The sequence below is a fragment of the Tachypleus tridentatus genome, chromosome 7 (assembly GCF_004210375.1).
Source record: "Tachypleus tridentatus isolate NWPU-2018 chromosome 7, ASM421037v1, whole genome shotgun sequence".
Taxonomy (NCBI): domain Eukaryota; kingdom Metazoa; phylum Arthropoda; class Merostomata; order Xiphosura; family Limulidae; genus Tachypleus; species Tachypleus tridentatus.
The window spans coordinates 44,335,780-44,479,958 of NC_134831.1; the positions used below are offsets into that span (position 1 = coordinate 44,335,780).

The following is a 144,179-nucleotide window of genomic DNA, read 5'->3' on the forward strand; positions in this document are numbered from 1 at the left end:
GGAGAACAATTCTTTAGGAGACACAGAGAGATCTGTTTGCACTCCCATAGTAGTTGTGGAACAAAGTGCAGCAGCATACATCTGAGATGAGGTGGTGGTCAGCAATTTTCAAGCCCCAGGATAGGTGATGTTATGAATCATTTTCAAATGCTGCACCTCTTTTTCTTCCAACCATTTACAGAGATGCTAACCATTACGATTTGAGCATAATCATTATGATTTTGGTGTATACATTACGACTATATGCTCATACAGACAAATATTACGACTTGTTGCAACTTCCAAATTATTATATATTATGTAGGCCTATACAATAAAGTGATAAATTGTTCCTGCAGGGCTTGAAAGGGATGAAAAGAAAATTTCTAGTCAGATACAAATAAATTTTAATAATAAATAAAAGACACAGTCCAAATGGCTACTTGCAATAATCATGTTTCTGCTTGAAATAATAAAAAATTATTTGTATCTCCGACATCTACCAATAGTTTGAGTGTGGTGCTTCTCCATACTGGGTATGTGTGGGAATCCATAGTTATGTCAAGAGTGCTTGTCAGACAATCAGCGCTCGCGTAAAGGGTATTTCTCATTTTCTAAGCCGCATAGAAACACCAATGCAATCATTCACAAAATGGAAAAAAAGAGGCCTTGTCCACCAGATTGTCTTGTTTCTGGCAAATCTAAAAACTAAAACTCTGAATCAAAAATTTAGGAAAGAGTACAGTGCAAAATGTCCAATCATTGCATCAAAAGTCAGTGACAGTCACGCATTTTATACAGTTTGTCACATTGATTTTTCTGTGGCGCATGGCGGGATAAACATTTGTTCCAGACATACAAAATCAGCATCTTACCAACCACAGATGATCAACAGACATAGATGACTCAAAACTGTATCCAGTAGTTGTTCGATATCTGTACGGGCTCTGTCTACAATAATTATGCTCAGTCATTTGAAATAGTTGGCATCTCTGCATTTAGGGAAAGAATGAAAGTAGGATGGGCAAGTTATTGCAATTGATGCAATGAGGGTCCGTTCCATACTTGTAGACATCATGGTCCTTGCCACTGCAATAAGCACATGTCAAGGAACCACGACATGACGTCTTCGAGTGACCGAATCATTGGCACTGGAAACGTCGGAGAGGGTTTGGAATGTATGGCTGTACTCTGCAATTAAGATAACCTGCCTTGAAGGTGGCAGGTGGATGTGGTGACATAAATGTGAGAATGAGGGCATTGGTCAGCACCTAATTCCATCTTTGCAAGTGGAGATAGGCCTCACTGCAGAAACTCCATGGTTGGAGAAACCAGCAAGAATCTCAAACTCTGGGATGTTCTTCAAATCCCTCTCAACAATAACTCCTCATGATGAATTCAAAGTAGCATGAGGTGTAACCTCAATAGGTATATGCCCAATTATCTTTGAATACAAGAGGAGTTCACTATGTTGAAATGTGGATGTTTCCACCAATATGTCACCAGATTGAAGCTTCTTTAGTGACTTTGGAGAAACAGCAAGTCCCTCTAGTTCCTTCTGAATGAAAAAGGGAGACATTTGCCCTAAAGGTTTGTCTGAAAGTGTATGCAATATAAGAAAATAAAGTACAACAGGTGGTAAAGATTGTGAGAATTGCTGCTCAGAGTCTTCAAGATGTGGTTGTTTACCTATAGACTGTTTTTTCACTATTTTATTAAGATTTTTAATTGGAGTATGCATAATAAAGAGAGGAAAATTTTGGTGCCCACTGACTCAACCCACCATGGAGCCTTAAAAGGGGATGCACTGCAATGTCAAACAAGGACACTGCAGCAATGCCAGGGTTTCATGAGCACTATACCCAAACACCAGCATCAAATACAATGTCCACAACACCAGTTGAGAACATCTAACACTGGTACTTGGTTGACCCTAGCCCGAGTGGACCAGCTGACTGACCCAAGGGGGGAAACCCTAAGGCTGCCTGTCTACGGGAATTCAAGGGCAAAGTGGTGTCTTAGGGTTGGATCCCTCAACCACCAGAATCCTCTCCTCCCCTTCATGGGTTGCTATGCACAGCAAAATTGGGGGTGGATGTTTAGATCCCTGGGAGGTATCCTCACCATGTACAGGAATCTACACCGAGGGGTAGAATCAATTTACCAGCATACTCAGTTAAATTATAACATGCTGCACTCATGAAATGTGCTTATGCTGTTAAGTATTTTTAATATTTTCTCTCTAAGTTTTTTTGTTTTTTTCTTTTTAGATACTTTTATAAAAATAAATTAAAAATGTTACAAAAACAAATTTAGTACTTATACATGGCATTTGAACTTGTTTGTTCTTCATATCTTGATGAATGTTAATCCTATTTTCTTTTTAGATTTGTTAACACTTCACCCAATGTTTATTTTACTTTACACAACTTGAAATAATTTCCTTATCTGGTTTTCGTGATCTATGTTGTAAGAGGAGATGAAAGTAATACAAAATAACCGAAAATCAATTTTATGATTAAGGTAACCTCATAAAGAAACAATTAAATTAAAAACATCACTCTCTTCAATAGCAAATGTCAGATACAAGTACTGATATACTTCAAAAATGAAATACGTAGTAGGAGAGGCAGAACCCGAGTTCCGTTTATGACATATAATTCATTAAAACATTGAGATACCTAATTTATATTAAGTCCTTGGAAACTTCCAACATAGTGTACGGTGAAGGGAAATTCTAAAAAGAACAATTCAGGGAAATATATAAATATTTCCTTTTTTAATTAAGAAATTAATGACAATCTGAATTTATATCCTCCAATTTTCCCAATGTATAAACCAAAAAGTAAAACCCACATGCCAACCCCCTCCTATCACATCCTGTCTTTCAAAAAGAGTCAATAATTCTCTTTGACATTTGATATTGAATTATTCAAAGCCGACAGAAAGAGCAAATTTTAATGTAGTGAATTGATATAAAGCTAATTTATTGTGACTAAAAATTTTTCTGTGATTCTTCACTATCAGCAAGTTACAGCAAATATTTACAGGAATTATTTTATAACACTTGAAGTTACAGTACACATAAAACACTCCATTTCTTGTGTATCGTTACTTTGTGTTTTAAATTGAATACCTTGCATAAACAATTCAGTAAAGTAATAACAACAACCATAACAAAAATTCAGATAACTTATACCAAGACTTTTATTGCAAAAAAGCACAAGGTCCATATATAAGTACTAAAGTTGTTTTTTTAAGTATATATCTTTTACATAGTGTTATGAAGTCAACTATAATATAAAAATTAAAAACTCATTAGATTACATAAAAAAATTAAGTAAAATTTCTCTACAAGGAGTTGCAAGCTGTTTATACATGATGTAATTCAACAGTTTGTACAACTTGTACGAGGCTTTTGACAGATGATTTATTGCACTATTATGTCTAGTTAGGCACAGTTCAAAGATCAGTAAAACAATAAAATTAAATGAAAGCAGCTGGGAAAAAATTGAAGGACTGAAGATTTTACAGGAACTAACTCTAATTGTCTGTTACAATATCTAGTCATCCTAAAAAATAAAAAGGGTACTTTAGGCTTATTGTGTTTTTTTATCTGATGGTTACAAGGTTTATCAAATGGACCCAGACCATATACACTGTTACGATAAAGAAAACATAAAATAAAATACAACGTTTGACTAGAAAAAAATTTATTTATTTATGAGGTTGTTATGGAAATGAAGTACGAAAACTGCAAGGTGAAAAACGTATCTATTTTTTACATGAAAATTTGTGATGACAAGAAACACTTGAAGTAAACATGAAAATTATGTTGCACTTTGACTGACTTATAAAACTTGTTTTTGTGTGTTCACAAACAAAACTTTAATACGAACATGTAATTAAAAAACTTTTTGTAACATTTACAAAAAAAACATACCAAATTTCTCTGAAGGTATACACTTAGTAAATTTAGTTATTGTATGTACACTTTCACAATTACCTAATGGTTACTTGGTCAGAATGACTGAATCCATGTGCAGAGGGTTAACCTTGAAGTTCAGTTAACTGTTATTAACTACATAAACAACAAATCAGCTCACCTCATCATAAAAAATGCATGCATGTTTAGCTGATACGTAATTGCAATGTCCATAGTTGGCCAAACAGACATCCATATCAGCTCCTGAAGCATATGTTGAAAGAAAAATGGGTTTAGTTTTTGTTTCTTACTACTTTATGTTTCATGTAAAAGGTAATTTTCATAACATTTATGCAACAATTGCTCAACAAAAAACAAAGAAACAGGTATGCATTAATGTTTCTATACTGCTTTACCTTATGCAGCAAGAAATGTTACATTCTACCTGTAAACATTATCATATATCTCATAACAATGATTAATAATTTCTAATTGTTTTTAAATACAGTTAGGATACTAGAAGGGAAAAAAAACCATTTAAAATCATAAAATAACACTTAACAATTAGTAACATTCATAATATGTTACATAAACTTCTATTTTGTATGGCACTAAACACTATACTTCAAGAGTGAAATGCTTCAACTTCAAATATCAGTTGTATACAAGTCAACTGAAAGCCTCACAAAAGCTTAACATGAAGAAATCATACATTTGAGAAAATTATATAAAATTTAATACAAAAAAATAAAAAAAGTGACCACATAGCACACATTCTTGCAGTTTTTGTTTCCTAACTATTTATACCTTTTATTAGTCAGAAAACAGCTTTAAGACATAACAAATGATTCCCGAGCCTTGCCTCCCATGAATCTTCTCACTGAAGTGATATTCCTATTCATTCTGGCTAATTACTTTCTACCAGTATGTGTAAACACATTCATATGATACCTCTGCAGGTAAATGCAGTAATATTCTAACTAGGACCTCAGGAAAGCATTCATTATGACTAGTTATAACTTATCTGTGAATATGCTCACATTACATCAGCATGTAAACATGTTTACACTGCATCATAACATGGCCAAAACTGATCTGGTTATCTGTTACTTATATATTCATGTGATCACGTTCACACTATATCACTACATAGTCAAAATCAATCTTTTATTTATATCAGTGAACATACTAACTTGTAAATAACTTCTACGACAACATCATCTTGATTTGTTTAAAAACTACGGTCGCAAGTTTCCAGTATGGTCAGTTTTTATTAGACCATTTCTTTCTGATCTCTCAGTACATCATATGATTTTGAGAATAATGCATGTGGAAATTCTAACATGTGGTTATGGCTGGCCATTACCTGAGGCTGGAAGTAGTTCAAAGGACCATTACATCTTGAAAAGTTAACATTTTCCTCACATTAAAATGTATTTCTGATAAATACTCACCTCCATACACACTCAGCTATCTTCCTCCACAAATCTACAAAAGAGATTTGCATGCCACTAGCATTGAAGCAACTCTCACCTAATTTTAAGTAATCTGAAGTAAACTGAGCCATTGCATAATGACATCATCATGTGACAAAAGCCCACCCATCAACAGAAGGATGACACACCACCATGCATTTGCACTTTTGAATCTTCATTTTCTCACCAGTCATATAAGAAAATTAACACCAGAAGTGGGGAGGAAAAACAAAAATGTGTCAAGAGGTAGATATCTATCAGAAGTACATTTTTAGATAAGGTAAATGTTAAAAGTCAGAGATGATACCTCCTCACACAGATTAGCTAGCTAGAATCCCACACTGATAACATGGAGAGATAGATGTAAAAATCTACCTAGATGAACATCTTTCAGAAAGCATAGGGTGTGACATCAGATATCAGAGGCCCTCTAAAAGCACACCTACAGAAGATCACATCTTGCCTTGATCTGCCTGTACCTTTTGCTTGTACAGGAAAAGGGAAGAGACATAGAAGCCAAACTTGTGTCACATGGATAAGCAGAATTAGAACATGACTATCAGAGTACTTAAACACAAGTTGTTGAACAGCCAATGTGTCTAGTGTAGTTGGAGCATATTCAGATGGAGCCTTGTGCATTTCCTTTAATTAAACTCTATAATTAAACTCTATAATTAAACTCTATGGGAATGAATTAAGCTGTGGGAGGAGTGCACATGTAATCACTACCTGTATTCACCTCAAATCTATCATTAGACTCTAAGGGACAGACCCTGCAAAAGAGTATACTATTATGTAATAAGAAACCTTAAGTATGATTTAACTTTACCATCAGATGTTACAGGATTAACACTAGCTGTGAAAGACTGGTTGATGTTTTTTGGGGTAAAGCTATGAAACTATCTGCATCAAACAGCTGGTAAAAATCTCAAAAGTAAAATATCATAAAATGTAAATATAAAGCAAGTTAAAAACTAAAACTCATAAATCAGGCAAAAGCACTTAAACAGAATTATAAAGTCCTGACACCCACAAAAAGCTAAAAACACAATGAAGCTAGACAGAATCACCATTATCTATAACACAACCCAATGTCAAGGGTAAGTCCATAGGAAGTATATGTTGAAAATGATGCCACAGCTTATGGTCGTAACAACCACCTAACAATAATAAGTAGACTAATTGTTACTCCAGTGTCACAAAGATTACACATTGGTGGTCAGTATCAAATAAAAGAAAAATTAAAAACTGTAATTAATGCATAATCTAGCCAGACAGGATGGCCAGAGAGCAACAGTGTGTGTGTTATATGGAAAAGCACGACCCTGACACCCCAACCCAACCACAAACTGCCACGAAGCCCAGCCTTGAATAGAAGACAGGCATGGTCAAGATAGCACCAGAGAATATGGACTTATCTGCATTGTCAATGAACTCATTCCTGCAATTACTAACATGGCCATTTATTCAGAAAAACTGGATGGAAAGAGAAGATTAAGAAAAATGGGTCAGTTGTTTTTTTAATATTGATGAGAAAAAGGTGAGAACTAATGTGAAGTGATTCTAGGGTCAGTAGAAAGCTTAGTCAATCTAAGTAGTATAATCAGTGTACTGTATTAGCTTCTACATGATCCAAGACAAGATAAATGGCATGCAACTTAGCAGCAAACATAGAAACTGAAGAGGGAATCCTTTGAATAACCACAGAGCTACAACAAACCATGGCATAGCCAAAAAAATGTCACCTGGTTACGGAGCCATTCACATAAATGAGAATACATGAATGGTTCAAGAGATTTTTAGCAAAGAGAAGACAATACTTCCAATCGAAAGTATTCACCTTCCCAAGATGACTCAAAAAATGTGGCATGCAAGGATGGTAATAAGCCATGATGGGTTGAGCTATTATTGAGGACAGCTATTTCATCCAACAACAGACCCAATCTGGCCAGTTGTGCTTGGAAATGAAGGCCAAAAGAAGGAATTACAAAACATCTATTCAAAAAAGAGCACAACTCACAAGAGGAAGAAAGACTAAACTCCAGGTGGAATGCTGTGGCAAGGATCAAACTGTGTTAGTATACTGCAGAAAAAGTTACAAATAACATAGGTGAAGAGGAGATTCATGGAACTCAGTGTAAAACGTTTTGGGAAAAAAGAACAGGTAAAACCATTTCCTGAGGTCTACTTTAACAAGTGATTGAGGGCAGTTTGAAGCTGCCTCTCAATAAACCTTATATTCAATAACTACTATGAGATGTCAAAGTCATTGACATAAAGCTCATTTTTAACAGTAGAAGGAAGCTATGTAGTTATAGCATTAAAATATATTGAAAAGTGTGGAATCAAGACATAATCCTGAAGGACTCAAAGATCCTGTTGAATGAATGACATTCCTGTTGAGTATAAAGTTAAATACAAATGGGTAAATGGCTATGCAACCCAAGAAGTGAAGATCCAAAAAAATATGTACCTCCATGTGGCATAATAATTATCCTCAAAATAAAGAAAATTAACACAAGACATTCTTTATTGAAGAAGGCTTCTCCAAATGAGGTTTCAAGTTGAATTAGGTGGACTACAGTGGAGCACTGTCGACAGAACCTACACTGGGTGGGTAAGAGGAGACTGATTAATTCAAGGAAACAAACAAGACAAGCATTAAACATCCTCTCTAAGACCTTACAGAGACAGCTAGTTAAAGCAATTGGATAACAGTTATAAGAAATCTTGCAATCTTTTCCAGGCTTAGAAAAAATAGGTAAGATAAATAGCTTTGCTTTAAACATAAGGAGAATAGTTCTCCTGTCAGATGTTTAAAAACAACCAGAAAAAAAGGAAAGAGTGGTAGAAGAGAGATGGCATACCATCTCATACTGAACATCATCAGGTCCAACTAATGTACTGCCAGACTGATGAAGAAAAAACTAAAATTTCATCAGCATAGTAGTGGATTATAATCATAAAGACAATTGGCCCAAAGGAAAAGATGCAATCATTCTCCCCTGAACTTAATGGCCAAGAAGGCTGGGGAAAAAAAACAGATACGACAGAGAGATAAGAAAAACACTCTCTTAGAGTATTAGCAATGTTCTGTGTAACAGAAATTTCTTGGCCATTGGAGAGCAAGATAGAAAGGTGATGGGAATTGGTTGTAGAAGAGATGATGATGGCAAACGTAATCTAAGATTTGTTCTGCCTTTGATGTTTGACCAGCCAAGCATAGGCACAAGCCCATTGGAAATTAATGCAGTTGTTAAGAGTAGGATACCTTAGAAAGGTATCCTATGTCCATTTCTGAGCTTTCCTTGCCTACTGGCAGGTGGGAGACTAACTACCATGTATGGAGATACTGTGGGAAATGTGTCAAGATTTTGGAGATAAAACAAACATCTGCCTTAATGATGCAATCTGTTTCTGCTTCTATACAGTAATTAAAATATGAAAGACTAATGAGAGCAGGATCAAGTTCTGAAATCAAGCCAATCAGCCTCATACAACTTCCACTGTGGCACTCAGGTCAGGTGTCACTGATTATGGCCAATGTTCTTCAAAACGATGGGAATATAGTCACTGCCTTGAAGGTCACTATTAACCCCACTAAGAAAAATATTTTTTAAATGCAGAGGAACAGACAGATCAATAGCAGTTACAGACTGACTAGGTGCATGAAAACAGGTAAAGGCAACCATATTAAAGAAAGACTGGTTGTGATCCAAGAGAATACACTAAAAAAAAAAAAAATCCTCCTATCAATATCAGAACCACCTCCAAGGTGATTGTGTCCATTAAAGTCTCCTAATATCAAAAGGGGAGACAGAAATTATTCTACGAGAGGATCAAAGTTTGACTGATCATAATTGTTTCTGAGCAACAGGTCAAGAGAGCAACCAGTAATGATATGACCCAAAGAAACAAGACTGGGTGCAGTATTCAAGGGTGTAATGAGTGGCACAGACAAGATGGATACATGATTGTCAACGAGAAATGCCAACCCTCCAAAAACTCACCCATCACACAACCAGTTATTCCAGTATAAAGAAAACTGATGAAAGGTGACAATATCAGCAAGTTTCAGGAATGCTTCTTGTAAGGAGAAGCACAAGGTATGACAGGAATCATGTAAGGCTTTAATTTCATCCAAATGAGAAAGAAAACCTCAACACTTGCATTACGTGGAAATGTTCATTTTTTATTTAGGTGGAAAAGGACTGAACAAAGAACTATTCTGCTTGATACCATGTGGTTTTTCTTTAGTGGAAGTAGATCAACTGACCTCCATGAAACCTGCCCTAGGTTAATTAGGCAGATCTCCATCAGTAGCAACAGATTCCAGTGACTGAGGACATGAATTAACAATTAGGGTCAAAATGTCACTGAATTCAACAGTGGGGACATATACAGGAGTAGATGTTGACTTGCCAACTTTTTTATCCATGAAGAATAAAAACACTTCTCACATGGTGCGAGAAAAACTCTGTTGGAGGCATGGAAAGATCCATCTGCACTCCTATTGTAGTAGTGGAATATAGTGCAATATCATACGTTTCAAATGGAGTAGGGGATAACTTCCAAACCTCTAGATAAGAAATGTTGTTAATAGTTTTAAACACTTTTCCCTTCACCTACTTTTGACAAGAATGAAAATAAGAGGGATGAAAACCATCACAGTTGATGCAGTGTTGGTCCAATTGACATTCACAGCCTTTAAAACAAACACACATCCCAAAGCCGCAATAAAAAACTTTCACAGGACTAAACTGCTGACACTGGAAACATCTAAGAGGGCTAGGAATATATGACCATACCTTACAGTTGAGATAACCTGCCTTAACAGTGACAGGTGGAGATAGAAACACTGGTAAGCAGCATAATTCCCTCTTTATGAGTAAAGATAAGTCATTCTGCATAAATTCCTCAGCTGGAGAAATCAGGGAGGATCTCTGACTGTGATGTTTAGTAAATATTTCTCAACAAACACTCTTTGAAAGGAATTCAAAGTAACATGCAGAGTAACCACAATGGGTTTATCATGAATGGCCTTCAAATTCAGGAATTCAGTGTGTTTTGGTGTAGATGTTTCCATTAAGATGTCCCTAGAACATAGCTTCTTTGGTAAATTTGGAGAGCAGCAAGTCCCTCTAAACCCTTCTGAATAAAAAGGAAAAAAAAAGGAGATATTTGTCCTACTTATTTCTAAGTCAAAGAATGAATGATGAGAAAAAACAAGGTACAGAAAGAGTAGCTGAGGGTGATTGCAGAACAGTGTTCCAAATGTTGTAGCTTTCCAGTTAACTGTTGTTGTTTTTTTCAGGGATTTGAGAGTACATAATAAAATGTGAATTATTCAGTGCCCACTGGTTCCACCTAACATGGGGTCTTACAAGATAATGATCTACAATGCCAAGGCTTTCTGAGCACTATACCCAAACACCAACATCAAACACAATGTGCACAACACCTGTTGAGAATGCCCAAAACTGGTACTCAATTGACTCTAACCAAAGAGGGCTCATCAACCAACCATGGAAATGGTAAACAAACACACACACAATGATATTTTATAATGAATAGTCACAACAAGTTAACAGATACTACAGAATGGATTTTATCTGCAGTACACATACTCACCTATACTTTAGTGAAAAAACTATGGATGCAGAAGGGCTTGTGTGATATTAGTGATGTACGAGTCACACTAGACTAATGTTGTCACCATTCCACTTCTCATCATATTGTTGTTCCTTATTTTAGTTCCAGGAGTTGGAAACTAGTCAGTGGCAAGGATCTCCCATGCTTCACTCAACAGGCTGATGGGGATAATTCATGTAGAATAGACTTAAGAGAAGATATCTAGGTCCACATCAGTCCTTCAGTCTGGAAAGATATTTCACTGGAGACAGTATAGTGAGTGATTGCAAAGTCCTGACAATTTTAAAAGCCAGCAAATATAAGCCAGAAGTGAGCATACTGTCTCCCTGGTACTGGAATTTTCTATAATAGTCCATGGAACAAATATGGTTTGGATCAGACAGCAGTGACTATATATATGTGGATGGTATGAGCATTTTATGCTATCCTGTCTCAATGCAAATTTTGCATAATCAGCCACCTGGTGAGGTCCTCTCTAATGAAAGAGAAAAAGTACATATTCTTTTCAGAGACAATGAGGTGATAGAAGAATGGTGACCTGTGAAATCCAAAATCTATGAGATAAGACAGACAGGTGTACAAGAGGAAATGAATGTATGGAGAACCCCACCTAAGGTTTGTCAAAGAGGAGATGTAAGATAAAGAAAAATGAAACAAACTGAATGTGAAAAAAATGGGAAATAGTATGTATCATATGCTGAGTCAAACACATCAGTGGAGTCAACAGACCCAATATCATAAGGAAGAAAAAAAAAAAAAAAGGAAAAGAAGGGTCCCAGGACAGGGATATATGAAAGTAGGGTAAGACACAGAAGGAAGGCAGCGAGGAGAGGAATACAGTATACATCCCAAGGGGACTTAGGAGAATGAAAGAATTAAACAGAAAGAAAAGAATATGAGCCACCCAATAAGTAGGAAAAGATGCGGCTCAAAATCCATCATGAACAGCACAGTTAAAAAAAAAAAAGGAATATTGCCAGGAAAAAAAGGGTCAGTAAAAAGAATCAATGACAAATAACATGCCACAAATGGTGATAGAGAAATACAGTGAAAGAACAAGAATGTGACAAGAATAATGCCACACAAGTGGAAAGTTCAGTCCACTATGGATAAATATCATGTGTGAGGGTGGATGGAGGATCTCTCTCAATTGAGGAAGGAACAGTAAGAATCAAGAGAAAAAAAATGGGATAGCCCAAAAGGTGTCCAAATGGCAATCAGACCAAGACTAAAGTGATCAAAGAAACACCAACAATAGGGTCCAAGAGGGAGAATAGTGTTTAAATACATAGTCCAGAAGGAGGAAATAAAAAAAAGGAATAGGTATAGAAAAAGAGGTAGGACCAGACATGGCTAAAAGTTGACACACAAAGCCTATGCAGCTTTGCTAATAAAACTGAAGCTCCTGGCAAAGAATGTGAATAGGTTTCGAAGTGTATGGTTAATGCCTAAAACACAAAGGTCCTGATACAGCGACTACAAGGATGACTGGAGCATGAAAGGAATGTGGAATAAGCTGAATGTAAAATGACCAGCTGAACCATCAGTAAGAGTAACAGTGGGAACATGCCAAATGAAGAGCAAGAATATCAAGCATGTTAATGTAGAGTGAGCTCTTTTCTAGCATCAAAACATTCAATGAGAAAGAGAAGCATCAAAGAAATGAGACATGGTTTGAGAAGTGGTAACAGAATAAAGAAAATAATACAAGCAGGATCCAGTCACCACAAAAATTTCTTGAAAAAAAGTTCACAAAAAAGGAAAAAAAAGCCCCAAGAAATAAACCTTGTGTCACTGTGGGAAGATACAAAAGATATGCACCAAAGGAATGAGTTGTTCTAGGGAAGCAAAAATTTTCAGAATAAAAAGAACCTCTCATCCAGGAAAAGAACAAAGTGTGTAAAGCATGGTTATCATGTTACATGATACATTCCATACCACAAAAGTAAAGGAGATAGGCTGAAATGGGTGAGACGAGAGAGAACAAAATGCCCAACAGTAACCAACACTAAATGGGTATGAGGGAGGGTTTAAATTCCAAGATGAATTTTTCTCCAACTGAGTAGCCACCATAAATAAGGGAGGTTAAAAGAAAAGGAAACATCCAAGAATAGGCTTGAAAATCTAAATAGGTAAAGCAATGGGCAGCTAGCCTTAGATCACGATAAGCAAAAGCCCTCAAAATACCAAGAAATACAAGATGAGCCATTGCTGAGTGAAAGGGAGGAGCAAAGAACAAGAAAACAGAAAAAAAAAATTTACAGGATAAAACAAAAAGTACAGATTAGTCAAGAAAGACAAGTAAAAATGTGTCTGACACATCAACAAAGGACAACTTCTGACCATGTGTAAAAAACCATAGATGTAGACTTAGGAGGGAGGAAAGAAAATGGGAGAAAAGCTAAGGTGGAGGAATGGAAAACAAATGCTGGCAGAAATTGAAACTGACAGCAAGAGAAGAGAAAGGTATCCCCAGAAATGTACATATGTAATAACTATTAACAAAAAAAAAGTGACAACAAGGCTTTTGGTATAAAGAAGAGATGAAAAAAAAAAGAAAGAAAGAGGAATGCCTGGAATCTGGAATGTAAAAGTGAGAAAAAGGCTGATTAAGAATAGAAAGAAAAGTAAAGGGCAATATCGGAAAGAGGTAAGAACCCTGGAAGATAAAAAGGACAAAAGTCATAACATCAGACCAGGTCACCAGTGGAAAAGAAACACCACTGAAGACATTTGTATGTGTTTTTCATATAGCAAAGCCAGATTGGGCTATCTGCTGAGTCCTTTGAAAGAAGACACTTGAGTAGTAAAAAAGGTACAGGCAAAGGAGTAAGTGTACAAGAAGAAGGAAGGGGCACAGTAAAGAGGAATGTAGGGAAGCAAAGTACAGGGGTGTTATTGTTTTGTGCATATAAGTGGGTTGTGATTTTTCTACAATAGGTGTCTGTGAGTTGTTAGCAATAAATTCGAACAATAAATGGACAGTGCTCAATCCAACAGTTTTAAAATAATATACTTACAACAAATCATGTGTGTGTACAAAAATCAGTTTTATCTAAAAATCTAAATAATTCTCTTTTTTTGTTTAAAGTCGACACAAACTGATCCATTTTGTAAAAACAAAATCACAAGGTTAAAAAAAATAATTAAAAAATATTACAAAAACATCTTGACACAAGTGCTGTCAAATAGAAAGTGACAGTGCAGTATAATCCTAAAAAGAAAAATGTCAGAAGAATGAGTGATACTCTATTAGTGTAGGGTTTTTACATGATGATTTACATGCAAGACATATTTGAACCAGTTAATTGTAAGGTACACCCTTGTGCAAATTAATTGAAACAAATGGTCATTTTACAATATTTTCAGCATGGCAGCCAGTGTAGGCTCGCTGGAACTGCTGATTTCCTTTAATAGTAATTTTTTCACACAGCAAGCGTCATTAGCTGTGTTTTGCAGTATGGTCGATCTATTTTTGGGATTACATCAGGAACATTACATCATTCGAAATTGCATTGGAAGGGTAAGGAGGCCAGTCAAAAAACAACTTCTTACCAACTCAATAAAGAAAAAATGGTTTCAGTGGGGTCTGAAATACAAGAACTGGATGCAAGAACAATGGAGGAAGGTGTTATTCAGTGATGAGATTTGTTTCTTCATACAGGGTCAAAGAAGTCTGCATGTTTGTAGATCTCCAGGTGAGAAACTTCGAAAATCTCACATCAATCAGTTTGTAAAACATCCCTTGAAGATGTTTTGGGGCTATTTCAGCTATTATGGCGTCGGAGGCTTACATATCGTAGAAGGTATGATGCGTGGACAACAGTATATCGAAGTTTTGCAAAGAAGAGTCGTTCCAGAATTGAAAAGAGATTTCCAGATGGATCTGGCATTTTTCAGCAAGATCTGGCTCTGTGCCACACATCAAAACTTGTGAAGAATTTTATGATTACAATGCAAATAAAGGTGCTGGACTGGCCTGGAAACTCTCCAGACTTAAATCCTATTAAAAATCTTTGGGCAATTTGTAAAGAAAGACTTTAGCGAAAAGACTGTATTATGAAAGATAAGCTAACTGAGGCCATAATTGAGGTGTGGTACAGCAATCCAAAAATTAGTAAAGATTGCAGTCAACTCGTGGACTCGATGCCAAAGCAGATTAATGATCTTCTGAAAAATAAAGGCGGTCATATCATGTATTAATTTGTGAGTACTTTTTTGAGATTCTCAGAAATAAAACTCAAAAAAATTGAAAAAATCGTAATTTTCTGTCTTGTTTCAATTAATTTACACAAAGGTGTATGTGTGAGCTCAGGACTCCTTGGCACGCAAAACAACATTTTTTCAAATAGAAAGCAGCACTGAACAAGAATAGTTATTTATGTGAGTGGAGGTAACATACAATATCAAAACTTTTAACTTTGATTAACTGATGATGTTTGTACATATTGGCACATCATGGGTAATATATATATGATATGTGAGTGGATGTCTCTTCAAATGGCTAAAACAAAAAACATGAAGTGACAATAAAATGTCCTGTCAAGAATGTGGTATTGTCCACTTTGGAAATTGTACTTTGGTGATAAAATGAGATCCACAGTTGAGAATTCTAAAACTTAGACATCCCTTAGTATAAGTACATATTCTTCTTGTAAAATAGTTTATCACCCAAAACATTATCTGAGCTCTAACCTAATTTCTAAAATGTTATCAATATTTCAGTGAAAGCTACACTACACAAATGATTTATAAATTCTAACTTAATAACATTATTTTTTAAACAACTGTATAATGTATTTCAAGTATTTTGTTCAACATAATGTAACCCAGATCATACGTTATATATCTTTATAGGTTACATGACAGTTTTCCTTTTATAGAATTTGAATACTATTACATTTGAGCTTGCATTACTATAAACTTTCAAAAATAGTTGCAGTAAGAAGGAAAATATCTTTAAATTAATTTTAAGAATGTTCCCTTTCACAAGCAGTTAACTGTAAAATTTTAAAAGGAAATATGATTAACAACAGGTTAAAATATCTGATGTCAGAAATATTTACATTCAAAACACATAAAAATTAATTAATTTTATATACATATTTCTAAATGTCCTCAGAAAAGTCCCATTAAAGGCATTGCTTTTCATAATTTTATGGTGATATTGTGGAAATAATTAAAATAATTATTTTTAAAAGATCAATTCACTCACCTTTTCCTATTGTCAGTGTTCTATATGGCATTGGAACAGTAGGTCCCCTAAAAACTGGACATACAACAGCTCTGGCACTGATGTCCAATGACTCTGATAAACAGTTTAACAGATGCACATTAGTTAACACATTAAGATAACAAAAAGACAACATTTCTGGAAATCTGAAGATAAAGTTAATTAAAAAAGAAGGATTAGTGATATAAAAACGTGTTTTTACTAGTAAAACTTTAGAACAGTCTATAAGGACTTGCAGTAACATTTATTGTTTATAAAGGCCTAATGTTATGGGAGCTGTTACAAAGGCATTCTGCCAAGATAATTATTATTAAAGCATAATAATACACAAAAATATGTTCATCATAATGGCATTGTTAAATACTATCATATTTATCATTATCTCTCTCACAACAGGTCAAAGTGTCCATGTCATGACCTATTAAAGAATTACATTTAAGATTTAAACTGCTTCATTATCAATGTTCACAAAAAAACTTCACATCAAACATAGTTGATACAACACATTCAATATTACACAAGCTTTAGGTTTTTAATTTTACAATAGAATACTTTAAAATATCCCCAGTCTCCCCTACTTTGAGAATCATGACTTCCCTAGGTCTTCTATCCTGTTTGATTTATTTATCACCCCTCAGAAGTATGGAATTTCATACAAATTACTCATTACAATACACTTATTACTAAGGCAAAGTCTTAATTTTTACAGCCTTCAATTTTATTTGTTTATAGTCTGAAACTGGAAAATCTCACCTAGTTGCTATGCCCACCTACCCTTTTTATTTCACAAATTATACCATATCATTTATGATCAACAAAAAGGCAGTTGTAACCTATCTCATGACATATAATGCAATATTGTTTCCAGCACAGAATAATCTTTTTTTTCTTCAATTTGAAAGTTAAAGAGTAAAAGTGTTCACACTGCCTCCATACATTCAGAGACAAATCTTTAGTAAAAAATACTTAATTAGGAAAACCTGACTTTTTAGTGTACAAAACATTTTTGACATTTCTTGAAAAATCAAGTACATAACTGATTTAAAGCTGTAAACAAGCTGGTCTGAAGAAATTTGTTAAAAGCTAAGAGATAGTCATTTCAGTGATATATTATACTGTATCATTTATAATCAAAGAAAGGCAAAGTCTTAATCTATCCCATGACATATAATGCTACACTATTTCCAGTACAGAATACTGTCTCTTTTATCTTCAGTTTGCAAGTTTATCAAGTGATGTCCATCATGCAGAAAAAGAGAATTAATTGAAGACATTCCTTGTCATAGTTAATAAGTCAGTTAAATTACAGAATTTATAGGCCAATAAAGTTAGATTAGGGAAGATAATGAAAATATAAATTTTTCATGAAGTATGCTTGTGATCAGCTTGTGTGTGTTTTACATAATTCAATACAGTAAAATATGTTGTGTTAACCAAGCTATTTAAAACTTTTGTGGTGGAATTACTAACAGGACATGGTTTAAAAGGGCAATAAAACAACAGAATTAAGTACTAAAAGATCTAGACCATTCAAGCCTTAAGCTACTTAGGATAAACAAATGTACTTTCCTGTTACAACCTGCAGTCATTCTTGAAGGGAAAAAAGGGCAAGTTAGATTTATTTTGTACTTTTATAGTGGTTACAAGATCAGCCAAATTGAATGAGCACACAAAAAGTTACAGTGAAGAAAATAAAAACTAAAATATAAAGTTTAACTGACAAAAAATATTTGATATTTGCATTCACAGTAGTCAACACCACATGTAACTAAATTCACAGACAAATGTATTTGATATTTGTACATTTACAGAAAAATTCTTTGTGAATATACTTAATTAGAAAAAACTGACTTTTAATGTATAAAAAAAGCCTTTGATATTTATTGAAAGCTTGGCAAATTTCATAAAGATACAAGAGATATATTAAAAGTTACTGTATGGAAACTGAAAGTTACTTTTGGATTACAAGTTCAGTCACATAAGCCAAACCCCACAGAAAGATTTAAAGCACAGTAAAGCAGAATAATTTATTATTAAGGCCCAGTTATAAAGCATCTCTGTTACTATGGCTCGGCAATATGATAATATATACAATATTAAAGTCCAGTAATATCATGTTTATTCTACAATAAAAACTTCTCAGATCAAGTACATAACTAATTTAAAACTGTAGACAAACATCTAAAGAAACACTTGTTAAAAACTCAAAGTTTAGAAACACAGAGATACTCATTTCAATGACAATTGTTGCCTTCTTCAGAAGCCACTTATGTCAGTCATTTGACATTAACTAACCTTTTAATCTCTTACCTTCCTACATTTGCACTTTTTTCATAATTTATGCCCATCTTTCTCATACTTTCTAAAATATAATTACTATTCATCACAGAATTTCCAATATAAATATATTTTTCCCAATTATTTTAGTATAGTTTCACTGCTACTGAAATTGTTTCAAAGCATTGTTACAACAGTAACTAGTACACTTCAGAGAGATTTTGAGAATAAATACAAATCAGCACTGTCAAACTTCAACAACTAGATACACTACAGTTCACCATAAAAACACTAAAACTTTTAACAATTATATATCCTACAATTCAACACAGGCATTGCCAAGCCTCAATAACTATGTGTACTAGAGTTCAGTGAGTTTATATTTACCTATTGTTGAGTGTGTATTTCCAGATTTTTTTAATACTGAGGCCTGTGGTAGCAGCTGCTGAAGTCTCTGCCATGCTAGTATTCTGACAAGTTGTTCATCTAGCTTACTAAGATCCATGTCTGTAAAAGAGCAACAAACTTAGCACTGATAATAGTCTTTTAAATAATTACAACCTGAAGGCAGAGCAAAAATAAAATTATCATTTGAACCATACACATGATCTTATTACCATTATTATGCTTCCTCTTAATACATAGTCTTAAATATCATATAAGCAATATAACAAACACTTTTCACATTACTATATGCAAATGCGTCTTTAGATTCCCTGGAACATCGATGGTGCTTATTAACATCTACATGGAAACAGACTCACCTTGTATCATTTGACAGGTAAGAGCTACTTACACCTGACAGATGGGTACACACTGTTTTGTTATTTTTATTGATAATTTTTCCCTGTAGGGTAAGAAATACATAAACAAAAACACTACTTTCAAACTAAAATTTACAATTTCTATATATATAATAGAGAGATTGTAAAATAACATAGTATTCAGAAAACTTCTGTCATTTTAAAATTTACTTATGATACTCCACATTCTTTGCCATGAATATTTTAATTAATTTTTACTTAAGTTCATATGCAGAAGTAATTATCTCACCAGTTATATAAAACTGAATCATAAAACACTAGCATATAGCACGTCAAAAATAATGGGATAATGGTAAATAAAATAAATTTTACACAAGCAGGCTTGACGAACAAAGAGGTAGAAAAGTGTGGTTGAGAAAGTCAAATGTCTACAAGTTCGTTCATTTGTGAGCCAATCAAAATTATCATTTATGAAATGAATTTGTGGAGTATTCTTAAAATAATTATTGGTAAAAATCAGATTAACAACTTCTAACAGATAGAAAAGTCAGTGTGTCTTTGGTAACATTACTTTCCAACAATAGCTTTTATGCCACTTTGCTGAAGAATAAAAATGTAACTTAACATTGTTGTTAGTCTATGAACTGAAAGTACAAAATAAAATGAATAGACAATAAAACTGGAAGAAATAGTTGTTGATTTCTTAATTTAGTCCCTATTAATTAAAATGTTTGATTTTATTAAAAACATTGGCAATATAACAGAAAACAGATAAAGTTAGAAACAATTTAAGTTTAAAATCAAAATGATATTTTTACTTTCCTTATAAGTTTTATAATCAAGAGTGACATGACACACACTGGCTTTTATGTACGTTAGATTTTAGCATGAACATTTTTACTTTACTTTCAATTGTGCTTTACACTATATTTCAGTAGAATACAACATAAATGAACTGATATGTTGCAAAATAATTGTATCTATGAAAAGATAAGACTTTCTTCCCAAGTACTTATATATTTTGTTTAAACCACAGATTATTTCAAAAGGATGAGTCTAAAAACTAAGAGTATTTTAATCCTTACAGAACAGAAAACATAACATACTTGGGTGGTACTATACTCGTACAATTCCTTCAAGATTTCTAGATATCAACTGGGTTAAAAGGATTAACCTGTTACCACTTGCTAGTAGTTTTTTTTTTTTTTTTTTTCATAACTTCAACTGGCACAATCTTCCCATTATCATGAACAAGGTCCCACACTGAAAGACAGTTCATTATGTGGTAATTTGAAATTTATTCATTGTCTTCAAGGCTGACATTCCAACCTGATATCTTACACACAAACACACACACCATGCAAATGTTCTGCTAGGGCTTGCTGGTAAGGCCCTTTTTAAACAACTCAAAGGTACCGAGTTCTTCTCCTCTCACAAACAGTGTTCTCAGACCTTTATCAGGGTTGTGGCATAGTAATTTAAATTTATATTATTTCAATGGCTTGTACTGAAACCCAATTCCTCTTTCACAGTAAGTCAGTGCTCTTCCAACTGAGCTAAAGAATTAACTCATTTTCATTTGCTAGTTACGCATTGTTCAACAATTTAGTCTGGCACAGTCTTACTTTATTACAAACAAAGTCCCACCTTGGATAACAGTTTATTATAACTTCCTCAGCTCAAGTTCAAACACAAGACTTCTCATATATCAAGTGCTTTTTCAAATGATCTGAAAGATTAACCACTAACACTTTCCAGTACAACATTTCTTTAAAACTTAAACTACCACATACCAAACTGACTTTTACAACCCTCAAATGACTTAATATAAGATACAAAGACACTTCTTGTCACCATTACATCATTTTTACGAAATACAAAAAACGTCTCTCTAGTAAAATATGAAGTAAAGAAAATCAAAATGAAATATCAGTTGGTATAAGTTTAAAAATATATGAAACTAGTATAGTGCATCCATTTTTCTGTATTTTTCCTTTCATTTTCTTATTGTATACAACAGATTAATTTTTGTTCACTTGTCATGGGCAAATTTCCAGTTTTTCTGGTTTAATCCCCCCTTTCATCCATCAAAGCATAATTTTCTGTTTTAACTTTATTTAGATATCTACTAATTTTTGTTTTTTTCAACTGATGTAGTGAAGGTTGTTTTTTTAAATAACATTTACGTACATCTTGAGGTATGATAAACAAAGAATTTTGGGGTAAATTTGAACATACTTTTCACTGAAATGATTCTAATTATGTTTACTAAATAATGTTACTTATAACATTAAAATAATAATTATAATTATATTTCAGTAATATAAGGTATATAGTTTTGCATAAACATGTCTATAAAACTGCAATAAAAACAAGATCTTTAGCCACACTTTAGCTAGTAATGTAACCATCTATCTAAAAAGGGTCTGGATAACATTCTGCAAATCAAAATAATTTCTTAAGATAATTTTCATTACAATTGTAACTATCTCTATCTTCATCTATGTAAGCCTGTAACATACTGTATAAACTGCTGTAAGAAAGACAGGTTCCTCCCAGGAACAATAACAGCTTGCCTCAGTCACAGAAAACATACTAACTTGTACTTTTATATTAATGCAATGAAACAGAGCTTACATCTACAAAACAATTCTCAGATGACTTAGTGTGTTTTTCTACAACTATTTTATCAGTAATTTTAGTTATGATGAGTTTTCTTGAAGAAAAAGAGTAATATGTTTAAGCTTTACCTGGCATCTGGAGGGCTCCATCAATACTGTTGACAACACTAGATTGACATGAACCATTATGTTTATTTCCAACTGCAATCATTTGTTTCCAGATTGTGCCATTAGCACTTAATGAAGATTGTGTCATTCCTGCTGTAACAGGATGCTCTTGTATAATAACAGAAGGTGTGGTAACTCGACATTCTGAAGACAAAGAGGTCGTACTTCGAACAACCCTTGTAATGACAGTATTGGTTTTACCTGATGTAGAAGAGGTAGGTACAGGTGTACTCCTTCCCATTACTAAAGTCTGTTGAGAATTATCCTCTTGTGTAGTTTGATTACTGTTTGGGACAGCAATACCATTCCCATCCAGAACTTCATTCCTTATCTTACATGTATTCAAGCTGAGATTTTCATCTAACCGTACTTTAATTTTTGAATGTTCTGACTGGACATATTCACCATTTGCAATAATGCTGTTGTCCTTAAACGTCACTGGACCATTGTTTTTTTTAGCTAAAGTATGAACCACTGGATTTGTGGTAGGTGTCCCTGAAAATGTTTGATGATGTGTCAAATCTCCATTCAGGAAAGCCTTGGTTTCACTAGAGTTCTTATCTAAAAGTGTTGACGATGGACAATTTGTAACTGGATGAGATGATGAAACAGTAATTGAGGATGAGGATATGTTGCTACTTGTCACACAGGACAATGACTTTGCACTTGAAACTGGGATAGTTTCACTTGTAGATGAGGCTTGTTTTTTGATCAAATGTTTTGCAATACTAGACTGTAAGGTCACTAAGCTGGTTAGCCACTGTCAAAAAAATACCAGTTACTGTAATTAGAACAGCTAAACTTGAGACTGAATTCTAATACAACTTAAATAATCCTAAATCTACTTTGAATAAATATCTTAAAAGTACATTTACTCGTAAATGTACTCCTATTCGTAAAGGGAGCTAGTGTTCAAAATGCTTTAAACATTAACATTTATTGTGAAATGCAATGGACAATTATTTCAAAACCAAGCAAAACATAAAGGTCTGGTTTCATGCCCAGTGACATAGCTAGGTAATTAACTCAATTGCTTATAAACATCAAGTAATTGGTGAGTGTCACATGAAATTATCAGCTAAGGAGAATTAGAATTAATTCAATTAATTTAATACTTCAGAGTATTATTCTTTCACTAATTCCAACTATCTAAGTAATCTAAATATCACCATTACAAAATATAATTTTTTTATTAACTCAAGATTGATTAACTTAATCAAATGTTCTCATGGCTCATGAAAAGAATTAACTAATTAAAATTAGTGCTCTTTATTGTTCTGACCAGCCAAATCTGAAGTGAACATAAGCAATTTGTTAAATGTTAGCAATTAATGAGTCTCATAATTAACCATTAAACTTTTTCCACCTATGGTTCAGCTTACTCAAAGATAAATAAGTGTTTGTACTAAAGTTTAGAAGTCTTTATCTCAATTATTTTTACCTCATCTTGTTCATCGGCAGTAACCCCACTTTCAGCAGTAGAGGAGACTGTAACTGAATCAGTGACTAATGGCAGTGGTTCCATTATTCTTGGCAGGAGTGGAGGAGGATTTTTGTACTGCTCTTTAATTGCATCAGGAACCTAAATTTAAGATTAAATTCAAATCATTTGCCCTTTTTTTTTTTAAATTATGACTAAAATCAATTCAAATCAGAATATATAATAAAAATAATTGGTGTTAACATTTATAACTAATATCATGTTATTCATCCTTACACCAATCTGATTTTAAATTACTCATAAATTATAATTAATAATAATTATATTTCACTTACGTTAACCTTTTCCTCACCTGAAAATGTATTTCCAACAAATATGCATTTGCACTCACGAATCTTTATTTTTTTCTTGAGGTAAGTTAAGAAAATGCACACCAAAAGAAGGGAGAAATGGGTGGAAATACATAGTGGTGAACATCTATTAGATATATATTTTCAGGCAAGGGAAATGTTAACTTCCGAGATGGAAACTCACCTCTACACACAGATTATCTAGATTTTCACACTGAAGAGAAGGATGAACCAGTGCAAAATATACCTAGATGAGCACCCTTTAGAAATAATCCAAAGGATGCCTATGGGGTGTGCCACCCAATGCAATGGCTTCCACAGGGGCACACTTATGAGAGATCCTATCTTTTCCAATGTATACTCTTTGCTTGTACAGGAAAAAGCATAGAAGCTAGAATTGTGTCACAGGGACAGGAAAAATTGGTGCATGGTCATCCAAGTACTTTTACACAAGTATGTGGACAGCTAAAATGTACAGTGTGGTTGGGCTTGTTCAGACTGTACCTTGTGTACACCTCAACTTTACCATCAGACTCTACAGGTCAAAAACAAATGTGGGAAAAGAGCACTTATGAAAGGTATTCATGCTCACCTCAACTTGACCATCAGGTTTTACAGGATATATGTCACATTAACTAAGGAAGGAAGAAACATTTTCATGTAGCAAGGATCAGTATTAAGTGTGGTCAATTCAACTCCACTGAAAAGGAAGTGGCTGTAAAGGAAGATGTACAAGATAATTAATTACCAATTTTGTATAGTGATTGCTCACCTTTCTCAAGTAAACAGATGTTATGGTATAGACTATCTGCAGGAGGATGGCATTGTATTATGCAGCATCAATCTATATTTACTGTATTTACACTGCAACTCTGTTTGACTGGCTCTGGCTCAGCAAGGAGAGAACAGACATTTATTATGTGAACATCCTAACTTTGCCTACAGGAGAAGGGCCTCACCTCAACTTTGCTGGACAGAATGAGGCTGCAGGAGGGCAGCATATGTATGTGTCATAAGTGATCTGAGTAAATATGTGGGGTAGCCATTGCTCTCCTTTCCCATCATACTGGCACCCCTTGCTAAAGCCCCAACAGTTACTTCCCAATCAGTGAAGAGTCTCTCATATTCCACTCAATGAAACAGTGTTGGATAGAAGGTAATAATGCCCTATTTCAAAAAGACAGCAAGCACAAACTAGGGAAGAGAGAGAAAGCACCTTCCTGGTGTTGGATTTTTACATGTTAATAAAAAAAATAGATAGTGTTGATTGCACAACAGAGTGAATATAGATATATGAGCTACAAGGATACTTCATTTTGCAGAACAGCTTATTTCACAGTGAACACAAATAGATCCAGAGCAGATGGTACGAGTTCTTTCTGTTATTCTGGTGAGATGCAGATTTGGAGTAAGCATATTCTGAGAGGCAACACCAGTTTTTGATGAGATACTGTGTGTAATGAAAGAGGAGCCCTGAATGAAAAACAGTACATAATATTTTTAGAGATGGTAGCATGATTAAGGAATGTAAACCCATGGAAGCCATAAAACATGAGGTTAAAAAAAAGTCAGGAGGTATAGAGTAGGAGATGAATGTGTGAAGAATCTACATACCCTCCTGCAGGAAATATTCCAAGGGCAGATGAAGAAGTGTAAAACAATGAAAAAAGTACATAAAAGCAATGTGAAAAAAATGGCAAATAGTCTACAAGCAACTATATCCAAAGATAAACATGTCAACAAATAAACTGATTATTTCATCCTATAAGGAAAAAAGTAAAGACCCCATTGAAAAAGAGAAGTCCCAGATGAAGACAGGGACCCCTAAAAGGGAGAAATTCTTAATTAGGTACACCACATGATCCAACAGGACACAAAAGTTGAACTGGGTGCAACTGGTCTAACAGAGGAGAGACAGAAGAAATGGAGCTAGGAGACAAGTATAGTGTACTTCCTGAGCAGCCAAAGCCCAATGAAAAAGGACTGATTGGGTGAGATAAAATTGTGGTGGAAAAAGAGTGCAAGAAGCATCCAAAGGAAAGAAATCAGAACAGCAGTAAGCATAGGAGATAAGCAGGAGGAAACACTTCAGGAGATAATAGTACAAAAGCCAAGAAATAACAGTTCACCTGGGGCATGCATGAGATTGTGCAAAACTACATTCAGGCCTCAGTCAGGTAAGAGTTGGGTGAGGAGGAAAAACGAGTGGAATAGAACAGAGAAGAAATGAAAAGAATTGCCTTTTGATACCAAAAAAGAAGAAATGCCATCAAAAGAGCCACCTAGCAACAAAGAAACATGGTGCACAGAATTACTGCCAGGAGGAAAATGGTGAGAGATAGACTAATGACATAAGATCTTCAATAGATAGCAATAAACAAATATAATAGAATGACAAGAATATTCTGTGGCCAACAGGTAACAGATTGGACAAATTCAATCCATAATGATGGAGTGAGAATATCCCCCTATAAAGAAGAGAAATGTGAGAGTGAGAAGGAAAGAAAAAATAACAGGAGCACAAGTTTACATGTTGATCAAAGAGACACAAATAATAAGACCCAAAAATGGGAGTAGTTTGTAAATCTGAGGCCCAGAAGAAAAAGGCAAATAGGGGAATAAAACCAGAGTAAGAAGTAAAACCAAGTCTGGCTGAGAAATCAACAGAAGAGCCTATAGATGAGGCATAGAAAGCAGGGATGCCAACTATTTCAAATGACTGAGCGTAATGATTGTAGACAGAGCCCTTTATCATTTGTGGCTACTAAGCCTGACCAATGTCTCTAAGCTGTTTATTATCATATTATTATTATTATTATAACTATTATTATTTATTACTGCAATAGATTGCTCATTTATGACTGTGTTTTGCGTATTTAATAAATAAATTTTAAAATTCTTTTGAAATTCTTTTTCCTATTCTGAATTCTCACTCATAAATGTTGTTATCTGTATCGTTTTTGTCTTCGCCTCAGCCTTTTTGTTGGTGAGATGATGATTTTGCATGTCTGGAACAATCGCTTATCCTGCCATGCATCACAGAAAAATTGATGTGACCAACTGTACAAAATGCATGACTGTCACTGACTTTTGATACAATGACCGGATATTTTGCACTATCCCCTACCTAAATTTTTGATTCACAGTTTTAGTCCTTTTAGATTTTTGGCTGACAAGCGCTGGTGACGTAACCATAGATTCCCCCATGTACCTGGTATGGAGAAGCACCACACTCAAACTATTGGTAAACGTTGGAGACAAATATATTTTTTTATTATTTCAAGCACAAACATGATTATCGCAAGTAGCCATTCAGACTGTCTTTTATTTATTATCAAAATTTATTTGTATCTCACTAGAAATTTTCTTTTCACTCCTTTCAAGCCCTGGGAGAACAATTTATCACTTTATTGTATAGGCCTATATAATATATAATAATTTGGGAGTTGCAACAAGTTGCAATATTTGTCTGTATGAGCATATAGTCATAACATATACACCAAAATCGTAATGATTACGCTCAAATTGTAATGGTTGGCATCTCTGAAAAAGCCATAAGAGAGGAAGTCCAAAGTGGAGCAGGGTGGTGAAATCATTAAATAGTGACATATCCAACCAAGAATGAGCCCCACAGAAAACCTCAGGATGTAGAGGTTATTCTATTAATAGAATATGGATTGGGAAAAAGAGGCAGTCCACCACAAACATTGAAGCTCTCAACAAAAAATATGAACAGGCTCAGAAGTGCATGGTTAGTGGATGAAGAAAAAAAAGAGGAGGAGGCCTGGAACAGGATTCATAAAATAATTTGGAGAAGAAAAAGACAATGAAATAGTGTGGGTGAAACATAATGAAGCAAATCTTTAACAGGGAAAGCAACAAAAACATATTTGATTAAAATGAGATGATCAAAATATAAGGAGTGACATGGTTCATTGTGGAAGATACTTGAGGACATGTCAACAGAATAAGGAGTTCTAGAGAAGTTTAAGATCACAAAAGTGAAATAAACATCATGTGGGGAGAAAATCAAAAGTGTAAAATATGCTTTTTTTCACAAGAAAAGGAGATAGGCTAATGTGACTTGAGAAAAAAAGCAAATGTCCAAAATTAAAAATTATCAAACACTGAACAAGTGTAAGAAAAGACTTGCATTCCAATATTAATCCACTAAAATAAATAGCCACCATAAAGGAAGAAATGTAGAAAAAGAAGAAACATCCAAGAATGGACTAACAGATATAAGCAGTTAAATAAAAGGTCATGAATATGGAAATGGAAGGCTCTCATGATATCAGAAATATAAGAGGTGCCAATACACAGCTGAAGAGAAAAGCAAGAAATGGGAAGATGCAAAGAAGTATTGACAGAACACAGAATACAATCTGAGGCCCAGAAGAAAAGGCAAATAGGGGAATAAGAACAGAATAAGAAGTAAGACCAAGTCTGGCTGAAAAATCAACAGAAGAGCCTATAGATGAGGCATAGAAAGCAGAGATGCCAACTATTTCAAATGACTGAGCATAATGATTGTAGACAGAGCCCTTTATGATTTGCAGCTACTAGAGAAACACTGACCACTTCTAAGTGCAGATAAAGTGAGAGAGAACACAGATAAGGTTGGAGAGAGGAGAAAAGAAAAATGAAAAAAATCAATGATGAAAGAAACTAAGATGGGAAAATAGAAAACAACTGATAGCAAGAAATGAAACCAAAACCAAAAAAAAAAAGAAAAGCATGTATACACACAAGTTTGTGAGAGTCAATGGCAAAAAGAAAAACAAATGAAAATTTTGGCAGAAGGAAAGTAAGAATAAAATAGAACATTGTTCACACACCTTCAGTGCTTCAAATTTCCATGATAAACAGAGCAGACAAGGCATTTGGACATGAGAAAGGAGCTACCAGGTAAAGAGTAAAGTAAAAAACAAGAAGAAAAGACAAAATAAACATATGAAGAGTAGGTAAGAAAGTGAGCAAAAAAAGAAAAAGGTAAAAGAGGCAGAAAAAAACATACCTGAAAAAGAGTTACTGAAAGAGATTGAAAGATTAAGACCATTTCATGAATGGTAAATTACAATACAAAGCAAATCAGGTTAAGGTCAGAGTAAAATAGTTCATTCTCAGCTAAGGAGAAAGAATTGTAGTTGACAAGACAAGAATATGATGCTCATCAAGCACATTATAAACACATAACACATTGAACAATGGCTACAGCGATCCCAACAGTTAATGAGCCTTTAAAATCACATCAGAAATAAGGTGTAAGTGTGAATAATGTTCCATATTCAGGACCAAGTATAAACCATCACTATTTGAAAATTCATAATAAAAATTAAAGCTAGTAAAACAAAAGCTATATAAAATGAAAATCAAAATTTTGTCAAAAAGGCAAATTTCAATAAATTGAATACAGACAGGGAATTTAAACACATCTGTATTATATAGTGGCAAGGACAAGCAAAAAGATTTACAAATGCACATGGGAAGTTAGTGTGCAAGTTAGGTGTGTCCATATTAGTGGAGGGCTGTTGTTGCACCATGTCATCCTGATGCAGTAGCACATTTCACATAAAATATGCCATTTTCTAAAGAAGCCACAAATACAGGCACACCAGAAAAATGAGTAGGATGGGTGGGAATGTTTATGAAGGTGATTAACTATCAGAAACACATTTCCAATTCAGGAAAATATTAACTTCTGATATGATCACTTATCTCTATACATATATATTACCTAAAATCCCATGTTGAGATGGTGGAGGTACCAGTGAGAAATGTACCTAAATGAGCTCCTTCCATCAACCAGCCAAAGAAAGTCCATGGGGCATAATACCCTATGAAAAGGGCTCCATATGGGCATGCCCATGGAAGACTGCATCTCATTTTATTTAAGGTATACTCTTTACATATGAGCAGGACTATAAGGAGCAAAAGGCTTGCATGATGTCACAAGGATGGGCAGAATGGGTACAAAACCATCCAATATAGAGCCAATAAGTGTTGTGAGGTTATGGCTTTTTCAAACTGTACCTCCACAACCATCATTCTCTATGGGTCAAAACCAGCGCTGGGGTAAGGGCACACTCCCTCTATCGTCAGATACTATGGGTCTCTTTACAATCACAGGAGAAGGGCACTGCATAGACATATATTCATTGGAAACTTTTTATGAATACTTGTGTATCTCAACCATCAGATAGTATGGGTCCCTTGCCTGCTGTGGGAGTAGGGTGTAGGAAGATACAGCACAACTGGATATGAAATATCATCTACTCTCCCTTCAGATAAAGATTTAAATATGAAACGAGAAATGTGTGACAGGAAAGGTAAGAAGTTCAGGCAGTAACATGAACCACACCAGAGATTGGATGATCTGATGTTACTCATTTTATTATTGTGTTTTCAACCTGAATAGCATCTTTTGTTATACACAATAGCTGTCACAGTCTCAACAGGCAAGAACTTCCTAAATGTTGGGAACAGTGAATGATATTTGTGTTCACATCAGTACAAAAAGGAAATCGTATTAATCTGTGAATTTTTATTAAAAGGTTGAAAATGCAAAGCCAAGTTGTTGAGGTAGTTACCCCAAAAAATCCCATCAAATATAGACACCTCACAATATAACCATATCAAGAAGAATGATGTATTTTGCATGCAAATTTAGAGGATGCATTTGTGCAAGGAGGTGTGTCACACTCTCACTGATGGAGGGTTTTGCTGCATGATACATTATTATGCAGAAGCACTGTTTCACACGATTCACAGTAATTTTAAGTGGAAGGTTTAATCAAGATTAGTAGAATTTCAAGAAAATAGCTTTCTGTCTACAGAGGTGAGTGACTGTATTGGAACTATCAAGACCCCTTAACTATTTTCATCCACATAAACATTTCTGATGTCACTGTTTCCTTATACCATCCCACAACAAACTGATATGAAAACTTTGCCACTTTCTCCATATTATATGATATTCATACCACAGATATACTCCAGAACAAAACTATAAACTACAAGTTCACTAACTCCAAGGCTATTTGTCATGAAACTTATTTTCTGGAATTGGTCAATATTTGTCTGTAATCAATCACTTATCAGATAATAGATTTATATGGTGGGATAGCTCACCAGTCTAAACTTGTAGACAAGTGTATTTCTATCTTTCATCTTGACCTTCAACAGCAAGATGTTAGTTGTAAGAGATGATTTTTAGTTTAAAAGATTAAACAATTTTTGAATGTAAGATGCAAAGAAGATAAACTACAATGCTGATAAAGTTATATATGTATATTTATAAAGATAGACATTTATAACAGTCACAATGAAGATATTATTCAGCTGCAAATACCTTCATTTTTATAACTTACTGTAAAAATTTAATTAATAATTAAATGTTACACAATAATACAGTCTTTCTTAGCAAGTGGATGACTGTGAATAGTCAACATAAACAAAATAATAGGGAAAGAGTTTGTTATTGCACCATGAAAGAATCATTTTGTTCTATAAAACACTTTAATAAAATTGTTGAGCAGACACAATACACAATTGTTTTTTCCATACGAAATTATTACATTGCATATTTATTCATCAACCCATCAGCCTTGAGCCCAACATAAAATGAAGTTTCTGGTCCAGTATGAAGGTGAATGCTAGCAGATGGTTTTGCCTATGGTTACAATATGAAACATGTCAAAGGAAGTTGAAGAAAAGATTAATAACTGTAAAAAGAATCTGAAAACATGACTGGTTTATTACTAGCAACTAATTCATTGTTAATGACCTGATTTTCTTAACATATTTCAACTAACCTATTATGGTATGAACATCAGAAAAATATATCACTACATAAATTACAAATCTCTTCAACCATTTTTTCTTGTAAAATATTTATATATAAACAACTAATGAAGAACATTTAATCTTAAATTACCTACCCTAATGGTGTTTCGAGGTGGTAACCTAACTCTGTATCTGAATGGTGGGTTTCTTCTATGGACCTTCTTTAAAAAGTTCAACTTGATAGTATCTTGAGATATAGGACCACTATACATGTCCCATAACTTCACTCTTTCTGTTAAGCTCACTGAAGTCAGTAATTTGTCTTCCTAAACAGACATATTTAAAGAGAATGAGAATGATTAAAATTTCCACAAATACAAAAATCTTATAGGTCACAAAACCTAGAACTAGATGTACTTCTGCATAGTCCTCAAAAGTGTTCCATATAAAAATTAAAAACCAAAATTAAGAGTAACAAAACATATTTCGAACATCATTGTGGCCGAAAAAGCTCGATTTTAGTTTCGCCTAACCAAATAATACTCTTCCAATAGGTAAAAGGTTTATCTACATGCTTTCTTGCATACCTCAATCGTGCTTCTAAATGAACAGGCTTTAAATATGGAGTTCTATGAGGACGGCATGCTTTGAACCTAGAAGAGCATAACATGTTCGTAACTGTAGAGGTGCTTACTTCAACCCCAGTTTCCCTTACCAGTTTCTGTATGTCATTACATGTTAAACGAGGGTTCCTACTAACTTCTCTGAGAACTTTCCTCTTGGTTCTCCCTGAAATTTTGGTGGGGTGTCCAGAAGAAAGGAAGTTAGCAGTTTATCCTGTAAGCTTAAACTTTGCAATTATGCTTTGAACAGTAGATTTCAGCAGATTAAGTTGTGTAGCAATACCGAAAGAGACACACGAGACTTATATTTTACAATAATTTGTTTTTTTAAATCACTGGACAGTTGTTTCCTGTTTGCCACGATGATCAAGTAGATAATGACGGAGACGGCGCTAAATTGCCAGAAGTACATTTTTTGCTGGCAAAATTCCAATAATTATAAACCCAGTGTCTAGTTCTGGAATGGTATAATGTAGTTTATTCGCCAAACTAAACAAAATTTTTACGGGAATATCGGTTTTTTCACACGCTCTGAAATGTATAAACACTTTCTGCTCCTCCTATTTTTGGTTATTTGTTTATAAACAGTTTATTTGTCATTTAACTTATATAAAAATTTAAGTAAATGTGTGTCAGTATAATATTTATAATACACTATACTTTCATTAACCTAATCCTGATACTTTTTAAGTTATGAGGAAAAAACTACTCACGACGTGGGGTACAAACACTTTCTGTCGTAACTGTACATGCACATTTTACTAATGTCAGATTGTTTGTTTTTAAATTTTGCAAAAAGCTGCAAGGGCCATCTGTACTAACTGTCCATAATTTAGCTTTGTTAAAACTAGATGGGAAGTCAGCTAGTAATAACCACTCATCGCCAACACTTGGGCCACTTTTACTGACTAATACTGGGATTGACAGTTACATCATAATACCCCACAGCTGAAAGGGTGAGCATGCTTAGTGTGACAGAGATTCGAACTTGTGACCCTCATACTATGAGTTGAGCACAGTAACCACGTAGCCATGTCAGGCCCTACTAATGTCAAGACAGTACAAAATTGCTATGTTAAACTTCTATTATGTGCCATCATTTTAGTGTTTATTGACTGACTAGCAGACAACATAGTACTGTATAATGGTATGAGTACTTAAAACAGGTGGTCTTTGGTCACTTTTTGGGGAAATTATGAGTATTCACATTTGCTGTGAGCAAAAATAGTTATTCCCTTCTCCTTTACAAAATAAAGTTACTACTACTTTATCAATGTACGTTTTAAATTACATTATGTGCATAATTATAAACATTATATTTCAATTCCTACATCTACAAGCAGTGGATGAATAATGGAACTTACTAAATGATTAACTGTCAGATTCATTCCTTAATTTCTTTCAACTAATTAATAATTTGCAAATGAGACACTAATATTCATATTTCTGGTCTGTTTGTGTTTTAATTTTTTTTTTTTTTTTCAATCTTGAACTGTTGAATATGTAAGGTAAAACAAAACCTCTAACAACTTGAAAATATCACTAATAAAATTTCATGGATTTCTCTCAATAAATTTCCATTAGGCTGACCATCCCAGGTTTGCTAAACTTTTGATGATGAAAATAAACATTACATTTTGACATTTATTAACTCTATATAATCTTCAGAAAAGACAATCAAACTAAACAAAAAAGATTTGAAACAACATGACTAGTTTTAGCTTTAGGCTTACATCAGGTGTCACTTAAACACTTTTTATTGTTAGAAAAAAAAACTCTAAACACATTCAAGAATATACAAGAACTGACAAAAAATACTGAGTTTCACAGAAAAATACAAAATTACAGATCTTCCTAAATGGTGCACTTACTTATTTTAAATATATTACAAAAAGTTACTAACTGCATGAAAGGTTTAGCTATTGCAATTTTCTTTTATATGCTTGAAGAATGTTTAAAATGTATACTCCATTTGACAAGTATTAGTCAATAGTTCAAAAGTAGAGATGGTGAAAGATCATCTTCATAACTTTGCAATAACCCAAAAACAAAGAAACAACTACAATACCACACTGGCTGAAATGGTGACCATGTCTTATGGCAGTAGGAATCAAGTTATGAAGAACCACCATAATTACCAGATTATGCTGACTCAAAGTTGTATGTACAGCATTTATAAACAAGCATAAAATTTAAGGACAAAAATGGACCTGTTAGTTCATCTATGCCATCCCATTCACTGAATTAAACTTTAAAATAAATTATTCATAGACAGCCTTGTCATTAAAATATTTATCAAGCCTTCCCTTAAATTAATTGTATGAACCATATCTGAAGGCAACACATTCCAAAGGCCAACCACCCACCCTGTTAGGTAAAATTGTTTTAATTGAAGATGATTTCCATCCTGCCAAAATGTATTTACATATTCCCTAGTTCAACCATTCTTACCATTAAATACAAAAAAGGATCCCTACTAATCTTTTCAAGAGAAAACAATTTTGGACTTTAACCAGTCCTCATATGAAAACCTTTCCATTCCAGATATCATCTTAGCTCTTCTGTGAACCATTTCCAACAACTGACTGTAAAGTACCCAAGACTGAAAATAGTACTCCAAATGTGCACTAATGAAGAATATGTAGAATGAAATCACAGCCACTTAATACATTTATTCAATATTTATGTAGGTATAACCTAAAATCATATTTGACAATGAGACACCAAGCAGCACTGAAACGTATGGCAGGTTTTACTCAAAATTTAAATTAAATAGCTTTTTAACTTATAGTTTCAAATGTTACATGCCTTATTTTTCAATATAATGTTTAACTGTGAACAAATGAGAAGTTTATAAAACCTAAGAACAAGTCAGAAATCTGAGAATTTTTTCATTGCATCTTTTCACAGTTTTTTCCTTAATCACATTTTTCTTCTATGTTAAAATATATCTGTTTGAAAGCTACAATGATATTCTTCTATAAAAAGAAATCAGCTAAATATAGTTTAGCATGAACAAAAAGTGACAGCAAATATTTTGCAGAAATCTTTTATATTAAATATATTACTAATTACAGGGTGATCTAAAATTATCTTTCAAATTTTAAAACTTAATTATTACAATTGTTACAAGTTTTCCTATTGGCAGGGATTAAAGGGCATAACATCATGTTTGTAGACTTGCATTCAAAATTTTATTAAAGTACCATTTTATGAGTTTAAGTCACTGAGTATGATATAAAATTGCAAATAACTCAAATTTTAGTGCTAAATAGTAGTTAATTTTCTAATTTAAAAGTAAATAATAAAAAGCATTTCTAAATATTGATATTTTGTGATTCATGTTGTATACTGAATGCAGCACTGATCAAAATTATAAGTTTTTGATGTCTGAATACAAAATCTATAGTTTCTTATGAATTAAAAACTCAAATTATCAATACTGATGAGTTAGAATATAAAATAAGAACCTCCTATCTTTTTAACTTGCTGAGATATCACTATATTTAATGAACCAAACACAGTGGCCCAACCCACCTCTTTCACTTTTGGAACTACTTCCTTACCTATATTCACTTTGCTCTATCATGTTTAGGAATAAAAACCTCAGAATTTCTCCTACTTGGTTTTCTTAGCCTCTGTAAGGTAAGAAGTTCTCAGTACCATTTCATTTATCTCAAATATAGGAAGGAAGGACAGATTTCACAGAGGACTGGCAAGAAAAAGTTCTAGAACTTTTTCCAAGAATTTCTTTTGGTTTTTAAGGACCATCCATATTATTATGAAAGCAGAACACACAATCATGAAAGCCACCATTTTTAATAATGTGATTATAACTGTGCTATATAACAATGATAATATCTGGAACTTAAATTTGAGAAATAAACAAAAAGGAAAAATATATTAATATAATTCTGATAATTCAATAAACATTTAACGTATGTATCAATGAAGGATCAAAGAATATAAAATAAATTTCACACTATATATAAGTTTGAAACTTAAGTTCAAAATCATTTTGACTGACATAATGACTGTTCTATGCATATGAAGATTACTATCTACGAACTGAGATGTGACTTTTAATATTTCTTTCAATTTCATACATGTTTGGAATAATTTTTCAATGACATATAATACTCTTCTATGCATGTGAAGATCAATAATCAAGTCAGAGTCATGTTTTTAGTATTTTTTTTTCAATTTCTTCTTTGCCCTGATCAAATGTGGCTTGTTTTCCTTAATGCTCCTTCTGAATTTATTAAATTTCCCCAGATATTCTCTGTTGCTGCTGTTAAAGATTTAGCCTTTTCATTACCTCAAACTTCAAGGGTTTGTATGTCCAAGCACAAAAGTTTCTTTCTTTCTTCAGTTCATCTAGATTTTCTTGCTTTTGTTTATATTATACCTTTTTTGTCTCCAGGTGGTTTCCATTTACCTTTCTTGTTGCTTTCATGTACATAATTAATCAACTGTGGCATGACCTGGACTTGAAGCACACCTTCAGCATGATCAACAGTATTATAATCTAGTCTTTTTGAAATGTATGCCATTTCACTCATTTTCAACAGTCATCTTAGAATTTAAAGAGAATCCCCTCTCACAAGGACTTGTCCACAAGACAAAACTAAAAGAAACTTTATCACACTCCATAAATCTGGATACTTTGCAGTGGGCTTTTCCAAAAGCTTATCTAATCTTTCATTCACTGAGTTAAAATCATGGATTTTGGTTGGTTGATTTAGTGTTTTATGGCACAAAGCAGCTAGGCTATCTGCACCAGAAATCCGGTATAAAGGTAAAAGTAAATGTAGTAAAATTCATAAAAGAAAATGAAGGTAAAACAAAACATTGAAAAACATAAATAGCATAAAACCAATGTTGACATTTAGTCTACAATGTTAAGAGAGAAACCAGAGTAAAAGAAGTTGTAAAAGACTTTCCATGGTATAATGGTAATTACCATAACCCACCAGGAAGACTAACAGGTAAGTACAAGAACCACTGTCAGTCCCCTGAAGTTGGCCTTTTCAGTCCTGGTCCCAGGTTATGTGTCATTATGGCCATTATCAAAAGGTAAAGTAATAAAAGTTTTAAAAGACATGTAGCAAAATTGTAATAATAACTTGCCAAGTATCCTGTAAAAAGGTAAAAGTAAATGCAGTAAAATTAATAAAAGGAAATGAAGGTAAAACAAAACAGCAATTAAAAAACATAAATGGCATAAAACCAATGTTGACATCCAGTCTACAATGCTAAGAGAGAAACTACAGAAAGAGAAATTATAAAAAACTTTCTGTAACATAATGGTAATTATCATAACCCACCAGGAAGACTAACAGGTAAGTACAAGAACCACCGTTAGTCACCTGAAGTTGGCCTTTCCAGTCCTGGTAAAATCATAGAATATACTAAAATTAGTCATCCTCTTATTCTCAAAAAAACTGATCAAACTGCCTTATGAGTTCACTGACTTCAAAGAATTTAAGAATTTTGTTCACTTTCTTTATAGAAATGTCAAACTGGAGAAGCAAGATACACTGAGGAAAAACAGGTAAGTGTTTTCATTGCAATGGAAACTTTTCCAACAACTTCTTGGCCATTGTTATTAGTCCTGCTCTAAACAGTATTCTGAACTCCATTTTCTGTTTGTCACTTAGTTTTAGCTGAGAAAGAAGTATTTGTTGCAGAAATCTAATGTTAGTTTTATTGTAAGCCATGATATCTTCCTGTAATTCATATGAAATCAGTTTGGCCATTGTATTCAGTTTTCAGTACATCTAGTTTTACAACATAAGTGAGCACAGTTTTACCATGGTTTGAACTTCATCGTCGTGAAAGGGAAGGATAAGCTTTTCTGATTCAGTTTTCTCAAGATGAGATTGCACATTCTTTGCTACTAGTATGAAAAATTGTAGTGTGACTGCAGTCAGTGTTAATACACATTTTTTGCAACACTTGTGATGACCTTGCATGTTGGCTTAGTATATTTTTGTAGTTTCTGTACAGTCTATATATATTTCTTCATGTGCAGCAATACTTCAATGGCTCTTTCTGCAACATTTTCCAACACACCTGTGAGGGAAACCTTCAAAGGGTAAGTCACTTTTAGTAATCTTCTCTCATTGTCAGTGTATCTTTCAAATGGTAGTAGAAACTGCATAATGTGCTATCATAATCTCATGATGTGGCATTACAATAACAGAAGTTTTAGATGTACTTCTTTCAACAAAACTAAAACATATTTCATTTGACTGCCCCACAATCTCTATAAACAAATTTCTTTTTGATTGTGTGACTTTTCATTGCAGCTTTCCTCTTAGCAACAACATCAAAGTTTTTTTGACAGTTTCCATCATGTCTTACATTTGTCCCAGAAATTATGAAGCAGCCAATTTTGTAGAAATCATTTAGGAGCTATCCATCATCAATTCATCAAATACATCTAAGCTCCCAGACCAATGAATATGCTATAGGCTACATTATAACCTAGAAGTTTCAATCATACATAACAGATTGCGAATCATGAATAAATTGTATTATAATTTGTTTTAAAGATCATTTATGTTTTTTATAAATATTCTTAATGTAATTAAATCAAAACTATATTAAGTGTTAACACGTTAAGCATAGCTTATTATTATTATTTTTCTTTTTTAAAGCAATTTGGCAGTTGTATACAAGGAGCCACTTGATCTCCCATCATAGGCGAGGCCTCTACATAAATAAATATTCAATAGGACGTAAACACCTAACTCTATATAAAGTGTACAATACTATATGCTGGTATAATGCAAGCACAAGCTAGCTTTTATGATTAGCTTGCACCATACGAGGTGAATAATATAAAAAATTTGTATAAGGTTGGCCAGTAATTATATGCATTTGAAAATAAACTATGCATTTATGAGCTCTGGTGCAGTTATTTTAGGTAAAAACAAAATTGACCAAATTCTATCATTTTCAAGATCTTGAAAAAATTAAACTTTCAAGCATCTGTGCAAACACTGGCAGGGGTAGGTGAAAATGTTGTTGGAAAAACAATATTTTTTAAGACACAAAAACAGTTAACTAAGGCTAATAAACTACAGTAGAATTCTGCGGTATTAATAAAGTAATTTCTAATTTTGGTAGTTTCAAAATTCATAAAAAACTAAAAAAATTGTTTTTACATACTACATGTGTTGTAAACATTTGACAAGGCTTAGCAAACAAGTAGAAAGTTTTGAAGCAAAAGAGTTCATTATTTTCTTTACTTACTATCCTATGTTTTGAGAAAAATAAATTTATGTATTGATCATATACTGGCCACAGGGTTAGTCTCCACTTTTATTTTTAACTTATTCAAATACAACAAAAATTACATAGAACATTTTTTTTATTTATAACTTCATCTATTTCAAATTTAGTAAAGCATCAAATTACTATCTTCTGTCATTACAATTTTCAAGGTTAAACTGTCAAAAATACCACATGATGACAAAAACAATTGCAATCAGACTATTTGTGCTCCACAATTATTGGCAATTGACATGATCAGTAAAACAGTAAAATTATGTTTTTTTTGGTGGATAATGCAGTCAGCAAAGTTGGAATTAAAAGTGCTTACACTAACATGTAGTAAGGTGGATTCTCCAAACAACTTATAAATTTACAATTTTTGCTTGCTTGTTTTTGAAAAGTGTTGAAAAAATAGAACTTGTACTACATCGTTCAAATGTGTGAGCCTTGATGCAGGCTTAATGTTATACATAAAAAGTTAAAAAGTAGCATTCTGATGAAAAACAACTGTCGTGTACAAAAGTTCAAATAATCACCATTTCAAATATTATAAAATGAAATATTTTATATCAGTTCTATTACAATGATACAAAATGCATTAATATTGGACAATGGAATGGCATTCTTATGGACAATAACATTTACTTTGAATACACAGGAATTCATAATGAAGAAATTTGTAGACTGTACATAAATTAAGTGTTTGTAAATTTGGGAAGGTCCATTTGTGGTTTGTCACATGTTCTGATTAGTTATGAAACACAGACCAGTTTATGTGTGGACTCAAACTTTTAATTGCACTTTTGATTTTAAATGGCTAAATGTGCTACCTAGCAGACATCTTTTACAAGTCACCCAGCATTTTTGAGGGCCATTGGTTCCTGGGCTTTTGCTAATTTTGAGCCCTGTATATTCTTATATAGTATTATAAGATTTAAACTATTTATATTAAACATCTGTGTTTTTCTGTTGTAAGTTGTTTTCAGTCTAGAATAAAAAAGTGTAGCTTTTACCTATTTTCTAATTTTTTTATGGTGGTTAGGAGGTCAGTCCAATCAACCAAACCCATACAGATACAATATAGAAAATAACAGATAACATATAAAGTTCTTTATAAACAAAAACATTTGATAAATGTCTGAAGGTTTTTTAAGAGATTATGCAAATTTTGTATGTAAATTTTGACTATTTGCTAATGCATAAAAATATTTTCACTCTTAAAATCAAAATTACTTTGTATGTTAGACTGTCAACATTCAAAAGGAAAGCAATGCAAGAGTAAATCATTAATTTAAAAACCTAATATTTTGTGCACAAAAGAATTGGAATGCTTATCATCTGTAAAATTTCATATATGATAATTAGCACAAAATAGTTACAATATTGATTCTGAGGCCAAGTCTATAGTGAGAGAGTTAATTACACAACTAAGAAAATACAACCATACAGTTTTCAATGTCTTGTAGCTAAATTCAAACAGTTTTTACTGTCATGTTTTTTTCTTCCCACTTCAGTGAGTAGTGTTACCCCATAAAATGACAACCATGAAAGTTAAGGCTCAATGCATTGTTTGGCTTGTGACTAATGCAGCACAATTACAGCTGCCAGTAAAGAAAATAACCAACATTGTAACTAACCATATGGGAGTGGATGTGAAGCTCCTGAAGATAGTCGAAGTGCTACAGCAATCTGGAAAGGGGAAATATTAAACAAGTATGTGAATCTGCATCTCATAACAGCTGGTATTGGTATTAACACTTTTACTGATAAGGAAAGAACAATGTTTTGACATTCCTAGGTCATCTTCAGGTTCCTTCTTTACCAGTAAAAGTGTTAATACCCATCCAGCTGTTCTGAGATAGATTTTTATTTCAAGTGGATTTCTTGTCATCAAGAAGTATGTGAATCATTTAAATGCAGCCTAGAAAAGTCACTCTGGTGTGCTTTACAAAAAAATATAGCATAAAAAAACATCCCTGCTATGGATCGTTCACAAATTATTTCATCTGTAAGCCTATAAAATTAATTTTGTACGGGCACTACAACTAGATGACAGACCAAAGAGCAAAACAATTGCCATTAACCTCTTTGACCATACAGATGAAGACAACATGTTTCTACTTAATGTATTGTCTAGTGATGAGACTACATTTCATATCTGGGGAAAAGAGAATCATAACGCCTACATTTTGAACTTGGAAAAACACTGACACCACTGAAATCATGCACAATAGCACAAAAGTGAATGTGATGTGCAGTCTCACATATGACAAGATTATTGGTCCTTTCTTTTTCACTGAGAGTACTATTACCAGGAGAATGCATCTTGACATGCTGGAACAATTTGTGGTCACATAACTGGATGAAATGTAACCATGGATAATTTTTGAACAGGATGGTGTTCCACTTCACTGATGTTTACTGGTCAAACACTTTGAAGATCAGACATTTGTGAGGTGATACATTTGTCAGGGTGGGTCAATTCTATCACCTCCACATTTGCCAGGCATTACTTAATTAAACTCCTTTACTTGGTTAAAAATATCATGTATTGCAAACCTATAACAAAAATTACAGAACTAAAGACTAGCATAAACAGACACCACCATCACTGTCCGGTGTTAGAACAAACAAGGATCAAAACTGAATACTTGTTAAGCATGAAGAGAGTCACTAATGGTGCAAATGTAGAAGACTACTAAGATATCAATAAAAAGTGAGAGTTTGGCTGCCACTATTTAAAACTGTAAGGTTGTATTTCCTTAGGTATTTAATTATTAAATTTTAAAATAGGAAATGATAATTTTGGACCAACCTCTACATCATATTAAAACAACACAAAAATAAAATAGCTTATCATCTATTGAAAAAAACTGTATTATGTATACATTGACCTTGATGAACAATCAAGATACAACACCTGACACCAGTAACAGTAATGCCATTTTAAAAATTGAGATCACAGGCCACTGAAAATCTGTCAGATTTTTGCAGTGTTTAATTGATTTATAATTAAAAATGGAAACTCATTGCTTAACAAAAAGTGTCTAAAGAAACATAAAAAAATAACAAGTTCAAACCAACTTGAAATAGAACTTTTTGATATAAAAAAAAGGAAAGTTTATTACAAAAGGATAGGGGACAACAAAACCATAACATTATTAAATAAAATATTTTTTTTAAGTAGAAATGAGATACAGTTTAGGGAATTTGTACTAAGTTTCATGCTATTTGGTTACATATTTTCATTGTGAAAAAGAAAAAAACTGAAAGATTAGTGACAACCTTTCAGTCCAAAAACAGTTAATATCAGTGGAGTACTTCTAAGTACTGTAAATAAAAAGACACAAAATTCCAACTAATGTTTTTTTATCCTCACTACTATCCTTGTTAATTGTAGAATGAAATTATTTGAGCAAAACTATGTTAAAAAATTATCATGTTGTACTTACATGCTCACTCAGTTTAACATGTATTATTATTATTACTATTTGAAAAAACACTCACCAACATATGTTCTGCATGATTTGGACACATCCATCTGCCTGAAGGTGCAGTAGTCAATGGAGGGTCCAGACAGTCAAGATGAAAGTGTAATGGGCAGTAATCACACTGAACTAGTGGAGCTTTTCTACAGCTTCTAAGAATAAGAAATGAAAACCCTTTTAGGGATTTTAAAGTTTATTCAATACTTAAAATACAGCAGTTATTAAAACAATTTGGAATAGTGATCTGCAAAATAAAGTATTTTAGAATACTGGGTAGCAAAAACTATTTTATCCACAATTAGTTAATATTAAACGATGTTAGAAAATTCACCCAAAACATTGTCCATATCACTTTCTAGAAACATCATATGTTCAGAAATTATCTTAACAAAATTGTTTATTCCTATACCTCAGAACCTGAAGGTGACCTAGAAAGGTTGAAACATTGTTTTCTCCTCATCAATAAAAGTGTTAATACCCATACCAACCGTTCTGAGATACATTTTTATTTTAAGTGGGTTTCTCGCCATCAAGTACTGTTTATTCCTGTTTAAGACATTGGAACTGTGCCAACAGAAGTATGCTGCAGGAAACTTGTATCATTACAGTAATACATGGACCCAACAGAAGTTTAAATACATTTAGAATAACTAGTATAACTTTACTAATAAACCCTCTATAATTGCTTTCTATCTTTCTATATTGAAAGTATTGTCAAATATGTAAAACTTATTCTTGAAAATTTTCAATGGAATAATTAAAGGTATTAGTTGAAAAAATGTGTTAAACATTTTGAAAAAACTTAAGGAATAATTCTATTAATTTCAAGTTGTCTAAGAACATGAAATGCTTTACTTTTTCAAACCAATATCCTACATAAAAATAAAAACCTGTTAAGCAAGTAAAACAATGAATTTTGTCAACTTTTTAGGACAAAATTATCTTAAAATGTTTAACAATGAAATACAATTTTGAAATGGGAAATTTAAAACAAACAATTGTAACCAGACATTATCTACATCATAGACTTTATTTTATAAAATTACTACAACTGATGATTTCTTTAAACAAGCATTTTAAAAAACAGTGATGTTTCACAAGCCCTTTGACAAATGTTGATGTATGTTGGGTAGTTAAGATGCAACAGTGGTCACTTACTGTTCACTATCAGTGGGCATGATCAACACTAACCTATAATTACCAAGCACTGCTCAGTTTTCAAGCAACTGCTACAGTGTTAAGTGTGAACATATTGCTACTGACTACTAAATGTAATTACAAAATAGCAGCTTTTGCTGCAGTTTGGGACTTTTTAGTTAATATATCAGCAGATGATGTTCACATGAAAATAACATTACCTGTAGTTGTGAAAACTGAAGCATACATGGATGAAATGAAAAGTCCATCACTGTTTTGGTATAATTCCATCACATCAAAATAAAACATCATACTTCATATAAAATCAATAACAGAACAGAAAATCTACAGAAGTTAGCATGACAGAACTTTAAAACAGATAAATTCCTATTCCTACTACATACAAGAGTGCATGGAAAGCAAACTGTTCAGGTCTCAAAATTATGTAACATTTACAGAGCAACTCTGTTGTTGCATACACACTGAATGCTATTTAATGGCTTAACCAAACATGCCAGCCAAGGCTGAAAATATGCAATAGGACAGTGACATCATTCAACACAAAAGGTTCATAAAATCTCAAATGCTTTTGGTTTTCCTTTCAATTTAAAGAAAAACTATGAAAGTAATATATAAGAAAAAATTTAATTACTTTATACAGTACTTTGGGCCTACCATATAAACAATGTATTACCTATCCACTTTTCTGTTCTAACCTAATCCTAGCAAATACATGAGATACTAAGGATGTAAGATGCTAATACACTAGGTTATTACATGATAATGCAGGAGAAATAATGATCCAAATATTCATTTTGAGAAACAACAGTAACAAAATTATAAAAAAAACAGATGTTTTTTTCTAAACTTTAAGCTTTGAAACAGACAGATCATAATGAACATAATACTAAAGAATTTTTTACAGTGTTATGTTGCTCAACTAATCATTCTTGTTACTCTTAAAAATTATCTTTTTCCACATATGTTAAGACAGTTTTGAAGTTTAACTCTGTGTACAGAGTTGTGTGCATATCTATTGCTTTCATTGGTTCAACTTCTATGGAATTGTGTGCTTTTTGTTTAGAATATTTTATAAGTATACTGTAGTACTGCTGCTATCAGTTGTAAAATATCATCCAGACAGATAATTCTTTTGTGTATATATATCCAATCATGTTCTACAGAAAGAAGGAGTCCATGTTTTAGTGGAAATGTTAAGGAATTAGGGTTAATTTTAGTGGCTATGAGCTTTATTAAGATTAAAATATTTCTGCTGTTAACCTTAAAAAAAAAAAAAAAAAAAAGGACAGCCAGGACCAATTGAGGAAAACTAAAACATATTTTATTCACCATCAAGATGGTGAAACAGATATACAGAGAAATGTAAAAAACTGTTCAGCTGAATACTTAGCACACATACTAACTAATCAAAACATTTATTAAAAACTTCCAATATGCATCTCATGAGACTGAAGAAGGGCACATAATAGAATCATCAAGCTAAAGACAATATATTTTGGTTTTGCTCTCATTTTTCTGTTTCCTGTTACTGCAGAAGCCATTCAGTCATACCAAAAACAAACAAAAAGTTCATACTGAATTTGATATTGAAGAAAATTTATAGTACATGTCCTCACTTTCCACTCAAAGAACCCCTCTCTTATCACCACTTGTGCAAGTTGCCAAGTGCCAGAAGTCTGCATAAAGTAACAAAAATACTAGATTAATAGACAAAATGTTATTTGACCAGAAGAGACATTTGCTCACTTATATATGTATGTAAGCAAGCAGCACTACCTTTCCAAATTGTTATGAATTCCTATGTACTAGACTTCTTTCGCATAATGTACTCAGTCATATGCAACTATCGGGGGGAGATTCTTAACATTCAATATAGAAATGCCAAGTAGATGATAAGATATTTAATACAGGAAATCTCTTGTGTCTCCAGGTGACAAGGAGAATTAAAATATTTTATGTTAACTGCTCTTTCATCAGTTCAACATCACAGGCTAACTTTTTTTGTTGTGATGGATATTATAGCTTAAGACAACTTCATAAATGTTGAAGAATAAATGTAAATACCCCTCAGCACTATGGGCATGAAGCTTATAACATGCAGATAATCAATCATATGTGCCAAAAAAGATTTTAAACATTATAAGCACATCTGCCCAAAGACAAAATAAGTTATTAAATTATTTATAAGTTATTGAGTTCCAGGAGCCACTCTGAAGTGTGATTACTCAAACACCCCATTTCATCAACACTTAGTAAATAATGTGCAATTTGATAGGCTTCATCCATTATGTGTCTCAAAGACCAAGACCTGTAAACCTACATGATGTAGTTTGTGGATGCTGTCCTAGCTAGATCCTTGGGGGTATACTCAACGAAGATGTGTTCTGGGTGTGAAAATCAAAATTCATCCAACTTCTTCAACCTTTGGCACAATCAACTGAAAGGATAGAAGCAAACACATCTATATTATCTGAAACCAACCAATAACTTCTCACATTGCAATAAAACATACATGATCAAGCAGCAAAACTGTCCACTCACAAAATATGAGAAGTAAATGAAGAAAATCCAAGAATTATACAAGTATGTTATCACTCCAGCCCACAATGCAACATACCTAATTGATATACATTACAAGGGAAGGATTTGAGCTACAAAGAATAAAAAGAAGCAAGGAACCTCATTGCAGTTATGGCCGATTTCAAAAGTTGTAATGATAATGAAACTGTTCTTACACAGTTGACTAACTTAGAAACAGTCCATTTGCCAAACAACCATGTAGAATCACATCTATGTCATGAATTTTAAGAATCTCTCTCTCTCTCTCCATATATATATAAAATCACAGATAGAAGGCCCATATTTTCCTTTTGCTTTTGTCCACTGTGTCTGAAACCCTTCTACCTCTTCTTTACACCACCGGTGTTTTGAAAATTATGCACTCTGAAAACCAACTGGATGTAGATGCTCAATGATGGAAAGTTAGTCTTTGATCTGGATGATGAAAGCAGATCATAGACTAGATCAGCAACTATTTGATGAACACAGTTTTCTTAAAGCTGAAGAACATAAAAAAGGGAAAACAAAATGACAAGGAACATGACAAAGAAATACAAATAACAATGAAAGGTAAAACTGACAAAGAATGGCAAAATCTTAAATATTGCATTTTACTGGCCCAAAATGCCAACTTAGAAGGCATTAATTTTTTTTAGATAATTCATAATTACAGCCTTATTAGACTATACTATGCTAAACTTAAGTTTTAATAAGTAAAAAGTTGATAGTTGGAACACGTAAAATAATGTGCATAAATCAAGCTTTATTATGTTCATTACCGAGCTGGAACTTGGGACACAAATTAAAACAAAGTAACATGAAATTCTGGTTAAATTGAGATTTGAGAATAGCATAGCAAGGAGACTAACACATCAGAAATTTTATGGAATGTATAAAGTAAACAGGGGTAACTTCTAATGCTCATTAATATATATTTAACTACAAAAAACATTATGTAATATTTTACAATTATGTAATTACTCAAATACCAAATCCTACATCATATATGTAAAGGTAATTAAAGTTAATTTACAACATCCTTATATATATTTTAAAATACTACATACTGCTTCACTTATACTCTGTGAAAATACATTTTAATAAAATCACAATTGCAATTCTCCAATAATACTTTACTTCAGTATTAATTAACTCACATTTGAAAAATGGAAACTGTGGTAAGTTTTGGAAGCTACAGGGAGCATAATATTCTCGGTGTTACAATTATGAAAATGAAAATAGAGCAACAGTTAACTTTCAGCACAGGTTTGGTCCCTGGAACTGACCTCACGACTATTTCGTGTTTATTATAGTTTTCATGCTATACCTTTTAAATTAGTAAGCATATGTTAACAAAATTGGCAGATCATCAGTAAACATTACAATGCTTTCATATACGAAATATCAAATTTTTCTATCATGTCTTAAGATTTGTTATGCAGTTTTTTCATACCTTTTTTACTTTTTGCATGTTGCCTTCCAACATGCAAATTAATTTTCATTTTAAGATTATTTTTTTTTTCCCCCCATTGAAACATTTTGAAATTTAACATGCAATATCTTTATTAAATGTTTCTTAAGGAAAAATTCTTTATATCTTATCTGTTATTTTCATTTATGAATCTTTGTAAGGTTTAGTAGAATTGAGCAATCTCATAACCACCATATAAAATTAGAAAATAAGTATAAATTATGCTTTTTTTTGTTACAGAATGACAACAGATTATAACATGAAAATGTAAATGTTTAGACTAAATATCATAATATTATATGTATTTACTATTTCTATTATACTGACCTTCCAGCCATACCTGAAGTTCAAATGATGTGATACATAAGCAGTCACTTTTCCATATCCAGTAACATAAAACTGATCTTTAGTCTTTACAAAGCAACCCTGTCTTAGCTGTGTTTAAGTAGACTAGTATTTTATAATATACAATAAAATTTCAATTATTATGCATTATACATGTATATAGATTATAAACACTTAGAAATAAGTTATTAAACTTTAGTTTAGGTTTTTTTTTTAATTTTGCGCAAAGCTACTCGAGGGCTATCTGTCCTAGACATTCCTAATTTAGCAATGTAAGACTAGAGGGAAGGCAGCTAGTCATCACCACCCACTAACAACTTTTGGGCTACTCTTTTACCAACGAATAGTGGGATTGACCGTCACATTATAATACCCCCACAGCTGAATGGACGAGAATGTTTGGTGCAACAAGGATTCAAACCTGCAACCCTAAGATTACAAGTCGAACACCTTAACCCACCTGGCCATGCCGGGCCCTTCTAGCTTTAACCTTTATACTTGCTTGCTGCTTGATATCAATAAATTGCTAAGCCATTTAAAATTTTGCACATGGAGAATATGAAACACATTTTTTTTAGTTTTTACATATACATACACAGTTGAATGACCACAAAAACAACCTAAACAACTATATCAATATCACAGAATTCCACAATAATTTATGAAGCTTAGTGACTAAGCTGTATTTAGGTTTAAAAAATTATGAAATTTTGAGCAATCTAAAGACACAACCTACCTTCTTGAAATGTTTGTTCAAAAGAACAAAGTGGCTTCCTGACACATTAAATTGGCTGAAAAAAACCAGGTGGTCTTATGGAACACCTCATTTCTACAGAGCCTGTTGCAACCTAGATAACATATACTAAGTTAGTGGTTGCCAATGTGGAATTGTTTTGATAAAAGGACACCTGCCTGGGCAACATTCACTACTGAACTAGATCCTATGAAAAAGTAAGAAGCAATGTAAATTGGAGATAAGAGGAACATTAAAAATTTCTCTCTTTATAATCTAGCTGATATGATCAAGACAGTCACAGAGGCTAGTCAGAAACCCTCAGAGAAAGAACGTTATCCATATAATGTGACAAAAAACTATCATGAAAGGTAAACATATCAGCCCACATAATGTCCTTTAGCAGGCAATTCATCCACACAACTGAGAACATAGAGATCTGATGAGCCACAACTCCCAGAAGTTTCCTCACTTTCAAACAGAGCTCAGAGTAAGCAACATGAATCAATTTTTAAAACACACCTCATCAATGTAATTGGGAATAAATCACAGGAAACTGAAGAATCCCCATGAATAAAATGTAGCTGTCTATCACCTCTAAAGGAGTCAGTGTGAGCCACATAATACTTCAGGGTTCTAATTAGATCTAACAAGTAATCAGGCCCAAGCAGTCATAGAGATGAGAAATAGCAGTCAAATGAATTAATGAAAAGGGTCTGTCCCCTTCCATGGCTGCCAGAGTCGTAAGTAGAAGGATGGAATAAGAACAATAAAAGTCCTGTAAACATATAGCACAAACAAAATATAAACCTTAAGTGAAAGGTGATATATGGTTCACGACACTAAGGGTTCAAAAAGATGTTGATACAGAAAATTTATATGCAAAAACGGCTCGTTTGGGCTGAGAAAACACTTTTACATAGAAGAGCGAACAACGTTTCGACCTTCTTCGATGACCGAAAAAGGTCGAAACGTTGTTCGCTCTTCTATGTAAAAGTGTTTTCTCAGCCCAAACGAGCCGTTTTTGCATATAAATTTTCTCAACAAGTGGGTTTCTCGTCATCACTGATGTTGATACAGAGCATGTAATGTCACCTTACTATCCCAGTCAGATAATTGGAAAGACATTTTGGAGATCAGGTCACAAAATGACTTGAGAAAGCTGGATAGCACTGGGAACTCAACTCATTTTTGTCTTAAGTATCTAAATGTTGTTAATAAAGTCAATTTATATAAAGCAACTATTCACAATGCTAAACCCTTGTCAAAAAACAAGCTATGTTTAGCTCATTTGGATGAAGTAGGTTCATTTTCCTTGCGAGACATCACTGTTGATGCATGTGCCATTTCCTTCAATAAATGTCCATTGAAGGACTATGCAGATACTGGTAACACATGGTAACCTTAGAAGTTAATTAAGCCCCAGTGCTTGCAAAGGACCACATAACTTTGAATCTTGAGCTCTGGGATGCCTGAGTATATGGTGTTAGATCATGGTTGTCTCAATAGAGAGTCAAAAAGGAATAGGCACAGGTGTGCACTCTCAAAGACAATGAAGAAGCAGAAACCATGGGCTAGTCAGCTAATTAGGTGATATCAGTAGCATATGACAAGGGATTCAATGAACCATAGCCATAACTCTGGATAACAGATAAATTTGTGGGAAAGCACAGAAGTAAAATACCATCCAGTCCTGACTGAACACATCTATCCCCAATGCCTGAGAGTGAGATACCAGGAACCAAAATACCTGAAGTTGAGTATTCCAATGAGTGGCAAACACATCGTTCATTAATGTCCCAAACCATAAGCAAATCCAACATAAAATCTTGCAAGATTACACCACCTGGTTGAGAGAATCCAGCTGGGTTGTGACAAACAATCAACTATCAAATTCATCACCTCCAGAACATGGCAAGCTAGCAGAATAACATGCTGGGGGTGAGTCCAATAAAGAAGGTCCCATGACTGAGAGCCAACCTTGACAGAAAATGCAAGATACTACCATGCAACTGTCAGAGTTCAATAATTCCAGACCTTAATACAGTGCCCTTTGAATAGCAAGAAGCCAAAAAGTATTGATGTGGAAGGAAGTTTGGTCATCTGTCTAGAGGCCCTGGAATTTCAGACAGTTGATGCATGCACCCTTTTGCTGAAGTAAAGCATCTGTGAAACGAAGGATCTCAGGCAGATGTGGCATAGTATTGTTCCAATCTAACCACCACTTGCAACACAAGATAATTGATCCTGAATAAGGAGATTGGGTGATCCAATGGATCACTGTTCATGATCTATTGGTCATACAGTGAACACTGAGGAGATTTCATGTATGCTAGTCCTAAAGAAATGAGAGATTCAAGTGATGCTCACATCCCCTAAAGAGAAATAATCTGTGCAGCATGAGAAGGAGAAAAGAGTACAAGTTTGACTTCCTGTTGCATAGCACAGAGCCAGATGGGAGTCAGCTGAGCCCAACTCAGATACAGATCTCTTGACACTTAATGGCTTTTAAATCTGGGTGTGATGTTCTATCAACTGGTGAGACAATGCAAGAAGTAACCAGTCATCCACATAATTGTGTGCACACAAGCCTAAGAATGAAAGTGATGATAAAAGCTCATACTATTCTACAGAACATATATGGTGCCAATGCTAGCCTGATAGGTAGAGCCATGAATTAAAGTACTTGTGCACAAAACATAGACAGTGGTGGGATGATTCTGCTATGTAAATGTGGAGATACGAGTTAGTAACATCAAACTTTGTTACCCACACTTCTGGTGAACAATGACAAAGTATAATGACAAATAACTCCATCATTAACCTGGAAGGATCTAAGAATTATCTGAGATAAGAAAAATTGATGATCAGATGCCAGTCTCCCATTTTCTTGAGTACAACAAACAGATAGGAATAAAATTGCTGAAGAACTGAGTCAATTCTTTCTATTGTCCCCTTGATCAAGAACTCTGATAGCCCTGGAAGAACATTCTATAATCCAAGAAACCTCATGAGTAAACACTCCTGGACCAATGTCTTCATCTCAATATGAATCAGATCACAGACAGTCTTAACTAGAAAGAGAGCAATTTAGATTTACTTCATACAGTGTTAGGGTAGTGCTATGTTTATTAATACAATATGAAATAGTATGAAACTGAGTTAAATTGTAATTTGGACTTATAAGCTAATTATATGTCGATATCTACAACATTTATGATATTTGCCAACAAGATTGACACACACATTTTTCGTTCTTAATACAAATATATTTTAATATGCAAACAATAATACAATTTTAATAATGATCAATACAAATAGTTATTACAAATAATGATTCATATACAAAAGTTTTACAAACTTACAAACAGTAGTCTTTTATCTGAAACAGAACTTCCATGATATATTTTCAAGGATTCATGAGTGAATTAATTCTGAGTTGATATAGGTACAATTCACTTAACAGGGAGTTAGACAGCTCTTTGCAGATCACATGCAAGTTTCTCATTGCTGTAGTTATATAAAGTTTTTGCAAAAATATTAATCTCCAATGTTAATCTGCTGAAGTTAAATGGTTTGCAATGTTTGAAATCTATAAACATTCCTGGCCAAATGCTGGTAGCTTCCTGTTTATCCCAGTTATAGCTTCCAAGCTTACAATATACCAAAAGTAGCATGCCAACAATATAAACTGTCTCTTGACATGTCGTACTGGTTTATAACCTTGAGAGGAGTTTCTTGAAATTACAAATAAGGCAATAATGCTGGTATTCACATAAATATATACACTGTTGATTTTTACATTCAAGAATCTTCTACCACTTTACTGAATATATGGGAAGTCAAATGCATTTCTAAATATATATTTAACTGAAACAAACATCAATATTAAAATAAATACACAACAGAAAATCCAACACAGTAGAGAAGGTAATAAATAAGATAAACTTTCACTTTTAAAAGAAAATTATGATACTCATTTAGGAAGTTCTAGAGGTTATGCAAATAAAAAACTGTATAATTACAATGTATTTTTAATTTTAACATAAAACCACCTTGCACTTAGACTAACCAAAGTATTGAGGCACATTCTAACTCCTTATATTCACAGACAAGTGTTCAGAAAAAAAAAATCCTAATTAACAAATCTTATTTCTGTGTACAAAATTACTTTGTGTACTAAAAGTTTGCAAAATTTCATGAAATTGCACTTACTACATTAAAAGTTATAGTATGTAAATTTGCAAAGTTACCTTGTTATTAAAAGGTCATTTAAAGTAACCAAGCTAGTAAAAAGAGAGCCAAAAGCTCCCTCGCATTTACTGAAAACAGTAATCTACTTTTTGTCAATGTTTCAATGACTTGTTTACAGTAAGATCTAGTTCTAGGTAAACATCTCTTCCTTTTCCACCTGCAACTTTCCTAAAAATATGCAAAGGTAAACTTACACAAAAAAAAATATTAACTTTTCACATTGTTTTTGTTTGCTTATGTGATATTACAAATGTACTTTGGTTTTAGGTTTGTTAACTTTGTATACTGTAAAATGCACATTTATTAATAAATACTTAGAACCCAAAACTTTCTAAATTGTTTACAACTGAAAAATATAAAAAATTGCACATGATTTAGAAGTCTGTTTTGCACGTGCTGATAATTTGTATTCAGACCATGGTTTGTTGATGGACTACCACCCCTAATTTAATTTTTGTTATTTTATACAAGGTTTCTACTGTTTAGTTGTAAGACTGCATTTTTATGTTTAAACCTTTCCATATGGGTATTATTCAGAGCTCATGACATTAGAATTTATAGATTTACATTCACAGTTTTATTAAACTACTATTTTATGAACATATGCCTACAATATTGAAATAAATTGAGTTCTTACTTCACATATAGTACAATACATTATTTAATTTCAAAAGTAAACATTAAAAACAAGCTGTATATTGATATTTCTGTCTGTCATGTGGTACATCATCTCCATTTGTTTAGGATGTAATGGTATCATAAAATGTAGTCTACAGAAAACCAAATTACCAATACCAACAAGTTAGTATACAAAACAAGAACCTCCTACCTATAACGTTCACTGAGATATCACTGACTTATTAAACCCACCACAGTGGCTCTACCCACTTCTTCCTCTTTTAAAATAATTTTTTTAACTACACCATTTCTCTTAGTACATGTTTAAAACCAATGGATATTGTACATTTTGAACTACATAACCATATTAAATTTTCTAAAGTATCCAATTCACATGGGTTTGAAAGGTGGTGATGAAGGCAATATGCCGATCAGAAATAAGATTTTTTTAGACCAAATACTGCTTAATTAAAAAGCCTGATAAACTACACTGGAACTTTGTCATTTCAGTATAGTAATTTATAACTGCTTCTTATTTCAAAATGCATATACAAACCTTGCAAAAAATCATTTTTTCATACCATTCACATGTAAAAATCAACGAGGCTTAACAAGCATGAAGCACAAGTACAAAAAACTTTGTAGCACTGTACACACTGTACAGTCTCCAAATATATTTTTATGTGCTGTTCTGTGTTTTAAAAATAACTAAAATTTAATAATTTGTTGTAAGTAGTAATATCAAATATACATTGATAATGTAATGTAACTAGAATGTTACCGTACTTTACAAAATACTGGTTTGCTAGTACTAAAATTAAAAAGGGTAAGACATTCTTATTTTGTAAAGCCCAATTCTATGCTATTCAATGAAGTAGCATGAACAACACATGCACTGTGGGATTTACAACTTGTGTGACAGAATTTAACATCTTCCTAATCTGAAAATGTATTTCCAATAGACACTTACTTCACTTCCCAAAATATCTTTTCTTGTTTAGTACTGTCTTCTTATCTGTACAAATCTTCAACACTAACTAGCAGTCTTCTACCTCCAGCTTCTGCATATCCACATCTAAATGATTATGCAGAAGCTGTAGTATAAAGATGCTAATGAATCGACAAAAAATGATTAACAAGTGAAAATGTGCTAATTATTTTAAGGATTGCGTTGCACTTCTATTGGTGGAGATATGTTGCTGCATAGTCATTTACATGTGGATATGCAAAAGGGAGAGGAGGAAGGTGAATAGCAAGCATTGAGTTATGCCCAATAGAGAGCATTACTAACTGAAAATAGATATCTTTTGAGGGGAGGTAAGGTATCATATTAAAATTATTAGTTACACATATTTCAGAGGTCAGTAAAACATAAAAAAAGTTTATAAATACAAATAGATATGAGAGTCATGAGATTTAAGCTATTTAGAATAAATATTTGTGGTTTTCTGTTACAACCTGCAGTTTTTTTTTGTTCTGGAATAAGTGTAATTTAGATTTCCTAATTGTTCATAGTGGTTACATGGCCAGTCAATTTAACCAACCATGTATAGAGCTAAGGCAGAGAAAAGAACAGATAAAATACAGTTTTTCTAATAAAATGTTTGATAGTTACTTGGAAGGTTATAGGAATTATGCAATTGAAATTTGACAGTTTTCTGATGAAAAGAAGTATTTTTAACCACAAAATCAAAATTATTTTGCATGTTAGATACTCAACATTTCAAAAAAAAAAAAAAACCATGAGCAAATCATTAACCCTATAAGACCCAATACCATTTTCAAAATCTTTTCTTGCATTGATGCTGAATTATCTTCAAATGTAACTAAACTATTTTACTATCAATGTATTTTAATGAAATTATTATTTCTGAGTAGGAAAATATGAAACTTTGAATTATAACAAAGTCTTTTTACTTTATTTGAAAAGAAAATTTATATGTACAATTAAAAAACTTAAGTTTTTGCTTTTGTGTGATCTGCTGATGGTTATAATTTCTCAACTTTAAAAGGTTGGAAGAGAAGAAACTGTGTGCACACCACACAAGCTTTCTTCAGACATCCAAAGTAAACCATACACCTGTCATTCATTACTGCCTGAAGCTTGTTCTAAGAATTTCTCTCACAGGAAACTTGTAACTATTTCCTTAATTTAAGGTCAACCATACCCACTTCCAAAGTGGAAGCTGTGTTTTCAGTTTAGTGGCATGCTTAAAAGAAATAAAAAGAGCAGATTTTGCTCTTGATGGTCACTACTATAATATGAAACCTTAATTTATATATATATATATTTTTTTTTTAAACAAGATGAAGTGAGTCTAAGTCCATTGTTAAGAGTTGTGTCTGTACAGTTTGACAATTTTTTCTCACTTTATTAATACTAGTTTGATACAGGTTGCATTTAGCTTTTACTTTTATATTTTATAAATTACATCTTAGTATGTTTTTAAAGGATTAATGATCTTTATACTTTAATTTGTTGGCACATGAATTGTGAAAGTTTATAAACACAGGTACATGTAAGCATCATAGCCTAGGGTTTCAACATAAAGCCATGTAAGCACCAGTTGACGTATCAGCATAAATAATAAAAGACAAAGAAATGGAAAGGAAAACTTAAATTTAAAAATAAAGAAAAAAATTAAATGATAAAGACATGAAATTATGCATAAGACACAAAGAAGATATTTAAAGACTATTCCATGGAGAGTTAAAAGGTAGGTACATGTTTGCATTTTAAACATTTCATTGGACTGTATGTTAATGATAATAACTAAAGTTTGTGATATAGCAGAGAAAATGGAAAATAAAATATAAAGATTTACCTTAAAACATTTTGATATTTATTTAGGGGGTTTTAGAGATTATGCAAATAAAATATAAAAGCTTTAAGGTAACAAATAATATTTTTATATTCAAAATAAAAATCACCTTACATATGAAATATTCAGAGTGTGGGTGCAGATAACTATATTAAATAACAATTTTTTTATTATAAGTAGTAGAAATTATCAAATTTAGATACTTTTAGAAATATTCTTGTCAAATTTTAAACAGTTTCATCCACTAATTTTATTTTTGGAATGACTTATGATGAGAGTCATGTTACCTTCTAAGAACATTAATAGCTAACTTGTATTCCTATAGTTAATTAAAAATTCTTAATACCTAGTTAAAAGAACCCAACATTCTGTGCATGAATGCCTTGTAATATTTACTGTGAATCTGACTTGAAAATGTTAATATTTTATACCCCGCCCCCACAAGTAAATAAATAATCAAAGAAATGTTGCTGTACAATGGCCTTTCCTTATAATGCATACCTTCATTTGATATAAACAGCAACAACAAAAAAACCATTACACTGCTTGCCATTTATATTCTCAAATTACAATTCTGTACGTCTTAAAACTAATTCCATCAAAATAAGAACTGCATTTCAATCTTTAAACCTTGTCTTGAAACCTTCCCAAAAGATACACAAACTTGAGTTGCTTGTAAACAGAGATAAATAGGCTTTACTAAAAATTGTCTGTTTGAACACAACAACAACTAATTTATATTTTTCAAGTTATCAGTTCGTCAACAAAACACTGATTAATCTGTACATGACAGGCATATCATGATCTTTATATAGACTGACGTAGTTTATAGAAAACACCCTCAAGCCAAGCATGCTCTTTGACCGAAATAAAACAGAGAAACAAAATAATTAAAATATTTTAACTACTTACTTTCGACACTGAAAACAAAGTTTAGCTGGAAGTGGAACAATGCCATTGTCCAGTTCATGGGCTAACTTTTTAGAAGCAGATCTTCCTCCTTCTCTAAATCGTGGCCTTTTACTTGAGCCTAAAACAGTAATCATACTGTAAAATGATAAAATTTATGACAGGTAATAAAAGATACAACAACACTGTTCATATTATATGCTAAGGAAGTATAAAAATTGTAAGAAGTCACAAGTCAGTAGTTAAAATGTATAATTAGAGTAAGTTCTTTTAATCACTTCTTAAAAAAGAAATATTACAATGAAAATTTCCTGGTATTTCCAACATAAAAATTCATACTAATATAAATAAAAATATTTCATTCACAGAAGCAACATAAACTAGTAGAAAATATTAAAGAAATTCAAACTATTTAATTAAGAATGTATTTTAGATGATGCAATTTAACAAACCATATAACTGTCAAATTGACAACTGAGGTCTCAAAGAATTAATATGTTGTTAGACTTCGGAATTGTCTACCCCTAAAACATATAGGGCACACCCAATTCTAATAATTAGTAAAAACATACAAAAGATTAGTAATAAACATTAATTTTCTGTATTCAAAACAAGATATGCATAATTTAGGGGTATTTTGAAATAAGACATTTTAAGTTATCCTAAAAAAATGGCTATATGGAAAAAATTAGTTGGACTGTCTAAATGATAAGATGATTATAGTTGAGAGCAGTTTTATCATCATCTATAATGGAAAAATAAATGTAACAAAAATACCAGTTTTTATTCCTTAGAGTATCAGATATTAACATTTTCCTAACCTAAAAACATATTTCCATTAATATTTACCTCCACTGACAATATAGCTATTTTTTGACACAGGCTTTACCTAATTAAGCATTGGTCTTGCATGCTTCAATCTTTTACATCACAGTTAAATTCCCTTAGCAGTATCTAAATTGCAAACTTCTCCACCCTCATCAATGCATCCTATATCCTGGTACAGTATAAAAGCACCTCACTTAGATTTTACATGGCTCTTAGTGGCGAGGCAGGGTGCAAAAGTGTCAGCACAGGTAAGTATTATTGGAAATACATTTTCAGTTTAGGAAAATGTTAACTTACAAAACATACTTACCATCCAATAACAACATAATTAGAATCCCACACTGAGAAGGTGGAGGAACTGGTGCAAGCATGATCCATACAGAAAGCATCTGCATAGAGCAGAGTTGTACCAAGATAAAAGAGGTACAGAAGTGGAGGAACCACACTACCTCCAGCACATGTATGCTCTTTACCTTGAACTTAATTCCAGTATAATGGATTCTGCCCATTAGATAAGTTACTATCACTGTAAGCCAGCCCAAACCAGATAGCTAAGATTAAAACATTCAGTACTAGAATAAAGGAGTCTTAGTCCCTATATCCCATGTCATTGGCTGGAGAAATTGGACTGCAACGTTGTATATATTACTTATGAGTGGCTCCCAACTTGTAGCCATAGAGTGATATATTCCAACTTGCCAGGATCACAAGTAAACAACATCAAAGTGGACAAACCTTTGCCTGAAAAGGCCCAAAAGGCCACACTCAAAATGACAGGACTGTTGTTCCTGTTGTTTATCATATTATGATTCTAAATGCACCAAATGATTTCTTAGTATATCTGAATACCTCCATAGTCACAGTAACTGAAAAGTTATGGCTGCAGAATCTAAATCTACCTCTCTCTAACCACAACCAGACAAATAACACTGGTGGTTGTACATCTACTGAAAATTACAACTAGTTTGTCCTTCTGCTGTATAGAAGCATTTTTTCTACAGTGGTGAAGTTATGTCCTCAGTCATTTCTGTAACTTCTGTTTAATTATTTCACTATTGGTGCAGCAAAGTATGCTAGTTACTACTCATAACAACAAACAATTGGTTAAGTTTCAAATTTAATGCAAAACTACACAAAGGCTATCTGTGCTAGCTATCTCTAATTTAGCAGTGAAAGACTAGCAGAAAGGCAGCCAGTAATTACCACCCACTGTCAACTCTTGGGTTGATGCTTTCACCAAGGAATGGTGGGACTGATTGCATGTTATAACATCCCCATAGCTGAAAGAGCAAGCATATTTTGTGGGAAAGGGATTCAAACATACTACCCTCAAACTGTGAGTTAAGCACCCTAACCACCTGACCATAGGTGGGATAGGGGCAATGAAGAATAAGTCATCTGGATCAAATGACAAATTCAAATGGTGAGGGTAGAAGAAGTAGATGTCTAGATGAAGAATAATTCCATGGGATAAAGTGTCAGAAATGGGAACCACAGGGGAAGTCATGTGAGCAATATAACAATGAAGATCACACTCTAGACAGAAAAGTCTACACTGACTGGAATGAGGATAAAGATGAAAGATAGTGGGAATGGAAACAAATGAAATGGAGGTGTTGTCCTCAAATACTGCTGAGGTTTTTCAGAGGAAGTAATGATTTGGGTAAAGAAAATAGGTATGGTGGTAAAATGTGCATATAATGTTGATGATGAGCAAGTCAGACTGTCAATGACTATAGGTTAAAAGAAGAAGGAAATGTGCTTTAAGGGAAAGATGAAACATTAAACATGTGGGAACAGAGGACCACATTAACATGCTAATCCAGAGGAGTAGGTCATCAGGAGGATGACAAATGAAGAAGGAATGGATTAATATGGTAAGGACAGGTCAAGCAAAGACCCTACAGTAAAAAGAAAAATGAAAGTTATGGGGCAAGGCTGCCCAAAACTGAAAACCCACCAGTCAAAAAGAAACATCAGAAAATCAGACAAAATAGCCACAGTAAGATTAGCAGTTAGAAATCTCTGATAATGGGCCCATGTGTGAAAGACTTTCCACTTACACTGACATACTTCCATGGAGAAAGGACATACCATTTGAGGCAAATGGAAATCTATACAATAAGAGGAACCAAGTATCCTCACAAAAGACAGCACAAACGCCAAACATGAAGAAGGAGGAGGTGAACTGTAAGATATAGGGTGTAATTTGTGATTTAGTGTCAAGGCAAATGCATTGATGTGAGAAAAACTACACTGACTGAAAAGCCCAAAAATGAGAGGATTGAGTGATCACTCCTTTGAATAAATCTTGCTGAAGTGAAAAAGGAGGTCCACCATGAAAGCGAAATCACCTGGAACCTGATACATGATTAAATAAATTTGGTGCATGTGGGCCCAATAGAGAAGATCCAACATATGAAAACAGAAAGATCTCAACCAAATGCCACCTTGGTGATATATATACACCATTACCTTCAAATTATTGCAGTGAATGGTCACCAAACAATATCTAGTTAGAGGAGAAGTTATCCAAAGCCCAATGGATGGCTAAAAGCTCAAAGATGTTGAAATGTAAGGACTGCTAAGAAATGCCATAAGAACAAAGCTATACATAAACCTTGGAGATAAGATGTAGGTAAGTGGGCATTCAGACCCAGAATATCCAAACAAAGAAACCACATATGTAATGCCACAGTTGAAGAGGACAAGTGAGCTAGTGTGGAGGTAAAGGATAGGATGTACCTAGAAAAGAGCTTCAGATAGGAAATAAATAGTGGAAAGAAACCATAAAAGAGTCATGCAAGTAAGACGTAGGTGGGAAAATTGAGCAAGGGTTAAACTGACAGGAGATTTGGAACCCACCCTCCAAACTGGTAAAACAGAACCCAATAGCTGTTAGTTGAGATAAGGAAAGTCTGCATGATAATAAGCAAGGGCAAAATAAATAATGAAGAAATAAAGTCTGAAAAAACAACAACAACATGAAAAGCCAAACAGAATCTTCAGGAAAGGTATGGGAAGGTACAAAAAATCAGGAGGTGGAAACAAGCAATCAAAGTCCTTGTCAGTCTGAACAGGTTCAACATGTTCAGGAAAAAGTGGAGCAAAACTTGGATATAAAGATTGACCCATGTAACATCCAGTCTTTCTGTAAATAAATAATGATAAATCTCCCATCCGTTTTCCCACACATGAGGCCTGAGATAAAGTGCTGTCAAAGTTTAGACACCCAAAGTGGTAATATTAACTTTGAAATTCTTATTTCAAGAGCCAACAAAAAAAAAAATATGTACAACTTTTTTAAAAAGGCAACAATGATGATGAAAAATTAAGGTAATTCTAAAGAAAACAAAGTATTTTAGAAAGTATAACCACTTTTGTGAAGAAACTGAAATCAGGTCAAAAACGAGCAAGTCTAAGTACAAGTTTAGTTTTACCTTAAACTTGTGTATTAACAATTGCATTAGGTTTCATAACTGTCAATGGTGCACATGCTACTTGTATGAAGTATCTGTTTCAAATATAGTAATGTGTACAACTACTTGATTTCCATGAATGTAAGTGCAAAAATTACCTGTATAATGTCACTGAGCTGGAAAGGTTAAATAGTGCTACATATTCACCCAGTTTTAACTTAAACTTTGTTATAATTAAATATCCATCTGCCATTAAAAATAATTTACTACAACATGAAACTTATACTACTCCAAAACTGACAGAAATATCACTAAATTACCAAATAGTATGGTACAAATAATTTATGCTGTGACACTGACAGACCATTACCACACTTGCATTACTGCAGCAAACATTTCTTTTCAGTATCTTCCAAGTTATTTGTATACATAATAAATTTCACCCAACAGATTACACACTAAAACAAAACATAAATCAGTCATTGGGCTTTTGTTAAGGATCACCATATTAGTGATGCTAATGTCAGAAACTGTAAATAACACACAGTTAAAATAAGACTGGATGATCTAATATTTCTCTTAATTTGTAATTGGTCCAACATTTTAATTAATGTTTAATCAAGGCTGAGATAATTTTTATAATTTAACTGCACTGTGCTTTGTACTCAAGCAAGTAAAAACAAATATGTAACATGCTCAAAACAATCATCCTCGAGTTGGTTGTGTGACTTCTATATGTTTTAATCTATAAAATGCAATTTTTCCAATAAACAATGTTAGAGGTTGAGTGTGCTGCATTAAATAAATCTTTGGAAACTGATCACATCATTACGGTTCATACCACTATGTTCACTTATGCCCTCTGTTATCAGTGCATCTTGTCAAAAGCCCTATTGCACAGCTTCCAATGCAAAAGGATTTTCAATAAACCCATTATGTACAAAGCAAACAAATCACTCTGCATGCTAATTTCTACATACTGAATCCACAGGCAATTTGACTGTAGCATCTTCACATAAAATAGCAAGAATAATCATTTAATTCTCAAGTTCTGTAAGATATGCAAAATTTGAACTAAGGTATCATGGAAATAGCTTGAGTACATGGTTTGTTTCCCCTTCCCAGATGGAGATTCATTTTTAATGTTACCAGGAGCCCAGAAGGTTGGTTGCTTTTATTGGCACAAAACAATTAGGCCATCTATGTATTTTAATTAAAATACAGTGCTAAAACCAATACCACCCATCTTGAGAATACATTTTTACTTCAAGTGGGTTTCTCATCATCATGAACAAGGTCATCTGCATCAAACAACCAGTACAAAATAAAATTGTTATAAAATGTAAAAATAGCTCAATGTAAAACCATAACCTTTAAGCTGCTGGTAAAAATTAAATAGAATTAGAAAGGCCTTTAAAAATTTAAAAACATTAGTAAGGTGGAGAGTGTCAACATCACCAATAACATTGTCCAATGTCAGGGATAAACCTTTGGTAAAAACATGTTTAAAATACTCCCGTCGCTAACAATCATAACAATTGCATGACAGTAAAATGTCAGCTATTGTGACTTGAATGTTGCACAGACCACTCTTTAATGCATCAATCCCAGATTAAAGAAAATAATGAGTTAAAAATCTGTAACCAACACATAGCCTTGCCAGGACAACTTCCTTCTTCCAATCCTTACAGAAGCAAGATGCCCAAAGAGCAACAGAAGGCTTCATCTGGAAAAGCTTGTTACAATGTTGCTCACTCCAAGTTGACTGCTAAATGATGTGAAGCTAAGCCTTGAATGCAGGACCACAGTCCATGCATCAAACAGGCAAGGCAGTGATAGAGCCAGAGCAGACTGACTTAGCTGTGGTGTCAATAAGTTCATTCCTAAATACCAGCATGGCCTGGTATCCAGAAAAACTGGATAGAAGTAGATGATAAAGAGAATTATATAAACAAGGACAAGGTGAGAATTATCGTGAAGCGATTTCAGGGCTAGTAGAGAGCTAATCAAGTTGATTTAAATAGAACAGTTTGTGTGCTGCATAGCTTCTACATGATCCAGGGCAAGAGAAATAGCATACAATTTGGCAGTGAAATTAGAAATTGTAGAGGGGATTCTGTATGCAACCATCGAACCACAATAAGCCACAGCAGAGCCCACAGAGTCACCTGATTTAAAACCATCCATAAATATGGAAATAGAAGGATGGTTCAAAAGATGTTTCACAAAAGAAAATAGTACTTTCAATTGTGAGTATCCAACTTCTTCAGATAACACAAAGAAAGGTCACATTTGGGGATGGTAATAAGTCATGGAGGGATAGGCTGACCAGTGGATACAGCAATGCTGTCCAAGGACAGACCCAACTTATCCAAATGCATCTGGGTACAAAGGCCAAAAGGAACAATGGCAGACCATCTATTTAAGAAAAGCATGGCCCACTGAAGAAGGAAAACACAGCCCCAGGTGGGATGCTATGGTAAGGATCGGAAGTTTTGAAGCATAAAGTAACAACAGTTGCAAACAGTGGAGGTGTAGAGAAGGTTCACGAGAGTTAGTGTACAAACCCTGGTCTGAAGAGATCCAAAAAGACCCCATGCAGAGCCAAAGCCCTGATGGTGACCAGAGTACAACATCTTCAAAGCAGAGTCTGGCACAGCCAAAGACCCATAGATCTTCAGCACAGGACATCGATCCACTCCCCAACAGGTGGAAGAGAGGACATAGAGGATGTTCAGTACCCTTGTACACTTGACATGTAGCTGCTTGACGTGTTGCATGAAAGTCAGCTTATGGTCAAATAACTCCAAAGAACTTTGACTTGAAGACCATAGGAAGCACAACTTCTCCAAGATGGAGCTTGTGATCAGGATGAATAGCCAATTGGTGGCAGAAGAGCATGCAAATGGTTTTTGGGTGAGAAAAGGTAAAACCATTTGCTGTAGTCCACTTTAGTAAACAACTGAGGGCAGTCTGTAGCTGCCACTCAATAAACCTCATGCTCAATGACTGACACAAGATGTGAAAGTTGTCAACATAGAAACTGTTTGCAACAGTAGGGGGGAGTTGTCCACTGTTGGAATTAATCTTTATAATTAAAATTTTGACACTCAAGACACAGCCCTGGGGAACTTCAAGTTCCTGTGAGAAAGAACAGGAAAGTGTCGAACCCATAGAGACTTGGAATTGCGTGTCCACTAAAATTGTTTAATAAAAATGAGCAAACAGCCACACAACCCATATGAGTGGAGGTCTCACAAGATGCCATACCTCCACATAGTATCATACGCTTTCTCAAGGTAAAAAATATAGAAACAAAATGTCACTTGAGAAAAGCTTCCTTGATTAACATTTCAAATGAATCAGGTGGTCCATTATACAGTTATGTTGTCAGAATCCACAAAAGGTGAGCGAGAAGATACTGTGTGATTCAAGGAACCTTATAAGATGAGCATTAATAATCCTCTCTAAAATCTTAGAGACAGCTAATCAAATGAATTGGACAATAGTTTGAAGGAATTTTGGGACCCTTCCCAGGCTCAGAGAATGTTGTAATGAATATGATCAGGTCTGACTGATGTACTGTCAGATCAATAAAGAGCAAGCTTGAATTCCACCAGTGTAAAGGGACAATTATACACATAGAAATGATCATCCTGAAATGAAAGAGGTGATCACTCAGCCAGAGTCTTAATGACTAAGAAGGTAGGTGATGAAGCAGAAGTGTAGATGCATGAGAAAAGCTTCTGCGAGAGTATCAGCAATGCTCTCGGCATCTGCAGATTCCTAGCCATTGAAAAGCAAGACCAAAACAGGGCAGAAGTATACTACCTGTTTGCCTTCCAAATCTTGTCGCATGGGACTTTAGAATTGGTGGCAGAAGAGATGCTAGCTGTAACTTAATTCAAGATTCCTTCTGGCTTTGACATCTTACCTGTTGAGTATCTGCTTTGGCCTGCTGGAAATCTAGGTGGTTTGAAAGTGTGGGATACCTACAAAAGTTATCCCAGGCCCATTTTTGAGTCTTCCGTGCCATATGGCAGGCAGGATCCCACCACAGACGAGGATACCATAGAAAATGTGTCAAAGTTCTAGGAATAGATTAAGCAGTTGCTTGGACAATACAGTCATTTATTGTTGTTACACAGTCATCTACTGATGGCAGAATCAAGTTCCGAGAAAGCAGTGAAAGAGGGTCAGTTGGCCTGTTCCAGCTTCCACCAGGAGAGGAGGGTCAGATAGCATCAACCATGGCCATTCTCTTGCAAAATGATAGTAAAATGATCACTACCCCATGGATCAGTGTTAACCCCAAAAGAAAACTAAGGGAAGAGTAAAGGAGAGCAGAGAGAGGGAACAACAACAGTAAAAAACTGATTTATTTGCATGAAAATAAGTATAAACACTAGTACTGAATAGAAAAAAGCTGTGATCCAAGAGCATACTCTCTAAGAAGCGACCCCTACGGCAATATCAGTTTCTCCTCGAAGGGGATTATGTCTATTAAAGTCCCCCAGAAATAAAAAGGAGATGGCAACTATTCAATAAGAGCATTAAAGTCCAAGTGATTATAGGTCTCTCCAGGGGGCAGACAGAAAAAACAGACAGTGATGATTACAGCCTCAAAAGGTGTTCTCAGAGGTAAAAAAAGAGCAGGCATGTACTAGTCAACCAACAGTGCCACACATCCATGCACTCATGCATCACACAACATGTGATTGACGTATAAAGAAAACTGCCAAAAGATGAGTATATTGGCAGGTTTCAAAAACATTTCCTAAATGGAAAAAAACAGAGGATGATAACAATCAATCAGCACGATGATGTCATCTAAATTAGAATGGAAACCTCAACAATTCCACTATATCATTGTGACCATTTTTATTTACGTGGAAGAGAACTGGGTGGAAAACCTTCTGTTTTCAACCACATTTCTTCTCTTTTGTAAAAAGGTCTATCAACCACCATGGATCCTGCTCTGGATCAAATGGGCAAGTCTATGTTGTTGATGAAAACTACAGTGACTTAGGAAATGAACAAATAATCATTCTGCATCTTGCAGCTAAAGATGGACTTCAGGAAACACCAGAACCTGAAGCCAAAGGAATTGAATCCAGTGCACCAGTGAAAGGAATGGTGAGAATAGAGATAGGTGTTGATGTTGACTCATTAACTCTCTTAGCACCGGAGGGAAAAGATTCTTCATTTGAAAACAACTCTGCCAGAGACACAGAAAGGTCTGTCTGCTCCCCCACTGTAACAATGGAATGGAGTGCAGCAGCATACATCAGAGATGGAATGATGGACCATAACTTTTGAGCCTCGGGGTAAGAAATATTGTGAATTGTTTTAAAGCATTGTGCCCCTTTTTCTCCACTCACCTAAGGCAAGAAAGAAAGTAAGAGGGGTGAGAGCCACTACAATTAACACAATGATGGTCCATTTTTGCATTTGCAGACATTATGGTCCTTGCCACCACAATGAGTACACATCGAGGAATCACGACATCATGTCTTCGAATAACCGAACCATTGACATTAGAAACATTTGAGAGGGTTCAGAATAAATGGCCATACTTTGTAATTTAAATAACCTGCCTTGATGGTGGCAGGTGGATGTGGTTATGTAAATGTAAAAATTAGGACAGTGGGACATTAATCAGAATCATAATTTCACCTTTGGAAGTAGAGATACACCTCACTGCAGAAACTCCTTAGAAGGAGAAACCAGCAGAGATCTCTGACTTGAGGATGTTCTTCAAATCCCTTTCAATAATAACTCCTTGTGACAAATTGAGTGGATGTTTCCAACCAGATGTCTCCAGAACATGGCTTTTTGACTGACTTAGGAGAGCCAGCAAGCCCCTCTAGTCCCTTCTGAATAAAAAAGAAAATGTTTGCCCTAAAGATTTGTCTGATAAAGAATGTATTATCAAAAAATGAGGTATAGGTGTTGAAGAAGTTAAAGACTGCTGTACAGAATCTTCAGGATGTGGTCGTTTACCTATGGTATATTTTCTTATTTTATTTTTATTTTGAGTTGACAGATCCATAACAAAGAAAGAATATTTCAGTGCCCACCATGAAGCCCTACCAGGTGATGCACTACAGTACAGTAGACTGCAGAAATCCCAGGGTTTCATGAGCACCATACCCAAATGCCAGCAAGAGACACAATGTTCACAACACCTGATGAGAACATCCAATGCTGGTACTTGGTTGAACCTAGCCCAAATGGACCAGCCAACTGACCCTGGGGGAACCACTCAAAGGTTGCCTGTCAACAGGAATTCAAGGTTAAAGTGGTGTGTTAAGGTTGAACCCCTCCAATCACCAGGATCCTCTCCTCCCCTTCACAGGTTGCCACATACAGCAAACACATGAATAAATGTTCAGATCCTAGAGGAGGTAAACTGAAAGAACAGAACCTTCCCTGGGAGGTCCCCTCACCATGTACAGGAATCCACACCAAGCGGGTAGCACATAAGAGATCCATTAATCTATTGAATTCAAATAATCAAGTTGTACAGTTGTTTTCAAACTATAGTACCAATCCGTGAACATGGGAGGATGGAGTTGTTAATATGCACTTCCCTCTAGCCAGCAGTTCATAATTTGTGACAGTGGCAGACAACTCCAGTGGATTGTCATAACAAAGATTAGGTAGCAAGTTTAATGGCAAGTGAAAAATTGAAACCAAGCTCATCAAATCCCACCCCTCTCCCTACACATTACTTATTTATGTGCTTAACAACAAACAAATATAATGGTACTATTTCAATTACTTGGATAATTAGAAGAATCAAAAACAGTAAATAATTAGAAGTACTAATGCTGATTGATTAACTATTCTCAAAGCAATTGATTTAATCATAATTCAAGTGATCAGTTGCTGAAATAATTAAAAACCCTATCAATTTTGATTAATCAATTACTTCATGTAACACAAGTCGATAGAACTGCTGTTATAGGTAATCCTCTATATAAACCAAATAGCCCATCTCTTGAGACCACAAGCAACTTACCAGGTGCAGCATTATTGGGGACAGGCTTTGCAGTGAAGAACCAGTCCTCCCATGTCCCAGTGATGTGAGATAGGTTCACAAAAATAATAGAATTTGGCAGCTCTGTGGACAGTGCTTCCTGTAACAGTCAAGTTCTGCTTTGAAATGATGCACTTTGGCTACAGAAAGGATTGTAGGAAGAAATGAAAGCTGTTCTATGCTGTACATTCATATGCTTTTGATGGACAAAGCCAGACACATTTGGTGTTATTTGAAAGAAACTGATTTTGTATTGCTAACAAGAACTGCGAGTCAAAAAGCGAACACAAGATGGATATCTAAGGTTCAAGATCACAACTAATTTCTTGACAGACACACACAGAAGGTAACTTTTGTGAATCATATGTTACATAGTCACATTTTACACATGTATGAAGAATTTGTTAAAGTTACAAACGACAGAAGTTTTGAAACTTTTAAAACAACAAGAAATACAGTACTAAAAACCCCATAATAGGAAACAATTACCCAAATAAGCACACTATAAAAAATGTTTAATGCCAACAAGTAAACAAGGTTACCAAGGAAAGACAAGATACATTATGTGATTTACCAGGAAACAGGTTCCAGAGCATAAAATGAGAAGTAGCAACTAGTAGTTCTGGTTGTTAGAGCCAAAAATAATTTTTTGAGAAAGCAGTAAATGTAAGAATGTGTAAAATGACCAATATTAATTAATTTGCATTTATACTTTCCAAGTTAGTAGGTCCAGATAACTGCCCAGAAATTGGTCCATGCAAACCAACTAACAAGGTGTTATGGTATTGATTTGATAGAAAGCTGCAAAAGAAACAACAGGATTAAAAGAATCAAGTGCAGAACTGATCAACTAAGTTCATAATGAGTCACAACTATAATAATTAAGTAGTATAAAATACCAAGATTTTGTAAAAGCAGCTCTCCTCTTGCTATCCTGTAGCTATAACTAATCCAGAATTGCCCATGACCTCCACTGTAACCAACTCCAAATCAAGAATGGCCATACTACAGTCTTGCAGATATTTGTCAAACTTCTTGCAAGTAGTTGAAGCTATCTCTTATCTAGTCTAACAACATTTCTAATGTATAATGGCAGAGGAAAGAAAAGTACTGAATGTTAACTCTGCTGCAGATTTAACCCTTTTGTTTCAGGCCACGGGTTTTCTACAGAGTTGCCCATTTGCTTCCAGCTCAAATTTACTGGAGCTTGTGACATTTTGGAAAGATGCATAAAACATATTACAACTTTTAATACTATAACTGTAAAAGTCCATTTGGGGTAACAAACTCTGCCAATCTGACTGAGCCAACAGAAAAAAAAATAAAATAAAAAAATAAAATAAAAAGCAGGTAGGACAAACCACCTGTTGCTTGATAATATCTCTGTTATAGATATTACAGCAAGGTGAGTTTTGTTATTTTCTAAATACACACAGAAAACTGTTAGTACCAAGGTCAGAGGGAACAAATATCAACCTAAATACTAATAATGGTACAAAAGGTAGATCAACTGCTTATGTTGTATGGTGTTTTTATAACTTATAGTATGTTAGTTATTCCACAGTAAATATTAACCTTTTCCCACAAGTATCCTTTACTTTGCATGCCACAAAGGTTTAGTACCTTACATCAAAAATTATCAAAGTTTTTTATGTTATACCAATTAGTATAGCATAAAATCTTAGCTAATAATCCATACTTTAATAATATATATACGTTTCAAGTTCTTAAGTCTACAAGGCAATATTTAAAAAAAATCCTGAATTTTCCCTAGTGTGTCACATGTGACATTTTCTCTTAGAATGTCATCATCCCTATTTTATCCACTACCCCTTCAAAAAGTAAGGAATTAAACAACTTATTCTTTATAAAATTTCTATTCCTCTGATAAACCCCATTTATTATAGTCTTCAATTCTATTAGTTATAGAACTATTGAGTAGGAAATCAAACCACTCCTGCCACACCCACCTGTCACATTCAATCTTTCATAATTTATTAACAGTTCTCTTTTACGTTTAATTATATATTACCTATAACCTATAGATACTCAAATCTAACGAATGACATATATTATAGCATTATGTTCTGAACAGTTAAATGCCAATTTCATTCAAAGTACTAATATTGTTCCCATGAGAAAGTTAATGACTAGCTTAGATGAATTCATAACTCTTGTTGCAGAGTCAGAAAAATGTGAGAGTTAAGGGAATTTGTCTACTTTTTGTATGTTATCAGTCTATATTGTTCAGCACATTATTTCATTATATGAAAATTATCAATTACAATACTATGAATAGTATAGAAATTATAATTAACTCTCTTAGACAACCAAAAGCAAGAAAAAAAAATATTGGTATTTTATTTTTATTTTTCAAGTTTATTCTTTACACATAATTATAAAAGTAACTAAAATATAAAAATAAGCATACTTTTAGGTTAGTTAAGATTAGATTAAGTAAAATAAATAATAATACAATAAAACTGTTTCATAAAGCATGCATGCGAGATGCTTGTACTAGTTCATACTTGTAGTCATGAGTAAAGTAATTTGATAGCATAATATGAACTGCATGTTTTCTAAGACAATAATCAATAAAATTTGATTATAAAGAGATGTATACTGTTACAAATGTAGAGCTACTTAAGATAAACCAATGTTTCATATTGCAATATGAGGTCATTCTAGAAAGATTTATTTTGATGTTTTTTTGGTAGTTACAACATCAGTCAAATTGACCAATCAATTATGAGTTAAGTCAGAGAAAACAATAGATAAACTAAACTATCAAGTGTTACTGAAGCAAAATGTTTGAAATGTATTTAGAAGGTCACTGAGAGTACACAAAGGAAGTTTGAGATTTCTGAGATAAGGAAAAGTATTTTGAATCTAACATGAAAATTACTTTGCACACAGACTATTCAAAACAAATAATATTCATGGACAAATATTTATTTTATTAAAAATACTTCACTAAAATATGATTTTTCTGTAAGTTAAAGACTTGTAATATTAACCAAAATACTGTCCAATTTTGTGAAGATATACACACTTTATTGGAAGTTAGAAGTATACAATCTAAAAAAAGACTAAACAAGTAAAAAGAGGTCACACAGTTGGTCATATAGACCAAGTCCATTCCAAAGAGTTAACTTCTATGCTTCCCAAATATTTTTAGTACTCATAATAGCTATTATTACAGCCATAATTTATACATATAAAACTGCTAAATTAATCAAATCTACTCTTAATATTAAGTTATCACTTAACTATCTCACTAAGAAGGTGGTAAGACCAACACACCTCATTATCATTTCATAGTCATTATAGTTTCCCCACTATAATTTTTAATAAAATATGTAAATAATGCTTTTAGTAAACATGATAAGTATTTTGTACACCAAAAATCAGATTTGTACTGAAGATTTGTCTGTAAATATATAGTTTTTTCCTTTTTTTTCCTGGTCTAAGTGCAAGGTGATTTCCATGTCAAAATTAAATATACTTTTCTTCATCTCACAAATCTCAAAGTTCATTTGCATAATCTATAAAACCTCCTAAATAAATGTTAAACTTTTTTTAAAAATAAAGCTCTATATTTTGCCCATCCTAACCTCTCTACAATATTGGTCAATTTGACAGACCTCATAACTGCCAAGAAAAAAACTGAAACAAATATAAATTGCTTTTTTTTTTCCCCTTCTATACTTACTTTAAATTGTAACACAAAACTACATTTATTTATACATAAGTAGCTTTACATTTACAAAAGTTGGATCTATTTACACTTAAGACCCCCTAGCCACAAAATCTTGCATCTAACAATCATGCCAATTTTTGAAAAATTATGTCCCAGAAAGTGATGATTGGTAGAAATAAACTACCATAGAGTTATTAATAATTGTACATGTACAATTATTTACAATACTTATTCAGGACCATAAGATTATTAAAATTTTGACTGACAATTGCTGCAATTGCTTACTTGAGGGAAATCACTCACTTTAGTTATAGTGAGTCAAGCAAATGTAGGGTAGGCCATCTAATTATAGAACTCTGCAGAAGTTATTTTCAAGTGTACTTTCAATATTTCATTATTATCACTTATTTTAACTAATCCAACCTTAACTAACCTAAAATGTATCCCCTCTCTACATTTTAAATCACTTTTACAGTGATAAATATTACAAATGAAAAGCTAGAAATATTTACCCGTGCCCCTTTTTTTCCTATAAATTGTCAATAAAACTTAAACCTACTTTTTTGTACTAACAGTACCACCACACCAAATAATTCTTATTTAAATAACACACTGAAGAATATAAAATAATAACATACAAAAAGCAGACTGTCTCATAACTATCCCACATTTTATGGCTTTCAAGCTATTTGACAAGATCCATTAAAAATTCATCTAAGTTTGTCAGTGCATTTCCCATGGAAATAAAGTTGAACTGAAAGCAAGATTAACAACTCTGTATTGAAAACATTGTAATATATATGTCATTTAATAGAGTTAAACCTTAGATTTCTATTGGTTATAAATAATATAGTATTGAACATTACAGAGAACTAATGGCAATTTCTGAAATAGAGAATATGACAAGTAGGTATGGCAAATTCTCTAATTCTCTATTTGATGGCTCTGTAACCAAATAAGACAGGATATGAAAATTATGCTTTGTCTAAGCAATGACTGCATTATGATGAGTAATTCAAATTAAATTCTTTATTTCTCAAAATGTGGTAAATAAATTAAAGAGAAAATGTCAAATCTCATGCTAGGGAAAATTCAAGATTGTTTTTTAATATTGCTTTATAAAATTAAGAAATTAAAATTTATATACTATTAAAAGATTAATTATTAGCTACCTTTTATGCTATATTTATTTGTATACCATGAAAAAAAGGTAATTAAATTTTGAATATAACTAACTAGAATCCTGCAAGATGCACACAAAAAAAAATGCCTCTGGAATGGGTGTTAAAGGAATACAAGTTGGCTTAACATCTGCATCAGCTTTGCCTATTTATGTTTCATGGTATAATATTCATGTCTCAGTTGATCAAAAAAAAAAAAAAGATATTTCAAGATATGTGTTGTCCAAAAGAAGTTTATTTACTTAAAATACTCTAGATAATATGGGAAATTTGTTGCCCGTGTAAAGTTTAACAAAAGTAATTTCTGATGTGTTCATAACTCTACTACATCTGATAACATACAATACATCCAAACTTACCTGGAAGTTGTGTTGTACACACTAATTCATTTGGTAGCTGGAACTGCTTTGGATTCATAGTAGATGCTGCCTGTATAAGAAGGTGAAAAGGATGTGAATTTTTTTCATTTGTGGGCTTTTTGTGTGTGATATCAACATCCATAGGCTCTGTCTTTAAGGGTGGTGACTTTACTTTTGACTTGCCCTTTTCTGCACACTCCTTATATTTCTGAAGTCCCTGTTCTGGCATTTGGCCATTTTGACAAGTTCCGTTTACTGGAGTCTTTTCACCAGATTTATGAGCAGGTCCTTCCTTTTGAGAACCCTTACAAGAACTGTGCCGACTCTGCGAGCTGCTCGTTGATGCTGCATCATCATCAACCTTTAAAACAATTCAATATTTTAAACAAATTAAGAGTATTATTTAACTTTTGTATAATAGAACATTTTTATTTATTTAAATAATGCATCAAATAAGTAGATTTTCAGTTTCTCTTTTTCTAACAGCTTACAATTAACTTGATGTAATTTTTATAAACATTTCAAATTATAATTTCCTTGCTCTTACTTGTATTCAAACAAAACCTGAAACAGAGGTTTCTTCCCCTAAGTAGTTCAAAAGTAATAATTGTTAACAAATGCCAACTTTCTTTATATTAGACTTTCAATCTAAACCATTTGACAAAAATCTATATGTATCCACATAAAAGTATTGAATCTATGGGCTTATTGTCACCAAATCTAGCATGCACCCTTGGGACCCTACAAGGAGTGACATGCATTGAATGGGTAAGACAGGTAAAGAGGGTAATAATGAAAAAGATGGCAGCTCATGAAATGAATCATCTAATAACTTGAGCTACATTGCTGAATGAGTTACAACTTGTGTTACAAGATTATTAATTAGACAGCTGAAAGAACAAAAAAATTAAGTATAAACAGGTGTACATTGTTATGAGCATTTAGCTAATCAGAAAAAGCAACTGTAGTTTTCTGTAACAATCTCCAGACATTTAGTAAGAAAAAACAGAGTAATCTATGCTCAGTTTGTGTTGTTTTTATGGTGTTTACAAAGTTGGTCAAATTGAACAAGTCCACATAAAGTTAAGGTACAGAAGATAATGTAAATAACAGAAAAAATATCAAGTTTTACTGAAAAAACTGTCTGATATTTATTTAGGAAGCTTTAAAGGTTATGCAAATAAAAATTGAAAATCACTTTGCAATTGAAGCAATCTCCACACTGATTCCATATATTCACATAAAAATTTTTAGTAAAAATAATGAATTTAAAAATCTGATTTTCCGTGTACAAAATGCTTGTAATATTTTTTAAAAGGTTGCCAAATTTTGTAAAAATACAAAATAAACTTACTAAATTTTTGGAAACTGATGGTTACTTTGTTGTAAAAGGTCTGTCACATTAACCAACCTCTCATGAAAATAGTTTTGCTGTATGTTGACATGGATTGCAAAAGGAATATAATTAGTCATTTGTTTCACTGTTTGGGATTAATCTCCAAATGGTTGAAATTCTTTCTTTAACTTTGCCTATGTTGTCAGATAGTATGTATTTACTATAAGGTTACAACAATCTTACCTGATTATGTGAAATAGTAACTTCAAAATAAATAAGAATCCTTGCACCTGCCTGTTGGAAAGTTAATTTTCTCAACATGGGCTTGGTCAATTTGACTGACCACATGGTCTCTTTGTACTTGTTCAAAATCTTTATAGATATGATACTACAATCTTAATATAGTGTGTGTGTGTGTGTGTGTATTTTATCTTCACAAAATCTGGCAGTCCTTCAGTGAACATTACAAGTCTTTGATATACAAAAATATCACTTTTTAGGGAAGTATTTTTAATAAACTAAAAAAAAAGTTTTCTTGCATGTATCCAGTATTCGTTTCAAATAGTTTATGAGCAAAGTGATTTCCATGTTAAGATTTAAATACTTTTCTTCATCTCAAAAATTTTAAATTTCATTTGTGCAAACTATAAAACCTCCTAAATACATTTCAGATGTTTGTTTTCAGTAAAATTTTATATTCTATCTGTTATTTACTCTACCAACTCTAAGTGATTGGTCCATTTGACCAACCTTGTAATCACAGAAAAATCAAAATAAAATCTATAAACTACCCTTGTTTTCTTTCTAGAATGACTTCAAACATAACATGAAATTACATTCATTTATCCTAAGTAGCTTTAAGTCTGTACAGTTAAATTTTGTTGTTTTTTGCCTTTTTTCAATGTCTTTTAAAGTGTCTAACTACTTTTCATGCCATGTGGTAATCACTTGCAGAATGTGCAACTCGTATAATGCTATCAAATAACCTTATCCAAGAGCTACTCGAAGCTGTTCACATGCATACTTTGCAAAATATTTTTATTAGATTATTAGTTATTTTACCTAATCTTGACTAACATAAAAAGATCCCAATTTTTATATTTTACTTTTTTAATAAGAAATAAAGAATAAAGTCAAAATAAAGTACTTACCCAAATATTCTTTTTTTGCTGTTGACTATCAGTGAAACTTAACCCTACTTTTTATACTAATGGCAGTAGTGTATTAAATAACTTTTACTTAATTAAATAATGCACTAAAGGAATTGTAGAATTAAAAAATTAAAACTTGTATACTATTGAAATATGGATTATTATCTTAAATTTTATGCTATTCTAATTAGAATGACAAAGTGTAGTTTAATAAAAGTTTGAATGTAAGACACTAAAACATTGCATCATCAACTGATGGATAAAAACCTTTGATTTTTTTTTTTACTGTAGGCAACAGGGTTAAACTGTGACTACCTGTGTGAAGTATTTGTTATCCATTTTGTCTAATTTACTTTTCTGAAATAACTACATATGTTCATCTATTACAAAGTGCCCTTTTAAACTGCCTTCACATTTTTTGTATGGTCCAATAATTTTATTACTTAATAAATACAGACTTGTATAAATTAGAAAATAATGAAGAAAAAGTGTCATTTACATGAATTATTAAGCTATGAATTTAAGAGTTTAAATTATGACAGAAAAACACAATAACTGTCTTTATCTGGATGATTCTAAACTCCTAATCAATGTGCCTTTAAAATGCTTGTGAAACACAAGCTTTGATATTTATCACATAACCTACACATTTAGGACTACTTAACCCTTCAAGGATGCCTTTTGCTCACCCAACCTTGAGAAAAGTGAAAATTTACACCCTCTTTTACTCCTCATGAGATCATCAATTCCTCTCCTAACTCCATAAAAGTGCCAGCTTACTCTACTATAAATAGCAACCCACTATACAAATCACTAACTTTGTTAAAAATGTAAAACTACCTTAAATGAAACCAAGCTCTCTCCTTCACATCTCAAATCTTGATTAATCAATGTAATCTATTACCTTTGAGTATCAATTGCTGTATTTTCCAGCATCAAAGATGCTATTTGTTCCTCAAAACAAGTATCAAAAACGTACCTTGCATCTTCCAGGCTAAAGGTTACGTTGCCCATAGGCCTAAACCTAAGCCTAGAGGAAGCATTTCAATACTAGACAGTAATCCAAGCCCCTCTATGTGACCAGAATGAAATATACGAGTTATTTAGTATTAAATAACAAATAAGCAAACAAGATAACCATAAATGATCACAAAATTCATTGACGCTTCCACAATAAGCCAAGCTACACCAGTCGATGGTTTAATTTGTCTATTTTCCATCAAATAATGGCATTTTTACTCACCTTAAATGATCTTGACATTAAAACAACATTATAAGAACATACAAAAAGTAAAATTACAAAAACAATACCCAGTACTAGCAGCCATTTGTAAAATATTGTATGTTTGTTTTGGTTTCATTCAGAACATTCTGTTCAGTTATTACGTAATGATTTCAAACACAGACCTGTTCTTGATAGAAGTTCTCTGTACTAGTTCAACTGAATCAAAATTTTTAATCACACCCCAGATAATGGCTTCTACAAAAAATACAGGGGGGGGCACTCTACACCATTTGCTACAAGTTACAGGTTACTGAATATGTTTATCTTTTTTTTCAAAATTTAGCTAATCAAAGTGGGGGTGCATCTTTAATGCCAAGAAATACAGTATAACAATCAGTGTCATATAAAATAATCCATTAATTGAAATTATGGAATAAATAAATATGGTGAAAATAATCAACTGATCAAAAGTTAGTATTTCTGATTATTCCAACTATTCAAGTAATCTTAATACTGCCATTATAATTTCTCGATTACGTCAACGGAGTATGAAGGTGTTTAGCTTAATCAATTAGTTTCACAATTCACTGCATAGTAAACTAATCTAATTCAGTATTTCCAATTAGTACTAGTTGCAGTTTTTCCAGTTACTCAAGTCTCATGTGAGAACAATTGATTAGCTGAATATAATCAATTAATGATCAGTTAATTGATTGTGAAATTCTACTAACTATCCAGCTTTATTATAATGAGAAACATTATGCAACGAGTATATACTTACTTCAGTAGGAGACACTTTACAACGATGACAAAGCCACTCTCCTCTTGGCAAGTCTTCCTCTTCCAGTGGTGGGTTACTACAATAAGAAACTTGTGTAGATTTGTTTTGAAAAGTGACTCATTAAACCAGTATATTACTAATATAAAAAACTAACATACAATTATATATTATAAGAACAAGGGTTAAGCCACACAAACAAGTGTTTGTAGATGAGTTAAAGGTACATAAAACCACATTAGCTAGTGTAAAGTTAGTACAACTCCACTCTGTTCTTGTTAACATGTAGCTTTTCTGTGTTTCACCAATATCAAAGCCTTTAGTATTAACACTTGTGCATAGTTTAGTTAAAATATGCAACTATAAATTATTAACAATGAAAAAAACTGTAATTCTTCAAAGACTATGCAATTTTTACATTAACTATATAACAAATTCTAAAATGAAGCCTTTTATAGTAAAAATTTATCTAAGTCTGTCACAGATATTACAAGATACTATTAAAAACAAGCAACAAAGATTTAAATGGAAAATATAGTCCAATTACTCATCAACATAATGCAGATTCACTTCAGTGACATTACTGCACTACAATAAACTGGTTAACTGTATTTTCTTCTCTAGCTAGAACACAATGGCTTTAGTTGTAAAACTTACTATTCCCTTTAATTTTCCTTAATCTGAATATTACAGAGAGTCAAATTTCTACTTTAAATTTCTTCATTAAATTTGATTACAAACTAAAATAGGGTTGTTAGATAACTAAAATATTATCACAACATATTTTAATATCCACCATTTAGTTTTCTCTCGTCTGCTTCTTACCTTAAATTACCAAAATTTAGCAAGTTAATCAAAGCATTGCATCATTATATAGTTGGTGTTACAGGCTACATTGTTGTTTGTCTATTGAAGTGTTCAACTTTAATTTAAAAAAATAATAATTAAATCCAATATTACCTAAACAACTTGCATATGACAATATCAAAATAGTCTTCACTTATACACTTTAACAGAATTAGTATTTGAACCTTACTTCTATTGATCTATTTCTTTTTTACTTTCAATAACTACTATAAAGGTTACATACTTAAAAAATATATACATACATATATATGTGTGTATATATATATATATATATATACACACACACACACACTACTCACTTAGCATTTTTATTGTAGAGGCTTACACTAATCCTACCTATGGTTTGAAAGTTAATAACCAATGATTCCTTATGTAAAATGACTCACATTCTGCAAAGCAAAAGGCTAACTTAAAATTTGATTGATTAGGGAAGATGTTAACTGCTGAGATAATGCTGGGTCTTGGTGTTTCTTCTTGATGTTTTTTTTGTTTTGTTTTTGCTGGTACTGACTCTTGAAAAGTATGTGAAAGCTGTTAGAAACCAATTAATAGAAATTGAAGTTAATAGAGCAGTTGAACAGCTTCAGGAAGGCTTCACCCAGACTAAGGTGGTCAGAAGACTGTGACAGATACCAAGAGAACATCGTAAGAAGCCTACAAGTGTAGTAAATGACTAATATCTGCAGAATCGATCTATAGTAATGAGCTTCAGCAAACCACTAAAATGTGTGTATCTATTCTACACTAAGATACAGGTTCCAAGAGGCTTGGCAGAGATCCAGCATACCAGTTAAAGTACCAGAACTGATTCCAATGCACTGAACAGCCCAGCTGGCTTTTGCCCAATAACATGTCATTTGGACTCTTCAGCAATGGTTGACTCCTTGGCTGTTCACAGCTGAAACAAAGCTCCATGTATCTTCAAGTTATTGAGATGTAAGGGACTGTAGACATGAAAAAAAAACATTTGGCTTGTAACACTCTCCACCATGATGTCTTTAAATATGGCTCAGTTATGGTCTGACAAGGAATCTGCATGAAAAGATATACAAAACACTGTGTGGTTGGAAGATCCCTGAAAACAAATTGTTGCATGAATAAGATCCTGCTACCCACTGTTTATCCTTTTGTTAGTGCTCTGAAAGACTGGTTCTTGTATCTGCAGGACAATGTTTGTCCTCATAGCACTATAATCACATAGAAATTTTTTTTTCAGGATGAAAGAAAATTTACTGGACTGGCCTACAAAGTCACTGGACCTAAATTCAACTGAAAGTGTGGAATTTGCTACAAAGAACAGTTCAAAACAGACAATCTACTTCAGGAATTCAGTTTCTTTCATCCAAGAGTGGACTCAGCTGTCTCAGCTAGTCATAAACAACAGACTTTACAAGACTAGTTTTGTTGAGTTTGTTGTTTATCTTAACAAGAAATTTTCCCAATATTTGAGCAACCAAATATTGACATTTTTTGTTAATTTTCCTTTTTATTATCTGTAAGTAAATATATATATTTACAGACACACACACACACAATTTTTTTATCACATCAATGAGGTTTTGTAGTCAAAATATAGTATGTTGGTATACTTCACATTACATTATAGTAATTATACACCAACAGAAATATAAATATCTTTATCTACAAGAAAAAACTAAAGAACATTACAAAACTATAAATAGTTGGGTTATGTCATTTATATTAAACACTTTCAAAACCTGAAGAAAATTAACACTTCTAAATCATCTTTAAACATGAGAGATTATTTTGTAATTATTATTGGCAATGTCTGAAATATTGAAGGCATTAACTGTCAGTCTAATTTTTTTCTTTACAACTGATGTTAAAACTATATTCCTTGTTTATTTATAATACCTAATTAACATTACTATGAATGTCAAAAATAAACCAGTTTAAAAAACTGTAAGCCAAATACATAAAATAAAATTTTAAGCAATTAATATTTTAAACTTATTATAACCAATTAAAATTTACTAGTAACATACATAATTACATATTAAGTAAACCTGATTTATGTTAAACTTACTGGCACAAAAGATGAAAGGATGCTGGGCAGCGATCACAACAAATCAAGTCCCCTCCTTCTTTACAACTGTCACAACAGTCATGGTTAACTGCTCGAGCTGGTCGTCGATAGCGAGGCTCGTAATCCTTCTTTTTTTTAGACTCTCCTTCATTTGGTGGTGGAGCTATCAAGGCTTGAATTTGCTAAACAATTAAAATTGACACTTTGTAGCTACATGTACCTACAAACCTAAATTATGTGCAAGCAAAAAATAACATTAAAGATTTAAACTTTCCTGTTAATATATTACATTATTAGGCCTAAATTCAAAGAGAAGCCATCTTTGGTTGCAGAGCAAATCTTTCTTTCGCCTCTATCACTATCACACTAAAACTTAGTAATATTCATTGACAGTGACAAAAATCATAACACTTACCGGCATAAGACCCCCTGAAGTATCAAGATCATATTCTACTGTAGCCATAATTACCTCTAGTATTAGTATGAAATAGCAAATTAAATAACTACTCTCCCAAATAGTTTATATAATTTCTAAATAACACTACTAATAGGCCTAGTATAAAAATGCCCATCTTTTCAATGGAGGCCCGTCGTTTACAGATATACAGCACCACCTTGAAAGTAAATAGCTTTAAAGACTTAAAATAGCAAATTACTTGCCAAAAATGAAAACAAAGAGGGAGAGAGGAAAGAGAGGTTTGATTTCACAAGAAATTGCAAAATATGTTTAAAAAAGTATAGATACATACATATTAATTTAATACAAGCGGGAGTACCCGTCCAATGAATGGAAGTTATGTAAATACATAACTGATGAAAGGTTAATTTAGAATGTGTGTGTTTCCTTACAGCAAAGCCACATCGGGCTATCTTCTGTGTCCACCGAGGGAAATCAAGCCCTTGATTGCAGCGTTGTAAGTCCATAGATTTGCCACTGTACTGATGGGGACTGTTATCTTAAAGCATGAAAGGTTGCTTCAGTAATATGTAATATTAAAAAAATGTAAAAACGTCCAAATAAACAACAAAACGCAAAATTGAAAATTCGTATGTATCTCCCCATTGACCAAATTTTTGCGACGACCAATCTAAATCCTGCGAAGTAGATACATGGATATATAACAGACAGTAATATTTTATGCATACATATTTATTACAAACACTCATGTTGGAAAACACAATTGAATAAACATTAATAAAATGATATTAACTTACTGTATTATTTTTGTTGTTGGCATTTTCATGAATAAAGATATATATATATATATATATATATATATTTTAATCCGGCTTTGCATCTGATAACATACACAGTGTTCCAATATTCGGAAACTTGAATTTGAATTTAGAAGTTAATTAAATGACGATACGTGTTAAATTTAAGATACTTGCCAAAAAGATTGATACACACAAGTTTCTTTCTCAACACATATACATTTTAATATACATACAACTGTTCTGTTTGTCTGTAGTTAAGAACAAAGCTACACAAAGGTCTATCTGTGCTCTGCTCACCACGGATATCGAAACCCAATTTTAGCATTATAAGTCTGCGGAGACACCTCTGTGCCATTAAGGGGCTAGTATACATACAACGATACATTTTAACTCCATTTGCGTTTCTTGTCATAATGAACAATACAATTTATAATAACAGTTACTAAGAATAGTTGTTACAAATAATGGTTTCTACAAAAGAGTTTTACAAAGTTACAAACTATATTTATACTGAGTTTTCTGTCTGGTCCAGAACTGAATATTTTATCAATGGTTCAAGTTCACAACGAACAAATTAATTCTGAGTTAATATTGTTACACCTTGCTTAAACTAACTAGCTGTCTTTTTTTATTTGATCTCACACCGCTTACAAGATGACTTTTTTCCGTACAAATATATTTAATGTTCTCGTGGAAATACTGATGTTCGAAGTTACTTTACTGAAATTGAACAGTTTGTAACGTTCAAAATCAATAAACGTTCATGATCAAATTCTGTAGTTTTCTTACTAATATGCGTTAATCACAATTATAGCTTCCGAAGCTTATAGTATACTTATTGTAGCTGATCAAAAAATATCATGCCCGGCATGGCCAGGTGGGTTAAGGCGTTCGACTCCTAATCTGAGGGTCGCAGGTTCGAATCCCGGTCGCACCAAACATGCTCGCCCTTTCAGCCATAGGGGCGTTATAATGTGACGGTCAATCCTACTATTCGTTGGTAAAAGAGTAGCCCGAGAGTTGGCAGTGGGTGGTGATGACTAGCTGCCCTGCCTTCTTTCTAGTCTTACACCGCTAAATTAAGGACAGCTAGCGCAGACAGCCTTCGAGTAGTTTTGCGCGAAATTCCAAAACAAACAAACAATCAAAAAATATTCTATCACTGCCTTTATTGTTGGATGTACGTTATATTACGCAAATCCCGCCTTTTCTCTAAATTTGTAGAAGATTCTCGAGAACAAGAATGAACAATATACGACACATGCATCAAACTGAAACAAACGTAGGTATTAAAATAAATGTATAATAGTAAATTCCTTACAATAGTTAATTTGTATATTACTTTTAATGTTACAAAATTATGCTTTATAAACAGCTCTCGGCCCGGGATAGCCAGGTGATTAGGGCGCTCGACTTTTAATATGAGGTTTGCGGGTTCGAATACCCGTCGCATCAAACATGCTTTCCGGTTCAGCCGTGGGGGCGTTATAATGTTTCGGTCAACCCCACTATTTGTTGGCAAAAGAGTAGCCCAAGAGTTAGCGGTGGGTAGTGATGACTAACTGCCTTCCCTCTATTCTTACACTGCTAAATTAGGGACGGCTAGCACAGATAACTCTCGTATAGTTTTGCACGAAATTGAAAACAAACCAAATACTTTTATTGCAATAAGAATAGTTATATAGCGATTGATAGTTAATGTCATTTTACTACATTCGTAGTCCATAGAACTTTTGATTATTTGAAGGCTGAATGAAATCTTATCTTAAACAAAGTTTTACATGGTCACATGCTAAACTTAAAATATTATTCAAAAATACCAAGCGCTAATCTCTATGTTACAGTAATTAGACGTTTTTATTGAAAATTTAAGAATCCGCGCTGCTGCATAACAGTATGATGCTTTCAGCCAAACCCATCTAGCGTAAAAAAAAATCTTCACTGTATACACAAAATGCGTGAAAAAGAAAATGTACCAGATTCTTCTTTTATTTCAATTTTTATGAAATAATTGCCAAACGAACTGGCTAACTTGAAGAGGACTTAAGAATGCCGAAATGTTGTTCTATGCTTCATTAGTAAAAGTGCTGATACTCATACCAGCCGTCTTGAGATACATTTTTACTCCAAGTGGGTTTCTCGTCATCACGAATTGTTTCACTTTTCTCAATTAAATATTAATTAATACACAGGCATGGTAGCAAGTTATTTTACTCAACTATAAGTCTTCCAATATTTAATTTAAACCGCAAATATGTTTGTTAGAATATGAAATGGTTTTGCTTGGATGTGTATATATTGTTATTATCTTTTGAAAATGAACGCAGTTGAGAAATGATTGGAGAAATACTTATTTAAACAGCTGCCACGGAAACAAATCAAGTGAAAGTCAACACGTTACACAACTCTTGTTCTAAAAAATCTCGTCAAGCAACCCATACCTCAACATTTCTACGTATGTACCTCAGTACGAAACAACGTTATATGTTCAAACACTATTATCTAAATGGCTTTATGTAAAAGCAGTAATCGACAATTTTCCTTCTTCGTTTGGGATTTCTTTTATTGATTTTATATTTTAGAAGGAACACACAGTATACCTGTAAGTGTAATCACTAAAATAAGGAAGAATAAAAATTTTTGGCCTTAAGAATTAGTAAGCATAAACGAAGTCATCACGCTCTTTTACGACCCACCAGTAGCTCAGCGGTATGTCTGCGGACTTACAACGCTAAAAACCGGGTGTCGATACCCGTGGTGGGCAGAGCATAGATAGCCTGGTGTGTAGCTTTGTGCTTAATTCGAAACAACAACAGTTTTGTGAATAAATAGTAAGTGAAATGTGCGATAAAACTGAAAAGTTGAAACCATCATACCAGCATAGATGATTCTAAAATAAGGTTTAAATTTCATGTATTTTTCTTGAATAAAATAATGAATACGTGTCTCAGTTTCATTATAAAAAATAATAATTACATATAATAATTATAAAAACTAGTTAGTTGTTGCTATTTAATTAATAAACTCTAGCAATTCAATTTATTCAAGTTTATATACATATTAGACTTTAAATGATCAAATTAAATCAAAAAAAGAACTTTAAAATATTGATAGTTTCAAACAATTTATAGGACTAAATAACAGACTTGGAAGAACAACAGTTACGTATCATCACACAGATACATGTGATGTTTGTCCATTGAAACAAAAGCTGTATAATTTCTCCTGAAGCACTGAGAATGTTGTTTGAACTCAAATACTGGTGATGTTGTAGGATGCAGTAATACAATCTCAGATAGCACTTTTTAGCTCCAATTGTAATAGTGAAAAAGAAGGGGCCACCAAGTCCCTGTGCGGACTTCGATGGATGAGTGAAGTGAATGTATTGATGCATTTTCAGTGCTGTGAATGGCCGAACGTCTTGATGAGCAATATCTGCTACTTAAACACACTGTATCTATAATCTTGACACTGAAAAGTCTAATGGAATGATAAAAGCAGAGCTAAGATTACTTACAGCACTCAAGATGGCGTACATGAATTTTGTAGCTGGTCTCTTTTAAAAGGCTGATGGAACTTCTCTTGCAGGGCTATAATGGAAGTTTCATCTATTTAAATGGCATCGTAGTCACTGCTGCTGAAAACTTTCGTTTGGTTTTTCAATAGACAAAGGAAGTAAGCACGAAATTCCAAACCAGGAAAGTGTATATGTGGAGGTTCTCTATCGATTCATTGGCAGAGGTGGAGGGCTCTGACTCTAGTCACTTTCTTTTAAGTTAGACTTAACCTGAACTCGAGTCTCAGAAGGTGAAGGATCGGGTTCGAGTTCACTCGGAGAGCTTGTGACTTGGACTTGACTTGATTCTTTTAGCCTATGACTTGCACTCGACTGAAAGATTTAGCAAAATATTAGCTTTATTAATTTTTCATTATTAATTAATAGGCGTTTTATTTTAAAATTAGTTAGAGGAGAAATTCAGAATTAAAAATGCTTAATGAAAATAATGAAATACTTATTATGAAACATTTACAAACTAAACCATTCGTAGATGCCGGCATACAGTTATTTTATTTATGCCACTTCAATCTAAATAAATTAAGTTGTATATATATTCTGGTAGATTTTGTGTATTGAAACTATAGCGTTGTCTTCTTAAAAGCTGCTGATTTATCTTCCTACAAATTTTTCAATTTAGATTCGTCAAAATTCGCTCTAATTATCTTGTTTGCAAGATCATCGAGTTATTAAAATCACACAGTACACTATGACAGGCAATCACAAATACCTAGATTAGAACAGCCTATTCACATTTCACGAAATGTCTATCTGTTTCAGTATAGTTTCTGTATTACTGTTTTAAACATAATCTATTTGTTATTTATAATTATGATTAGGTCATTGGCAATGTTATTGAATTTTTGTGTAGGCTATCCAAAACATTAAAATCCTTACTATTATTTGTACATTACCGGTAATACTACTGGCTGTAACCTAGATTGCTTCAAGAAAACAAAACAAAAAAAACTTTTGTTTTTATCAAGAAATTAAAAAAAATGGGTAAAATGAGCTTGTCATTACATTAGAAACATCTGTTGACAATGTTAGTAAAAAGACGAGGGTGAAATCGGACATTCAAGTCACCAAACATTTATGGTAGATGATTAAATAGCTAGAGGAAGTTGAAACATTAACGTTTTGGTTTACATAGAAATAAAACAGTTACACATTATTCTAGTGGATGTGTGGACCTAGTTACTATCGTAAAACATTTATTTTTTTTGTATTAGTGATTGTTTGTTTTGATTTCGCGTAAAGCTAAACAAAGGCTATTTGCGCCAGTCATGCATAATTTAGAAGTGAAAGACTAGATCACCAACTCTTGGGCTACTCTTTTACCAAGGAATAAAAACGTCACATTATAACATCCTCACGGCTGAAAGGTCGAGTGTGTCTGGTGTGACTGGGATTCGAACCCTCGACCCTCTGATTACGAGTCGAGCTCTCTAACCATTTCGCCATGCTTAATGTTTAATTTGTACAGTGCAAGACATGGAAGCCACGTGGAGCCTTATGCCTTATTCGCAACATGTGAAATGGTTCTCATGGCTTCATTTGTGTCGAAATGTTAAATGGAATATAAGTATGGTGTCGTTTCTACTGCTCAGGCAATAATATGGTTTCGTCATGTACAACTTCATCAAGGAGTTGTTGTTTCTCATTAGCAGAAAGTATCATGCAATATGGCCGATTATCTGTTGGAGACTTACGCTAGGAAATAATACGTAACGGATGTTACTATTTATTTCACCATGTAAGCTGAAGCTTTCCCATTGGTTTTGATCTTTCAGTGTATTCTGTTACAGATAATTTAACTTTACGCTGAATATTACAACTTCGAACAGTTGGTGATCTTTTCAGGAATCAGAGAGCAAAGTTAAAAATATGCAATTTTTTGTATAGTTGTATTGAGTGACGGCTTTGGTGAAGAAATGCACTTCATTATGTCACCTTCTATCTGATGGTGTAAATGAACAAGTTACATTGATTCTCAAGAATACGCATGCAGTTTCCGAATCCTAACCAAACTGACTGGGATGAATACTTTCAATAAGTCATGGTTTCTAGTTGTGGCTGATTTTGAATTTTAAATTCAGCAAGGTTAAATCTAATTTTATATTAACATTTTAAATTTAAAAAATGTGGCTAATGAATTTGAAGTTTTATGGGATCTGCCATACGTCAGACAATCATGTCTAATTCTCTGGCATATTTTATGACTCATGTTGCTAAATCTTATGCAGGAACATTATTATCTACATGTTTAATTTATATGCTGAACACTGACAAGTTCTCTGTTCTCACAGTTCATTTCTTCTTTTTGTGCGTATGTAGGAAACAGCGTAACAGTCGACTAGTTGTTCTCTAAATTCACCGATCTTCAAATATAAAGTCCAGCTCCCATTAGAAACAGTTATTGGTGCAACTTCATTGCTAACATGACACGTGACTTTACACGTCAACAATTAAAGATATTTATAAACATATTAAAACAAAATAAATTCAAGTCTAGAGGTTTGATACTGTCTTTGTTCATATTCAAAGCAAGGAAGCAACTTGGTTTCTGGCTGGACCACACTTCGTATCATCTTTAGACAATCAAATTTATCATATTACAAATTGTAGTGATCACATTATTCACTAACAAAAATATATTAAACACAGTAAAGCTAAAGTCCCAAGTCAATGACAAAGATCATGTACACTGACTGGGTCAGAAGTCAGAAGTTGAAGAACAATAAGTTAATTCTGTCTTGTGATACAAGCTTGGTTGATGATGAGGAGATGCCAGAATCTAAATATCGAAAGGAAGCTACGCTCTTATTTTGCAGTTTATTAAGAAGCTATTTCATAAATAGCATGATAAATTACTTGTACTGAAATACGTCTTGGTGAAATGGTCCTTGTTCATTGAACTCAAGTAATTTTTCTCATGATGCCACTCGTTTTGAGTTTCCAAACCTCACACACGACGATAACATGAATGACCAGATAATGGGTTCTGGTAGAAAGTTTGCTGTTTATTAGCAGTATTTATCCGACTTCAGTCTGCGTGTGAACGTTTTGTATACTGAAGTTAACGGGCTAAGGTGTTAAATTGTGGGAATTGCAGTGGACCGAGTTCATTACCATCGAATGTTATGTGTGATTACACTATTTACTTTAAGTTACAAATGATTAAGTTTCTGACACATAGTTGGCGGTATGGTAGTAGATGACATAGTTGTAGGTACTGGTTATCAACCACACCGGTGAGTACTAATATCAACTTGTGAAATCTGCAATAGTGCATGTCGTAAACTACTAGTGCTTATGTGTTCTGTAAGTTATACTGTATTCTTTCTTGAGTGTCGCTTTCATTAATAGTATTGATTATAATAATTCATGGAGTTATACAATTGTTTAACTTTGTACTAACATATTTTTATTATAAACGTGATATTCTAATGTTGTTCTTATTTCAATCAGAGTAGCTTGCAGGTTGATTGATCGATTATTTGTTTGAAATTATGCACAAAGCTATATAATGGGCTATCTGTGCACTGCTTACCAACCCGGTTTCTAGTGTGTGAGACCGCAAATATACCAATGTGCCACTGGAGGACTAGCAGGAACCACAAAAACAGGAGAATTGGACAGATATCGTGTTACAGAACAACGTAGTATTTTCTCTTTCTGTGATTGAATCTTAATCAAAAGAAAAGTCTGTACACAGAGTGTGAACAATCATAATCTTTATTACGAAAAAAAAGTCGAGTTTAAACATTTGCACAATCACTTGTATCTAACTGGGAAGAAAGAACGAAAACCTGCTTGCAGTACTCTCTTACGAGCTTACCTTTAACTCTATTACCTCTATATTTTTAAGTCGTGCTATACGTAACACATGTTTTGATAGGTCTTTATTTCCAACAAAGATACAAAATGTTTAAGAATACTTGCAAAAAAAAATCTATCTGAATCTGTAAGCCTAACTAAGTGTTCTTATAAACAAACGAAAACATGTTAATATAAACAAAGTATTCTTTCCTCAAGTGCACTCGCTATTTGACGACTACTTTCATGTCACCAAGGGGAAGGAGATACCCTTAGATAATCCCACGATTCACCTTTAGAACAAACCTTCTCTTCATAGCATAATTTATACTACAATGATCTCTTCTAAAGGAAAGAAAAATAATGTAATGACTTCAGCAAAGCCTGGCAACCACGAAAATAATAAAGGTGAGAGGAGATGGACCTAGTTCTGATACCGAAAATGTAAAAACTGTCTGGGAGATAAAGGAATATTAAGTTTATTTTGTTTGTTTTTTGAATTTCGCGCAAAGCTACACAAGGGCTATCTGCGCTAGCCGTCCCTAATTTAACAGTATAAGACTAGAGGGAAGGCAGCTGGTCATCATCACCCACAGCCAACTCTTGGGTTACTCTTTTACCAACGAATAGTGGTATTGACCGTCACAATATAACGCCCCACGGCTGAAAGGGCGAGCATGTTTGGCGCGACGGGGATGCGAACCCGCGACCCTCAGATTACGAGTCGCATGCCTTAACGCGCTTGGCCATGCCAGGCCCAAAGGAATATTAAACACATGATGTACTCTTCTCCCCATCCCCCATCCAGTTCGATTGCAATTCGTATATTGATCAAGAAATCAAAATAACCTGCTCTCCCTCCTACAAAACCACTTGTACAACAATACGTGGTGACAATACAAGAAAAGAAACTTTATAAAAACAAAACTAATGCAAAACTAAAACAAATTGACATAATATAGCTAACCTGTTAACAAAATAACAACATTAATACACATATCAAAACGAAGTTGCTTTAACAAAGCTTCACATAATTCAAAATGAAACCCTTTAACGTGGAAACCATAATACATGCAAAAATAAAAACTCTTTAACATTAAAGTAAATGAAGTATACACAAATTAAAGCTCTACTTCTAAGATGTTAATCTTAAAATGTAAACCATTCCGTGATGAGTCAGTGGAAGGATACAAAAGCTGGCCTTATATGAAGGTAAAGCACAGCACAATTTTAATAAATCGTTAAAAATTAAATTGAAAGCAGTAACTAAGCCCCTTAATAAAACTACATATATACTCAAGTTGTTGTTTTGAATTAAGGACAAAGCTACACAATGGGCTATCTGTACTCTGCCCACCACGGGTATCGAAACCCGGTTTTTAGCGTTGTAAGTCCGCAGACATACCGCTGAGCTACTGGGGGGGCCACTCAAGTTGAAATCCAGAACAAACTATTTGTACAATACAAAAATTACATAATAAATCATAAAGAAAACCCTTCACAGAAATATGTGATAAAATATTGAAAAACTTTCTTAATTTGATCTAAACAGAATATAATCAAGTGAAATATTTATATACATGTAAGAGCACACTACTATAATACACACGTATACAAAACACAAAGACCAACCAAATGCATTAACTAAAATAATAAAACCAGTAATTTCAGTTTACAAAATGCACACTTACACATACATTCACATACACACATATATATATATATGTTACAGTAAGAATGTATTCTCAATACGGTTGGTGTGGGTATTAAAACTTTATTTTAATTAAAGTTTTAATATCCATACCAACCGTCTTGAGAATAAGTTTTTACCTCATGTGGGTTTCTTGTCATCATGAAGTGTGTTATAGTAAATTATGATAGATTTTTAGTATGTCAATGTGGTGTGATAAAGGATTTCTTGAACTTTCGTAAGTATCTTCGAAGCTTTTAGCAATTCATCTTGGAGCCAGTGTACTTCTCTCTTGAACTATAAGAGTCTTTCTGTGTTTTAACAGATTATCTTCCTTCCCTTTATCTGTTCCTTACAGTGGTGCTTTTAGACATAAATATTATTCAATGTGAGTTGATTTAAGTTTTCGGTCGAGGTTGCAGAGGCCTGTTCTACTTTCTCTTACAGTGAGGTCCTTATCTGTGTATAACACTTGTTGATAGCGGTAGTCTATGCTGCAATTCTGGTAGTAGTGGGCTGGACCACCAGTAATCTCTCACTCGTAGATGTTGTGGAGAGACTTAATCGGTGTTTACAGTTTTTTCCTTCCTGAATGACAAGAGCTTTTGAAAATATTTTATGGATGGGAAATAGGGTGATCGTCACACAGGTAGGAGCATATAAGTTATCCTTGCAGCAGCTTTGAAATGAGTATTTGTAAACCAACATAAGGTCCCTGGGAGCAGTAGAGAATGTAGGTTTCAGCTCGGTTATTGGTCTCACATTTTGGGCAGTTAGCCTAATCATCAATTGGATTGTTACAGTAGATGTTTGCAACTCTGTTGGAGACCACTTCAGTGACTTAAAGATTGTGTTTGCTCACGGAGTCTTAGCTGGCAATTTTAGAGACATCAGAGCAAGCCTAATAGTAGTCTCAGTCATATCTCTCATGTCAGATGTATTATTCAGCAATGTATCCTCACTCACGAGTTCTCCCAAGATAAAAACCAAACAAGCCCCATGGGTCTTAGGCACTGAAGTAGAGTTATATATATATATATGCTAAATGACTGACTACGTAGTTCTCAGCATATTTACTCTTCATTGTTGATAACTGCACGTCAGAAGTCACTGGCAACACAAATAGAATGATTCATAAATAAGTGGCTAGTTGGAAAACATAATTGTCAGAACTCTTAAGAATGTTGTCTTAAATATAAATAGTTGGGATTTAGAAGTTATAGTTGAATTAAATTAGATTGCTAAAAAACTCGACCAAAAGTGCTGGTTAAAGCTGTAATGGCCCAACTACAACAAAAGTTTCTGTCCCAAAATTCCCTTTAGAATCAAAATATTAAAACTATTGTCGTGTCAAATTGACAGTTTTACAGATTTACATCTACTCACGAATAAATTGCATGTAGATAATATATTAACTCATATACGAACATTCCAGTTTACTTAGGCTTCATCACGTCTAATAAATGAACCAAATCAATCATGTTATCTGATGCTGTCATTGCTATGGTGATGGTACACTACTATCTTAAAACCCACTTACGTTTTATTTACTATTGTCTGGGTATTATATAAAACAGAGCTCAGATTTAATATGAAAAAATGGTGGATGAGACAATCTCTCATAATCAAAACACGCTGAGCTACTGCTTGAGCACTAACATCGATTCTCCGATTTTAAAAATTCCTTGACTTTAATACATATTTTTCTTTTTTATTCTTCTCAGATATAACCAACCTCAGTTAGAGATAAGTACAGATCAATACCACACGGATGTTACTTCTTGCGTCTGGTGAACAGCAGAAAATTAGCAGACTTGTATCACTATAAAAGAGTCGATCCACTTATCCCAGTTAGTATCACAAAAAATGAATACAAGCAAATCCAATGAAATGGGGTCGGTTCGAATCAGATATAGTAATATTTTGTTTTTATTTTATGATTAGTGATAGAACGCAACTTCTACTGGCAAGAGATATACGTGTTTAGTTGCAACGAAGGTGTCTTGCGAGGGCTCCAAAAGTAGTTCTCCAGAGCTTTTAGCATTCGGCCAGACGAATACCTAAAAAGTCAAAATCACAAAATTATTTCAGCTGAGTGTCTGAATTATTAGCCAACATCTCAGTTTGATATACTGTAGGCATCTACCAACACCAGTCATCTAGGTTGTGTAGTAATGAAGCAGCTATAAGTCATTATTCCGTGGATATCACAAGTTGCATTGTTAATAGCTTGAAAAGTAGAGGTCCCAAAGCCACAAGTTTTTGATCAATAACTATTCTAATTTACTGAAAAAGGAGAGTGGTTCACAAAATATAGTACAGACATTTTGTAGACAAGACAATACCACTGACAAAGTGGAAAGAAAGGGTTATAAATGCTCATCAGCCGTTTGTTTTCAGACCAAATGTTGTTCTAGTTTTTGATAATCAAGTGAAAATCACACTATGTATTGCATATGTTATATGATGAACATAGTTGAACTAAGATGTTAGAATACAGTTGTGTTGTCATCCTCTGAAATATCAGTTTCAACCTCCAGTTTCTGAGAGGTGTCTCAGTGCAGTCTGTTTGAATATTCCACAGACTTATGTGTACCATGCAACTCTTGCACCACATGCGTAAAGTTAGAGATTTGTTGGAGTACCAGATATGGATCGAGCCAGACTAAGGTGAGTAGAGGTGGCAAGGTGAAGTGCGCTTCTTCACCTCACCCAACACTTTACACAGCTAGTAAGTGAAATTGTTCCATGTTAAATATCAGTCAAAGAATACTACTTGCTCTACTAATGAAACAAGAGTTAGCGGTGGGTGGTAATGACTAGCTGCCTTCCCTCTAGTCTTACACTGCTAAATTAGGGACGGCCAGCACAGATAGCCCTCGAGTAGCTTTGTGTGAAATTCCAAAACAAACAATACGCTGTACTAGCGGGGTACTAAAGTTTTAATACCCATACCAGCCGTCTTAAGGATACAGCATTACATAAAATTATGATTTTGAAATTTTGCAGCAGAAAAGGGTTTTTGTTAAATAATTTTAACATATACTCACAGAGATTAACATGCATCAATAAGTTTTTTTTTTTATTTTGAATTTCGCTCAAAGCTACACGAGGACTATCTGTGCTAGTTGTCCCTAATTTAGCAGTGTAAGACGAGAGGGAAGGCAGCTAGTCATCACCATCCACCGCCAACTCTTGGGCTGCTCTTACATAAAAAGCCTTCACTGCTGAAAGGGCAACCCTGTTTAGTGTGACGGGGATTCGAACCCGAGACCCTCAGATCACGAGTCGAGTACCTTAACCACTTGGTCATGTCGCACATCCACAAGTGTTGCTCTTAAGTAAGCCTTGTACCTATACATATAATTGTTTTGTTTTTCTTGTTCGGATAGACATCCATTTTTGCAAATGATTTTATTCTGCTAGTAATGTCAAAACACGACAAAATATAAATACTTGTGGTATTTTAAACCACATTCTAAAATTAAGGGCTAATGACTTCACATGGTAAAAGTTGTTTACATTTTCACTTCAGGGACAAAAATTTTTAAACAATCACATGACCATACCCTAGGTAGAGCTATAAAGAAGAAAAATTGAATGACCAAAATAAAACGCCGACGGGCTGACATCTGTTCTTTCAAATTATAATATAAGTATATATGTGTGAACATGCAAGATTATTTTGAGTAGTAGCTGTTTCTTGGGTCCCAAGTTCAGAATGTTTTGAGAGACTAATGGCTTCCCTGGTGAATGTAAATGTTTTTTCTTCATTTATTTTGTCTTAAAATCTTATAAAAGCCTTAATTTATACAACAGTTTACACTTGCTTACGGCGTTAAAAACTTATCTGTTTCGCAATGTCTGATACCAATCTTCATGAAGTAATCCAGATAGTTATTTTTACAGTTATGTAAAAGTGCAATGATCTTTTAATTTAACCGAAACATTAGAACTTAAATTTGTCTTAAATGTATTATGTTACGTATCATAATTTATCCTGAACGAGTCTCCGATTTGTTATGTTACGTATGTTACGTATTACAATTACACACGTCTCCCGCTTGTAGAGCGGTATGTCTTCAGATTTACAACGCTAAAATCAGGGGTTCGATTTCCCTCGGTGGGCTCAGTAGACAGCCCGATGGGGCTTTACTATAAGAAAACACACACACACACACATTACAATTTCACATAACCGGAAATATTAATTTGAATTTTTAGTTAACTGAATGTTGATATGTATTAAACTCATGATATTTGTTAACAAAACTGATACACACAATGTACTTTATAACACAAATATATTTTAATATAATAATACAATACATAATAACGGTTATTACAATAACACTATGTAACACAAATTTTGTTCCTGGATAGAGTGTGTTATTTCTTAATTGCTTATTTTATAAAAGTACAGGAAATGGCCATTATTCCCTTCAAACTTTGCTTTTGTGACATGGATAATTAAATTAACCTATTTTCTATGTAAAAACGGGCAAATTTGTACATTTTCATTTACATAATATCTGAATAAAACAACATATGAATCAAGATTTACATGTATTTATAATAAAGTTATACAAAAATGTTTAAAAGTGAGTAATTTTTCGAGATTTGCGAATGTAATATGAATCACTTTCACGTATCAGGCCCCAAATATAGTCTTCCACCATGTTTTCTTTATGCGCTCCTTAGTAACAGCGTTCAAAGTCCAGTATATCTTGGTGGAAGCGCTCGCCTTGCTCCTCTGAGTATGCTCCCATGTTCTCCTCGAATTTATCAAGATGATGGTCAAGGATATGTACTTTCAGGAACATCCTGCAGCCCATTTTGCCATTTCACCAGAGCCTCAACCAGTTCCACATAACTTTCGGCTTTGTGATTGCCCAAAAAACCCAGAACCACTGCAACAAAGCTGCCCCAAGCATTTTTCCTTTGCTACTGAGATTATTGGGGAATTCTGTGTACTCCAGGATTTACTGTATTGGTAGTCCAACGAAGACATCAGCATTGAGCTTTGCCTCAGACAGCTTAGAGAAGTCCCGAAGGTACTTGAAGAATGCAGACTCCTGATCAAGAGCTGTGATAAATTGTTTCATTAGACCCAATTTTATGTGCAATGGTGGGAACAACACCTTCTTCTGGAGGTCCACTAGTGGCTCACGCTTGTCATTGTGCCTACCTACAGAGAACTCGGTCCGTTGTGATAAATTGGCCACAAACATAGCAGAATGCGTCTGGAGAATGCTTGCAGCTTCTTGATCAGATAGGTCTATGTGTTCACTTAGGCAACTAGAACTAAACTGAAGTGGTAAGTGGTGAGCCCCTGTATACATATTACTATGGAAAGTTCTAGAAAATTCTAAAAGGTTCTTGAAAATTCTCTATCAGCTACTCGGCACTGAACCAACCAAAAATGTTCTGGAAAATGGGTAAATTTGAAAATTTCATTACCCAGGTCACAAAACTAAAATTTGAAGAGAAAAATAGGTCTCTTTCATTTACTTTAAACATAAACAATTAGGAAATAACACTTTCTGCCCAGGATTAGGAAAATGTAAAAATTTTGTTACATAGTGTAATGGTTTGTATACAGCGTTTTACGAGCTTACACACAATATCGAGTCTTCTACCTGGTTTAAAACTGAATGTTTTATCGACGTTCACGGAGAGCGAATTATTTCTATGTTGATACTCAGGTACACTTCTCTTGACAGCTAGCTAGCTTGAAAAACACATAAGTTTTCCACCAACAACAATATCTAATGTCCTCGTAGAAATACTAACGTCTGAAGGTAATTCACTGAAGTTGAACGGTTTGACATATTCGAAATTATTAACGTTCCTGGTTAACTCTCTGTAGTTTTCTGATTAATAAGCGTTTATCACAATTATAGCTTCAGAGGTTTATATGATAGTATCGGGTCATCCCATAAGTAATTTCGTTTGTAACACTAAGATTTAAAAGGAGAATAAAGAACTCAGGTAACAACTTTAATCATTTCTGTATTTTCCATCACTTTTAATAATAGTCTGTCAACGTCTTAAAAGATTTTCAATACCACGCTTATAAAAATCAGGTAATTTTGGAACAAAAAAGGTACAAAGGCTATTTTTTGACTCATCCATAGAAGTATACAGTTTTTCATTCAGATGATGTTCTGAAAAGATGGTAATCTAAAGGAGTAAGATAATAAGAATTAGGGGTGCGTAAAAGTTTCTCCAAGACAAGCTCCTCAATTTTTCTGGAAGTGATTCTAGTGGTGTGAGGACGTACTTTGTCGTGATGGAAAACAGCTCATTTTCGATTTACCATAGCAGGCTCTCTTTTTTATTTAGTGCACTATTTAGTCGATCTACTTGCTTAAGTATCTCTCAGCAGTGATTGTCTGGTTTGGTTGTAACAATTCAAAGTGTATTACACCATCTTTATCTCACCAAACACTAATAAAAACCTTTCTAGGATGCAGGTTCGCTTTGGCTGTGGTGTAGTTGGTTCTCCTGCACTAATCCACATTCGGCAGTGCTTAACATTTTGATAGAGTACATAGTTCTCATCTCCAGTCACTCGGCTGTTCAAAAACGAAGCTTGAAGTTCACGAGAGTGAAGAGATATGCAGATGTCTACTCATTCTCTTAGATTATCAGTTGACAACTCATGTGGCATCCATTTTCGCAACTTTGAAACTTTACCAAGTTGTTGCAAATGCTGAGGGACAGTGGAAGGAGATGATTGAGTTTCTGGGTTAATTCTTCAACAAGCACAATCCTCCTTAAGTGTTGCTAGAAGCAAGTCATTATCAAACTCAACAGAGTGCCCAGTGTGAAGTGCATCTGTCAAGATGCAGTCACCAGTTCTAAACTTCTTGAACTATCTTTGACACTTCCTGACATTCAGAATGTCATTGCAGTACATCTCTTGAATGCTTCAGTAGCACTTTTCCCTTTTCTGAACTCGTAAAACATTATATGCCTTATGTGCTCCTCTGACAACTCCATGATAACTGGGACTTTCTACAATAAATAAAACTAGTAAAAAATGAACTGGCTCACACTTAGTGCTATCAAATCATTCCATATAACTTACATAACTTCGAGAATAACTTCATTTAGCCAAGAAATATTCATTTAAACTTGTTCTATCCCGAAAAACGACATTACTTATGGGATGATTTGATATAATAACTGTAGCGTGTCAATTTTTAAAGTTTTAGGATGAGGTTCTCGAAAGTTCGGTTGGTAACAATATTCAAAAATACACTAGGGTTTTCGTAAAACATATATTGTTGCTTCTTACACTCGATACTTTTCTACAAACTAAGAGAACGGGGATTTGCTCAATACACATTTGACAATATACGTTACACGCACGTCTAAATATACATTAAACTAAAACAAACACTGATATTAAAATAAATGCATAGCAGTAAATCCGTTACAGTTATGACTATATAAAATAGTTAAATATTATTTAAAGACCGACTTAAAAAAAAAATCTAAATGTCACCGCCATAACAGAATCTTTCATTATTAAATGTAAATATATGTTATTAAGAAACAGTTCAGTGACTCATTTATTTCAATTATAATCTGATCTTAGGAAATGAGAATTAATTCTATCTCAACAGATGAAATCCATTGGCAAGTAGTTAGATCAATATAAGTTGAGAGACATCGTAGTTTAATACCGTTAACATTAAAATGAATCAATTGATTAAATGAACTAAACGAGGATCATTTACTGCTAAAATGTGACGAAGTACATCAGGTATTGATGCTAAGACTTCAGTCAAGGTATGTGCATAACCTTGGCGTTTGACAAGAACCAAGCAGAAAGTTATGAACCTTTTCCTTTTAGTATGATTATTGAAAAAAATTCACAGAACTGCTATTACATAATGAAAGCAAAAACGACATTTTTGTGCAGAATAAATGATAGACTTTCTTCTCGTTCTTACAGCTAATTACTGTCTGCAATAACTAAGATTAGGGCGTTTGCTTATTTTAGAGCAAAGCCACATTGAGCTATCTCTCTTCCGCCGCGGGGAAGCGAACCCCGAATTTTAGCAAGAGTTTGTTTGTTTATTGTGTCAAATTAACTTCGTTTTATTTTTTACTCTTGCAAAGTCAGTTTGATAATTCGAATTTCTTTACGTTTTAAAAATTGTATTATTTAATACTTTTAACTAAATGTACAAAACCCTTGTTAGTAATAGCACATGTCTTTTTATCTGTCAATCAACTTAATTTAAATATATTATCTAATAGTCATGTAGTAGAGTTTGTTTGTTTGTTTGTTTTTAAATTTCGCACAAAGCAACTAGAGGGCTATCTGTGCTAGCCGTCCCTAATTTAGTAGTGTAAGACTAGAGGGAAGGCAGCTAGTTATCACTACCCACCGCTAACTCTTGGGCTACTCTTTTACCAACGAATAGTGGGATTGATCGACACATTATTACGTCCTCACGGTTGAGAGGGTGAGCATGTTTTGTGAGACTGGGATTCGAATCTGGAACCCTGAGATTGCAAATCCAGAGTCCAAACCGTCTCCCCATAGCGGGATAAATTTATACAAATCAGAAGGATCAACACAGAAAGAGAGTATTACGATCAACACGGGTCAGAACAATCGACGCAAATCAGAATAATGAACTTCTCAGAAAAAAAATCAAAACAGAAAGACCAAAATAATAAAGAAAATTGTTTGTTTTTGAATTTCGCACAAAGCTACTCGAGGGCTATCTGTGCTAGCCGTCCCTAATTTAGCAGTGTAAGACTAGGCAGCTAGTCATCACCACCCACCGCCAACTCTTGGGCTACTCTTTTACCAACGAATAGTGGGATTGACCATAACATTATAACGCCCTCACGGCTGAAAGGGCGAGCATGTTTGGTGCGACGGGGATGCGAACCCGCGACCCTCAGATTACGAGTCGCGCGCCTTAACACGCTTGGCCATGCCAGGCCCCATGTAGTAGAGACAAGCCCTTGTAACCCAACCCTGGTGGCTCAGCAGTGACCTTGTGCTCTTATAACATTAAATATTAGGAGCTGATACCAACGGCAGGCGCAGCGCAAATAACTTATTGCGTCTAAAAATAAAATAAATATAACCGAGTCCTAGTATATAAATACATCAGAAAAATTAACTAAACATTAGGAGATAATATTAACCTTAAGTGTAACACGTGATAAAATTTGCAAAACTTAAGTATTATGTAGAGATGGTAATGCAAAAAAAAAAGTATATAAAACATTCTACATAAAATTCCCTGCATAAGTAGCCTGTAAGTGCTGAATCAATCTCACAAGCTTATGGTTAATGGCCACTGTAAAATGTGTATAACGCTGTTGTCAATTGCTGGGCACGACTTAGTGATTAGGGCACTCGTATCGTAATCTGGGGGTCGCGGGTTCGAATCCCCGTTACACCAAACATGCTAGTGAGAGCGTTATTATGTAACGACCAATCCCACTATTTGTTGATGAAAGAGTATCCCAAGAGTTGGTGGTGAGTTGCGATGACTAGTTGCTTTCTCTTTTTGTGTGTCACACTGCTATATTAGTGATGGCTAGGAAAGATAGCTCTTGTATAGCTTTGCGCGAGATCAAGAAACAAACAAACAAAATAGGAACACGCACATAATCGTTGAAATCGAATCTGGCATCGAATGTGTGTTTATGGTATCGTTTCTGAAATGGTGTTCTTACTCCTATCTACAAGCCAACAGAATCAAACTTAGCACACGTTCTCATGTACCACATGAGTTTGTCCACCAGTGTTTTGTCTTCCATTACACCTCCAGCCTTTTGAAATAGATATAGAGGGAGATGGGGATAATAGAGAAACTTGAAAGGTACAGTGGAGTCTCTGTTAATTGAAAGAGCATGGATATTTTATGCTAGAAATACTCAATTGCACAATTAAAAAGGTGTCCTGGTCTCAGATACGAGTAATTCTACCTTAAGCATTATCAAATCAATCATTATCTTAGTACAATTAATGTTTTCACTTTCTCTCTTTATACATTACACATCATTGATCTTTAAATTAAGTACTGTTAGAACACATAAAAAATAACATACTTACAAAAAGTTTGGGCAGTAAACTTCTTATAGCTCCTGGATTACTCTCATTTTCTTCTGAAGTTGGATCAAATGTGGAGAAATGTATGAAGTCAGTAAAGTGCAATATAAAGCCAGAAACACGAGATTGTATATACACAATTTTATTGTTTTAACGACTGTTCAAGAAGTTTAGAATATTTACGTTTACAAGCAGTTTTTTTTTTTTAACTCGACTGGCACAAGTAGGGTATTCCAGCAACAAATGGTCTATTTCATCAGACGGCAACCCAAATCCACTATTATTGGTAATTACAGATGTTATTTCTGTTCCCTATCTAATATCTCTAGGAAAATTATCAAGGGAATTAATTTAGGAAAAATAAAGACAAACCCTATAACGTGGATTCTTCACTAGCACTATACTCTCCCTCTTATTTTTTATCACAGTTCCATTAAATGTTTCTTGTTGTGTGTGTGACATAGGCTCGTTTCGTTGTGTTTTATCTAATTATTGGAAATTTTCTCAACATACCATATCTGCGAGCTGTAAATTATTGTCCTTAGATCACGACTGGAATCCTGTTCGCCTTAGGTCTACATCTTCCCTGTCTGATATCGCGATTTGATACTGCCCGTGCTTTTTTTATTTAACATTTTTGCTCTGCTGTTTTCTCTATACTGTACATACATATGTTATAAATTTAATAATTATTTTTGAAAACCTTCACATATTTAATATACTTGTAATTTTTATTCAGCAAAAACTTCCATCATAATCAATAATTCCACGTTGACTAATCCGCGAGAAGGGATCTGACTGAGGCTTCAAATATTATTAAGGGAATTTACAGTATTAAGGCATCACCACTCCTCTTACTTCGGTTCTTCAGGAATATAACCCTTGATTATTAACACGTGTTAAATAATCGTAATTTTGTGAGACTTTCCATGTATGTCATTGAAAGTAATGATAATCTATATTTATATTATTAATTTCAAACTGTGTTTACCACGACTAACTTACACCAAAACAATTTACAGTTGAACAAACGACTATTTTATTAGCTGATTCATCAGTGGAACTTAAACATTGGCCAATTTCAAAATCACTTTATTTACAGGGAAAAAGTGTGAAAAATTAATGTTTTCTTTCAAAGTAGTAAAACTTATAATGACATTATTTGTTTACAAGGGATTTCTATTTCGATATAAAAATGGGAATAATAGTTTATTTCTTATCGCACTTGTTCAGTAGTACTGGTTATTAGTGCATCAAAATATATAACAGCTTGTATCAGAGATTTCTAAAGTAAATCACTATGTACATAATTTAATTAAAAACACTCTAGATGCGAAAAAAGGTGAGGCCAAAAACGAACTGAACGTGCCACAGGAATGAGATCAAAGTTGGCAGCCAAATCAAGTTGCACATTTATAGTATTGACTGTAATTTTATGGTAAATATTCATTCATTAGTCAGCAAGACAGCGTTTTATTGTTCAACTTGAGGTTGATGGTAGGTAAAACAAAATACACGGCCCAGCTAACAAGTGAATTGTTTGTTTTTTTAATTTCGCGCAAAGCTTGTTTGTTTGTTTGTTTTTGAATTTCGCACAAAGCTACCCTAATTTAGAAGTATAAGACTAGAGGGAAGGCAGCTAGTCATCACCACCCACCGCCAACTCTTGGGCTACTCTTTTACCAGCGAATAGTGGGATTGACCATAACATTATAACGCCCCCACGGCTGAAAGGGCGAGCATGTTTGATGCGACCGGGATACGAAGCTGCAACCCTCAGATTACGAGTCGAACGCCTTAATCCACCTGGCCATGCTGGGCCTCTAACTAGTGAATGAATACTTGCTGTAAAATTATTATCCATGCTATAATTGTTGCTACCAGTTTGCCCGTCATATTTGATTTCATTCCTTAAAACTGTACTCTGAATCTTTTTTGTCCGCACCCTTTTTCACACTTAAAATGTTTTTCATTAGGTATCAACACTTTACGTCAATCATTACCAACAAGCTATTGCAAATAAGAAAGTAACACTTGATAATAACAAATATTAACTTTAGGGCATCGATTCTATTATTCAGAACGAAGCTATACTTTAAAGAAAGAACCAGATTCTTTAAAATATATAGTGGTAGTTTTCCTCTCTAAAACAATGTTAATAAATTCCTTCATTCTAATGCCATGAAAACTAAATTAACAGTTTCTTTCATTTCTTCCATGCACTCGGTACAGCTGTATCAAGCATCATTATTTATGATAATTGCTTTTAGGTTAATAACACTTGCCGCTAAATGCTCTTCAATAAGGATAATTTCATAAAATAGAGAAAACTTGTGTATAAAATTTCGCATTGAATAATAAACAATAACCATCCACCAGTATGATTATTTTGAAACTTTGAGCTAGAAACAGCTAATCTAGTTTGTCTGGCTTAACCAATACTTAAATATTTGCACGTGTTTTATTGCTCTAAATGAACCGTTTTTAACTTTTAAATGGCGGAGCTCCCCTCTAGTATAGCGGTATGTCGCCGGATTTACAACACTCAAATCAGCGGTTCGATTCCCCGCGTGGGCTTAGCAGATACCATGTGGCTTTGGTATACGAAAGCACACAAACGGAGATCATCATCAACTAATGCTGCCACCTATAACGTTCCCGCTGTTCAAGGGTTAATGTGATTAAAAAAAAAAAAAAGTTTAGCTTTACTGTTAGCTGAAGATCTGAGAAAAAATTCAGACCACTAACTCACGTGACTTTTGCGTAGGCGTGCGCAAAAAGTTCCGTCAAAATTGGGTTTTTGCAAAATAATATTCAACATGTGGCTTATATTTAGACCGAATTTGATACATAAATGTCGACTGTAAAGATCTATCACTGTATCAAACTTGAAAAATACAACATGCAAGTTAAATGCATTTTTTCTACAAAATAAAGTTTCTGTGCATTTAGTACTAAGAAAAAGATAAAAAACTATAAACCTTATATTTCCTGTATAACTTAATGGATTCCTTTAAAATTTGGTAAGTAAAATAATCATCTAGCAGAGCACATCTGCTGAAAATATGTGACAGTTTGGATTACCGCAATCCGAGCTAAATAACATGCTAACAATATCCTTACTTTACAGCAGTTAAGTGATCGTATTTTTTACACAGTTATGATAACCCTCAATAATCTTTAACGATTGCTTAAGAATCATAAAAGCTTACTTATATTTCAAAAATGCAACGACAACAACTTTACAGTATGAAAATTTTAACTTGAAGTAGTACACAGTTTCGGCCACAGCATTGATCATTATTAGATAACAGTTAAACAGCATAACCTTATTTTTGAATTAAGTCATGTCCCTTATATTAATATTATTAATAACTCACTATTAAATTGCGATATTTATACGTTATTAAATGCCACTAAGTGAAATGTGTAGATACATTCAGTGCCTCAAAACGCAAACTAGAGAAAAACTAAAATTATCAAGAAAGCTACGGCTGTATCTGACCCTAGACGTTCATAATATTAGTTTCTATCTTGTGGAAAAAGCTGATTATTTCGGTACCAGTAGTACAGGTATCGAAATTTCTTACTTCTACATCGTTATCCTTGCCCCTCAGTAATAACCAATGAAATAGAGTTTTACTTTGATATTTTATGCCAACCAATTAAAATGTGTGTTAGAATACATACAGCCCAAGATGGCAGCATGTTCTAGTACGAGATTAGAAGAAAAACTTGATGAAAAGTGTGCTGCGTCTTTGGTTTTTTCCAGTCTACCAGCATTTCAACGTAACATAGAAGGAAGTAACAGACTTTCTATAACTGTAATGCAGAAGAATGAAAGTATTAATGAGGTAGTTAATGTAAACAAAAACTTTATCTCTGCATTGTGCGTACCATTTACTTAAATAAGTTAATTATTTAATACAGCTGGTAACGTTACTCGTTGCTATCACTATCAGCATTACTGGTACAATATTTTTCGTAACATTACTGTTATGCAATTTGTTGACGAAATACCGAAGTAATCCTGAACGAAAACTTTTAGTATTTATGCTAGAACTAAGAAAGTATAAAACAAAAGCGGCCAAATAGTTTTGAATAAGAATCGTACAGATTTGTGCTTTGTAGTGCTACTTACTAGTGTTATCGTGCAATTACAAATGTGTAAACCTACATGAATAAACGTGGTTCTTATTTTTAGGCTTAACTTAACATGAAGGTTATTTTTCAGAACAAATTTTAGGTTTGATAACTGATAAATAACATAACACAAAAGGTTTAAATCCGTTAGGCATGTATTATGCATTCATGGAATATAATTTAGTATTAAAAAATGAAAAAAAAAGGCTAGGATAGTTTAGGGTGTGGGACTAGGAGTCAGTTATAGACAGTCGCTAATGTAAGTTCAGTAGTCATTATAAATGTGGGTCTTGAATTTAAAGTAAAATGAAAATAAAAAAAATCATTAGTTTCCTTTATATTAAACTTTAAAGCCTCAGGCAAATGAAGATTTATTTGAAAATACTCGTATGTGGTAAGTTGGTTTTTTAGATATTATTAATGTTTATTTTCTGATAAGTTAGAACTATGTTATAAATAAAATAGCAGTGCTTTCAACTTTTTACTTTTTGCAAAAAGTACACACCCACCCATACAAGGATAAAGTTATTGTTGGGAAATTGTTTTAGCTTATTACTTTAGTGTAACTTACAAAATTCTAGGTGATTTTTGCACTAGCTTTGCTTTTATCTTTGGGTATAGTCAATTTTTTTTTAAACTTCAGTTTAAGACATGAGCAGTAATGCTAGATACTGCATTGTACAATGATTCTAACTAACTTAACTTGAGCATCGTGAAAATTGTTACCCAAATTTAAAACAGCAGTATTATATGCCTTGGTTTTAATAATAGCGGTTGTATAATAGTCAGTAGCTAACATGGAACCTGCTGGACCATGGAGGCTCCCTATGTTTGATGTGTTATGTCACAGTTGTGATTTTGCCTGGTAACATGACTGACATCTTGACAAAGGAGCAAACAGCAGTGAAGTGAGCATAGCTGTGTGAACACAATTTATATAGGTCTATTGTATATGTGTTACTGGTGAAGCTACTATATAAAAGATTATTGTTTAATTGTCAAATTATGAAATGCAGTCCATGATGATGAGAAAACCCACTCGTAGAGAAAAATGTATATGTAAAAACGGCTGGTATGGGTTGAGAAATTTTTATGTAGAAGGTCAAAACATTGTTTGCTCCTATACATAGAATTTTCTCAACCCATACCAGATGTTTTTACATATATATGAGATGCAGTGTTTTATCGACATGTGGAAAAGCTGTTGGCCAAGGCCTTAGTGAGATACTGACTAAAGTTATAATTAACTGGGCTTGATTTTTGTCCTTACCAGAACCCTGTTAATTTGTGGAACATTGACAGTTATTTTGTGTTAAAAATATTGAAAGACAAAATTTACATGATACGAGTTAAACACACACAATTAATTATGAGAATTTGGTTTCTACAGCTTTCCTGTTTCTTGTGTTTTGTGGTTGATGTCCATTACACTTGTTTGATTTTTGTGGGAAAACATGCACTAAAGAGTAAACTACCAGGACAAACTAGTTTTAAAAACAGTTATTAACAAATCATTCTTGAGACTGTTCTAGGTGAGGAATAGAATCTCACAAATGTTTGTTTTATGCTTACAATTAAGGTGAACTGTGGGATTGAGTATCCAATAGAAGGAAACTTCACGTTTTGTTTTACTTTTTTTTTGATACAGTTAAATGCACAACAACTCTTAACCATATTTGCAGGTTTGGAACAAAAGAAGTCATGATAAATACGAAAATACGTCTAGACAGCAGGCAAATCTATAGAATGAATGAAATTTCACCTTTGTTGCTCTGTTTGTTTGCCCCTTCACCTCTGTTGCTGTGCAAACATTTATTTGTAGAAGGACAAAGTTCCCAATGTCCACCCTCAAGAATCAACTTTAAAACTCAATCCTGATAATTTAAATATAAAAATTTATTGAGCCTTCCTTTAGACTTATTGTGTCCATAACATCTGAATGTAACTTACTCTAAAAACCAACCATCCAGCTAGAAAAAGAAATTTGAAAAAACTGAAGATAATTTTTGTATTTCCAAAATTTATATTTGACCCTTTATTCTTTTTAAAAAAGAAGTTATACTTCCATCACAATTAATGATTGTGTGTTAACTAGTCTGCAAGGAGTGAACTGATTGAGGCTTTAAAGATTATTAAGGGAATTCACATTATCAGTGCATCATCACTTCTTTTATTTAATGGTAAGATTAGGGAACACAGAATTTGGCAATGTGGGAGTAGTCTTTATTATAGTGATTGGTCTTTGGAATGGGTTATCTTCATTAAGGAAGTTTAAGTAAAAGAATGTTAAGTATTTGAATGATCAGGGTTAGTTTGAGTATTTAATTTGTACTTCTTGAGTTTTGCAGAGTATATGAGATGGCTCAGTTATGGACCAAGAGGTCCTTTGTTATTATTGAATTGTATGTATGTATAAAATATAAAATTTAGGAATTCATTATGAGTGCTGTTAAATGAAATAAAATTCTTGGGATCAATGATAGCATATGCCAGAAGAGAGCACAGTTAATTCAACATAATCATGCTGATAACTATCAGTTGTTTATACAAAGCTATCATGTAATAAATAAGTATTGCTATTGTTTAAAAAGTTCAGTTGCAACTTTTGAAAGACTGTGAAGAAAACCTATTAGTTTAGGCTGTAAAATTAAATAGTATACAGTTATCTCTTAGAATATACAGCCATTCCAGTATGGCTAAAAAAAATGTAGGTTTATTTAAAATTTTTATGGTGTTTTGGAGGTCAATCATATGGACAGTATGTGTAAAGAGAATAAATATAAATGTTTACAGAAAAAATATTTTGACATTCATTGAGGAGGATCTAGAGGTTAAGCAGATGAATTTTGGAAACTGTAAGATGAAAAATATTTTTTTAATATTATCATAAAAATTATCTTACAATCAGATTAGTAAGTGTGTTTTTTGTAGGTTTTTTTACCTATACTTACGAGAAGCTTTTTTTATACCTAATTTTAATTAACAAGACAGAATGCAGCAGTGATAGCTTAATTTTAATTAACTTAAAATCTATCTCCATATACTGTACTCAATAGGTGAAATTACTCTATTCACCTTAAATAAAATGATTGCCTGTTAGAAAGTCAAATAAATATCAGTTGATAGTTGTAGGCTTATTTTATTGTGTAATATAACCAATGGGCAAGTAACCAAATTTTATCCAGAAAAGTTCTAAATAGTTAAAACATATAATAAAACTTTCTTTTATTAGATTTTTTTGGGACATATGCTCTTGATCAGGCTTAGCTGATAAAAGTACAAAATTAACTATATTAGTTACTTTTTTTGCATAAAATTAATCAAATCTGAAAAAACATATTTGGTTTTTGAGTAATAACAGAAAAAATATTGAAGTATAAAAGTAGTTAGAAATAACTAAGTATACATATTGAACATTTTAACTGATTGAAAGGTGTAGAGCCTAAACTTGAGTATACACAAGTAATATTATGTACAGGGTAAGAACATAGTTAAGCAATTTTAACCCATTTCAGGCAGGTCACAGGTGAAAGGCCATGTAATCATCTTTAACTCACATTCATCATTTTGTTGAACTACTATTTTATGAATTTATCATTAAGTTTGGTATCAAACTGCAAATAATAATTCAAGTTTTTCTATTCTACATTATTTAATTTGTTATTTTGAAAATAAATGTTATAAAAACACCCAAACATTGATTTTTGTTGCATGATATGTTGGATGCAGCACTTGTTCAGATTAGATGTTTGTAATGTCAAAATACTAAATCTTTAGTTTTGTATGAATTAGGGACTCAAGTTACTGATATTTAAGAGCTAGAATGTAAAATAAACACCTTGTTTTTGTATGATATCACTAATGTAGTTAACCAAACACAGAGGCACCCCTCCACTTCCCTCCTTTGATGTTTGAAAAGGGCCCCATATATGTGCTTAATTCTATATGTGATGTGAAAAACCAGTTGAAAACTCAGTGTCCCTCTTGTGGCTTTCTTAGCCATTTACAAATAAAATGCCATTATCTCTTTCAAAACAAACCTTTGTGCTAGTAAGATAAGTTTTTAGCCTGTTTGAAATTTTAATTTTTTTTAGATCTAAGTACAGCTTAGTTACTAAATTTGATAAATTGTAATAGATTTTTCTGGCATCAACATTTTTTGATTACTGAAATAGATGTATAGAACCTAAAATAAAATCTTTGTTCCATATCTTTCACATTTCTTAAGGCTTAGTAATTTTTGACAAGCAGCCAAGTACAAAGGTCATAACTAGAAAATATAATTGTTTGCTTTACTTATTTATTTACTGTTTTATGTTTTAAGAAAAATAAGAACTTGTTCGTAAATAGTAATAATACACACACACACGTGCATAATGTATAGTAATTGAAATGTGACTATATATTATAAAGTACTAGTGTACTAAAACTTATCAAAGACAGATCATATTGTAAAGACTGAAGTTTAGCTTCATATTATTTATATTATCAATGTAACTTTTTTATTGTTGACCAGATGTTGTGCTATTTAGTCTAAACATTCATATTTTCATCTTATAATTTGCAATAATTCTCAAACAAAAAAAGTATAATGTTTGTTTATTACCTAATTTGGTGGTTACAAGATCAGTGAAATCTAGTCACTTTTACAGAGCCAATACAGAGATTCATTTATGAAAATAACAGAGAAACTGTGAAGCTTTTTTTTTTTAAGAATCATTTGATAATTATTTAAACATTATTGGAATTTTGCATGTGAAATTTGACATTTTTCTGTTGCATAACATTTTTTAATATTAAAATGAAAATTACTTTGCATGTTGAATAGGTAACATACAAAAAGAAAAATGCATTGCTTAACAAACCTTAAGACTTATAAATAAAATTTGATATTTTGCTTATGAAAGCTTTGTAATGTTTATTAATAATCTGCCAAATTTTGTGACTTAAAAGTTAAAGCATGATAACTGTAACAAGCACACAATGGTTGTGAGGTCTATCCTAGGTACCATCCCCATGCTGGAAGACTTAATTGGGTTTAATGTTAATTTGTGAAGATACAAGTGGCAAGAATATTAAAGTGATGACTTTATTGTGTTGTTACACCAAATAATTACATTAATAACAAAAAGGATTAAAAGTGATTAACCAAAACTGTTTTTCTAAAGCACTTGGTGGTAGCTATTAATTTCTTTTGATGTGTAATATAAGAGTTGGTTTTATCTAAATCTGTATTATATCTGCACCAAAGTGGTTTCATAGCTTGAGGTTCATCTATCAAAATGATTAAAATACTTGAGAATGGAGTACCAACATTCAACAATTGAAATATTATCTTCATTTCTATTTTCTAAATATGATTGTGCTTTCATTAAAAGAACTTAGAGATGATAAGGACAATTTGGTCCTTCAAGTTTGTCCTTGAGAAGAGTACAGATTTAAACTTTTCTTTACCAATCAAGTGATCAGATTCATCTTCCCCTTTTAACTCTTGAAACCTTGGTATGTCAGTTGATGCACCTGTTATATGATTTATTAAATTTCATTGTGGAAAAACCTAATGAATGAAATAGTTTAAAACTTCAGGATTATTTTCTAAGGATTATGTAACATCTCCTAATATATCTTTTATATAAGATATTTGTACACATTTTCAGCTTTTAAATTTTGAAAAAAATTATTGTATATTTGAATTACTGAATTTTGTTTTTGTTCATCATTTGTAAGTAGCTTTTCTTTTATGAAACTGAAATTTTAAACTTTGCATGCAGTTTCACAGCATTTACAAGAACTGGCATGCAATCAAAATATCTTTTCTGTGTCAGCATTATATGTAAGCTAACCTTTTTAATTGTTCTTCAGAAGGTTTAATATATGTAATAAGTTTTAAATTCATTCATGTTTGTTTTTACATTTCTTTACTTATTTAAGTAATCACACTGATATGGCTTAATGCAAACAAGTCTTAACATACTAGGCTTGTATGCAAAAATAAACTAGATACAGTCGAGTGCAAAGCTGTTTACCTAATCCTACCTCATCCTTCTCCACAGAAGCATTGATTTTTTTCGTCAAGACTTTAACATATTTAAAAATAAACAAGTTTATTTTGTAAAGGAATTTTATTTCAGTGGTGCAGCTGTGGTGGAATCTACCCATCAGGGCATGAAAGTTTTATAAAGCTCTGACCTTCACTGTTGACTGTAACTCATTTCTTAAGTCAGTTATAAGAAAAAAAAAATTTTTTTTGTAAAAGTGGGTGCACTTGAATCTTAAGTAGTGTCATTATGTATTAGTATGTGTTAACATGTACTTCTGCATTTTGCATTGCCAGTTAAATGAAAACAATGAAAAACTCAATATTGGATCAGGTGACAGTATGATATAACTTCTTTGTAGTATTCTTAATAAAGCTGTGTTGTTGTCAAGGTGTCTTTCATCAAAGCTATTCATAAACTTTTGTATACATTTACACAATTTCCCTAAAAATACATCAAATGTTTTCAATTTTAACCAGTCTCTGGTGCTGGTTTCATGATCTAAAGTAAATCATCAAATGTGATTGTTCTTGAAGGAGTTAACCATAAGGTTGCTTTTATCTCAGTATTTTTCATATCCAAACTTTTTAATATGAATACTCTTAATACCATCTTCTTGTTTTATGGCCACCTGCATTTACATATTATTGGTGGCATTGTTTATTATGGAACTTTTGAGTGAACTCCTGAACTTTGTACAAGACTTCTTCATTGTAACTCTGGTAATTTATGTTGAGAACTCCAGTGTATACGTGGATGACAAGAATAACCAATGCTGTCATACAGATTAGCATTCCAATTTTCATCAATGATTGTAACACAAGTATTCAACCTTTCATGCAAGCTTGCATGCACACACACACACACACACACACACACAAATACTCAATTAGTTATTGTAAACAGTGTATTTATTCTTTTCCACCCCACAAGGTAGATTCCTGTATGTGGTGAGGGGACCTCCCAGAGAAGGTTCTATACTTTCACTTTAACCCCTCTGAGATCTAAACATCCACCCATGTGTTTACCGTGCATAGTGATTTGTGAAGAGAAGGAGAGGATCCTGGTGGTTGAGTGGTTGAACTCTCGCACACAATTTTGACCTTGAATTTCTGTAGACGTGGCCTTGGGGTGCCCCCCCCCCCCAGAGTCGTTTGGCTGTCCACATGGGCTAGGGTCAACCAAGTGTCAGTGTTGGGCATTTTCAGTGGGTGTTGGGGACATTGTGTGTGATACTGGTGTTCAGGTATAGTGTTCACGAAACCCAGGCATTGCTGTGGTGTCCTTGTTTGATGTACTGTATTCCCTTGGAGGGCTCCATAGCGGGTGGGGTCATTGGACACTTTGAAAAAAATGTAACATCTTTATTATGGATACCTCCCATTTATGAAAAAGTAAAAATGAAAAAATAGAAAAAAATGACAGATTATTGGAAAACGACCATGCATTGATGACTGCTGTACAGTCAACACCACAGTCAGATTACGTACCTTGATTTCTAATTATCCATTCTTTATCCAAGAAATCCTTAGAGCAAATGTCACCCTTTTTCATTCAAAATGGATCAGAGGGGCTTGCTGGCTACCCTAAGTCTGTAAATAAGTTGTGCTCTGGAGACATTTTGGTGGAAACATATTCGCCACAACATACCCAACTCCTCTTGAAATGGTAGGCTATTGGGGATATGCCCAATGAGGTTACTTTCCATACAACTTTGAATTATTTAAGAGAAGTTATAGTTGAGAGGAATTTCAAGAACATTCTTGCTGGTTTCTCCAGCCAAGACATTTCTGCAGTGCACTGTATCTCCATTTGCAAAGACAGAATCTTGGTACCTACTAATGTTCTGATATTGACGTTTACGTCGCCACATCCTCCTGCCACAGTCAAAGCAAGTTATCTGAACTATAAGATATGGCCATATGTTCCCAACAGTCCCAGATGTTTTCAGTGTCAACAGTTTGATCACTCAAGAACATCACATCATGGTTCTTCAACATGTGCTTGTTGTGATGGCAAAGACCATGTTGCATATGAGTGTAAACTAGAACTATGCTGTGATAACTGTTGGGGTTCGACTCCTCTTACTCTATTTCATGCCCTAAATGGGTGGAGGGGGAAGAAGTGCAATGCTTGAAGACTATAAATAGTTACGACAAAAAGTGTTCGTACCCCTGTGTCGTGAGTAGTTTTTTGTCATAACTTAAAAAGTATCATGATTAGGATAATAAAAGTATAGTATATTGTAAATATTATACTAACACACATCTACATAATTTTTTATGTAAATTAAATGACAAATAAACTGTTTATAAACAAATAACCAAACATGGGGGCAGGAAGTGTTCGTGTGTCTACTTTAATGGTCAGTTGTGTAGCCTTTCAGGTGAATTACTTGGTGCAATCTCTCCTCATAGCCCTTCATGATCGTTGACAGTACTCGACTGGTATTTTCTTCCATTCTTCTTTACAGAAGGCCTCCAACTCTTGCAAGTTTTACAGATGATGCGATGAACCCTAGTCTTCAACTCACGCTAACGTTTTCAATTGGGTTGAGATCGAGTGACTGCAATGACCACTCCAGAACGCTTATATGGTTCCTCTGCAACCAGGATTTCACATATTTTGATCTGTGCTTAGGGTCATTGTCGTGCTGGAAGATTCAACAATGCCCAAGCCTCAAGTTCTGAGCATCATTCTTGATATAAGTGCCTGATATATCAACATACTCTTCTTTTTCATAATTCCATTGATGCAGTGAAGGCTGCCTACACTAGAAGAGCTGAAGGAACCCCATAGCATGATCAAGCCACCTCTGTGTTTAACTGTAGGGACAGTGTTCTTTGGAAGATTTTGTTCCCCCTTCTTATGGAAAATATTGCGAACATCATCGTGGCCGAAAAGCTTGATTTTAGTTTCGTCTGACCAAAGAATACTCTTCCAATAGGTAAAAGGTTTATCTACATGCTTTCTTGCATACCTCAATTATGCTTCTAAATGAACAGGCTTTAAATATGGAGTTCTACGAGGACGGCATGCTTTGAACCCAGAAGTGTCATATGTTCGTAACTGTAGAGGTGCTTACTTCAACCCCAGCTCCCTTACCAGTTTCTGCATGTCATTACGTGTTAAACAAGGGTTCCTACTAACTTCTCTGAGAACCTTCCTCTTGGTTATCTCTGGAATTTTGGTGGGGTGTTTGGAATGAGGGAGGTTAGCAGTTGATCCTGTAAGCTTAAACTTGGCAATTATGCTTTGAACAGTATATTTAGGCACATTAAGTTAGCAATACTAGAAAGAGACAAGCAAGACTTGTATTTTACAATAATTTGGTTTTTTTAAATCACTGGACAGTTGTTTTCTGTTCGCCATGATGACCAAGCAGATAATGACGGAGACGGCGCTAAATTGCTGGAAGTAATTTTTTTGCTGGCTAAATTCCAATAATTATGAACCCAGTGTCTAGTTCTGGAATGGTATAATGTAGTTTATTTGCCAAACTAAACAGAATTTTTATGGGAATGTCAGTTTTTTGAACTGGTTCTGAACTGTACGAACACTTTCTGCTCCTCCTATTTTTGGTTATTTGTTTATAAACAGTTTATTTTTCATTTAATTTACATAAAAATTTAAGTAAATGTGTGTTAGTATAATATTTATAATATATTATACTTCTATTAGCCTAATCATGATACTTTTTTAAGTTATGAGCAAAAAACCACTCGGGAAGCAGGGGTACGAACACTTTCTGTCGTAACTGTATCTCCTTCCCAGAGGCTCTGAATTTATTGTCCCAAAATCCATCTCAGACATATGCTGCTGCACTCCATTCCACTGCCACAGTGGGAGTGCAGACAGACCCCTCTGTGTCTCCAGCAGAGTTGTTTACAAAACATCTGAAGAATCTTTTGCCCTCCCTGATTAAAAGAGTTCAAGAATCTATATCTGCTTTTATCTCTGTTCTTGCCACTCATTTCAGTGACTGCACAGTTCTGCTTCCTTTGACTTCAGGTTCGGGTGTTTCTTTTGGTTCATCCTCTTCTGCAGCTCTGAGAAGTAAAATGACCGTTCATTCATGCCCTTAGTTGATGAAATCTTTGTCCACAGATAGAGACCTGCTTACTCAACCTAGAGCAGGATCCACGGAGGTTGATAGACCTTTGTCTAATATAGAAAAATAATGTGGACAAAAACAGAAGGGCTCCCTGCCACGTTCTCCACTATGTGAATAAAAATGGGCACTATGATCCAGTGAGACTGTATGGGTTTTCATTCAAATACAAATTACATTGAGGATTTGATTGATTCTTACCATCCTTTGTGTGTCTCCTTACAGAAAATGTTTCTGAAACCTGCCAATGTAGTCACCCTTGGCAGTTTTCTTTGTACAGAAATGACGGGTTGTGTGATGGATGAGTGCATGGTGGAGTGACACTGCTGGTTAATTAGCATGAGGCAACCCTTTTTTGCCACTTGATGCCTCCTTGGAGGCTGTTGCCATCTGTTTTTCTTTGGATTGTACCTTCACTATTTGTTCTCTCTATTTGGCTTCTGAAGTGACCAATGATCAGTCAGACCTTGATGTCCTAATTGAGCAGTCAATGTCTCCATATTTAATCCTGTGGAATTTTAATGGACATAATCCCCTCTTGGGTGGTGCTGATATTGATCTTTCTATCTGCTTCCCTTCACTTTTCTTTTACTTTTCTTGGAGGGTTGACAGCAACTCATGGGGCAGTGGTAATTTTTCTATCATTTTGAGAGAGACTGGCCATGATCAATGCCACTTGACCCACATGTCTCAATGGAAGTTGGACCAGGCCAACTGGCCCTATTTCACTGCTCTGTCAGAACTTAATCATGCCATCATCTGTAAATCATCGATAGGTGGTTGTGTGGGAGCAGTGACTGACTGTATTTCTAAAACTTTGACAGCTATCCCGTAGCATCCTCGTCATTGGTGGAATCTTACCTGTCATGTTCATTTTATTGGACTCATGCACATGCTCAGCAAGTCAGATGTCAAAGCCAGAAGGAAACTTGAATTAAATACACCACTAGCATCTCTTCTGCCACCAGTTCCAAAGACATATTGGACAAGATTTGATAGGTTAGTGGACAGTATAATTCTGCCTCCCTGATGGTCAGGAAGTTGCTGTTGCCCAGAGCATTGCTGATATCCTCTGCAAAAGCTTTTCCTGTGCATCTAGCAAATTTGCTTCACCCCCCCCCTCCTCTTAGCCATCAAGACATGAGCAGAATGATCACCTCTTTGCTTGTGGGCTGATCATCTTTATGACTGTAATTGCCTTTTTACATTGGTGGAACTCAGCTTGCTCTTTTTTAGTTGGACCTGATGATTTTCACTAAGAAATCCTGCACTTTGTCTCTCCTGCCTTTTTTGCTTTTCCTGGTTGTATTTAACCAGATCTGGCAGGAGAATATTTTTCCTGATGCTTAGTGCCATGTTATTGTACTCCCTTTTCCTAAGCCTGAGAAGAATCTCAATATTTCTTTGAACTACTGTCCAATTGCTTTGATGAGCTGTCTCTGTAAGTTCTGAGAGAGGATTGTTTATGCTCCTCTTGTTTGATTCGAGGAATCAAACAACCTCCTTTCACCCGCTCATTCTGTGTTCTGACAACAGCTCTCTACCATGAACCACCTCATTTGACTTGAAACATCAATCAGGGGAGCCTTTCTCAAGCAACAACATTTTGTTTCTGTATTTTTTTGACCTTGAGAAAGCTTATGATACAACATGGATTTATGGAATCTTGAGAGATTTTCACTCGTACAGGTAAATGGGTCATTTACCCATTTTTATTAAACGTTTTTATAAGGAACTGACAACTTCAAGTCCATGTGGGTTCAACACGTGCATGTTTTCTTCCCAAAGGAACTTGGAGTCCCGCAGGCTGGGTATTTTCATTATGTAAGATAACGCCATCAGTGAACAACTTCAACCTACATTTGCAAACGGTCTCTGTGTCATAGACTTTCATGTTTTGTGTCAGTCGTCAAGAATGAGTTTTATTGAAAGGCAACTACAAGCTGCCCTCAGTTGCTTACTGGAATGGACCACAGCACAGTTTTGCCTTTTCTCACTCGAAAACCATTTGCATGCACTTCTACTGCCATCAGGGTTTTAACCCAGTTCCTGAGCTTTCTCTGAGAAGTTGTGCTTCCTCTGGTTCCTGAGGGAAAATTTTTGAGGCATATCTTTGACCTTTAGCTGACCTCTGTTCTACACATCAAGCAGTTATGTATTAAGTGTACAAAGGCACTGAACATCCTCTATGTCTTCTCTTCTACCTCTTGGGGAGCTGATTGATGTTCTATGCTAAAAATGTATCATGCTCTTATTCAATCAAAACTGGACTATGGGTCTAATGGTCTGCCAGGACCTTGTCCTTGAAGATTTTGTACCTTGTTCACTATCAGGGGCTTTGGCTCTACATAAGGTGGCCTTCTGCACTTCTCAAGTCCAGAGTTTGTACACTGAGTCTCCTGAACCATCTCTGTACCTTTGCTATTTGCAACTGTCTTTACTGTACACTTCAAAACTTTGATCGTTATCACAGCATCCCACCTGGGATTATGTTTTCCTTCTTCAGTAGGCCATGCTTTTTCAGAATAGACAGTCTGCCATTGTTCCTTTTGGCCATCATATCCAGGTGCAGTTGTATGAATTGGGTCTCTACTTGGCGAACATAGCTCTACCCACTGATTAGCTCATCACACCATGACTAATTACCATCCCCAAATGTGACCTTTCTTTCAGTCATCTGAGAAAAGCAGATACTTCTGATTGGAAGTATTGCTAAACATCTTTTGAACTATCCTTCCATTCCTATTCATACAGATGGTTCAAAATCAGGTGACTGTGTGGGCTCTGCCATGGTTTGTTGTGATTCAGTTGTTGCATACATAATCCACTCTACAATTTCTGTGTTCACTGCTGAATTATATGCCATTTCTCTTGCCCTGTATCACATAGAAGCTATGCAGTACATGAACTGTACTATTTATACTAACTTGCTTAGGTCTCTGTTGGTCCTGGAATCATGTCACCTTGTTCTTGTTGATATTCAAAACTGATTGGCCCATTTCTCTCCATCATCTACTTCTATCCAGTTCTTCTGGACACCAGGCCAAGTTAGTATTTTCAGGAACGAGTTTTCTGACATCACAGCTAAGTCTGTCTGCTCTTGTACTATCACTACTGTGCCTGTCCCAGACGTGGACTATAGTCCTGTATTAAAGGCTCAACTCTGCACTAGTTGGCAGTTGACTTGGAGTGAGCAGTGTGATAACAAGCCTTTTCCAGATGAAGCCTTCTGTTGCTCTTTGGCTGTCCTTCTTCCATAAGGATTGGAAAGAGCATGTTGTTCTGGCTATGCTATTCATTGGTCTTAGTTTTTTAACTCATTGTTTTCTTTCATCTGGTACTGATGCACCAATGTGTGATCTGTGTAATTCAGGTCACAGTAGCCCAGATTGCCATCATTACGATCAAGAGTGACAACACCATTTAAAACATATTTTTACCCTGGGTTCACACTTGACATTCAATAGTGTCATTGGCAATGGTGACACTGACCACCTCAGTTGTATTTTTAAATTTTTAAGGGCAGTTGGTCTTTATAACTCTTAAGATTTTAATTTGAAAATTGGACTGTGTTTTGTTTCACTATGGTTCCTTTTTTTACATAATTTAATGATTTTACTTTTTTACCATTTTACTGGTTGCTTGGTGCAGATAGCACTGTTGTTTTGGACCAATAAATGCAGAACAACCAACCAACTGATCTTCCTTTCCATATTTTTTCCAACATAAAATCTCATTCATGTTATAACCTGGTACATATCCACACACACAAATCCTGTCAGCCATAGGAGCACTGTAACATATGATTAATGCCATTATTTTTTTTGTAAAGAGCAGCATAAAAGTTCGTAATGGATGGTTTTTGCTGACTGCTTTCCTTCTCATGTAACACTTTAAAATTGGGATATTCAGTGCAGATAACCTTCAAATAGCTTTTCACAAAGTTAACAAACACTAACCTTGAGAGGGTAAGGCAACAGATTTCTTCACTTAGGAGGAATGATCATTGTATCAGAATGAAGAAATGGTTGCATATGTACTTTGTTTATTTTGTCACGTTCATGCTTTTGAAAATTTAAAATTTACTGTAAGAAAAATAAGGCCTTGTTTTCAAAAGTCAGCCTATTCTTACTTTTGTTAAAGTAACATGTGGAAAGATGAAAATGAAATTATATATTTATTCTTAAGCTTTTGTGCCAGTTTAATAAAATTTAAGAAAAAGAATGACCAGTTCTTCTAGGCTGTTTTATTTACTAAACTAAAACATTTTCTAATCATATAGTTATCTCATTTTTCCTAAAAATGAATGTATTCATGCATTTAAAAAAAAAAAAACCTACTCCAAAGGCCTGTCAACTTGTTAGAAAAATAATTGTTAGTTGAAAACTACTGCTACCCAACAAAATTTATATTTTATCTTCTAGTTCTACCATTCTTGTCATTAGGTATGGAAAGAGATTATGCATTGAAACAAGTAATTTCCTTAACATCTCAATCAGATACCCTTTTACTCTTCCTTTTTTTCAAGATAAAACAACAGATTTTAACATTCCTTTCAAGTATTATGTTAGTAGGTCTCATCTGAACCATTACCAACAATTCAGTGTTCTTTCTAAGGCCCCAAGACTGAAACCCAGTACTATAAATGAAATGTAATCAGTGACCTATACAATGAAGTGATAACATCCTTGGATCTATTTTCAATATTTCTGTAAATAAAACATAAAATCATATTTGGTGGCTTCTCGGTATGGATTCCTGTACGTGGTGAGGGAACCTCCCAGGGAAGGTTTTGTTCTTTCAGTTTACCTTCTCTGGTATCTAAACATCCACCCACATGTTTACTGTGAAGGGGAGGAGAGGATCCTGGTGGTTGAGGGGTCCAACCCTAACACACTACTTTGGCCTTGAATTCCTGTAGACGGATGACCTTTGGGTGGTCCCCTTGGGTCAATCAGCTGGTCCACTTGGGCTAAAGTCAACCAAGTACCAGTGTTGGAAGTTCTCAATGGGTGTTGTGGACATTTTGTCTGATGCTGGTGTTTGGGTATAGTGCTCACGAAACCCTGGTGTTGCTGCAACGTCCTTGCATGACATTGTAGTGCGTCCCCTTGTAGGGCTCCATGGTGGGTGGTGTCAGTGGACATCAAAATTTTCTTTTTCCTATGGATCCTCCAACTAAAAATTTAAATAAAATAGTGAAAAAACAATAAATAGGTAAACGACCACATCTTGAAGATTTTGATCAACAATCTTTAACATCTGTACCACCAGCTGTACATCATTTTCTTATCCTACATTCTCTTTCAGAGAAACCTTTAGGGCAAATGTCCCCCTTTTTTATTCAGGAGGGACTTGCTGGCTCTCCCTAAGTCAGTAAAGAAGCTTTGATCTGGAGACATTTATGGAAACATCCAGATCTCAACACAGTGAACTCTTTTTCCATTCAAAGATAATTTGGGATATACCTATTCAGGTTGCACCTCATACTACTTTGAATTCATTATGAGGAGTTATTGTTGAGAGGGATTTGAAGAATATCCCCAAGTCAGAAATTCTCACTGGTTTCTCCACTCAAGGAGTTTCTGCAGTGAGGCATATCTCCACTCACAAAGATGGAATTACAAGGCTGAACAATATTCTCATTTTGACATTCACATCACCACATCCATCTGCCAGTATCAAGGCAGGTTCACTTAATTGCAGGGTACGGCCATACATTCCAAACCCTCTTCAATGTTTCCAGTGTCAGCAGTTCAGTCACTCGAAGACGTCATGTCGTGGTTCCATAACGTGTGCTTGTTGAGGTGGCAAGGACCATGATGCCTATGAGTATGAAACGGACCCTCATTGCATCAACTGCAATGGCTCTCACCCTTCCTACTTTCGTTCTTGCCCTAAATGGTTGGAAGAAACAGAGGTGCGGCATTTGAATATGATTCATAACATTACTTATCCTGAGGCTCGAAAATTGCTGTCCACCACTTTATCTCGGATGTATGCTGCTGCACTTTGTTCCACTACTACAGTGAGAGTGCAGACGGAGCTCTCTGTACCTCCAAAAGAGTTGTTCTCAAAACAAATGAAAAGTCTTTTGACCTCCAACTTCAACACCCATCTTTGTCTCTTACATACATTCCAACAAAAACGAAGATCCACTTCCTTTAGTTATGGGTACAGGCATTTCCTCGGATACATCTTCTACCCCAAGATGCAAAATGATCATTTGTTCATATACTCAGTTACTGGAATCCTCTTCCAACAGCAAAGACCTGCCCAATCGACCCAGGGTGGGATCCATGGAGGTCAATAGACCTCTCTAGAATAAATACAGTAAAGAAAAAGATGTGGTCATAAACAGAAGGGTTCTTCACCCAATTTGCCTACACATAAGTAAAAATGGCTGTCTTGATACAATGGAACTTTCAAGGTTTACATTCTAATTTGGATGACGTCAAAACACTGATTGCTTCATACCATCCTGTATGCCTCTTTCCTTACAGGAAACATTCTGAAACCTTTTGGTGAAAGCTTTTGCAGGGTATCTAGCACTTCTGCTTCTGCCTCCACCTTCTTAGCCGTCAAGACTCGGGCAGAGCAATCACCTGCTCTCGAGCTGGTTGTCTCTATGACTATAATTGTCCCTTTATACTGGTGGAACACAAACTGGCCCTTCATTGGTCTGGCAGTACATCAGTTGGTGATGATATACACTATGAAATGCTACACCATCTATCTCCTGCTTCTCTTGCTATTCTTCTTATTGTTTTAACCTGATCTAGCAGGAGAAGATTTTTCCTTATCCCTGGCACCAGGCTATTGTCTTACCTTTCTCTAAGCCTAGGAAGGATCCCAGGATTTTTTTAAACTACCATCCAATTGCTTTTAAGAGCTGTCTCTGTAAGACCTTAGACAGGATGGTTAATGCTCATCTTGTTTGGTTCCTCAAATCAAACAACCCCCTCTCACCCACCCAGTGTTGGTTCTGATGACAGTGCTACACCGTGGACCACCTGCTTTGATTTGAAACGTCAATCATCAGACATTTAGAAGGCTTATGATATAACTTGGAGGTATGGCATTTTGCAAGACCTCCATATATATGGGTTATGTGGCCAATTGCCAATTTTTATTAATTTTTTAATGGACAGGAGATTCCAATTTTATGTGGGTTCTACACTTTCCCATTCTTTACTACAGGAATTTGGAGTCCCTCAGTGCTGTGTTTTAAGTGTCACACTTTTCAGTATAAAGATTAATGCCATTACTGAACAACTCCCTCTCACTGTTGCAAACGGGCTCTATGTCAACGACTTTCATATCTCATGTCAATCTTTGAACATGAGGTATATTGATTGGCAGCTATAGACTGCTGTCAGTTGTTTACTGAAATGGACCACAGCAAACAGCATTAACTTCTCTATCATTAAAACCATTTGCATGCACTTTTGCCACCAATTGGATATTCACCCTGATCATGATCTCCGTATCAGTGAAGTTGTGTTGCCTATGGTCCCTGAGACAAAGTTGTTGGGGCTTGTGTTTGACTGTAAGCTGACATTTATATCACACATCAAACAGCTTTGGGCCAAATGTACAAAAGCACTGAACATCCTCTGTGTTCTTTCTTCCACCACTTGGGGAGCAGATTGATGTTCTATGCTAAAGATATATTGTGCTCTTTTTTATTCAATTGAAACTAGACTAGCGTTCACTGCTTTATGGCTCTGCCAGAACTTTGACCTTAAAGATGCTGGACCCCATTCATTATCAAGGACTTTGGCAGCTTTGCACTGGTGCTTTCTGAACTTCCCCAGTTCAGAGCTTATGTATAGGGTCTAATGAACCTTCTTTGCTCCTTTGCTGTTTGCAACTGTCTTTACTATATGCTTCAAAACTTCATTCCATACCAAAGCATTGCACCTGGCATTGTGTTTTACTTCCTCAGTGGGCCATACTTTTTCAGAACAAACAATCTTCCATTACACCTTTTGGCCTTCGTATCCAGATGCAGTTAGATGAATTGGGTCTGTCCTTGGTTAGCATTGTTCTATTCACTGGTCAGTCTATCCCACCATGGCTTTTTACAGTCCCCAAATGTGACCTATTTTTAAGTTATTTGAGAAAAGGACACAGTTTAGATTGGAAATACTGTCTGTTATTTGGTGAACTTCGTTTGAACTATCATTCCATACCTATTCATACAGATGGTTCGAAATCAGGTCACTGTGTGGGCTCTGCCATGGTTTTTTGTGGTTCGGTTGTTGCGAGCAGAATCCCCTCAACAGCTTTTGTGTTCATTGCTGAACTGTACGCCATTTCTCTTGCCCTGGATCACATAGAAGTTAAGCAGTATTCAAACTGCATTATTTATAGTGACTTGCTTAGTTCTCTACTGGCCCTGGAATTGTTTCATACTAGTTCACACCCTCTTCTCACCGATATTCAAAACCGACTAGCCCATTTCTCTTTAATATCTACTTCTATCCATACTGTAGAAAGAAAGTTAACTTATCTATAACACCCATGTTCACTAGAAAGTGATCCAGTTTAAGGTTGTGATAATAAACATTCTCCAAGGTGCATATTCATCCTTGAAAGTACCTGAAAGGGGACCGAATTATTATTTATTTTATTTTTTGGAAGAGTACTTAAATATTAATAGCAAAATATACCTAATTTTAATGCATGTTATTGAGTAGAATTCAATGAGTAGTATTTCTTTTCTTTTTTTAGTCTGCTTTCATGTATATGTTGAGCAAATAAATAGTAATGTTATAAAATTTTAGTGGAATCTGATTCTGATGTGGATATTGGCTTTGAAAAGTGTTTGAAAAACATTGTGAGTGCTTGAAATTGATTTGAGCAGTTCAGTGTGAACTGTGTGATTTTTATCTTCAAGTTTTGAGTTTGTAAATATCTTGAAGTAAATACCATCAAGACAATTTAGTCTGAAATGTTGTTGTCCCAGACCTTTGTCAGTCATTCTCAGTCGTATCTGATGTACAAATTAGTTTAAAATCATTATGCTTTAGACCTTAATTTATTATTAAATTTAAGATGTTTTTAGACTTTTAGGTTTTTTATCTCAACTATAAAGGTCTTAACTTAGATTTGTGCAATGTTTTTGTTGAAAACCTTCATTCAAATTATATCCACTGACCTATAAGTGGTTTGAGAAATCAGTCAGTGTCCTAGAAAATTACAAAAAGATTGTTAGTCTTAGAAACTAGAAAGTCTGAACAAGAAATTAAGAGGTGAGTTTTTTAATTTTCTGATTTTCACAACTCAAACTAATTTTGATCATCTAAAAGTAGTGTGACTCACCAAAATAAATATTTCAAAATTCCTGTTTCATCATTGGCATGGACAAAAATTTATATTATGGGCTGTTTAAAAAACATACAGCAGATGGATGAAGTAACAAAAGTAAATTAGTGATTTATTTGGTAAGCAAAGCAATATATCTATAAAAATAATTTTATTCCTAAAAGACCATTTGGTTTTCCTAAGTTATTCGATCTTCAACTATCAACCCAGCACATGCTACATATAGAAACCTTTTTTGTTTTCAGTATCCAACCTTTATGTGTAAAGTACTTGGTCATCTTGTCTTTAACACTTTTGCTACAGGCTTGGTATAATGTACACAGGTATGTCTACACATTTGCACTTGTTAAGTATTTGCACTATAACATATGATAAAGCATGTGTAGCTTCACAAAATTTGGTAGACTTTTAGGAAAGATTACAAGTATTTTGTATACAAAACTCTGAAATATTTTTACCAAAGATTTGTTTGTAAAATAGTCTTTCGTTACCAGTTTGAGTGCAGTGTGATTTTATGATATGATTAAAAAACTGTTCTTTATTCTATAAATCTCAAATATTATTTACATAATCTCAAACCTCCTAAGTACATTTCAAGCACTTGTTTTTAGTAAAACTTTATATTTTGTTATTTTCAATACTCTAAATATGTGGGTCTTTCACTTCACCAACTTCGTAAACATTGTAGGAAATAAATTATGCTTTTGTTGTGCAAGAATGACTACATATTATAAAATGAAAATAGATGTTTAGTCTAAGTCGCTTAAGTCTCGTAATGATATATACTTACATATTAATTATTATATTGACCTTCCAGTCATGCCTACCTAATATTACATAGCTTGCATTGACACAACACATGTGCACTCATGTAATGTATCCAGTAATTTGAAACTGATGTTTAGTCTTTCCTGTTTTGGTTGTGTTTTAGTGGACTAGTATTTTGTGATATACAGTCACATTTTAATTATTATACATCATATATATAATGATTAATAATTTACTTTGAAATAGTAATAGCTTTTTTTAAATATGGAACAATGAATCAAAAAGTAAAGCAAACAGTTATTTCTTCTTGCTATGGCATTTGTACTCAATTGTTGCTGGACATGGGTTGCTAAGCCTTTTAAAATTCCATACATGGAGGATATAAAACAAAAATCATTAACTACACTGATACCATAGAATTCCACTATAATTTATTAAGCTTGGTAACTAAGATATATATTTAGATTTTAATAAAACATGGAACTTCACATAGACTAAAGATACATCCTACTTTACCTTGGATTGAAAGAACATGGAAGCATTTTAAAAGTTTAAAATGATTGATAAAATTACTTGGGATATTCTAAGCTGTTGATAAATTATTCCCATGGCATATACTGTAATGAGTGTATATAAGGGACCATTTCAAAAAATGGAAAGAGGTGAAGAGGGCCACTATGTTTGATTCAGTACATTAGCCATACTTTATCAATAGTAAAAGATGTGTGGTTCTTGTTTTATATTCTTGCTTGGTAATATAAGTGATATGAATTCTTAATTTGTCTGAAACTACAGACTTAGTATTTTGACATCACAAACATAATTTGAACCAGTGCTGCATTCAACATACCACGTGACTCACTAATATCTATATTTAGATGTATGTTTTTAATATTTACTTTTAAATTAAGAAATTAATTCATATATAATATTAAAGTTTAAATTTGAATAATTTAAATACACTTAAATTCCAAACCTATTGACATAAATGCATAAAATAGTACTTCAGTAACATTTTGAATGCATGTCAACAAATGGAATGACATGACCTTTGACCTGTGACCCATTGCAAAAGGGTTAATTTAGGAATAGTTGCCTTACAGATGAAAAAGGTTAGGCATATTATTTACATATATTTGTCATTTTCATGAATTGATTTATCTAAAATGATTATGGTAATCATAAATAACATTCTTTAATTCACTTGATACAAGAAGTTACAAGTAATTTTCATGGACTTTCATTACTTCATCCTCAACTTCTTACTTAGTGTTAAGCTTGAGGACTTATAATGCTAATATTTGGAGTTTGAATCCATGATGACTACAACAGTCCATTTCTACAGCTTCTTTCAATAAACAAATAAACTTTAGTGAGACTTTCCTTGCAGTTCACTTATGGCTTTAATTGAAGACCTTTTTTTTATTAAGATCTTTTCTTTAAAATCTTTCCAAGATGGATTATTTTTTAATCTGTCATATTTCTTATAGAATAACTTAAAGAAATAAATAGTAAATAAAGCTCAATGCCTGTTGAGCATACTTCAGAGTTAAGTTGCATACATTTAATGTACCATAGTTAAGGATTAACAAGGACTTTTATCTTCAGTTGTTCCTGAAGGTAATTCTTATGTAACAATAATGATTAGTTGAATGTAACATTTGATTTACTTCACAATTTCATAGATTCCAGCTGGGGTAGAGCTTATTATTTGTCGAGGCACTGCCAGTTACAAAATTGACTATTGTATTGAAAAGATTTGAGTTACCTACTTCCATCTAAGGATGACTAGTTTTCTCCCCGTTGTGAGATTTTAGAATTTTGACACAGTGTGAATTCTTTGAAAGCTGCTGCATTTTGTGCTTCAAAACCAGCATGTGTGTTTCTTTTTGTCTATGTCTGTCTTTTAAGTCTTTTTCTCTAGTTGCTTTTTCAAGTTGTTTAATCAGGGCAACGTTGTCTGTGGTGAACAGAACTTAGCATTTCAGACTGTAGTCTTAAGAGATTAGCATTTGTTACATCAACTTTCTTTTTGTAATAATTCTCACTTTGTCAAAAATGTTCTCTTTTGTTCAAGAATTGTTTTGATTTTATGAGGATCTTTGATACTGAGGTTCTCCACTAGCATAATAAACTTCTGTTTTTATCTGAGTTTGAAATTTCCATTTCAGAGTGATGTCAGATATCTTTTACCGTGACTGAGGACTGAAATGTAACATATTTTACTTTTAACCCTGTTTTTCTTTTCAGTTGACTTGTCTAAAGCCAGTTTGTTTAGCTGATCCTTACTTTCAACATAATCCCACAGTTGTTCTGAATTTCAATGAATCTTAGTTTTTCTTGTTTGGGTATGTTACTTGATTATAAACAAGAACTTTTTGCCAAATATTGATGATCTAATGTATGCATCCTCACTTGTAATCATCTTGGAAAGATATCTATTTCACTGTTAATTAATAATGAGTACTGCTGTATGGGATCAATAGTAAATTCATGATAATTATTACTTTCCATTTTTGTAAATGTTATTTTAAGAATAATATGGGTGAAAATGATTGAACATACTCTTGTAAAGTACACACTTGTAGAAAGCTTAGGTAATTGAGCCAAAAGCTTGTACATCAATTTAAAAATGTGCTGATAGTCCAAATAAATTTCTGAATACAGATATGAGTACTGATGTTAAGAGTCTGAAAAGGTACATACATTAAAAATAATTATCCTGTTAAAATCTTCTCATTAAACCCTTTCAGTACATGTGGATAAAATACATATATCAGGATGTTTTAAAGATTGACATTCAAAATCTAGTTAGAAAACTTATTTTCAATGCATTTCAGCAAACGTGACAGTATAACAAAATTTATCATATTTCAGTATTAATTTTTAATTTCTGAATTTTAACGGGAAGCCATCCAATGGCACTGTAGAGTATCTGCAGACTTACATGGTGGGCAGAGCATAGACAGCTCATTGTGTAGCTTTGTGGTTAATTACAAACAAAAATTTCAACAGGAAATATTTAAATTTTGTAATTTTCACTTGGCTTTGTTTATTTGACACTTGTTCACACAAAATTGCATATTTTTACTCTCCAACTGTGCCTATGGGATACCCTTATTTGATTTATTTCTTCCATCTTCACAAAAGCAAAAGTTTGAGTTTTATAGACAGCTCAATGACAAAGAAACAAAGGCCAAACATAAGTAAAAAATAATAACAGTAATATTCTCAAGAGGTATGCTTGTCAGTATAGCTTCTTGTAGTACAGTGAAATTCAAGTTTTCATTGCTTTTCCATTTTAGTTGTGATTTTTACTGACACAAATTTGAGAACAAATGTTTGTTTAAAAAAATGTTAGTGATGAATAGTTCACAGTTTTTTAGGATCGGTAGAAATACGTATAAAGAATACCACACTGATCAAAATGTAGATAGTGGTTGACAAAATAGTGGATTTTTTAGTGAAAAGTGATTTTCACATCTGTCCTATGGAAAGACAGTGATTGCAGAACATATTAAAGCCTGTTCAAATTTCCTCAAAAAGTGTACATACACTTTTATGGAAGTTCCATATCCCCTACCCTCTTGTACATTTACTCTGTGAATGCCACCTTCTTTATACACTATATTTACTATTTATTTTTGGTATGCTATTTTCACATGTACAAAAGCAAATTATCACTCATTGAATGATGAAAAAGAATACAAACAATAAAAGTGACTTATTCAAAGCATGAGAAAATATATCTTCAGCTTACCTGAATTTTGGTGAGTTCAGATGCTGTTCACAACAGCAATTTTGACAAATCTCAATCAAGCTTTCAATAGACATTCTGACAAACAAATATGATTGGTAAAAATGAATTCAACTTCTGTATGGGAAAGCACATTTTGAAAATTTTACATGTTTTTTTCAGACAGGTAGAATGCTAGTGTCTGAAATTATTTTTATCTGTCCCATACAAACATTAATGTTGAGCCTTGTAGTCAAAAATTAGTTCAGTTCTCTTTGTTGTCCAATTATAACTTCAAAAATAGTTCTTTTAAGTATTTCTTATGCAGTTAAAGTGATAGAGCATTTTTGTTAAATATAACACACTGAAGGTCAACATTCATTTTGGGATAGCTGCTGTAGTTTGTTTTTGCAGTAGAAAGGAAAATGTGATTGTAATGCATTTTATGTGTTAATAGGCATATTCTGTATTTGAGAAATGTTATTAATGTGGTCCTTTATAGTACTGTTGTTGAGTATTTATATCAGCAATTTGATGGGCTTCTGGAAGAATATTTCCATATATTCTTGTTATAGGATGAAGAACAATGGATGTCCCATAACAGATTTTTAAGGTCTGTTTTAGTTGCATTTTACCACAGAAGTATTCATTTTCTACTTCCATTTCTTCTTGCTGCTAAGTTAATTTTCTGTTCACTTCCTAATGGATGTTTGAAATACTGCACTTTTATTTGTTAGATTGTACTTCTGATGTATCAGCTTTTGTAAATTGGACAATGTAACAGATTTAGAGAACAAATTAAGAATTCACTAAATTTTTTCCTTGAATATTAAAAAAATTCAGTATGTTGAAAATACTACTTGACAATTAAAATGTTTGAAATATTCATCAAAAAGTCTGAGCAACATGTTGCATATCTTCTGTTTCATGCATGGAAGAATGTAATTTGTCTATCTGAATGAAATGTATTAGTTTCCTAACATTTCTGTAATGAAAAATTAAACTTATTGATTAATTCTTTATGTAGAACTTTGTCAGAATTTTCTGAAAGTTAAGGTTTTATATGCCAAACTGAGTTTCCTCATCCAAAAAAAAAGTAAAAAAGGGCTTTTAATATTCAAACTTTTCTGTATTTTATCAGTAATTTACCTAATATGTAAAATTCTAAAAAAGAATGTGACTAAAGCCCATGCTGACCTTTTGCTGAGCATAGTTTTTTAATATATATTTTATGAAGGCTGGAAGCTTTTACCTCTTAAATTCCATATATATTTTGTAATAATTCTTATATAACAAATGCATTTTGGAAACTACTAATAAAAGTAATTATCTATGAGCACAAAGTATATAAATTAATGTCACATAAATTTATTAATCAAAGTTACGAATAACTTTGCTAACCTTGTAAAAATCATCTGTTAGTGGTGTTTTTTGTTATTACTGTTTTCAGTTATCTAGTAATAAAAATATTGCTATTATAATTTTTAATTATTTTTAATTTATTCAAGTTTGGTCAGCTTATTTCTTGAAAATAATCAAGTAATTGAAAATAGTGTTTTTGGTTTGTTATTAATTTTGATTATTCCAATTGAAGTAATCAAAGCTACACAGTGGGCTATCTTATGAGCCATATCATTAATCAGGGATATAAATAATTCACACAAGGGACAGCTATCAAATTTATTCCATGTAATATGTTTACTATAATTGGTCATAATTAAAGGAATATAGACGTACAATGTATTCCTGATCGGAAAAGCTAACTAAAAATATGGAATTTCTAAAGCAAAGTTAAATTCTTCAGGAATGTCTTATTTCAGTCCCTGTAAATTACACTTATCATGACACTTGTAAGGATGTGTCTCCTGAAGTGATGTATGGTTTAGCTCATTAAAGCTGTAGCAAGAAGTTTAAGATTTTAAAACTAATTTTCTCTGGAGAGAAATGAATTATTGAAAACCTAATTTAAGAGTTCAAAATTTCAAAATTATTGGGTATATAAAGTCTTTCTATGGGTTGATTGACTGGTGGAATGAGTAAGTCAGAAGTAAAAATAAACATTAATATTTGTCTTGTTGATTAACTTGTTGGTTTGATGTTTTAAATTAACATAATGGCAAAATACAGTTACTTTGACAGTTGGAATAATTAATATTAGTGATAATCAAAAACTAGTTTTGGTTGGTTGGAAATTTTCCTGAGTCATGACGTTAACTGATTAAGCTGAATGAACTTAATCGAAAATAAGAGTGAAATAATATAGTTATAATAATTCAGTAAGTAAGCAGTTGGAGTAATTGGAAACACCAGTTTTGGTTAGTTGATTGTTTTTGTTGCATTAACTTATTTAATTATAATTTAATTACTGGATGTGTAGAATAATTCAAGACTATTAATTAGAAACACTAATTTATTTTTTGTGACAGTAATCAGTTTTAATTCTCAGCATTTCTCTGCTATTCTGCTAGTATCTCTGTTGTTGTAAGAGAATCATAAATGCATGTAGTACTCCATATGAATCTTGTATAAGAAGGCTGCATAAGTTAATGATAAATTATAAATTTGAATTAATGGAAATGAAAACTAGATTTACTCATTTCACCATAGTTAAATGGTGACAACAGTAGTTTAGGTGTTTCATAATTAATTGCACTTAAACCCCTTTCATGCCCAGGTATACACATTTGCATGTTTGAACACAGTTTTATCTTCCATATTCTGATCATTTCATCAAAACGATGAGGTCCTTTGACAAGAGAAGTATATTCAATAAATCTGGCTCTTCTCAGTGTTAGAAAATTCTTAAATGTCAGTGTCAAAGATTTAAAGACTTTCAAGGTTTGTAAATAAAATAAAAGTGATTTAAATGTTGAAATGAAATGTATGTAACTATTACTACTAATAAAATAATTTACATTTGTTTCTTTATCCTGCTTTTAGATAACTAATTCTAAGAAAGAAACAGCTGATGTCTTAGCTAAGTTGTCAGAGGATGAACTTCAAAAGTTACTGGAAGAAGCAGTTACATTTAACAGACCTAGCAGTACAGACAGTTATTTGTTACAGAGATTGAAGCTAGAGCATACTGATACCTGTGGAGATGTTACTAAACATTCCATGTGTCATGGAGTGGAAGATGGTGTTTCCCAGTCAACAAATATTACCCATTTTTTAAATAACAAAAAGAATCTCTTACAACTAAAGAATTTCCATAATTGTGGTTCTGAAGATAGTTTTAGTGGACCTGTTGTAACATCTTGTGATTATAGTGTAAAGCATGAACAATCTTGTGTGCATGAAAACAGTAGGGAAGAAGATAAAATACAAGAAAGTATTGATAATAATCCCCAGAGTTTTCTTTGTCACTCTCTACGAGATCTGTACAATTCCAGGTTAAGTGAACAAACTGAATTCATGCGTGCTGCTGGAATTGGTCGTGGTATAAAACTGCTAGGCCTGTGCGGACAAACCCATGTACTCATTTTCCTCTTACAGGTGTAGTAAAAAAAACATTATCTAATGAAAACAAAGATGAATCATCAAACAGTCTCATGCTTAAAAGTTTGCCAATAATAAAGTCAAATCAGTCAGTAGAATTATCGGAGTTTTGTGATAAAAGTTGTAAAGAATATTTAGGTGATAATTGTGATGGTGAAATATTGACTAACAAGGATACAGCTAGTGAAGAGAATATTTCAGTTAATCTACATACAGATAGTTATTCAAAAAAAATTAAAGATTCTAGTCTTGAAATGGTCAAGTTAACTAGTAAAACTCTTGAAGGTAATTCCAGCTGTTGTGATAATGTAGATATTGACAATTGTTCCTTTGATAAATCTAAGTCTTCAGTTCAAAGCATGTCATATGCAGATACTTCAACAGCAGTTGAACATACTAAAATACAGGAAAATCAGCTGCAAAATAGTATCGGATGTTTGTCCAAAGAAGTTGAAAAAACATGTACAGACAAAGTTAGTACGTGTGAAAAGACTGACAAATCCCCAGTTCTTAAAACAGCAATGAGTGAAAATTTTGATTCCATGGTTTCTCAAACCTGTAATGTTTCAGATAAAAGATCTAATAGATCAGCAGAAGTGGATGAAAAATTACCTATTTCTCTTCAGGTAAAACACTACTGAGAATTTATAATGCAATTCTAAAATTAGATGCATTTTTCTCCAATTTTGATTGCAAAGTTACCCCTTTCTGTTTAATGCAAGAAACTCATTATTGAAATTGAACATTTATAAAAGAAAAACTCATCTTACTATTTAAATGCTGAAAGCATGAAAATAATTGGAAACCAGTATACTAAATTACAAACATGTTGCATTTAACACTCCTACGAAAAGTGGGGCCTAATAGGCCCCAGAGCAACTTGAAAGGTTATTAATATTAGGCTAATAATTTTGTATTTAAATGAAATTGCCATTTAAATCCATTAATGAATGGATTAACGAGATTCCCACTGTCCCTATCTACTATCTAGCGAAACCACAGCCAGGGGAACGGGCTTGGAGAAATCAGGACTAGAAACGTCTTTTCGTAGGAGTGTTAAGTATAACATCAACAAAAAAGGCATTCCTCCTTCAAATGTTGTCAATATTAAAATGTTGTTTACTCACTATCTTTTCATATTTTTTCCCCATTGCATTTCCAGATGATTTTTTTTTCCACTTTCAATCATTTTGTGAAAAAAATTAAGTCAGTTTGTTATCCAGGAAGTTTTTATTTATAAGTATTTTAGACTTTAGATTTTGTCATTTCATAGCATTTAGTGTATTTCATGAAAAAAGTAAAACAAAAGGCTCACATTTTAATATCTGTGCAGGTTTAGGAGTATTGCATGTATGATGCACTTATTAATTTTCCTATTATATTTCCAAAATAATAACTTTAAGTCGGGTAAGAACCTATTATTTCTGAGTTTGTATCATTTCCCTTGTTTTTTTCTGGTTAGTTTTTGTGCACACCATAGCTACCATGCTTTTTATAGATATCAAGTGGCTGTTAATATTACATGATTGTTAGTATGCACTTGTTACTGTTAAAGTAAATAAATATTTGCTGGTTCCTTGATTATCTGTGCTGGTTCATGAAAAGCAATAAATTGCAGGTAACAGAAACAGTAAAAAATTGAGGCACTGGGTATTTTGCTAGCTAGACCATTGTTTAATCTAATTTAAAATTTTCAATATGTTCAAGTTCCTTTTTGTAAATCATACTTTTATTATTGTTTAATCACATTATCATGAAAAATCATAAAGTTGAATATCGGTTGGACATTCAGTTCTTCTCACTTGATTTCTCTGATTTTCATGAGTTACACAAGTCCAGTTACCTTTTTTTCTTCTCTAATACTTCCTATTTTGATCACCTTTTCCAGTTTTAGTTGAATGTAATAACTAACATAGGCATAAGTATCTAAATTTCAGCACTTTTTCTGCTTTGACACAGAAGTGTTTTTGCACCTTTCAACACCTGTAAAAAAAAATAACAAAAAATCTATGCTTGGTAATTATTACAAAAATCCTTTGTTAGAATGGACTAAAGGTACCAATTATATCTTGGGAAGGGGGCTGCATATACGCACACTCACACTCTGAATATGCATCTGAGGTTAAAGAATACTCGCTGTGAAGCATAAAACAGTGGATTGTCCATTACGACCAATAATGTCCACATATGAATCGTCTAATTACAATCTTGGTAAATACATAGCATGGGCATTATCCAAATATGTAACATCAGCCAGCTCATTCATCAAAGACTCTTTTAATTTCAAGTCTAATCTAAATCAACTTAATCATAAAGCCTTAATGGCCAGTTTTGATGTTATATCCCTCTTTACAGAAGTTCCAACCACTGAAGCCTGCAAGATATCCTTAGAACTCTATATCCGAGACCCTAACCCAACTATAGAAATTCCCAGTAACCAGTTAGCAACCCTCATAGAATTCACCACGATAAAGACAAACTTCATGTTCAACAACCAAAACTATATGCAAACAAATGGCCTAAGCATGGGCAACCCAGTATCACCAGTTCTAGCCAATATTTTTATGACACAAGTTGAAACACAAGCAATTAACACAGCATTACATCCACCACTATACTGGTACAGACATGTAGATGACACGGTTGCGGGATTCAAATCTACAGAACACATACTTAATTTTTTCAATCACATTAACTCTATACATCCCAACATTAACTTCACATGTGAACAGGAAGAAAGCAATCAAATATCATTTCTTAACCTCAAAATTACAAGAACTGACACACAATTCAAAACAGAAATCCACCGAAAAATCACCCATACTGGACTATACATTCCTTGGGACTCAGCACATGAAACAAAACAAAAACTCAACATACTAAGAAACCAAATAAACACAGCCATAAAACTATGCTCACCAGATAAAATTAACGATAAATTAGACAAAATAAAACAATACTTCATCAACATCAATAAGTTTCCTCCACAAAACGTAGAAAACATTATACGCACACACCTAGACAGAAAGCAAAATCAATCAACAAAAGTAAGTATATCTCACGAATCAAAAAATCACGAAACCATATACTGCTGCATTCCATATATTCCCCGAGATCAGCAGACAAATAACCAACATTTGGCAAAAACTAGTAACAAAATATGACATTCCAGTTAATACCAAATTTATTCAAAAACCAGGCACAAAACTGAGGTCTATACTATGTAAAAACTACACTGACAAACACCACACCAACATTATTTATAAAATACAATGTGATAACTGCCACGACTTCTATATTGGAGAAACAAGTAGAAAAATGGAAACCAGATTCAAAGAACACAAAAAGTCACCTTCACACGTTTTCGAACACTGCAAGTCAAATAAACACAACATTACCATAGAAAACATTCAAATACTAAATAAAGAAACAAACATAAACAAACACAAAATTAAAGAAGCCTTACTTATACAACAACTTAAACCCAAAATAAACCAATATAAAGGTACGCCTTTATACCTATATTAATTTAATAAAATAAATAAAATTATGTATTCAAACATCTAATACCACCCTCTACATTTCGACACTCAGTTACACAACCCCTTTCAAACATGTGGTCAGCTTCCGGTCAGTTACCTCTTTCTTTGTGAACCTGGCGATGACCAAAGAAGGTCGAAACGTTGTTCGCTCTTCTATGTAAAATATTTTCTCAACCCAAACGAGCCGTTTTTACATATAAAGTGGATAACAACTGAAATTGAGTGAAACCTTTATGTGTATTTTGAGTGTTTGTGTGTACTGTTTTTTAGTCACTAATCAAATAATGTTAATCAAGCTACAAGTATTTTGTATTTCTATCCTAACAGATGAACATTAAAGGCATGGCTGGGTTTGAATTATCTTACTTTTGATTTGAACACATCATATCTTACGTGCAAAAATCCTGGGTATTATACAACACCTGAACTGAGGCAACTAAAATTAATTTGAGCAACACATTCTCCAAAACATGCAAGTTATTGGCTATAATTATAATGGCATTATTATTTGAGAACATTTTTGGGAAAAGTAAAATTGCAGATGAGGATTGTTGATTATGGAAGTGCTAATATTCAAGGAATTAATGCCGTTCCATTTTTCAGTACAAACAGTAGTGAAGTTAGGTTAGGCACATCTGGCTCCTAGACTTGAAGAGTTGAGACCTAGCCTAGCTCATTGCTACATCTACATTAAACTAAATATTTCTTCTATCAATGTATTTATGGAAAGAAAGATAAACTAATGGAATTTTATATAAAGTGTTTATAACTGGTTTGTGTTATCCAAACATATTTTTCAAGATGATAATTTACTATTTGAGGAAAGCTAACATAATTCAACACAAAAATCATAATGTATTGTTTGTCCTGTCATGCACACATATTTCTACTCTAGTTTTAAAAATGTGTTTATGGTTATTGTTTTTATTTACCCAATAAAGGGGTGTTCCCTTACCCCCTAAGTTAAGTAAATAACACAAGTTGTAAAGCAAATATCTCTAAAATTGCATTTAAGAGCTTATAAATCATATTTCTCAACTTGTCATGGTAGGAGTTTTGTCACAGTTGAATAAAATGTTTTGTATTTTGGGAGTTAATAAGACATTAAAGTTTGATGTTCACATCTGTATTATTTACATTCAAAATTTAAGTGTTAAAGCATTATGGTTTTTGTTTTTGTCTAAACTAATGTTTTTATTATTTTTATTGAAGCTCTAAAAGCTTCTTACAAGGGCTAAAATATATGGCATTGAATAACTATAAGCCTAACAAGGGTTAAACATTTTGTGACTGCTGAAAAAGTAATACAATCCCTTGATGCATTATAAAATTTGCATCCAGATATCTATACCTTTTTTTATTTGCTGGTTTTTCATTGTTACATAGTTACTGGAATGTGTATTTATCACATTGAATACTTACAGGAGTATAAATGGAGAATTTCCCCTGTTTAGCCATCTTCTATTATTATGTTTGTGGATAAAACTTTTGTAATTTTATTGCAAGTCAAGGTATCATTCAATCAGATGATATTCTGGTGAATTGCTGAATCGGAATAAAAAGTTTTAAAAATTCATGTTTTTTTGGGTAGGTATAATATTAACATTACACATGCACAAGTAAAAGATAACAGCTTATTGACTTTTTTGTAACATTATGTATAAAGCTCTGGCATTATTGGCAAGTAAATCTACCATGAAGGAAGCTAACCAGTTTTATAGTGGCACAGCAGCATGTCTGCAGACTTGCACCACTAGAAACTTGGTTTTGATATCCATGGTGGACAGAGCACAGATAGTCCATTGTGTAGTTTTGTGCTTAATTTAAAAAAAAAATCAAGCAAAATTTATAGTACATGAAACTGAGATTTCTATTTATAACCTGTAAAAACACAATCATAATTATTTATGGTGATTTAATCATAACAAAGTCAACTGTATCCAGCATTACTCATCATGCTGTGTCCTAGTGTGCTCTCCAGTCAAAAGCTCATACATACAAGAGATTAAGATCTAGTAACATAATTAAAAGTTTTTAACTAAAACTTTTCTTATTGAAATTGTACTACATTTTGCTACTCTATGAAAAATATTCACAAGATAATAAATTTACAGTGTGATGTATAATGAACTGTTGCCGTCATCATGGCTCATTTAACCAAAAAGTTATAGGATTATATAACATTGCATTTGATTACAGATGTGAACCAAGTAAGTTTAAATGGATTTTTCCCTTACCCAGATCAAATTATTATTTTAGTATTGGTTAGTAAGATTTGTCATTGTGTGCTGGAAAAACGTTATGCATGTAATTTGTTTTTTCTAATCTATATGTGTTTTCATTACACAGCTGATATATTCGAAATCAACAGATCCAATTAATGATCTTAAGGTTACATATGTTCATGGAACAAGTATTGGAAAACCTGAATGTATTAGTTGGGCTTTAGGCAATCATCCATCTGTGGAGTCGGTCATTAGTGGTAAGTAATATGTACCTACAATATTTTTAAAAGGTTAGTGTAACAGGTATTTAGGGCATTTCTTTTAACTTCCTTTCACTGTTTGAAAATTTAATAGAGTATATTCAATTGATTTATTATTTTAACAAGAAATGAGCTTATTTTTGTGAGTCAATATAGTAAATTATACAGACATTATTTCTATTACCTGAATAGTTGAAATAATCAGAAATGGTAATGATAGGAAACATTAATTTTTTATTATTTAACATGACAATCAGCATGATTGCTGTTGTAGAGTGACCTCTACTTTTTTAGGAGAAAGACCACTTTTTAAAGGTAGTGTAACCTTTATAGGAATTTTGTTTTTGAACTTTTATAACCACATCATGGTGTAATACTATTTTACTCATAGGAATGCTTAATATGTAGGCATGACATAAGAAAGAAAATGTTTAAAATTTTAAACTTAACTGTGTAAAACCAGTTCAAATGCTACTCATCTAAATGATGTGTTAATAGCAATCATATAAAATACTAGAAATCATAGTGGCTGCCATATAAGAGTTATGGTAACCAATAACTTTTATAATAATAAAAAAACTCAAATATTGTAAACAGTCATGCTGTGATGCAAAAAATTGAAGTGTCGTTGTAGTTTTATAAAAAGCTTACATTTTGCATGCAGTTGTCTATAATAAACTACTAATATGTTTCATCAATTACAATAAATTGCATGAAAATAAAACAGTGTGAAAGTACAACATGATTAACTCCTTCATCTCGGGTAGGTCAAGGTGAACATGTTACAACTTTTCATAGAGTTGCATTCAAATTGTATACTACTTTATATGAGAATAATCTCATTGTATATGACTAAACTCATCATTAAAATGTAGATAATAAATCAATTCAGTGTTAAGTTTTATATTCTTTTATGAGGAACTATTATTAGTATGAAAACTGTTATGTTTATTTTTATTTCCCTCATCTCTAATTGTTTTACCACCCCTCTGAGAAGTATGAATTTTAATTTACATTACTCATTATAATGCTTTCATAATTTATGTAAAGCATAATTTAAATATCCTTCAATCATATTTAGTTACAGAGCAATAAATTAGAAATTCCACCTTCTTGCCACCTTCACTTGTCACAATTTCTCTTTTAGAACTTCCAAATAATTCTTTCTGGTGACATTTAGGACTGTAATTTATAACCAGTAGAAAAACCAGTATTATTATTTTCTATCAAATGAGGTATTAAATTACATTATTATCTGTGTCAACAAACAGTGTAAATAAAGTTCCATTGACACTGAAGTGCTTTCTTTCTTTTTGAGTTTAAGTTCCACCTATGGGACTCTTGAATCTTACTGGAATATATTTTATTCTTAGACTGAAATTAAATTGGTATCAATAAGATAGTTAAATATAATTTTTTGGTACTCAAAAATGCACATATAAAGTTTACAAAATGTTTTCTACATCAACATATGAATTTGGACAAGGTTTATGATGATGTTTAACAAGTACGACTTACGAGCTAAAAAAAGAACTTCAAAACATTGTAAGTAGTGGGATCCTCGTTTTCTCTTTTTGATTTACTGTTTTACATTTTTAATAAAATAAATTTAAATATTTAGTAATAGTTATAAGATGCATATGTAATGTGTGGTCACTGAAAAGTCATTGTACAAAATATTATGCATTACTGTGTAAGTGTAGTAAAATAGGAAACTGGATTTTCATAAGCACTTCACACCTATATTACAATTAAATCCAAACCACTCAAGCTTATTGGATCATGTACAACTTTGTATAGAACCTAATTATATACATATATTCTCACATTTTTGAATACTACTTTAAGACTGTTCTTATTGCAACCATTGCACTGTAAAGAAGCCAGAAAATTATACCCAATGTTGACTGTGAGCCATGATTCCAATAGTTTCTGTAGGATACTTCTGCTTATGAACTTATGAGATTGGCCCAGACATTTTGCAAAGTCACAACATGAACACTTCATAATATTTTAGGCTATTGTTGTACCTAACATACTATCAATAAATTAATAAATTCTACCCCTCTTGTGTTTTCAAAGCAGGGAAAGTTGTAGGGATTGTGTTGTATGAGCTTATTTGATACTAATGGTGTCATAGTAAGTAAGGAGTGGAAGCTCATTGCTCTGTGCTCAGCAGGTTTCTACTTCAGTTACTAACAATAGGTAAAATATATGAAAAAGGCAAAAAATATTAGGAAAAAACACTTGAGAGATTTAATGTCCTAAGTATTTTGACTAATTTTGGTGATTTATCTGACTCTGTCAGTATAGAAGAGTGTTTTTATATTCTCTTTTGCATTGTGTAATGACTTGTATCTGGGAATGTTAAGAAATAAACCTTTTAGTAGAAAGTCTTTGTGCTTGAACTATTCTTATTAAAGAAATATTTCAGAGTAATTGAATTTTTAATATTTATAGTCAAAGAGTTGGAAACTAGTAAGATGCGACTTATTGACATTTGTATTAATGTTATTGTGACAATTACTGATTATGTCCATCATGTCAGTGGAGAAGTATTGAATGGCAACACCTCCATAGTTCACTGTATTTACAAGTGTTTTAAAGTTCTGTACATTAGTTTGATTGTTCTGGAAAGATATGATTTCTTACAGGTGTTGGATGTTCGAGTATCCAGCCAAAGAAAGAAGAAAAAGTGCAGAAACATAAAAAGAAGAGTTTCCTTCCTGAAGGCCCAGGTATGTAAATCAGGAGCCAAGACCAAAGCTAATTAGTTCAATTCTGTTTGTATGAGGAAATGAATTTGTAAATGGGAAAGGATTGAAGTTGTAATTTGTGTATGATTTTTCTGGAGCCATTTTCTTTATCAGTTGTTTTTGTGGAAACAAATAAGCATATTCAGTGGAGATGGAAGCTGAAAAGAAAATTCTTTCCCATATGCCATGAAAAACTTTGCTACAATTTCCAAAAGTAAACATTGGAGTTTGCTTGGCTAGCGGCAAACACTTTGTAACTCAGGCTTGATAGATCAGTGACATATTAGAACTAGCAAAGCTTCCTATTGTCATATTTTTTTCAAATTATATTATTGCTGAAAGCCTGAAAATGCACAAAAATTGCCATGAATTATGAAAAGTCTATTTTAAATTATTTATTATTTTAATAAACATCATATTAAAATAATGAAATGTCCTGTTTAATGTTTTTTCGTTATTGTTATTAATCCCCAAATATAGGAGATACACAACATACAGTTAGTTCTTAATATTAATTCTATGCAGATAAAGTTAAAATTGACTAGTTTTCTTGTAATTGTAACCAAACTTCTATCCTCCTACACCTCTTCCTTCAGCTTGTGGAGCTGACCATTGTCATAGGCAGCAATTTTGGAGTGGTCAGACCATCACCATAGCTAAACAATATAAAATATGCTGTGTACAAATCATGCCGGAATAATTTTTAAAACTTAATGGTATGAGATTGAATCTTGAGCCATTCCAATTACTTTTACTGCTTTCAAATAACATAATGTATTTCATGTGTGCCATGAAAAAATGGTAAAGCCATGGCCTTACTGCTTCCTACAATCCTGTTGATTGTGCACTCAGCTGTGCTTGCTGTTAATATCCATAATGTAGGACTTTTTTTATTCAGATTATCACTTCTGGCATGCTATCAAGGAAATTTATGACATTGTTCTGTTTTCTCTTGGTCAAATTTATGTTATGTCCAAAATTTTAGTAACTAACATTTTTTGTAATATTGTTTTGACTTTTCTCAATTAAACATCCAAATTAAATTTCCAAGCTTTTACTAAAAACAAGACAAATTGTTTTTAAAATTTTTGTAATATTAAATTTATCACTTTTTTTTATAACAATTGCTATATGAAAATTATCTGATGATTTGTGTATAAATGCTAGATGTAATTTTCCTGATTCTAACTGTTCTCTTTCCTGTTTGATTTTTTTAGAAGAAACCAGAAGTTTTTTTCAAGATATTAATGGAAATCCTAGCTTTCGAAGTGAAAACTTTCTCACTACTTTTCATCCGTCCAAACGAGACAAAATATCCAATTGCATAGATTCGTTGCTTCCCAAACAAGATAAAACATTATCAAAGTTGAAAAGTAAACGTTCCAAACTGAACACTGAAAATAATAATGTTGTTCTGGCTGAAAGTATTGCTGGTTATAGAGGTCATGAACCTGTTGATTCACTTGTGGCATATATCACAGGAAATACTGATCCTGTTCCAAATTCTGACATTTTGCATCCTAAGCCTGTTT

The 144,179-nt window shown here is 33.3% G+C and overlaps 2 protein-coding genes across 4 annotated transcripts in view; one reads left to right on the top strand and one right to left on the bottom strand.

The window, feature by feature from the left end:
• Window positions 1–2,305: 2,305 nt before the first annotated feature.
• On the bottom strand, window positions 2,306–82,465 carry LOC143255557 (PHD finger protein 12-like). 2 transcript variants are annotated; one of them, XM_076511392.1, is made up of 12 exons: window positions 82,280–82,465; window positions 81,865–82,046; window positions 78,954–79,029; window positions 74,461–74,821; window positions 57,935–58,052; window positions 43,082–43,214; window positions 31,826–31,996; window positions 23,536–23,676; window positions 22,056–22,854; window positions 18,929–19,048; window positions 16,247–16,339; window positions 2,306–4,168 (listed from the first exon to the last, which is right to left on the bottom strand). In XM_076511392.1, exons 1-12 carry the CDS (start codon window positions 82,325–82,327, stop codon window positions 4,077–4,079), a joined length of 2,334 nt encoding a protein of 777 aa, XP_076367507.1. In that variant the 5' UTR covers window positions 82,328–82,465; the 3' UTR covers window positions 2,306–4,076. The 2 variants fall into 2 exon arrangements, with proteins under 2 accessions (XP_076367507.1, XP_076367508.1); XM_076511393.1 differs by lacking the exon at window positions 31,826–31,996.
• Window positions 82,466–106,126: 23,661 nt separating this feature from the next.
• The window catches only part of LOC143255558 (uncharacterized), a 47,308-nt gene continuing 9,255 nt past the window's right edge, over window positions 106,127–144,179 (top strand). The window contains exons 1-5 of one of the 2 annotated variants that reach the window (XM_076511394.1): window positions 106,127–106,777; window positions 133,307–134,490; window positions 139,756–139,888; window positions 142,546–142,629; window positions 143,865–144,179. The exon at window positions 143,865–144,179 is cut by the window's right edge and continues 1,806 nt beyond it. In XM_076511394.1, coding sequence (XP_076367509.1) covers window positions 133,918–134,490; window positions 139,756–139,888; window positions 142,546–142,629; window positions 143,865–144,179 — 1,105 coding nt within the window. In that variant the 5' untranslated portion in view covers window positions 106,127–106,777; window positions 133,307–133,917. Of the gene's footprint in view, window positions 106,778–133,306; window positions 134,491–139,755; window positions 139,889–139,911; window positions 141,437–142,545; window positions 142,630–143,864 lie in introns of those variants that run through there. The other variant, XM_076511395.1, reaches the window with a different exon arrangement.

Coding starts and splice junctions, on each gene's coding strand:
- LOC143255557 (XM_076511392.1), bottom strand. CDS start 82,327: ATGGCTACAGTAGAATATGATCTTGATACTTCAGGGGGTCTTATGCCG. Junction 82,047..82,279: donor CTTCAGGGGGTCTTATGCCG/GTAAGTGTTATG, acceptor TTAATTGTTTAG/CAAATTCAAGCCTTGATAGC. Junction 79,030..81,864: donor TCCTTTCATCTTTTGTGCCA/GTAAGTTTAACA, acceptor TTCTTATTGTAG/TAACCCACCACTGGAAGAGG.